At 42.9% G+C, this 143,888-nt stretch overlaps 3 protein-coding genes across 8 annotated transcripts; 1 reads left to right on the forward strand and 2 right to left on the reverse strand.

The window, feature by feature from the left end:
- Positions 1–21,529: 21,529 nt before the first annotated feature.
- Positions 21,530–67,492, forward strand: Zdhhc13 (zinc finger DHHC-type palmitoyltransferase 13). 3 transcript variants are annotated; one of them, XM_036208873.1, is made up of 18 exons: positions 21,530–21,651; positions 29,869–30,014; positions 33,039–33,161; positions 34,525–34,602; positions 36,235–36,379; positions 37,636–37,700; positions 39,846–40,008; positions 40,196–40,321; positions 40,446–40,496; positions 43,353–43,486; positions 46,498–46,598; positions 51,930–52,054; positions 52,874–52,936; positions 53,605–53,698; positions 55,183–55,266; positions 59,365–59,522; positions 61,564–61,661; positions 66,919–67,492. In XM_036208873.1, exons 1-18 carry the CDS (start codon positions 21,625–21,627, stop codon positions 67,055–67,057), a joined length of 1,920 nt encoding a protein of 639 aa, XP_036064766.1. In that variant the 5' UTR covers positions 21,530–21,624; the 3' UTR covers positions 67,058–67,492. The 3 variants fall into 3 exon arrangements, with proteins under 3 accessions (XP_036064766.1, XP_036064773.1, XP_036064783.1); XM_036208880.1 differs by lacking the exon at positions 40,446–40,496; XM_036208890.1 differs by lacking the exon at positions 40,446–40,496 and having other exon boundaries at positions 29,874–30,014.
- A 3,576-nt stretch (positions 67,493–71,068) lies between these two features.
- On the reverse strand, positions 71,069–89,607 carry Csrp3 (cysteine and glycine rich protein 3). Of its 2 annotated transcripts, none has more exons than XM_036175178.1 (6): positions 89,560–89,607; positions 81,314–81,450; positions 75,871–76,039; positions 74,178–74,310; positions 72,988–73,081; positions 71,069–71,374 (listed from the first exon to the last, which is right to left on the reverse strand). In XM_036175178.1, exons 2-6 carry the CDS (start codon positions 81,423–81,425, stop codon positions 71,298–71,300), a joined length of 585 nt encoding a protein of 194 aa, XP_036031071.1. In that variant the 5' UTR covers positions 81,426–81,450; positions 89,560–89,607; the 3' UTR covers positions 71,069–71,297. The 2 variants fall into 2 exon arrangements, with proteins under 2 accessions (XP_036031071.1, XP_036031080.1); XM_036175187.1 differs by having other exon boundaries at positions 71,298–71,374; positions 89,564–89,586.
- Positions 89,608–111,520: 21,913 nt separating this feature from the next.
- E2f8 (E2F transcription factor 8) lies at positions 111,521–127,436 on the reverse strand. Of its 3 annotated transcripts, none has more exons than XM_036171158.1 (13): positions 127,240–127,436; positions 126,110–126,238; positions 124,177–124,452; positions 123,683–123,839; positions 121,286–121,600; positions 120,816–120,977; positions 119,216–119,353; positions 117,976–118,179; positions 117,630–117,717; positions 116,481–117,012; positions 113,241–113,373; positions 112,721–113,121; positions 111,521–112,278 (listed from the first exon to the last, which is right to left on the reverse strand). In XM_036171158.1, the coding sequence occupies exons 2-13, from the start codon at positions 126,122–126,124 to the stop codon at positions 112,096–112,098; spliced, it is 2,604 nt and encodes an 867-aa protein (XP_036027051.1). In that variant the 5' UTR covers positions 126,125–126,238; positions 127,240–127,436; the 3' UTR covers positions 111,521–112,095. The 3 variants fall into 3 exon arrangements, with proteins under 3 accessions (XP_036027051.1, XP_036027041.1, XP_036027060.1); XM_036171148.1 differs by lacking the exon at positions 127,240–127,436 and adding an exon at positions 126,506–126,875; XM_036171167.1 differs by lacking the exon at positions 127,240–127,436 and having other exon boundaries at positions 112,088–112,278; positions 116,475–117,012; positions 126,110–126,124.
- Positions 127,437–143,888: the final 16,452 nt, after the last annotated feature.

The following is a 143,888-nucleotide window of genomic DNA, read 5'->3' on the forward strand; positions in this document are numbered from 1 at the left end:
CAACCAGAGGTTCTACCTCTCAGCATGATGTCTGCTTCTGTTCTCTCAAAACACCTGCTAAACCTTCCTCCTCCATGAACCTGATACTACCTTGCTCCATCCCCAATGCCCCGTCTGGTTCCACTGTCTCTGGTGACAGTCTCCTAAGCACCTCCCAGGCCTGCTGCTCAGAATCTTATCAGTCTGCCCCCATGCTTCCAGAGTGAGATCTCTGAAATGAAGACCTCAAAATCATCCAGTGGATGGTTGGTATGCCACGTAATGGGATACCATGACTTTTAAGGGTCTTTGTGCTTGGGTCCTGCCTCCCTTGTACTGTATAAGCAAGCAACACTGGATAATTTAGGTCCCATGACCACCATGCTTGCTCTGACCTCTGAACCTTTGCTGGTGCTACTTCCACGACCCTGGAAGACTCTTCTTACCACTACCCCAACTCCTCCTCCTCTAGTCAACCTCCCTTTCTTATCCACTGTGTCAGTTCTCCAGGAAGCATTCCTGGATCCCAATTCTGGATGAGACCTCCCTATCACATCTCTCTTAGCATTCTATCACAGGTCACAAACTTAGGGCGGTCAGTAACACACATCTATAATTACCTGTAGAGTCACCTTTCACAACTTTAAATGATAGGCTATCACATATAACAGGAATTTCCAATGTTCGCTCTCTGATTCCAACAGTTTTTCTTAAGCTGCACCATGATATACCAGGAAGCAGGAGTTTCCTGGGCACTCAGGATTGACAGCATTTGGTTGCACAATGTGATGACAAAACAAAGACTCACTGGTTTGTTTGGTTTCTATAGCATCCAGCTCCTTCTAGAACATGGGAGGGCAATTAATTTCTTGTGAGGGGCTGTTTACACATCCTGCCTCTCTGCATATTATCTTACTTCTGTAACTCTTGTGTTGCCGCCTCTCTTGGCAGAAATACAGGGCAGAAAGACAGCAGTCAATAGGGTGAGCCTTAACCTTCTCTCACACATTATACATGGACTAGGGCAGATCACAGTTCTAAATGGAAAAGGTAAAGTCATGAAGCTTTTAAATGACAACATGAAAAACAATGTTTGTAATCTTTAGTCAGGAAAAGAGTTCTTAGACATGGCCTCAAACAAATCACAGCACAAAATGGGGGGAGGGATTAATTGGATTTCATCAAATCCAGATTCTTATGCTCTGTGAAAGACATTAAATTAAGAAGATTGAATGGAAACTAAAGAAAATATTTTCAAAATGTGTATATGACAATATTTCCAAGATAAAGAACTTCCAAACTCAGAAACAATGTAACTAGAAAATGAGAGAAGGGACATGGACATTGCCCTACACAAGGCATGTGGATGGATGGTCAGCACTGCTAGCTATCAGAGAAATGCAAATTAGAGGTGCCACATTCTAATGCTTGTTAGAATGCCAATCATAAAAAATATTGAGGATGCAAATGCTAACAAGAGATACTGGATCTTTATGATTATTGGTGAATGTGTAGCATGGTAGATCTACTCTGGAAATGTGCAGCAATTTCTTAAAATGTTATTGATGTTTGTGCCATATGACCAGCTGATTATAATATTGGGCATTCATCTCAGAGAAATTAATAGTCACATAAAATCTGATTAAACAACACTCATAACAGCATTATTTATAGCAGAGAAACATTACAAACAACCCAGATGTCTTTCAGTAGGTGGAGGCTAAACCACTGTAGTATGCCACACCATGACTATGACCCAGCAATAAGAAGGATTGAATTATTGACAAACAAAACAACTTGGATGGATCATAAAAGTACTATAGCAAATGGGAAAAGACAGTCTCAAAAAGTGAGAAACCATATGAATCCACTTATAAATTTACAATGTATAGAGAAAGGGAATTGGCAAGAGATCAGGGTGATAGAAACAGAGATGGGGGTGAGTATAAAGTGTAACATCAGAGAGATCCTTTGGGGTGATGGCCAGATCTGTGTTGGTTGTGCAAAGGCATAAGCAAGTGAACACATGCAGGAGCTGATGATGTCACTATCGAAGGGAACTGGGTCATAAGTATAAGGAACTTCCTTATATTGTTTTTGAAATTTTCTGTGAGTACACAATTCTTTCAGCATAATATGTTAAATAGTACATTAAAAAGCAGACTGAGAAAGAGGAAGTAAAGCAGCCTTGTACTCATTAAACATCTATCTTGTACCAAGTTAGCTTGTTCGTTTATTCAACTTACGTACTACGTACTGCCTTGTCTGTTCAAAGCACTGTGCTTGGGAATACAAATGCTTACAGCTTTTTTGCTATTACAGCTTAGGTGACAAAAGTTAAGCAGATCAGATTCAAACCTGATGCCCTGCCCTTGGAAAGGCAATGGTGTCACTAGAACTTTTCAAGTCTAGTATAGACCCATAGGTCTCCTTTCCCTTTTCTCTTTGAGCTGCTCTGGGTTCCAGAGCCCCAAAATGTCCTGGAATAATTAGCAGTCTTACTTCCAAGGGTAGGACTTCAACCTTTCTAGGATTTTGTTTAGTTTAGTTTTGTTTTGTTTATGTCAGATGGGACCAACCTTCCCAGAACTGAAGCAGTGTGTATCGTGGGAAGGCACTGGAGTAATCAGTCTACTTTACCTTTAGTTGAGGGGAGAGATACAGGGTGCCTGTATGTTCATGTGTGTGGACCTCTGTGTGTATGTGCACACATTCGTGTGTACACATGTGGTAGCTAAGGTTAACACTAGCTGTCTTCCTCTATTACCTACCTTATTTTGGAGATAAGATCTCCCACTGAACAGGAGCTCACCAGGTTGTTAAACTAGCTCTCTCTCCAGCAATCCACAGAATCCTCCTGTCTCCACCTCCCCAGCACTGGGGTCACTGGCATATGCTTTCCTCCCCAGCTTTTATGGATGCTGGGCATCTGAACTCAGGTCCTCATACTTTCACGCCAGTACTTTACCCATCAAGTCGTTTCCCAACTCTGATTATTTTTGTAACACTTTGAACAGTTTTATTTAATTTTTAGAATTACTGATTATAGTTGGAAGTGAGTTTTCAATAGATATTTTTAAATCAAGCCGGGATTGTATTACTTTAAAATTTCCCAGAAAAGAAAACGATACTTTTTTTTAAATAGATACAACCTTGACACCTGATACCAACCTATGAGAAAAGAGGATAATTTGAGTTATTTAAATGGTTCCTCTCCATTGTCTATCCTGGCTTTGACCTCACTGACTCACAGCTCCCTTTGTATGTTGTTACCTAGGCATTCCCATCACTCTGGTACCCATAGTAATTAACAGTGCTGAGATGTCTGAGTGTTGACATCATCTGGCCCTCAGGATAGGGCAGAACCAAGGAGCCAAGCTTATTATCATGGCTTGAATGCATCACGAAATAATCCCAGCACTGCCAGTGACCAGCAAAGATGGGTAGGGTCTCCCCAGAGCACCCTAGGAACTAAACATATCATCCCTTTAGCCCTGGAGTTCTTTTTGCCTTTCCTGTCCTATCTCAGTGGTGGTATTTTCCAATCCTTAAAGTAACCAACAGTCTTCTCCTTTTAAAAAGTACAGAAAGACATAAAACAGTAAAAATCAACTGTCATCTTTTTTCTAGGTATGTCGCTTTCTTGCCTTTCCTGGACCTACACAAAATCTGACTGTGCTGAGGTCCATATTCAGTTAACTAAGCAAAAGAATTAGTTGAAAACATTAACAAAGCAAACACTTAATTTAAATAAAACATGGAAATAATGTATGTGCATATTCAATCTGTTAATTTAGCATGCCAATGTTTCAGTGTTGATGTCTGAGTAGCTGCTGAGGGAGTCCACTCTGTCTTTCTTGTAGACACCATAATACCAAAGCAATAAGAAGAGAGCCTAAAACTGTCTGGGAAGCATTCCAAGAAGATGATTCGGGCTCTGCAGGACAGCCCCAGCCCCCTTCACAGTCACTTTACCCACCCACAAGAAAACCACTTTTGAGTTCCCTTGATTATTCATCTTCATGTTTTAAAGTACCTTTTTGGATCTTTCTATTTACATCATATTTAATTACGAAATTACAATAAAAGTGAACAGGTACGAAGATAACTACACAGACACTGCCCAAGTGACTCCTGCTGAGCACACAAGCTGTCCACCAATTGCAAAGGTGGGTGGGTGGGTACGAAGCCTCAGTGTCTTCCACCTGAACCCTCAGCCAGCCTGAGCATCAGCCCTGAGGCTTTCCATGTGGAAGGGGAAGGACTGACTCACCTGTCAGTTAACTAAGTGGTTGGCGGTTGAGTAAGAGAGCTCACACTGTGTATAAACACATTCTTGCCCCAGTGTAATTTATTTACAGAAGATAGGATCATACTATAGATACATGCTATGTTTTAGTTTATCATGCAACTTATCTCCACATAGTACATGTAGACTGACATCATTGCTGTGAATAACAGCCCAGTATCCTGTCTTTTGACTGTACTGTCTTTACATAGACCCTTCTACAACCTCTCAGATTTTGTTACATTTTATGGTTGTTTGTATTCTTAGAATGCTTGTGTGATTGTTCCATAGAATAACACTCTAGTCCTGAAATTCTGTCGTCACAGGACATCTATGTTATTAATTCTTTAGATATATATAACTAACTCCCTAGAAGACATGTGGCAATGTATCCTGGCCCCTATTCCTCTTCTCATCCAGCCTCCTGCTGAGCATAACTCCAGGAGGAAAGAGCTTGGAGTGTAAGGCAAGGCTTATCCACAGAGACAGTGAATGGGCTGAACAGGGGTACCAAGGTCATAAACCCATCAGAGGCAGAAATGCTGAGGAAGTGGAGTCAGACCACCTTACACAGTATAGTAGAGATGGCCAGGGAAGACAACTCCAAACACCTGGATATGATGAATGGCTCTGTCATGTACAGGTGTGCTCCCTTCAGGCAAGTCACTTAATCTCTCTGAGCCTTAGTTTCTTCCTTTATAAAATGCATCATCCTCTGATAGCCACTAATCTATCTGCTTTGCACAGAAGTTAGGCATGTTCCAGCCTGACTCTCAAGGAACAGGAAAGGATCCAACCTTGGACTTCTACTCTGATAAACTAGGTCCCGTCTAGCTTCTAAGAATGACTCCTTGCTGTAACAGTTGGCCTCACCTTATATTTAACAATCACATACTTTGAATTTGTGTGAGGCTGGGTCCAGGAACACACCTTGTGGCCAGGACGAGGTACAGAGAACAGAGACAGAACTGCTTCCTCAATATGGACGTGTTATGTTGACAGGATGGTGGTTGAATCTGTGGTGGCAAGGGTGGAAGGAGTTATTTAAAGCAAGGCTACAGAGCACAGGGGATTAGTTAGAGAACAGAGCCCTTTCCAGATGAAGCTTCCTCCACAAACAGCTTTACCTGCCATGTCAATGCATATGGCAGTCTATGGGGCTACTGCACCAGAAATCATTACCAATCTCTTGATACTCAATCTCTTCTATCCTTTTTGGTTGCTAACTCAGAGTCACCTGAGCATTGACAGTCTGGAACCTTAGGAGGTGGTCTCTAATCTCCTACTGGGCCCTAGCCAGCACTGGGCCCAGTGACCCTCTTGCTCTTCCCTCAAGAGCAGAGAAATCCCCAGCATTGAACACCTCACTCTGTGGGCAGCACACAGTGGGGACTTCCACACATACCTTAACCTTACAGAGGCTATGGACAGCACTCAGGCCTAGTTTCAAAGCCCTCATCTTCTTCTTGATCTTGGTTAAGTCATACAGACATTCCATGTCTGTAAAGGGAAATAATACTTGACTAATAGGGTCATAATGTACATTTTTGCATGCAAACACACAGAACAATCCAGTCCTATGTGGTAACTGTTATCACTGGGATTACCCCAACACAATCTCCCTGGTCTTGACCTTTATGCTGCAAGATTTCCATTTCCTGGGCCAACTGCCAAGACTTCACAGGTGCTTGCTCCTGGCTTCCCTGTATAATCCCAGTTCCCACCCTGCCTACTTGTGCCTCCTGCCTGACATTATTATCTGTTTCAATTAAAGTAATCCTTTTAAAGTCATAGTTCTTACAAGCCTGAGCCTCATTCGATAGGAGGTATTATGCTAAGCATTTGACATGTACTGCTTCCACTAGCCATTTTAGAACCTAGGTATTAACACGCTAATGTTACAGGCAAAACAAAAAGCAACAACTGGGCCAGCAAGTTTCAACAACTTTCTCATGGTCATCCAACTAGACTATGAATGAAACAGCATTTGAACCAGCTTGCATGCGGCAAAGCTGTGTTCTTGGTGTTTGCAAAAGTCCCCAGAAGCCAGGAACAACAGGTGTTCTATCCACGTTTGTTTTGTAGCAAAGAAAGCTTAATGTCAGTGTATGTCAGGATCACACAGCAAGTTGAGCTACAATAGAAGCGAGCTATGAGCCAGTTCTCAGTAAAAGCCCCATCAAAGCCATTTTGAGACACCAAATGTTGAGGGACAGTTTTCTGACTCCAGAGGAAGGAAAGAAAAAAAAATGAGACACCTGGAAACTTGGAGATGAATTTACAGTATTCATCTGCAGAGACAGAAAAGGCCTTGTCCCTGGGTCTATCCTGTGGAAGCTTGAAATGGATATGCAAAGTAATGCTGGAGTTTAGAATGAACTTGCTGTGACACCCAGAAAGACTGTCTAGTGAAGTAAATAGCTACTAGCCCTTGAAGGATTCATACCATTTGAGTAGACAGAGTTAGTAGTGGCTGGATGCTTGGCAAGTGTGCATCCATGACTTCAAATTAACACATACCAGATGGCTACTGTGAGCCAAGCAAGACTTTAGCACACAATTTACAGGCTTGATGATGTTACTTTTAAGCTAGAATTACTGAGTGCTTAGTGTGTGTTTGCTTATGTTTAGCATTCATAAATTTTCCCCAACTTATGACATTTTGGGGTCTTACATTGTATGAAGAGGTAGCTATGCATGGAATGTTCCCATTTTATAGATGAGGAAATAGAGTTCAAAAGAGAAGTGTCAAATTGGCTTCAATCCACACTGACTTCCTAGAAGACCCTGTTGAGAGTTCTATGTTTAAAACCAGAGGGTAGACAAAAATTCTCACTGTGATCAATTATCCATATCGTCAAGAGGCACAGAAAAGGCAGAGTACTGGCACTGATGCTGGTGACCTAAAGACTCAGGGTCCCTGATGTGCAGCCCAGGGTCTTTTCTTACTGTGCATTGCTCACAGAAAGCTTGTGGGAGGAACTAGAGGCAGGCAGAGTGAGTGCCGGAGTAAGATGTCACCTCTGACAGATATACTAGTCCTAATCCTGGGATCTGTGAACATTACCTGATATGGTAAAGGAAGGAGATGGGTCTTTGCAGCTGTGCTTAAACTGGAGCTGTTGAGGGTTATTTTTCTGGATTATGAGAGTGGTCCCTAAATCAGTCGTGTGCACACTTGTAAAAGGCAGGCAAAGAGGTTCTACACACACTGGAGGAGGTGTATGGGGATCAGTGTGTCCATGAACCAAAGAATGTTAGAAAAGCAGATTTGCAGAGTCTTCGAAAAGCTTGTGCCTTGCTGACACCTTAATTTTCACCCATGGATGCTGACTGCCCTCTAGGACTAAAAGAAGAAATTTCTGTTATTTTAAATTATTTAATCAACGATGATGATTAATTTTCTCTGTCAACTGTACTGGATTTGAAATCACATAGGCTGTATGTGATTCCTGGACACATGAATGAGGTTGTTTTCAGAGACATTTAACTGAGGGAAGACCCAACTCAAATGTAAGTGGCACCATCCCCACAGGCAGGGGCCCAGGACTGAATAAAAAGCAGGAAAGGAGCAAGCCAACTGAACACTAGCATTCATCACATCTCCTGCTCTGGCCTCCATGTCTTCGGGCCATGATGGACTGTGTCCTCAACCCATAAGCCCAGACAAACATGGCTGATTCATTCATTTACTCCAACAATTCTGGTAATTTTCCTCTCCTTGGCTTCGTATTTTTCTTGTGGAGGAAGCTTGTAACACTTCTCCCTATTTTCTGTCTCCCTCTCCTCCACTCTCTCTTACCTCATCTCAAATATAAAAGTGAGAGAGTTTAGGAGGCAAGCTTTGCATGCTTCATTCAGCCTCTCATTCTTCCTTTTGGGATCTGTCTATCCCCATGGAGCATCCCTTTTGCTGCATTCTATGAAAGTGATAAGATGCTCATAGCAGTCCAGGACCAGTGACAATTGCAATGGACTAAACGTATAACTGAAAGGGTGAGCTATTAAGTCATTGGCCAGAAGACCTAAGCCCCTTTTCTAATTTTATCAGTTTATATCAGGAATAAAGCCAGAATGTCTATCTCTGTCACCTGACTTTTCTGAGCATCTATCTTAATGGGTTTTTAATTCATATGGGGGTAAGCAGATACCATTTCCCAACTTCCACAACTCCAAAGACAACTGAGCTTTTAACTGTGTATGAACTGGGAATGCACAATACCAGGTTGAGTAAGACAGGAGCACATATCTCCAGCAACTGTCAGGACAGGGCAAAGAAACAGATGATTTGTCCCACTTTTATCAATGAAAGTCCACTTATGCTGGTCTGTCTTTTGTCAACTTCACACAAACAGGAGGTAATCTGGGAAGAGGGGACCTCAATAGAAAGAAAGAAAATCCTTCTATCAGATTGGCCTGTAGTCAAATCTATGTGGCATTTCTTTTTTATTGATGATTGATGTGCAAGGGCCCAGTCCACTGTGGGTGGTACCATTCCTGGTCAGGTGGTCCTGGGTTGTATTTAAAAAACAAAAAACAAAACAAACAAACAAAAAAAAACCTGAGTGGCAGGAACTTTAGACCAACAGCTGTGGAATCTGCATGGGACCAGACTAGATCCTCTGCATATGGAAGACAGTTGTGTAGCTTGGTCTGTTTGAGGGGCCCCAGGCAGTGGGATCAGGATCTATTTTTGGTGCATGAGCTGGCTTTCTGGAGCCAATTACCTATGAAGCCTTGTTCAGCCTTGATACAGGGAGGAGGGGCTTGGTCCTGCCTAAACTGAATGTACCAGGCTTTGCTGACTCTCCATGGGTGCCCTCACTGACTTTTGGAGGAGTGGATGGAGGGTGGGTTGGGGAGAGGGGAAGCTGGCCAGGGGAGTAGGAGGAAGAATGGAAGGGGGAACTGTAGTTGATATGTAGAATGAGTGGAAAATTTTCTTAAATAAAAAAAAGTAACAGAAAAAAAACTGAGTGAGCTATGGAGAGCAAGCCAGTAAGCAGCATTCTTCCATGGTGTCTGCTTCAGTTCCTGTCCCTAGTTCCCATTCTGACTTATCTCCATGACGAACTATAAGCTATAAGATAAAATAAGGGGCTGGAGAGATGGCTCTGTTGTTGAGATAAAATAGACCCTCCCTTCCCCAAGTTGCTTTGTGCTCATGGTACTTATCACAACAGAGAAGCAAACTAATGTACTAGCTTACCAGGAAGACTCTCAGTCCTGGGGGAAACCAGGTGACTATTCACCTCAGAGTGAAGGCTCTTTGTGTGATAATGCAATAATAAAGAGGCATTCAGAACCCTGAAGGGGAACAGAAAGAAAGCTGTGGCTTCCAGGGACCAACAGGGAACTTGGAGGGGAAGTGTCTCTTACCGGTAGTGAAGGGCAGGGGTGTGGGGGCGGAAGTGGGAGAAGTGCGATGAACAGGGTAAGTTACTTCCTTGGCTAGCTCTCTAGACTATCCAGCAAGTAAAGCTCAAAGTAGGCATACACCTTTTGTAAGTTCACTTGGTGTGTTAGCCGCCCAGAACCTTCAATTGGACCTCATGCCCTTAAGGTAAGATCCGAAGTTTGTTTTCTAAGAAGTGCCTTCCAATTTGTCAATAGATGATGAATGCATTCTACGTTCTTCTGGTTTGTTTTTCTCCCTGAAGTATTTGTAACATTCTGGAATGAAAATACCACAGTTTAAAAATAGAGAGCAAGCTAGGGAGATAGATCCATTGGCTCTGTGCGTGTTCTGTAAACAGAAAGACCTTTCAATCCCCCGGACCCTACATTAAAAAGTCACTGGGGTTCACGCCAGCCAGCTCAGCCTACTCTGTGATAGCCAAGTCAATGAAGAGACACCCTGGCTTGAAAGAGAACGTGGGTGGAACCTGAGAAACAATATTTATTTAGGGTTGATCTCCAGCCTCTACATATGTGCCCAAATGTGAACATGAGAGAGAGAGAGAGACAGAGACAGAGACAGATAGAAACAGAGAGACAGAGTTCACATGACCAAGTCTGTGTGTACCAACATCCTTCTGCAGAAGACTGCCCAGAGACCGACTGATCCACCTCTGCAGAGCCCCACTTTTTTGTCTCAAGCAGAGAAAACTTCTCAGTATAGTTTCACCATCAAGCTCTCTATGCTTTTTTCTTAATGCCTTGAGAGATTTGGCTGGAACCCTGTTTCTACTCTGCTTCTCCCCCTGCTCTGAAATAGTCATGATTCTCCAAGGGAAAGACCCAATAGGAAAGACTGGACAAATGATAGATGATTAATCTATAAACACATAAATGATAAACAGGAAGGTGAAAGGTAAGTAGACAGTTGATAAAGATATATACATTGGTTCATGAGTACACAGTTTGTAGGTTTTTAAGGAATTGGCTCACACAGTTTTAGAATGACAAGTCAAAAAGATGCAAGGCAGCAGGTTGGAAAGAGATCTGGGTAAGAACTGATGTCGAAGTCTTGAATCCAAAAGTTAGTATTTCTATATTGCTAGCTGAAGAGGAGGAAATCTGTTCTGTTTGGGTGGGGGAACCTCAATCTTCTCTCTTAAGTCCTTCAACTGATTGGATGAAGCCTATCCACACTACATATGGTGAAATGCCTGAAGTCTACTAGTTTTAAATGCTATGTACATCTTAAAAATAACCTTATAGCAATATTTCAGTTAGTATTTGACTAAGAAACTGATCACCATAGTCCAACCCAGACTCCCTCTCCTGAGTTTCAGGATTTGCTAACACAGCTTCCAAACTATCCTCTCCAGCTTTAGGGGTGACAGCCTCCCCAGCAGTTACTAAGCTGGGGATCAACCTAGTCTTGGTTTTCCTCTCAGCCCTTCTAACTCCACATTTACCTGTGTTAAATTCACTGGGTTGAAAATATCTAAAGTATATACATTGATATGATGAAGTCCTCCCAACCATGATAATATTTAGTTCCTCAAAATATACTAGCTAAATAAACTTTGGCCCAAGGTTGTGTTCTTAAAATTCATAATTCAAAAGAAAGAAACTTATCTTTTCAAGAGTCTTCAGTGTTAGTAAAGTGACAGGACTTTGCTTTTGTGACAAAGACATGGAGACCTCTCACTGGTCAGGTCTGGCTCATGAACCCAGTGCTCACAACAGGCTTGTACTGAGTGAGAACAGGAGGACCCTTTTCAATAGAAGGGGAAAACTGATGGACAGAATCAACATTTTCCCAACACAGTGACTTACAGTCTGCAGGAAGTAACAGACACATATCACCAGAGTACCAGAGTTCACTGCTGCTTGTCACCCAGATGCCAACAAGCAGAGATGAGAACTGAATCTTTAGTGCTTTATTCAGAAAGTAGCAATGTAAGAAAAAGGGGGTTCACATCCTAGACATGGGCCTCGTCTAATCTCTCCCTGAAAGGTTATGTTGAGGGCAGGGAGCTAAGGCAATTCATCATTTGAGAGCTGGTCAGGTGAACAGCTGTCTTTCTGAGGCTTTTGATGTATCTGCTTCTCTAGTTACAACTTTCTCCTTTCCTCCTTCTGTAGATGGTAGTCTTGGGCAATTCTGGAAAGTAAAAATCAAGTTACTTTCTGCTGGTATTGACCCTGTACTCCTCCTGGGGCAACTAGACTTGGAGAAAACTAATTCAGAAAATTCCAACCAGTAGCAGTGTATACCAGATTAGAAATCACGTGTACACGTGGATTCCTCTTCACAATGTGGAGTATATACGTGTCTACAATACAGAATATGAAGGTGGACATGGGGAAACTCCAGCCAGCTGGGAACAAGCACTTTCACAGATACCACATAATCTGTTTCCACAACGGCAGGCTCCAGAAAGGAGGCATTGACATTCTCAATTCACAGGCTCCTTTGGACCTCCACGACTGGTGCTACCTCAGTGTGATTCTAGGATCCTTCCGGTCACTCATCCCGGCCAGGTCACACTAGCCCCAACTTTTTTTTTTAATTCACAGAAATTTCAATAACATTTCTTTTTTAATGTATAATTGTTCTGAAAAAGTAGTAATTTTAGCTAATATTTCCTTAACCCAATCAAGATTCTGGCACCATCCATAACCTAAAGCACTCATTCCCAAGTATCATACCATGCCATATGGTGCTCTCATTTAGGCTTTTAAAAACCTTACAAAATAGAAGCAGACCTGTGAAAATTGAGTGACTTGGCTAAGGGGACTCTGCTACTGGGCATGAGTCCCCGATGAAGAGCGAGCTCCATCTGTCTCCCGGATAAGCAGTCCCCATCACTTTGTCTCCATACCAACTGAAGAATGGCTGAGAAGACTGAAGGTGTTTAACCAGGAAGACAACATACTGGAAAGAGGTGGCGTCATCATGCATTCAGTTATCAGTAGACTTCACTGTAAGAGAGAAAGTTTACTGAAAATATATGCGAAGACAAATGGAACCAATAGTGACATAGAGTTCCACTTAATAGAACTGAAATTATGGATGATAGAGAGTGTACACACATTACTGTAGGTGTGCTGGAAATAATGAAGAGAACTTTTACTGGATCTGACAGAGTGAAATAATCCTGCCTCGGAGAACACACAGAGTAGAGAACTTTTAGCATATTTTAAAAATTTATTAGTGTGTATGTGTGCAGTGCCTGTATGGAGGTCAGAGTGCAACTTTGTGGAGTTGCTTCTTTTTCATTCCCTTTTTTCTGCGTTTACATGGACCCAGGAGGTTGAACTCAAATCATCAGCCGTCCACAGCAAGCTCCTTTACCTTGAACCATCTTGCAGGATCTGGGTACAAGACTTTTAATGACCATATGACTATGAATTTTTTTCTTTTTTTACACATTTCTTGATTGATTGGTTTCAGGGGGTGGGGAGACATGAATGTGCCACAGCACACATTTGGAAATCAAAGAACAACTTTCAGGAGTCAGTTCTTTCCTTCCACCATGTAGTTTCTGGGGACTGAATCAAGTTTTCAGGCTTGGCGAGCAGGACTACCCACTGAGGTATCACGTTGGTCCAGAAATTACTTCCTGTGTTCTGCCTACACCATTCCCTGAAGTTAGAGTCCTTGGAAGTCTGGTGTAAAATCTGGGTCAATCCCAGCTGGTAAATTACCTCAATTAATTAATTAATAACTAAACAATAAATAAACATGTAAATCAAAATTATCCATTGATTAAAAATTATCAATTTTGTGTTGATGATTTTTGAAAACATCTATGTATCTGTAACTGCTCTAATCTACCCCAGATGTCCCAGAATTCCTAGTGTCATGTTTATTATTTAGAATACTCCATTTTTATACATTTTTAAGGTGACTACTTTTTGGGGGGAATATTTTCACCAATTTTAATATCCTTCCTCATAGTATAAGTGAGTTACCTAAAGGAAGTGAGGGTAGGATGCCTGGGCTTTAAGGGGGGTGTCCCATGGGCACTTCCTTCTGTCTCCCTCTGCCTTACTTATAGGTCCCTCACTCCAGGTTCTGCACAAAGTAGCATCATGGAAGTTTCTCTCTTTTGGGAAGCAGACCTCCAGCTTGTCCTCGAGGACAGTCTTCCTAGGTATCCACAGGTGTTTGGGGCTGGGATCTTTGCCTTGTAGGTGATAATTCTTTTTTCTTGTCTGTCCCCTAAGATAAGCAACACAGGCAGATTTCCCATGGTACCACATTCCAAAAGTGTGCTCGGGTATGCTGTGTCCACAGATCCATTTGACAGGACAGGAAACTAAGACCAGAGACTGTCTTGTCTGAGGCAGTGTGTCAGTGATGGCTGAGTAGACTTAAATCTTGCCCAATGTTCCTTCACCTGTCCCACAGAGCTCCATCACCAGGTTCAATTGCTGCATCACCACTGGAGAAGGAAACTGACCTAGGGAAAGGCACTCTGTGGGTCTGTGAAGTGACCTGTGTGTAATCACACTTGGAAGCCTGGCCTTTAGTGCCCTCCATTCAGGTCACCCGGTGACACAATGTCTTTTTGAACTGCTCTACCCTGGGGAACATAGTAACCCCGTGAGCTCTTCATGGTTCTGTTATACAAAGCTCCCAGACATCTGGGTTCTTCCTATGACTGGTGCTAGTACCTGTACGCTAGGCTTCCTCCACCAGAGGTCCGCAGCTCCCTGAAGAAAGGGAAAGGTGAACTATGCTAACTCAACCTGAGGGGGCAAGGACCTAGACAGAATTTGAAAATGAGTCATGCGGCTAGCTGAATTTGGAGCTCTGGACTGACTTCTAGCTGCTTCTCTTTTCCCCCACGCGCCTCTTCAACCATGTCTGTAGGACAGAGTTCCTGGCCGTTTTGGCCCCCTTCACTCAGCAAGCATTTATTGAGACCTAGGCTCTGCCAGTCACGGATTGGAGGCAGTGACAGACACAATACAGTGGGACAAGCACATTGCCAGAGTGCGGAGCTGTGGGACAGAGGCAATAGTCATCCAGGCCCCAATGAACTCTTCCTCCCTCCCAAACTTTCTCTTCCTCCTCTCTCGTGTCCATTCATTCTTCCCTTCTCCATGTTGCTCTCTTCCCTCTGAGAACTTACTATTTCTCTGCTCTCCTAGATGGTGTGAGAAGTTTACTCTGGATTCTTATAAGTCAGATAGTATCTACTTGGCCAAGAATCCATTTTCTCCCAATTTCCTGATATTTTTGTTTCCTACCCTACACCCAGGATCCCAGTGGCCTTTACTGTCTCTCAGGTATCCAAAGCCCTCATCATCTCATTCTCTTTGCCTCTGTCTCTACAAAGTACTTCTCATCTCAGACTGATTTCTAGTTCATGTCTCACTTCTCCAAACATCAAACATGACGCTATTTCAGAACCTCTCAGATAGATATGAATTGGGTGAGATCTCACTTCCTTCCCTCACTTTCTGTTGTGGGTTGAATTGTGTCCTCCAAAAAACAGCTGTTCAAGTCTTAACTCCTGGCACCTGTGAATATGACTATATTTGGAAATGGGGTTTTATAGAAATAATCAAGTAAAGACAAGTTCACATTGTGTAAGGGTGGGACCTAAACCAGTGACACCCCCCACCCTTACAAGAATGGAAGAACAGTGTAGAGACAGAAAAATGGGGTGAATGGCATGAAGGAGCAGAAGTTGAAAGGATACACCTACAGACATAGCATGCAAGGATTGCCAGTGACCAGCAGACACGAGAAAGGGGCAAGGGGGATCCTGCCCTAGAACTTCAGAGAGACCATATCCCTGTTCACATTTCAATTTAGGACTTCTAGTCTATAGAACTATGAGGTAATGATTATATGTTTTTTTAAGTCACCTATTGTATTATTTTTCTCTGATGGCCCTAGTACATTGACAAATTGTCCTGAATGTGTTCAGATCTGAGGAGAGAGGAGGATGACTTTTTAATACTTCAAAGTTCATGTACTGTAGGTTCCCTTTCCTGGAAATTGTTCCTACCTAAAGCCCTTGGAGATCCTGGCAGAAACAAGACATCCCAGCTGTGTAGACAAGATGGGTAAGTAACTAGAGATCACAGAAGCCACCGAATAAATAACTACAAAGTTGCTTCTCTCTTTGAAGAGTCTGAATAAAGATGCATAGATTTAGTGACAAGCAAGGAGTAGATCATGGGCCCATGAAATGCTACAAAATCAGAGCTGTCCCCATGTTCTAGAAGAGTGTATATTGTTTTCATTTTACCCTCTGTGAAGTGGGTACTATTACTATTCCCATGTTAGCAATTAGAACACAGAAACTCAGAGTGTAGGGCCTTCCTAGAGTAAAGCAAAGAGTGGGCTTTGTAACCCATGTCTCACCTTGATTCTCCAGAGTAGCTGGGAGCTTGAGAATGTCACTTAAAGCAACCGGATAAAGTTTTGAAAGGGTTTGAACTTGGAGCTAGTCCCTGGATTGTGATCTTAATTCTCCCTAGTGACTGTGGTGCCAATATCACAAGTAGAAAACTGTGCTGCCCAAACCATTGGGTATCCTTGACCTTAGCTCTTTGATATTATTTTGCTTGATGCTCTTGGACAGCTGCATATCTCTCTGCGGCACATAACAACTCTAAGTCCATGGTGGGGAGGGAGCTGCTGATCCCTGCTCTGCCTGTTCAGTAGTCTTGTTGGAGCCTAAACCTAAGTAGGAGTGAATTAGTTTGTAAACTGTATAGAGCCAGAGATAAGATTCTTTAATGTAGATCAATGTTTTTGAGTATTTGGGAGTTATGCTAGCTGCCAGAGATATAAATGAAAATGACTGCTATCTGGTTGATTTTTGCACTCAACAGCTGAAGTTTGAGCAGCTCTCATGGGCCCTGTACTGTGTTCTGTGTTGCGAATAAGTTTGTGTTGAGACAAGTCAGGTTCTGTGTTCACCAAACTGTTCATGGTGTGTAACAATCATAGATGTTGTAAATGTGAATACAATGTAGCCATGCTGCTCCTTGGTGGCTGTGATAGAAGCATTAGAAGGTTATTGGTATACTTGATGGGGCATCCTAACCTATCTATGAATCCAGGAAGCTCACTCCCAAGGAGGGGATATTTAAGCGTCTTTGAGGAACAGCAAGGCTGAGAAGCTGGGTATGCAAACAAGTGCTCAGTGATGATCATGTATTTGGAAGGTGGAGATGGGAGCCTTACCATAGCTCCATCAGTCAAGGGAGATTTAATACCCAAACCTAGGTATCGATGTTACAATCTAGACACAGCTAGAAAAAAAATATCCTTTAAAAGCAGATGCTGAAATGTGACTTCAGATGACTAAGACTTGAAATAATAACAAGAAAAAAAAATAGCAGAATACATTGTGTCTGTTATTCACCTCCCAGCTGACTACTCTCTCTCTCTCTCTCTCTCTCTCTCTCTCTCTCTCTCTCTCTCTCTCTTATACATATACATGATTCTGGTTAATCTTGCATGTAAAATATAAACTATATGTAGGCTTCTAACTCAGCATACATTCATGGTGTTGCTTAAAACAGCTCATATCTCATGATTAGATCTTGATGTTTTACATATGAAATAACAGGTTTTTAACCTTTCATGAGTAAGACCTGTGCATAGGCAGAAGACAAAGGATTGAAGCAAGACATCTGAGCAGGTTCTATGGCTTTCTGAAGGGAACTCTCCAGTGCATCCTGCCTTCCAGGCTGAGTGGGTCTTGTGGTAGGTGTCATCTCGGCTTCTCTTTATTTATCTGCTTCCACCCAAAGAGCAGAGACGCTTGTCCATGACTTTCAGCCTCTAAAGATGTTTTAGCTTGTACCTCACACAAATCAGAATCTCAGCTGACACTTGTCTCAGCCAGCACTCCTCCCAATCTAGCCTCCAGCCGGTAGCATGGAGTGTTAGCATTTCCTACCTGGTCCGTGTGAGAAGCTCTCTACAGACAAATATGTGGGCTTTGTTGTTTTTATTGTTATCAATATTTGTTTGCTTTGTTTTGTCATTCCAAAGGACCATTTTGGTGCCACCATCGTAAAGATAACAGTCACGGCACCCTGTTCAACGCATGCTCATATCCTTTCCAGAGAGAGGAAGAAATGAGTCCAGAATCAAAGTTTAGGCAGAACAGTCAGTTGTCATCCACACTGTGACAGCAGACATTAGGAAAGCTCAGGTAGGGATTCTATTGCTGTGACAGAAACACTGTGACAAGTTGGGGAGGAAAGGGTTTGTTTGGCTTACACTTCAGCAGTGCTATTCATCACCAAAGGGAGTCAGAACAGGAACTCAAGCAGGGCAGGGTCCAGGAGGCAGGAGCTGATGCAAGGCCAGGGAAGAGAGCTGCTTATTGGCTCACTCAGCCTGCTTTCTCATAGAACCAAGACCACCTGCCCAGGGGAGGCATCACCCACTTGGGACTGGGCCCTCCCTCACTGAACACCAATTGACTCTAGCTTGTCAAGTTAACACACAAAACCAGCCAGTCCAAAATCCTAATATGAAATACTCAAGCCAAATAATTTCTCAACATTGCAAAATCAGCACTTAGTATGATTTGTGGATCTGAGCCACTTTGATGTCATCCTTATAGACCACTTTTTTACATTGTGGCTGTTTATTTGTTTATATGTTTAGACACTTCTTGTTATGTTTCATTGCTTGCCATATGTACAAAGCATGATGGATGGGGGGTGGGGGAGATGGATGTTCACCAACAGCTCATGGCCATGAAGAAAAATAATGATCTACCCAACAACTAACAACTACAACAACTATAAGAGTGGAGTAGTGGTGAGTTGGCTCTAGAATCTTCCTCTTTGTGCTAGACAGTAGTAAGCCACAGGAATCAAGGGAACAGGTCTCTTTGTTGCTCAAATGCTTTCCCAATGCTGAGCAATGTCTGGTATGTAGGAGAAAGTTAATATGTGCTTGTAGGATGAGGATAGTGCTACTTATGTAAGGGTACTAGAGAGAGAAAATGTATAATCTTGTTTAGGAAAGTTATAAGATCAAAGCAAAAGGGAACCATAAAAAAAAGAGTACCTTCAACCTCGGCTTCCATGCAAATTTACATATGAGGACATTTAACAAAAAGGGGAAATGGTTTGCTCAGATTCGCACAGAGTTATGGGCAGAAAAATGCCCTTCCTCTCTCCCTTCATGTACTGAAATCTTAAACCCCCAGTGCTTCAGAATGTAACTGTATTTGTCCATAGGGTTTTTAAAATGTAAGGTAATAATGGTAAAATATGGCTGGGGTGGGCTCTTATTCAACTTAACTCCTGTCCATACAAGAAGAGGGAATTGGGATACAAATACATGCAAAGGAAAAGGATCACATAAAGGTACATGGGGAACATAAGAATCTGAAAACTAACGAGACCAGCCTCAGGAGAAACCAAGCCTGCTAAGACCTTGACCTTAGGCTCCAGACTTCAGATCTATATGACATTAACTCCCTGGCACTTTGGGAATCTAATACACAGAGAAAGTGTAAACTAGAAGCCAGGCTTGCTGGATCTCTAGCCTTCCCCCTTTACACAACAGCACCCAGCTGGTCCCATTAGTGTTCCCCAATCCCATTCCTGAGGAGGAGCATGGCAATTTAATAACTAGCCCATTTACAAAGCCTAGAGTGTACCAAGCTGACCTGTAAGCACTTCACACACACCAGTTCATTTAATTCTCTCAGCAGTACTAGGAAGTAAATATCACTTGGTGTCCTATTTATAGATGAGAGAACTGAAGGATAAAGACATCGCAGCCTTTTCAAGATTGCAGAACTACTTAAAGCAGAAGCTGTGATTCAAGCCCAGGCAGCTTCAGGAGCATGCACACACATTCATGCTTTTCTACTGAGGCATGCCTACAAAGGTAGTTTCGAAATGAGAGACAGTGACAGCACTTAGCACATCAGTAGGCTCACTGTCATAGAGGAATTAGACACGGATATGCTTATCTTAACCTGAAGGAGCTTGTTGGAGGGATAAAACTCATGAGTAGAGTGGAATCAGCAGCCTGGCTAAGAACTGGGGCATCAAAATGTATTCAGTGAAGACTCCTCCAGTATGTTAGGACATCAAAACAGAAGCATGGAATAGAATATTTCAAGCCTCCCTCAAGTTCAACAGCACCTTAATAACCTTAAAGATGAAAGAATCAAACTGCATTGGCACTAACTAATAAAAGAAATGGGATTGAATCCTCTACCTGCCACTCACTAGCCAAATAACTTGGAATTTATGGAATCAGTCAGAACCATCTCATAGATTAGATATAATATATGCAGAACATGGCATAGTTGCTAACACACACTAAGAGATCAATAAGTCAGTAAACAGACATCCAGTTAGGTAATGAAAAGGGAGGGACCACACCAACAGATTCTCTCCTCTTTGGAACCCTCCCCAAGTTTCATCCTCCCCTATCCAAATGAACTGCCTTTTCCTCCGGCTCTGAAGGAAGTCCCCTGCCCTTCCTTCTATTTGTCACTCAGTTTGTTCTGCATGGCATCATAAAAGTTGATGACACATTCTACATCCACCCATCTACTCACTGTAATTATGGTAAGTATTTTCTACGTCTCAGTGCTGCTCTGGGCACTGGGAGTTCCAAGACAAATACAATATGCTTCCCATCTTCACTGGGTGTAGGTTTTGTGGGTAATCTATGGTGTGCCCAATAAGTAGGGCCACTAACAATAACAATACACTTATAACTTTACTGTTCAAAGTGATATTTTTTCATGGGTAATCCCAGCACTTTACTTCCAGACACTTATTTCATGGTCTGTAGGATGTGGAGTCATTATATTTTTAAGCTGGGCTTAGCTGCAGACACATTAAGAAATTATTACAAAGTACTATGTTGAGTGCTGGCCTAGGAAAGCCCCACTGTTTTCTGGATTCTGAGGAAGGAGAGCTCCCCACTGGCAGGATCCAAGAGTATCCTTGTTTCATAGCCCATCAGTCTGACTTCGTGCCTGCTCCCCCATGCAGTCCACCAAAAGGGGCAGGTTGAGGCTTGTCCAGTTTATCTCTACCTTCCCTGTGGAACTCATGTTTTCTGCTTAAAAAAAAACAAAAAGACAAAAAACAAATTTATTTTGTTGCATTTATTTTAATTTGTGGGGGAAGCGGTGGTGAGCAATCTCTCTCTCTCTCTCTCTCTCTCTCTCTCTCTCTCTCTCTCTCTCTCTCTGTATGAGAGGACAACTTTGAGACTTTTTCCTTTCTGCCATGATCCTGGGGAACACACGGGTCCTGAGACTTGTCAAGTGCCTTTTCCCACTGAGCCATCTCAACTGCTCACATCTTCTGCTTTCTAAGAGGAAACAGGCCATGATGGTTAGAAGTGCCTTGCTCAAGAGCACATAGCTGAAGAGCAGCAGACATTTTAACAGCGAATATCCGTGAAGATGTCCATGACACAGAACGCTCTTCATCAGCCAAACCTCTCCTGAGGGACCCTGCATACCTATTTCTCAGTTAAGCCTCCAAATGCCTAGATGAAGTTGCTCTTGACTCCATTTCACAGCTGGGGAGACTGAGGTGAGGTAGAGATTTCCACAAGGACATCTAGCTTTGGGGTAGCCCACTCCAAGACATTGGGATAACAGCCTGAACAGATAGATACCAGTAGAGCCTCCAGAATGGGAACCTGAGCTGGTGACCAGGGTGGGGCTGAGGGAAAGAGCAGAGGGGGGCGGGGCGGAGGGCAGAGGGCGGGGCACCACCGGCAGTTCTCTGGAGGTGAGAAAGCCCCGCCTCCGTACGAGAGAAGGCGGGGATAGGCTCGGCGTGGCTGATTGGCAGCGCGGGGACGCGAGCAGCTGCGGGGGCGGGGCGCGAGCCGGAAGTGAGCGAGTGGCGGCTGAGTCGTGCTGGCCCGGGAGCCGCGGCCGCCACTCTGCGCAGGAACCGCTGCGGGGTGGGCGCCGGGCGTGATGGAGGGCCCGGGGCTGGGCTCGCAGGTGAGCGCGGCAGGCCGGGGCGGGGACGGCGGTGGGGACCCGGGCGGTGGCCAGGTGAGGCGGCTCCGCGAGGGTGGCAGGGCCTGGGCCGTGGCCACGCTGAGAAAGATGCTGCTGGTCCTCCGCTGTGGCCGCCTAGCCAGGGCGGGCTCGCCTGCCGCTTCCCTTCGGCTGCAGGGCGTCACGCACCGGCCCCTGGGTAGGCTGGGACCCGGAGGGTGTCAGGTGACACACCTCAGGTGGCCCAGCCAGCCTTAGACCTTGGCCCGGAGTCTGAGAGATTCTATTGAGTCATTTTCAGCCCCAGCGCCTCGGCTGCCGCCTTCTCCCCCTCCACCCTGTGCTGTCTTACTTAGCTCTTGTTCCCACTCACATCCTTCCTACTCCTTGAAAGCCTTGAGGCTGTGGAGGCAGGAGGAAGGGAGCTCCTGGGTGCTGTCTGCAAAATCCCAAAGGACTCTACTTGAGGAGGGCGCCTGTTACCCAAAGCTAGGTTAGTCCCAGAGGCCACAGGGGAAGAGAACCAGAGTTTGTCCCTTTTGATTGTGACCTCTAAAGACTAATAACTGGCATTCAGTAGATGCTATTTCCGGGCTTGTTCAGCCCTAGCAAATGTTTAACATGTACCACAGATCTTGTGTGCATCTTTTTATCCCAGCATACTTAAGCAAAAGAAATTCCCACTTACAGGTGAGAAAACTGAAGCAGTCTCTTCAGTTTTCGAGCGAGCTAGAAGGAGATTTTCCAAGCAGTTTGTGGTAATCACATTACTTGGACTTCTTCACCTTTTTTCTTTTTCTTTTTTTTCCTAATCCCGACAGTGTTCGTCACATCTCTCTTTTTTTTTTCTTCTTTTTCTAACAGTTTGGTGCAGGTTTAAGTGGAAAATAACATGCTGAGGTGTTTTTATTGGGAATTCTTGCATTTTAAAAGAAAAAAAAATGATGTGCAAGGGGACTGGATTTTACAAAAGAGTGTAGACGCTACATGGAACTGTGTTTCATTATTTTTCTCAGACTCAAACGTTGGTAAGAGTAGCCATCATTTCTTAATTACTGTCACTCATTAATAAAAGCCTGTAAGGGCTTACACTTTACTCCTCTATGCTGAAGGGAAAATTACCCTGCCCAAGTTCTATGACATCAGAAGGGAGAGGATGATTTTAGAGGTTGAAGTTGGTGGGGCAAGATAGATTAATAACAATTGCTATTGTTACTTTCGTCCGTTATATTGTGAAGAGCTTACACTTTGAAGAAATCCCCCGTTCTTGGTCCTCACTACTCACCTGTGAGCTAGGAAAGCGTAGTTATTTCTAATTTTAAAAGTGAGGGTCACAGCTGTAAGAGTAGCTCAGTGTCACTGCCAGGGTCCCATTCGTTCAGCTAGGAAGTGTGCTTTGAATGCTCTCTAGAAGTTTGGCTCTAGTCTTCATGAACAAAACAGACAAAAACATCCCTTTTCCTGAATTTGTTACCTAGTGCTAATAGGTGTTTCAAAATTTTTCCTTCCAATCTGGTTCTCAGTTACATTTAAGACCTCATCTTTTACAGTTTTGTTTGTTCAGTAAACTCCCAGCTACACTGGGCTCTGGGCCTTTATATGTATTTGCTCTGGCAAGAATGCTTTCTCCTAGGCATTGATGTGGCCTATTCCTCCATCTTTATAATGTCTTCAGACAACTGTCACCTTGGTGTAGCATTTCTGTCCTCTTATACTTAAAATCGCAAGTCTTTCCCATTATTGTCACTAGCAACAACTCTCCCTAACCTCCTTCTTGCTTTCATATTTCTCCCTAGCATTTAATATCATGCAGTATACTCACTGATTGTGATGATGCCCTCTTTCCCCTCTGCCAGAAATAAGTGCTATGAGGGCAGTGATTTGTATCAGATGTATTTATTGCTTTGTGTCAGGCATCAAAAATGAGAGTCTAACACTAGTGTTCAACAAATAGTGCATTTAGAAACTTAACGCTGATACTTCTGTTAATATTGTGACAAATTTTAATGGTTTCAGTCATACCTCCCTACCCCCATTTTATTTGTTAATCAGGATAATGACCCTCACCAGAGTTTCCCAGATCACAGTTTTCTCTTAAAGTCTCTTAGAGTACTTACTATTTTAAAAATGGTTTGATTGTGTAATTCCTCTATAGCTTAAAGATGCTATAGTTATGTGTTGTGGTATAACAACCCATTCAAAAACATTATGGTATGAAGAACAGTCATAACTCATGGATCTGTGTATCAGAAATTTGAATATACTGCTTCAGGTTGGTCTGCCTTCCTGTTCCATTGTGTCTAGAGCCTCAGCTGGAAAGACTCATAAGCTAAGAGTGAATTGCTAGCTGGGATTGGTATTATCTAGAAGTGTCTCTACTCAAAGATCTGGCAGTTGATGCTGACTCTTTAACAGACACCTCTGTGTGTCATGTGAACTGGCCTTCTATACAGCATGGTAACTGAATTCTAAAAGAAGTGTGTCTTAAAAGACAGGAAGAGGAAGGTGCCAGTTTCTAAGGCTTAGACCTGCAAACTGGCACAGCATCACAGAGCAGTTCACAGAGCCTAAAGTCAAGAAGAAATGGCATAGACCTTCACCTCTTGATCTTGAAAATAAGAAAAATTGGGAGTCTATATTATAAAAATTGCCACAGGTGTACCTGTGTGCCCCTTACATAATGTTCCTATTTTGGCTTTTTTCTTCCCTGTGGAGTATTCAGCTAACTATATATTTCTTGTTATTACTTTCTTTCTCTTTCTCCTCAACAACCCATGTATCTTATAAAAACAAACAAGAAACAAAACATGTTATCCTGGTACCTTGAGTCATTTGTGAACTGGAGTCCTAAATGGACAAAAGAAAATCAAATGAATTGGAATCATAGACCACTTAGAGCCAAAAACTCTTTAGTTTTCTTCCAGCTGAATAGATTATAATTACTGTGATATACAAGGAATCCTAAAAGGTTCTTATTTTCATTTCATTTTACTGTAACTAAATACATGTTGTTTTGGCTATGTATGACTCCATGTCTGATTTTTTTTTAAAGCAGATAGAGTCAAATACACCTATGCAAATGAGCATTATGGTTATGGTTATGGGTAAAATGGGTTGAAAACATACCCCTCTCTCCAACTGAATAGCTATGAATTCTGGCAGACTATATAACATCTTCAGGACTCTAGAAAAGTAAATAGTAGAAATCAGATTGAAGACAATCAGAAATTATACTCTACCAACCCAGCAGATAATTTACCTTTTCCACTTCTGGTTTGCCCCTGTTGTAGACTTGAGTCCTGAAAGAGGGCATCTGTGTAGACAGAGTGCCATAAGCAATCCAGTTTACTCAAGAAGCAAGAAAAGGGTCTTCTGGCAGCATGAGTGCTAGAACTTTCTTCAGTAGCCAGAAGAATTGTCATTTCAAGAGTAGCTCCTGCAACTGAAAACAAAATAAAAATCCATCTGTGAAATAGCAAGTTGATAAACTGGACATCAAAATTCAAAACTTATCCCATGAATGATCCTTTTAAGGAAAGGAAAGCTACAGCCCAAGGGAAAATATTTACAAGTCACCTATCTCTAGTACTATATCTAGATTGTTTAGAGTCAAGAACTCTTAAAATGTAACAGTAAGAAAGCAAATAACACAAATGAAAAATGAAAGCGAGACATGTTAGCACATACCTGATATCCTAGTTCTTAGGAAGCTAACGCAGGATCACCACAAGTTTAGAGGCTGAACTATATGTAGTGAGACCCTAGAGCAAACAAGGGAAGTTGGCAAAGACATGAACGGAAACTTCATTGAAGATATGCAGAAGACAGGAGCACATGAAATAATGCTCAGCCTCATTCACCACCAGGGATATGCAGATTAAGACCTTTGTGAAGTATGCTATACATCTATACATCTGTTGTGCTAACAGTTGACCACGTAGATGGATTGGACAGTGTTCTTTTCAAGTCTCTATTTCCCAAGTTGTTGTTGTGTTTTGTTTTTTTCTTTATCCTGTGTTATTTTGTGTTCACTCATACTGCAGTTAGTGAAAGAAGTGTTGTAATTTCAGTTCTATCAGTTTTTACTTCATGAAGTAAAACATCTTTTACTTCATGAATTTAAACATTTAAATTCAATAGACACTCAGTGTTGTTATCTTCTTAATGAGTTAGCTCTATAATATGAACTCTCCTTGACTCCTCAAAATATTGTTGGTTGACACTTGCTTTGTCATATTTTCATGTAACCTGCATTCTTCATGCTTAATGTTTGTGTACCTCTGTGTATTTTTATGTTTAAATTGAGCTTTCCATAGACAGCCTTTTTCTAGCCTTGTAGAATCTACACTACATATCTGTATAGAGTATATCCTTTCTACTTTTTAAATTTAGAATATGTGCAAATAGTATGTCTTTGTTTTTAGGAAACATTGAGAAACTTTATCTCAAATCTTAAGCTTTAGTGCGTGTGCACGCACGCACGTGCACACACATACACTTTCCTGCTTAGCTTATTTCTTTTTTGAAATCTCCCAATTTCAGCCATCACAGCCTATTTCATCTATTATTTCTGGCTTCTGATTTATAAAGAGAGGCCCTGAGGCTGTAGCAATACAATGTTGTTACAAAGTTACTTAAAATAATCACCAACAATCTCAATGTATTAAGTTAAGTTTACTAGTTCGTTTTGGTCTGCATTCAGTGCATGAGGCTAGTGGTAATTCTGAAATTTTTGGGTTCATGATAAGGCTCACCTACTTCCCTTCCTTTCTTTTTTATTAAAAAATATTTTTTGGTTGTGAGCCTAACCCTTAATGGCTGATCCAGCCCAGATGCAGAGATCTACAACCAAATACCAGACAGAGCTCCAGAAGTCCAGTCAAAGAAAGAGAAGAGGGATTCTTGAGCAAGTGCATCAGGATCATGATGGGGAAACCTCGCAGAGATGACCAACCAAACTAGTGGGAACTCAGGAAAGTTGGATCAATGACTGTGGAGCTTGCGTGGGACTGGACTAGGCCCTCTGCATGGCGAGACAGTTGTGTAGGTTGATCTACTTGGGGCTCCCCGGCAGTAGGATCAGAATTCATCCTGGTTCATGAGCAGGCTTTTTCCTTGAGGCAGGGGGAAGGGCTTGGACCTGCCTCTACTGGATATGCCTCCCCATGGGAGGTCCTGGCCTTCTTGTGGGGGGAAGTAGGGGGTAGGTTGGAAGGGGAAGGCTGGGGGGGGGGTGGGAGGAGGGAAGAGGAGGATCTTTGATTGGTGTGTAAAATGAATGAAAAATTTTTCTTAAAAATTTTTTCCCATACACTGTGTTCTCTGATCATGGTTTCTCTTTCCTCAACTCCTTCCAGATTCTCTCTACCTCTCTACCTATCCAGCTCCATGCGCTTTCATTCTCTCTCTCTCTCTTTACAAAACAAACTTTCATTCTTAAACTCTGATTTCTTAGAGCTCATATTCATACTTTCCTATTGTTCATAGGTTAAAATAGTTTATTTGAGGTATTTTGTCCAGGTTTCTAGGCCTTCTTTAAAATAGCAGGACAGCCAGTGGTGAGATCTAATCCTGGTTATTGCATTGTGCACAGAAGTAGAAGGCCCTACTTTATAAATAGCTAAGAAAAGAATTTGTATTCAGATGCATAAGTGCTGCCATCTAAGAAGACAAGATAGAAATCCCATAAAGCAGCAGCAGTCTGATGACACCAACAGTTTGTGAGGATGAGAGCCATTTAATTGATACAGTCATATTTAAGATGGGCTTAGCGTACCTTTAATGCTATACTTCTGGCTACATATTGTTAAGAATTGTTTGTGTGTGGATACCCATAGACATATACAAGAAAGTGCACAGAGGTATTGTATGCAGTAGCTCCAAACTGGGAAGATGCAAGTGGCCACATAAGTAAGTTGATGGTGGTATGTTAATGTTGGATCATTTTACATTATAGGAATGAACTAATTGTAGCTTCTTACATCAACTTGTAAGTCTAAATTAAGCAAAACGAAGGTTACATATATAATGTGACTCCACACCAGAGTAAAGGAGCAAAACAACTAGTTTTAGGGTTGCATATATATAGGGTGACACTGTAAAGAGAAGCAAAAGCAGTTATTCCTAATATGAGAAAGCTTTCTTTAATATGGGAATAGTATGTGTTGGGGTGCCAGCAGTGTGGTTTCATGGCTTTGGTGATAGTTTTTGTAGTTCATTTAATACTCTGTACACTATAAAAGAATCAGTCAAGGCCAGGTTGGGATACATTCCTGTAGTTCTGGCACTTTAGAGGTGGAGATAGGAGGATCAGAAAATACATTATTAGATTTTTTTCATTCAGCTCTGAAGACAGTTTCAGGAAGAAAATTCTAAAATATTACAAGGTAATATAATTGTAATAACTAATAACCAAGAAGACTATATTGAAGGTCTAAGTACTGCTGGTTTTTGAATCATCTTTAAGTTGTAGATAAGTACCTCTTAGTTTGCTTAACAATAATTCAGGAATTTACCCTCTACTTGACTATTGCCTCAATCTTTGAGCAGTGAACTGAGGGCCTCATACATGTTAGGTAAGCACTCTATCACTGACATATAGCATCCAGCTTGCTCTCAATGCCATTTCATAGCAAAAGCAATAATGCATTTATTGACAGTACTTTATTTCTACTTGGGAATTTGAACAGTCTAAGAGATTGATTTGATTGGTTATCATACTAATGAATGGTGTATGATCTTACCAACATTGGAGTTAAATTTTAGAGTCATTTTTAAATTTTAGAATATATGCAAATAGCATCTTTTTGTTTTTTAGGAGGCATTGAGAAACTTAAGTATCTAGAATCTTCAGCCATTAAAAGTCCCTCTCTCAGAGTTGGAGGTTTAGCTCAGTGGCAGAGTGTTTGCCTAGCAAGCGCAAGGCCCTGGGTTCAATCCTCAGCTCCCAAAAAAAAAAAAAAAAAAAAGAGTCCCTCTCTCAAATAAAATTAAATCTTTGCTTTGGAGGCATTAAAGTGACTCCGTGAGCCTCATTTGTACTGGGGATTTTAACCCATTTCCAACCTCTATCCTGATGCTTGTGCACTTGATATTTTAATGAAGTTGTTGACAATTGTCAAATGTACCACCACCTCCTGGCTTGTAATGGCCAATCTTCATTGTTAACTTGATTACACCTGTTATCAACTAAAACCCAAGTAGCTGGCTATTTCTGTGAGAGATTTTGTTTTTTTTTTTTAATTCTTAATGAATTACTTGTTTTTATTTTATGCCCACTGGTGTTTGCCTGCATGTATGTCTGTGTGAGGGATCTGTGAGATCCCTTGGAACTGGAATTACTAAGCCTGAACCCAGGCCTGGCTGGTGGGACTCCTTCTCTGAACTCTGTAGTCACTTCTGTACTGGCTGTCTGTTGCTACGCAACAAATGACCACACATATAGTGGCTTAGAGTGTTTATTAGCTCAGTGTTTCTGTTTGTCAGAGATCTGGATACAGTTTAACTGGATCCTTTGCTCAGGGTCCCACAGGATGGTATCATGGTGAAGCTGTGTTCCCTTATGGAACTTAGAGTTCTTTCTCAAGCTCTTGGGGTTAGTAATGCAAGTCAGCTTTTTATGGATGCTTGATAATCATTTTCAGTTTCTTGTCTGTCACTAGGGACACTTTCACTTCTAGAAGCTACTCTCAGTCCTTACCACTTGGGTCTCTTGCAGCTCCTTTTGTTTCATAGCAGCCTGCTTTTGCAAAACCAATAGGAGCCTCTGCTAAGACAGTCTTATTAACATTGTCATAGAAGACATTATCCCACCACCTTTGCCGTGTTCCATGTTCCTTGCCACGGATGTTTTCATTTTCAAGGGGAAAGGAAAATACAAGAGCTTGATTCATTAGGAAGTGGGAGAATATTTTTAGGGTGTGCCCCACAACTCTGAGAACAAGATCCTGGTAATGTTTTTACAGTGTCAATAGCAATGACCCTATACTACAACTACCAAGGCACATTTATGCCTTTTCAGATAACCTGTGATATAACATTTATAATCTGTTTTTTTCTAATATTAAGTAAGTAAGCATCTAAGATAAAATCTTCTCTAAAATACTCCTGTAAGAGATTAAAGCATAGGTATTGTTGATAGTATCAAATGCTTCACTATGTAATTGAATTATGGTATTGATTCTTTTACATGCTTTGTCAATTGCTCTTACTCTTCAGTGCAGGAATCACAGCCATGGCTCCCACCTTCCAGGATTTGGTCGACACGGCATCTGTGCACACGAAAACAAAGAACTTGCGAAGGCAAAAGAAATCCTTCCTCTTATAGAGGATTCCAGTAACTGTGATATTGTCAAAGCTACCCAGTGAGTTTACTAGATGTTCTGTTTTATCCGTAGAGCCGGTTCAGTTTCAATAATGTATGTGCAGTTGATGGTACTTACTTTATGAACACTTCCTTACTATATCCAACAGCTCACTACCAACACCAAGCATATTTGCCATTTCAGCATCAAAGTACTTAGTGCAGTATATAGGCTGTTTATGTATCAGGCACTTCCATTGGATTGTGGGCAGTTTTTTAGGAAAATTAAATCTCCTTTATCTTTACAGCACCAGACCTTTTGCATAGTTTCTGTCTTTTACTAGGTGCCTGATAAAAATTGTTCGCTGAATGAATGAATGATTTGGAGTAAGACTAAAACCAGACTCTGAATTTGAATTTAAAGCATGCTGTAACCTAATACTGGAATAGGATGGGAAATACCAGCTCATGTTTGTAGATATTAACCATTAATTATTATGTTTTCCTACATTTTTGTGTGCTGACACCAGAGGATAGATAGTTAGAAGTGTATTCTCTGACCACTTGAAGCAAATAATAGGTCTGTTTCTTGTGCTGAAAATAGAAATGCATTTAAAATATTTCTGCTTACAGTGATCATATGTGGACATCTATATCGTCAGTTATTGCCAATGTTTTTATCTTTGTGGAGCCTGTTCATTTCGGAGGCCGTGTCACATTTTGCATTTGAACATATTTTGAAATATATTGTCTATCAGGCAGAATTAAGTAGTAATTTATATTTTAGTAATGGAATATAAACATAATGTTCATTTAATATAAGTCACACTCATCTAATCACCATAAAAAATCTAGTATTACCAGACTATCTTGGCATGATTTCTGTTAACTCCGTGGTTGGCCTGACTAGTGTTTATGTTCATTATTTATATATTAACCATTACCTGATTATCTTAATTACCAATGTTTATAAAGTTTAAAGGCCCCAGGTCTACTACATTGGGTGAATATAATTTGGTAGTTTGTGTTGCTATGAAGACAAGAGTGTTCTTAAGGGGAATGTTGGTTTTAGTCAGAATGGGGACATTGGAATATCTCTGATACCTGAACAGCTCTCCTGAGCCAAATACTAGATATCAGTTGCATTTACAGGGAAGCTCAGTAAGAACTCATCTCTTATGTCCCATTAGGTGTTGGACCTTCTCAAATGATTGTGGAGGTAGCTATAGTTAGTTATTTGGGAAGGAGAAATGAGCAGAGAGTCAGACGTTCTAAACTACCAAGAATGTATTCTCTTAATGTTTCTCAAATAAAAGGAGTGTTGTTTTCTAGTAAAACTGACCAAGTTGACCTTTAAAAGATGGAGTGTACAACTGTGGTGCTGGGCCATTATCAGAAGCTTGCACATGTGGTTTTCACTTAGCATTGTCATACATGTGCCTCCGCTCTTTAAATGCTACAAAGGCATGTGCACATTTTTATCAAGCAGAAACGTTTTCATATAACTGGAAAAATGAGATCGTTCGCCAGTTGATTTGATTTGTGACCTCTGAGAGCCAGTTGACATTTTCAGCTTCTTCTAGATAGAAATGAGTTTCAGAGAAAGTGCTAAAAATACATGTTGTGGTTAGTTTCTGTTGGAATGTTGTGTAGGTGGTAGTGGCACACGCCTTTAATCCCAGCACTCAGAGGCAGAGGTAGGCAGATCTCTAAGTTCGAGGCCAGCCTGGTCTGCAGAACAAGTTCCAGGACAGCCAGAGCTACATGGAGAAACCCCTGTCTTGAGAAACAGAGAGAGAGAGAGAGAGAGAGAGAGAGAGAGAGAGAGAGAGAGAGAGATATGAAAACTGTTGCTAAGGAATGTTTTTTAAATTTATGAAAGTATTAGAAGAAATAACCTCAATAGATTCAATATCTCCTAGATTCACCCTTTCCATTCCTGTTGTCTGCCTCACACTTTAGGTTCTCATCACCAGTGTTCTCTGTCATCACCCCTGTGTTATTCTCTGAACTCTATTCTTATGCTGGTCTGGGTAGCTTCCATATTGCTACTAATAGTGATCTTTCTTAAAACTCAAATTCTCAGCACTTTCCTTTTCAAGTTACTTTCTTGGTTTCCCACTGAACTGTAGATGAGACATTCCCAGTCTCATCTACTTTTTGTGGTCTTGCCCTTGCCTCTCTACTGTATTGTTTGTGCTCAGCATTGCTAAGTTGCTTTTGTTTCTTTGAAATCTATAGTATTTCACATCTAATTTTTGTACATGCTATTCCTCCTGTCCAGAATGCCCTCCCTTTTAAAAATACAGCATGTGTATTATGTTTTTGTTTCTCCAGGTAGGATTCATCATTCTCTCCTTACCTAGGTTACATCCTGGCCATTTCTTGTTGACTTTATCCCATTCCAATTTTGCTTTTAGGATTTTGCCTGCATCATGAGGTAGTTGCATAGGTGTATGCTTTGCTTTAGAGATAAGATTGTAGTCAGGAACCAACACCATGTGTTCTTCGACAAATGAAATTATTGAAGGAGGGCAGGTGTGAACACTAAAGTTTAAGAAATTCTACTTCAGCTCCATATGGGTTAATTCATCAGTTCATGCACTAAGCTTACTTTTGTTTGTCTTTACCCTATTTGTGCACTAATCAGAGTTAGACCATATCTAAGAATTTTCCACTGTAGAGCTCAGCAACCATAGTTTCAACCAGTCTTGGGTTCAAAATGTTTTCAAGAAATACTGTACCACCACTTGTATATTCATAGAATTGTAAAACTTTGTTTTGGTTGCCTGTACAATATGGTATGACAGCTGTTTACATGGTATCTATATTGTGTAAGTAACCTATGATTGACTTAAAGTATGTGGGAAGATATGAGTAACTATTATATATATAACACCGTTTTATGTAAGGGACTTAAACATGCACAGATGCTGGCATCTGCAAGGATACTGAGGGACAACTGCTTTGTATTTCCATGTTGACTAAAAAGTTGTTTGGAATTTAAAAAAAAAAAGTCGTGGTAAAAGGGAGAAATTCAGTTATTGCAGTGATATTAACTATGCTTTTCTTTTTCTTACTTAAGATATGGAATTTTTGAACGATGTAAAGAGTTAGTAGAAGCAGGATATGATGTCAGACAACCAGACAGAGAAAATGTGTCTCTTCTTCACTGGGCTGCCATTAACAACAGACTAGAGCTTGTAAAGTAAGATGGTGTGTGTGTGGGGGGGGGGGGGGGGGACGAACTGGTCTTTGTGGTTCGAAAACTTATTTTCATTTTGTTTTTTGTATGAGTTGGGCCACCTATAGTCTTCTATTGTAAATGAATACCTGGGATTTTGCCACACATCTGTTACTATAGAGTTAAAGAAGACCAGTCATAAAGGGGACCCATCATAAAGATAACAGCTATTAAATGAAAAAAGATATATTTTGAAAAGAAAGGAATAACATCACAAACATTCTCAAGATAGAAGTTGCATCTAATTCTAGAAGAGGCATTGAAATATTTTGTGTTATAACAGCAGGAGGAGTAGAGAATTAGACTTTGAAAAAAGTTAAATGTGGAATACAGTTAGAAGTGAGTGTGTAATGATTTATATAGTTCATAAAGAAAGCCCTGTTGCCTGCCCATTGTTTGGTATCACAATTTCTACTTTAGTCTCTAAAATGCTAGTGGGTAGTGAATGTATATGTTTCATGTCAGAGGGCCATATGTATAAAATCCTTGAGGCTTAAAAAACTAAATTTACTAGTTTAAAACTACTAACACCTCATAATGACAGACAAACTCATGGTATATTCTCTAGATAATCTTTTAAATAAGGAAATAAACTTCTCTAAACTACAGATGGAAATTGTTTTCATTATATTATAGGTTCACAGTATACAGTACCTCATACCCTATGTTCTCAAAATAAAACATTCATAATTTCTAATTTGTCTAAAATAATTTTAAATTCATTTTTTGCTACTTTAAGCATTCATTCTCACATTGCTACTTCTAATTTTGCACTGCTAAAAATAATATGATCTCACCTTTCTCTTTCCACTTTTGAAGCTATTTAAGAGTGTTATAGTCATTAGGATGTTCAGAGAAGTTACCATGTGTTGGGTTTGTGGATGATAGTGGAATGTTAATTATAGCAGAAATAATTATGTATATACTGTTAAGTGTTTCACTGGAGATTTGTCTGCTGTTGTCCTACTTAGTTTTGGGACTTCTGTAGATTTGGGTCCTTCAGGAGAGTTACTCTAATTTCTGCTTTATAATTTAGTGTTAAGAAGAAGTTGGACTGGGTTGGTAGAATACTTGCCTAGCAGACACGGAGCCCTGGGTTGGATCCCAGTGCCACATAAAAACCCGATGTGATGGTGCACACCTGTAATCCCAGCCCTCAGAAAGTGGAGACAGGAGAATCAGAAGTTAGTTCAGGTCATCTTTAGCCACATAACGAGTTTGACACCATCCTGGGATACATGAGACCTTGTCTTGGTGGGGTAGGAGGTACTTTTCTTTCTCATTATGAATCTTAAGTTTCATGTCTTATTTTCATTGTTTTTAACAGGTTTTATATTTCCAAAGGTGCTGTGATAGATCAGTTGGGTGGTGATTTAAATTCAACTCCTCTTCACTGGGCCATCCGGTAAGGTGTTTTCCAGGCTGAAGTTAGGCTATGAAGCTTGTGGCAGCAGATCATAATCTCAGGTGCAGGCAGGAGAATGGGTTTCTTTTATTTTGTCCCCTCTTTTCAAAATAAAGTATTGCTTTGATGTTTCCAAAAGAGTTGTTTATTGTTTGATCCTGTACTCCAGTATGATTAACAGACTCAAATGTATTGGAATTTCTGTTTTGAAACTGGAATGAACATCTCTTCTATTTGGGTTGTATGAATGAAAGCAGTAGTTCAACTGTAAACTCAATCTCCAGGCTTAGGTACACATTTGGAAACTCAGTGTTGTGTTGTTTCAGATTGATTTCACCAGGCACTAGTGGTATAGGCCTTTAATCAAGCACTCAGAAGGCAGAGGCAGAAGGATCTCTTGAGTTCAAGGCCAGCCTGGACTATAGAATAAGTTCCTGATCAGCCAAGGCTACACTAAGAAACCTGGTCTCAAAACAAACAAACAAACAAAAAAAGAGATTGATTTGCTCACAAAATAAAAGTCAAGTGTATTTAAGATCAAATGGATAAATTCCTTTGAAGTTGATGCAGGATGATCTTGAGTAGGCCAGCTTACCATGGCCCTTATGATATCTAGCTTCCCTGTTTGCTCTGTGATACACTGATCCTATGAAGCTGAGGGAATAAATCTGTCTGCCTAACCCATTCTGGTTGCTGGGGTTGTAACTAAAGTGAACAGTTAGTTGTTACTGCAAAGCACAGCACTGAATCTTTTCTCCACAGGCAAGAGTTTTGAAAAACCTAAGAATTACTCTTCTCCTTCAAGCTATTGATGTTGTTAGCTTACATGAAAGTGAATTATGTTTGGATACACACACACACACACACACACACACACACGTGGTTCTTTATATATATATATATATATATATATATATATATATATATATATATATACATACACATACATATGGCTTTTGATATGGTTTATAAATATATATGGTTCTTAACATTTTCACAATGTGCCTATAGTCTTACTATTGTATTATCATATTTTTAGCTCATGATTATGTTTTAGTTTCTAAAGCAGTGGGGTTTTAAAGTTTCTATTTTTTGGCATTAGTCATTTGCTATTATTGTTTGTACATGCTATTAAGCAGCATAACATTTGATTTAGATTGTGAGGTTATCAAGTTTAGCATTAGTGCCAAGCATGATCATGTAGTTCTGAATGTGGAGTATTTAAGTGAATGACATTTGGGGCTGGATAAATGGCTCAGTGCCTAAGAGCACTTGCTGCTCTTACAGAAGACCAGAGTTCTGTCTTAGAGCCTGCTGTAGAGTGGTTCACAACTGCCTGCAGCTCCAGTTCCAGGGAATCAGACATCCTCCTCTGGCTTCCTCTGGCATGCACACACAAGTATTATGCATACCTACACATAAATAAAAATTACTCCCTTGTTTTTTTTTAAGAGTAGAAGACACTTGTACAACTGCCAGTATTTAAAACATCTTCCTATTAGAAAACATTATTTTGTCCAGCCAGAATCCCTTGTGTCTTAAAGATGTAGTTTCTTCCTAGATACTTTTTTGTTTTTCTGCATGTATTCTACTTCCACAGAATGTAGTACATTTAAATTTTTCTGTTTACAGACAAGGGCATTTGCCTATGGTTATATTATTACTCCAGCATGGTGCAGACCCCACTCTGATTGATGGAGAAGGATTCAGCAGCATTCATCTGGCGGTCCTGTTTCAGCACATGCCTATTATAGCATATCTCATCTCAAAGGGACAGGTATGTTGTGAAATGTGCCTTATGTTCCAGGTAGTGTGATCTGAAAATATTGGGAAGATTATTTGCCCTAGTCCACCCTGAGTTTTAAACTGGAAGTTAATGGATATACAGATACTTAGAATTAACCTTAATAAGCCAACTTAGCTATTCAGCACTGTTTTTTGTCTGTTTGTTTTGCTTCATTAGAAGGAGGAAGACAGGTTATTTTAGCTCAGCATCATTTAATGTTTCTGAAACTTGTAAGCCTGTAATAGTTTTTCTGACGAGACCAGTAATTTTCATGGTTTTTCAGAAACATGACCTCAAAGCCTGTACCTTTCTTCTGCTCGAGTGTAGAAATGGTAGTCAGATCACTATGAACCTATCATTTACCTTCATTATTTGGGCTCAAATGGAAGGCCAATTTGAATGTGTGCATCTTATTTACTGTTCTCTGCGTAATTCCATGAAAATGACGTCCTTCAGAGCACATATTAAATCGTAAGCCATCAGCAGTGGGAGCTTTGCTGTTAGCTGTGCTTGCTAGAGTGTGCTCTCTGACCCCAAGGTATTTATGTGTTAGCAGTCTTGTCTGACATGGGGTGGAAACGTGTTTGCACAAACGCCATTAGATTGGTTAGTCTCCCTCTATAAGCACTTTCTCTTAGACAGCCCAGTGAAGTGGCATACTTATAACCTCCTGGCTTTGTTTAGGAAAGATGTATGAGGAGGGAGAGCTCTGAGCTTCTTCCCAAGTTCTGTTTCTCTGGGGACCTTAAGAACCCTTAGTGCTTTAAACTCCTGGACTTGATGGAAGCCACTGTTGTACCTCGTGCCTGACCCTGTTTTGTGAAAGGACTATATCTTTATCTGGATACGATTTCCTTTTTCCTTCTCTTCCAGAAATATAGAAGAGTTTTGAATTTTTCTTATTTAACTGTTTGAAGCAAGTGCAAAAAAAAAAAAGATTGGATGAATGTTAGCATTAATCCATGTGTCAAGTTTTAAATCAGATGACTTCAAGATCTCTGTGCCATTTTCGATGGTGATTGTCCTTTCGCATCGTACATTTAGATTCTCCCTGTAAAGTATTTTGTAGCAGTCTATGGATTTTTACCCTGTAAAAGCAAAGCACTTTTTTAAAAAACCTAAATGATATTTGAACCATTTTGTGCACCAATGAGTGGGCTGAATGTGTTAAAGAAGTATTTATTTACTAAGAAATGCAACTTTTTATACTATGTTCATGGTTTTGCTAATTGATTCCTTTTTACTAGAGTGTGAATATGACAGATGTCAATGGCCAGACGCCGCTCATGCTATCAGCTTACAAAGTAATTGGGTGAGTGTTACTGGATCCCTTCTGCTTCTTGGCTCCTATGAGTTTTCTGTAAATATAATCTCCAGTGTTGTGGTCTGTGAGATGCTAGTACATGCTGCAGATTTTACACATGGGCATGAGTAGCTATACTTTGAAGACACCATTTCTCTTGGTAGCTTTGTTGAAAAGTTTTAAAGTTTACAGAGTTGATATTCCTTAGCATATGCTTACTAATTGACTGATTTCTTCTTTTGTACCTGAAAAAATGACAAATTTAAGTGTTCTCTATGATAAACCCATTTTTCTGACAGCAGTGAATTTGAGGTTCTCTGCTATTGCTAACTGCTGTGAAGACATTTATAGAACTGGTGTGTGATGAGTCTATTACAGGATGTGCTCAGATATATATTCATCAACACATGTACTTAACTCCCACTATGTGATCCAGCTACCATTATTCTTTGTACACACATGCATATTACAGTTTTCTCTTTATCAGTGTGTTTCCAACATTGTACTGAATCCCTAGGTCTATACCTCCTTGATACACCCCTTGCTGGAGCTAGGTTTGTTGTAGAAACATTTTTCTGGTTTTCTTTTTGTGTAGTGATGAGGCTACAGGCAGAATTTTGCTAGAAATTTTGTTAGAGCTTAATAGAGTAATAAGTCAGATCTTGTTCTTATTGGGTAGCTCTCTTGAAGGAAGGGAAAGTATTGATGGTAAAAAAAGAAAAATATTTCATTGAATTATTTCCTACATTATCACTTTCTTTTTTGTTTGTATGTTTTGAGATGGGTTTCTCTGTGTAGCCCTAGCTGTCTTAGAACTCACTCTGTAGACCAGGCTGGCCTTGAACTCAGAGATCTACCTGCCTCTGCCTCTGCCTCTGCCTCTGCCTCTTCCTCCCAAGCGCTGGGCGTAAAGGCATGCACCACCATTGTCCAGATTAGCTTAGCACTTTCTAAATGTACTAATATTTTAGGAAATATAAGTTGAGCATCCCTAATCTCAGAATCCTAAGTCTTAAATGTTTAAAATCCGATTTTTTAAAGACAACATAATGTCTGTATAAATTGAGCATTACCAATCTTAAAATTTTAAATCCCAAATGTTCAACATATGAATTTTTTTAGACAACATAATGTATTAAATAGAGAATTCCACACCATACATAATGCAAAGAATCATTGAAAATGCAACTTCAGACTTTATATGTGATGTATATGAAGCAAACAAATTTCAATTTAGATTTGCTGCTTATCCTTAAGGACTAGCAGATATCCTAAAAACATCCACTCCATTCCAAAAGAAAACACAAAATACTTCTGGTCTCAAGTATTTTGGGAAGGGAATATCCAGCCTGTATTAACACCTGTTTTACCTAGTAGTCAGTAGAAAGAGAAGGAAAAGGTAGCTTTTAATTTATCTGCTTAAGTAAGACATACAAGTAGTGTTTAATTGTACACCATTTAATATTAGCCAATTAACAGGTTAAATTGACAGTTTTTAAAAGTATTAATCACTAAATAGAACAAGAACGTGAAGAGAACTTTCCTTATCCCCTATATTGCTGTCTAAATTACCTCATTGATAATAGTAGGCTGCCAATGAAGAGCTGTCTTTCATGTTTGTTTGATCTTCCCTGCTAGTAACTAGAATAGAACCAGTCATTTGCTTTTACTGTTTGCACATACTACAGCAGCATAACGTTTAATTTAGATTGTGAGGTTATCAAGTTTAGCATTAGTGCCAAGCATGATCATGTAGTTCTGAATGTGGAGTATTTAAGTGAATGACATTTGGGGCTGGGGAAATGGCTCAGTGCCTAAGAGCACTTGCTGCTCTTACAGAAGACCAGAGTTCTGTCTTAGAGCCTGCTGTAGAGTGATTCACAGTTGCCTGCAGCTCCAGTTCCAGGGAATCAGACATCCTCCTCTGGCTTCCTCTGGCATGCACACACAAGTATTATGCATACCTATACATAAATAAAAATAACTCCCTTTTGTCAGGAGTAGAAGACACTTGTATAGTAACCGCCAGTATTCTCGTTCTTCAGAATGTTTACTTGTGAAGTGATAAACAGCTTAAAATTGCTCTGTTGGCATTTTCCCCTCACATCTTCATTCCTACTGATTTCTTGTGGTATTTTTACTGTTTTGAGACAGGCCAGAACCAACTGGATTTCTTTTAAAGTTTAATCCCTCTCTCAGTGCTGTTGATAAAACACATCAGAACACTCCACTTCACTGGGCAGTTGCAGCAGGAAATGTCAGTGCAGTTGATAAGCTCTTGGAAGCTGGTTCTAGCCTGGACATCCGAAATGCTAAGGTATGGTCTGGTATTCTCTTCCCTAGGTCATTATGTCTTCAGTTAAAGATTAAAGATGAATATTTAATGACTGTTCATTTGGGTTTTGGTGCCACAAGATAAATATTAACAATAGCTACTTGTAGAATAAATGTGTTAAGTGTTTTAATACCTGTACTATATCAAAAAATATAATTTTTTTTTTAAGGGAGAAACACCTCTTGATATGGCTGTACAAAATAAAAACCAGCTCATTGTTCACATGCTAAAAACAGAAGCCAAGATGAGAGCCAACAAAAAGTTTAGGCTTTGGAGATGGCTACAGAAATGCGAGGTATTCTATGTGATAGAAGTTTTTGTTAGTTTTGTTTTTAGGGCAGCAGAAGAGACTAGAGATTAAACTTGGATTGTGTTGCAGTGGATCTGCTATGTACTCATCTTTCCCGTGTGTCCCACAGCCCAAAGAAAGAAGTGTGGCGCTTCACTGGTTGTCTAACAGTAATTCTCAGGTAGATGGTGCCAAACTGTGTGTTACATGGTAGATGTTTGCTAAGTACTTAAGGATTAAATTGAAATGTAAAATGGGTTTGATTCTCAAGAGTGGCACCTCCTTGACCCCAGCTCAGTGTCTAGTAGACATTTGCAATGAGAGGTAGGAGAATGGGCCTACTGCTCCTGTGCACCTGTGACTAAGCCTCCTGATCTCTTTTCCTACCTATCATGGTGTGTGCTGTCAGCCATACCCTGTGTCCATGCTGATGTGCGTCTGGCTGGTCCTGCTCCAGTTGGTCCTGCTCCAGTTGGTCCTGCTCCAGCTGGTCCTGGAGCCTGATCTCATCACTTCACTGATGCCACATTAGTCAGCGTTGTTAGTCTTCATGTAGATTTATTTTCCTATGGAAAATAACATTTTTTTTAACTTAGCAATTCCTGTAGTGTTTGGAACTTAAAGTGAGCTAAACAGTAAAAAATGGTTTAGAAACTTCAGCTTTCTCTCATAAATGGCTAAGAAAACTAAGCCATAGTTGTGAATGTAATTTACGTTGATAAAAATGGGTATTGGGTTGATTAATGTTTTTGTTCTCAAATATGATAGTGTCTTTTCCTTTAATATTAGTAATTATACTTCCAGGATAATTCCTATGAGCAGATGCAAGATTTTTACATAGAGCATCACTGTGAGTGCTATGCTTAGTTTTCAGTTGGGGTGAAGAAAGGAGATGTTATTCCCCAACTTCTAAGGAAGTTCATCCCCTAAATGGCATTTACCTCTTGACAGCCCCCACATTTCTTTCTTCAGCATAGACCATCTGGATCACTAAACTAAATCACCTGTTTGGCTCATCCAGTCAGAGTCAATAGACACTGCAATGTAGCACACACATCAGGAAGTGTCCAGGAGGCATCTGCAGTATAGGACAACAGAACTACAGTTCTCTCTTCTCCCAACTTCATTCATCTCAGCTTCTCAGGAGGTGGCCCTCCAGCTCTCTGCTCAGTCTGTCAGACTCCGTACTCACATTGGTGTGGTTCTGTTTGGTCCTGCCTTTCATTTATGTCCTTGAAAATGTAAATCAGATTCACCTCAGATTCCTAGGTATCTCCCCGTTCTTCTGTAGTAAAAGCTAAATCCTGACAGTCACTTGCTGTCTTAGTTAGAGTTTCTGCTGCTATAATAAAATACCATAACAAAAAGCAACTTGGGGTGGGGAAGTTTATTTGCCTAAGTTACACTTCACAGTCCTTCATCAAAAGAAGTCCGCTCAGGGACTCGTGGTGGGAAACTGGAGGTAGGAACTGATGCAGAGGTATGTAGGAGTGCCACTTATTTCCCTTGTTAACTCTCACTTGCTCAGCCTGCTTTCTTATGGCATACAGGACCACCTGCCCAGATCTGACACTACCCACAGTGGGCTGGGCCCTCCTATATCAATCATCAATTCTTAAATTCCCCACAGGCTTGCCCACATGCCAATCTAATGAGGGCATTTTCTTAATTTAGGTTCCCTCTTCCCAAATAACCTAGCTTGTATCAAGTAACCTAGAACTACCTAGCACACCTGCTGAAAGCTTCATGCATCCCAGCTATTTATGTACTGTAACATTTCTGTTTATCTTTCCAGCTGGAATTTCAGCTTCATGAAAGAAAGCTCTTCAGTTACTTGTCTTCCATGCATAGAATAGCCTTGCACACAGAATTCCCCCAATGAATAATGTAGCTCATATAGAAGACTGTTATGTTTGAGATTTACAGTTGTGATGTCCACACTTAATAATTACTCTATTCTGAAATTATTTTGTGATTAATGATTAATTATATTATATAGATTCTACACTTATTTTATGTCAGAAAGTTAGAATTGGAAACATTTGAAGACTTGATGCCATTTGAAATTATCTACTCTCAAAATGGCTTGCAGGAGTTAAAATGGAAGAAAATAAGGCAAAGTGCATTTTTCATCTTTGCTATTTCAAAAGCCTGGCTTGTTTTCTAGAGACTTCTACTCAAGGCACTGAGATGCTCAAATGTAGAGCCCAGAACCACTACCAATGGCCTGCTGGCTCAGTGTTTCATTCCTTTAACTTTGTCAGAGTAAGCTGAATCATTACATTCTGAAGAAATATTTTAGTCTTTGACCCTCTGAGTACCAAGACTTCCTCCTTTCTTTCCTGCTTCTCTGAAACTCTTTCCCAAGTGTTCAGCATGGCTTTCTGATCAGTCTTTCTTAGTTCCTTTGGGGGAATTAGCTTTGTTCTTAACCTTGAATGTTTGTGTTGGCAAAGATTCTTCACCTTTCTGCCATCACAGTCTTAGGGAAGTTGCTCATTTACAGCTTTCCCACCTATGTGCAGATAAATCTCAAGACTTCCAAATGATAGATCTATACAAAATGCTTCCCGGATCTCCCCTGGGTATCCATAGCCATTCACAATTTCACATGCTCCAAATCAAGCTCATCCCTTTCAGAACTGTTTCTTTGGCATTCTTAGCCAGGGGTCATACCAGATTGGACTCAAGGTGCAGTTGAGTTTAGTCTTGTGTTGATTTTTGTAGTCCCTTTAAGTTTCTTTATTTTTGGTGATGTAGGGTACTAACTAAAAGAAATAATTTTTGAAAATTTTAACTTTTATTATCACTTTTCTTTTTAAAATGCCATTTTTAAGGAAAAGCAAAAGCAAAATATCATAAGGTAAAATGTATAAGATTGTCTCTAAGGTGTATAAATCAATCATATTTTGAATTTGACAGCAATTTGAAGAAAATCTGCTAGTTAGGTTAAATTAGGAAGTAGTTCTTGTACTGAACTAATTACCATTAGGAGGTGTAATCCACGAAGTTCTAAAACTCTGTAATCTCTCAATAGCTCTTCCTGATGCTGATACTCTCTGTGATCACAGTGTGGGCTGTTGGATACATCCTGGACTTCAATTCAGATTCTTGGCTTTTAAAAGGATGTCTTCTAGTAGCATTGTTTTTTCTGACATCTTTGTTTCCAAGGTATGTATATTAGTGTTTGCAAGGCTGGTTATTGCATTTTCAATGTAACTGCCTATATTTCTGTTCTAAATCAGGTGGAATCTCAGATTGATGTTGAGCTATAACATGTGACAACATCCTCAGGATGGTAGGAAGGAAGGGGTTTGTTTGGTGGCAAAGCTTGGCCTGAAAGCAGTTGGTGGAAAATAAATATTGTGGGTCACACATTATATCATTCAGTTTGACAATGATAGAGAAAATTCTGTAACCATTTTGTATCTTGAAACATTTTACCCATTTGTCACATTTTTTCTCTTTAAAAATTCCTAAATTCATTTTATACTAATTATTTTTCTGCTTGATGGTTTTTACTTGAAACAACCTGAATATAATAGAAGAATCAATGAAACTGTAAACACAATGTACTTCTCTTTAAAAATAACACACACAGAAATATGCATGATTATACTGATGAGTCAATCATATTGCCTGGATCGAGGCTTAGCCTTAACACACACATATAACACACACATACCAGTCTGATCCCAAACAAGTTGCTCTTCCTCTCTGTGCCTCAGTTTCTTTATCTGTAAGTGAGGATAATTGTGATTATGGCTACATCATTGCTAATTCATGTAAATGCTTAGAACAGTGTCTAGTACACAATCTGTACTTGTAATCAATTATGTCACAACTCATTCTCTCACCCGCTTCCCCACCTTAATGACAAGGTGTCTGTTCCTCACAGGAATGTGGGTGTCGCCCATGAGTTCCTTGCATCCTTGATTCTTCCATTGCCCTTTATAAATACTTACAGCCGGGTGGCAGTGGCTCACACCTTTAATCCCAGCAATCAGGAGGCAGAACCAGGTGGATCCAGGGCCAGCCTGGTCTACAGAGCGAGATCCAGGACAGGCACCACAACTACACAGAGAAACCTTGTCTTGAAAAACAAAAAACATACAAACGAATAAGTACTTCCAGCTAAGCCTTCTAGCTGGTCTCCTGCCTTCAGCCCTCTAGTGTACCTCCACATAATAGTCAAGGCAGATCCATTTCTGCCTGGTTTTCTTGTTTAAATATTTTAAAGCTTCTTGTTATGCTGCTCAGGAAAACAAAAACAAAAACAGATTTGCTTCCCGCTGCCTTCATACCTTCTCCATCCCCATACTGCAGTCTACCTTCTTTCTTCTTCTGGAACACAAGCTTGTGCCCTGAGCCTTGCTGGTGGCCTGGCCTCAAGTGTTTTGACACTGGATCATGTTGTAACTGAAAAAGACACTCAGACCTGGTTCAGACACCACTCTTTTTGAGGCCATCCTGATGTAGGTCTGCTGCGTCACCCATTTTAATCTCTTCCTAGTTCCTTCCTGTAATGTGAAGCCCATAAAAGTAGAAAATGTTCAGTCTGCTGCTGAACATTTTCATTCACTGAATGAGACAAACTGTAAAGATAATGATCCATAGGAAGGATCTGGAAGACAGTGCAGCCTGCTGGCTAAGGTTGTAAGTGTGCCTATCCCAGAGTCCTTTAACTGCCTGCACTTTTTAGAATAAACATACACTACTTTTTGACATAAGAAAAGCAGTATTAGAGGAATCTTTACTTAGCCACCCAAAGACCAGAATAGTTAGGTGGAAACAATTAGAATTTAAATGTGAAATAAAACTTCAAATTTCGGAAAAATAGTAAAATACCTAAAATTGATTCAGAAAAACATCACTTAAAAATTCTAATTTTCCACTGGATATTTAAATATATTTTAAGCCAAACTAGCAGGAATCAGTCCTGTATTTTTTTTAAGAAGCTTCAAGGGCTTACCTAGCAATTTGTACTCACCCACAATAGGAACATTTTGTTTAGTTATTTGAGTGTTTTTATTAAAATTAAAATTATTTTAAAAATAATTGTATGAATAGCTTTGGTTTGATAACTGCATGAGATTTTCATTCGCTATGATGGGCATGTGAATACATTTCAGAAAATAGTCAAATGCATGTGATAGGTTGGTCCACTGCCTTATTTTTCTCATATTCCTCTAGAGTTTCAATTTTACAGAAGTAAGCAGCTGCACCCGTATTAACTTTTTGAACAAAGTAAGCAATAACATCAAGCTGCCTGCTGTAGGACTGAGATTGTTAGTGCTACTACAATGGTGACCACTGCCATTTTAGCTGTTGTGTATTTTCATATTGTGACTGCTCCCCAAGTTAGCTCATGCTTAAGGTTTTGCACACCTTTTATTTCATAAACATAGAGTTTGACAAAAGCTTGCTTACACATGAAGGTGAATTTCCAACTATTTACATTTTTGTATTTTGGTATATTTCAAAATTACATGAAAAACTACAATATGATATGTTACAATAGAAATACAGAATATTGCCAGGCAGTGGTGGCACACGCCTTTAATCTGGGGAGGCAGAGGCAAGCAGATCTCTGTGAGTTCAAGGCCAGCCTGGTCTACAGAGTGAGATCCAGGACAGGCACCAAAACTACACAGGGAAACCCTGTCTCGGAAAAAAAAAAAAAAAAACAACAACAACAACCCAGAATATTCACTGAAAATATATTGTTTTGAATGAAAAATTATGAGTAGCTGAGAAGAACTGACTGTTTTCTGAAATGTATTCACATGCCAATCATAGCGAATGAAAACCTCATGCAGTTATCAAACCAAAGCTATTCATACAATTATTTTTTAAATAATTTTAATTTTAATAAAAACACTCAAATAACTAAACAAAATGTTCCTGTTGTGGGTGAGTACAAATTGCTAGGTAAGCCCTTGCTGCTTCTTAAAAAAAAATATACTGACTGACTCCTGCTAGTTTGGCTTACTGAGAAGAGCTGGAATGTGTGCTTTTAGAAAGTTATTGTAATGTGAAAGATTAAACACATACAAATGGGAAAAGCTGCTGCTGCTGCTATGACTTATCATTGTTATTGGGGAATTAGAACTGAATTGACATGAAATCATACCAATACCTTACTGCACTAACACTATATGCTTACTTTTCTTTTTTTCCAGGTTTTTGGTTGGCTATAAGAACCTTGTGTACTTACCAACAGTCTTTCTGCTAAGTTCCGTTTTTTGGATATTTATGACTTGGTTCATTTTGTTCTTTCCTGATATCCTTTAAGCTTAAATGAAACACATACATTGTTTTACTTTCAAAAGTCATTAATGCTATTGTTAGCAACTTAGATATCGAAAAAAAAATCTAGGTGATGCAACTTGTATTTGCACTCACATATTAATTCTGGCTGAGCTTAATGTTGAATATACTTAATTCTGTTAAATCTACTTGGTACTATGCAGCCATTAGTCTCTATTAGCCTTCCTTCCAGGAATTATAGTATGATGCATGTTGCTTTACTTGGGCCCATAGAAATACATTGGTGTTTTGAGATACTTCAAGGTCAGATGGTTCTTTTAACTTGATCAGCAGTTACAATTGATGAATAAGTCTTCTGAGTACCCAAATTGGCTATGGGGGAGAGATTTGAGGAAATATGGCTTTCTCAGTAATGCTAAGCAATTCAAAGCTAATGGCTCAGGCAGGGATTCTTCAGCAACATTAAATGTGCTTTGAGTAGATGTGAAGCAGATTTCTAAAAAGTAATCCTAATGTGTGCTTTACCACATTTTGTCCTTGGTCCTCTTAACAATTTAAGTAATGGCCCACTGATTTCTTATATGGCCTACTCGTGTGGTTTCAAATGGAAAATACATCTTATATCATGTTTATTACACGAAGACAGGGACCCAGGTCTAAATCCAGTAGATGGTCCTCTGGTCCTCTTGAGGATGGCCAGATTCAGTCAACTAGAAGTTGAAGAGGGATTGCTCTTTGCATTATATCCATTTGTAACACCGAACACATGTCCAGGCTTCCATCTCTTTCCAGACTTCCTTCTTTCCTTCCTGTGAAACCGTTTTAACACTGCTTGTGTGCCAGGGAAGGAGGAGGTATGGTGGGAAGAAGTGCATTTTAGCTTTTTGCCTTACTTTCTGTGTCTGTCTCTTGTAATATTTCTGAAGGAGAGAAGGGGGTGCTTATTAAAGAAATGTAAAAGAGAAAGTTAAGAATCTTTCCCACAGGATTAAATGGGATGGGCATATGAGTTTTCAGAGTGCATACGTCTACAGCCATTGTGCCATGTTTTTGCTTGAATACTGTTTTATTATTTCTAAGCATTATTTCTAATATGTTTTTTTTTCTTTTAAACTAAGTGAAAGGCATAAATACCATAGATACCACTAGGCTTTTAAAAAAAATTACCTCTCACCTTTGTCTTGTAATTACTGATTTGATGAGGGTTTTAATTAATACTAGATTTCTTATCACCACTTAAGGTCAGCATAGTTTCTATCACATCACTCACAGATGACCCAGTATTCGTATACGCTAGGACAGTGGACATTATACTGAAAAGGAATGATTCATACTTTTGTGTCAGTGAACAGTTTTTGAAATTGTGGGTTTTGATGATTTTTTTTAAATATAAGCAATTTCAGTTATTCCAAATTTTGCACATCAGATTATTTTGGTTTTGCAGAATCAAAAATTTAATAAGACATATAAACCTCATCTGCAGAAATTAATTCTCACTTGACTGTAACTAAGAACTGCTTGATACTTGTGACAGTATATTATGTTAGGAGAATTGATTTTCATATTAGATAGAATCTTAAGGTGTCAGGATGAACACAGTGGAATATATCACTCACATGCTGAGGCATTGATTTGAACATGCTGCTGTGAAGGCATGTGAGCCAGTAGGTGGCATACCTCACCCAAAGTTAGTGTTTTCCACGATGAATGTTACATGCTGCTGGAACTGCCCCATGGATTTGCTGCTGGTTTGCCTTGTTAAGACTTCACTCAAATAATTAGACTGTCTTGCTCAGGCTGCCAGTTAGGATTGACCAGGGGTTTCTATCCCACAGCCCATGATTATTATGGGAAGAGGGTCAAGAGCGTTGTGGAAAGCATATTGTCTTTCTTAGCAGGCATCATATTTCTGAAGTTCAGGACCTTTTTCTTATTTTGTTTGTTTCAGATGAGGTCTCATTTTGTAGTCCTAGCAGCCCTGGATCTTGCTGTGTTGATGAGACCAGCCTCAAAACTCACTGAGATACATCTGCTCACCCAGTGTAAAAGCTGGCTTTCCTCCCTGACAGGGATTTGAACCCCAGTCTTCCACAAGATAGGCAGGGATACTCACCACTATACTAACAAAGGTGACCTTTTCTTTTTGTTTCTATGGACCATTGGGCAAGTTACTTGACTTCACCAAGTCTGTTTTTCTGTCTGTAGGGGACGACAGTACCAAGCTCTCGGGGTGACTGCAAGGATTACTATGCTATGATGTCTAAAGGGCTGAACATAGTCCCCATTACATAATTGGTATTTATAAATAATACTCAGTGACCTTTTTCTTTAGGTCTCTTTTTTGTGTTCAGTAAGTAATATATTTGGACTTTTATGAGAAGGACTGGATGAAAGGAAAGAGAACCTTAATAATGAATCAAGCTACAATTAAGACTTGATAAAGAAATGATGAACCACTGAATGCTTTCTTTATGATACTGGCTGTACTTAAGTTTAAGAGCTGGATACATGTAAAGCCCTCTTGATTTCAAAGTCAGCTGTTAATATGACTTAGTTTTTAGATCAAGCAGCAGAGAATCGAGAGCTTGCTGTACTGATACATGCCTGTGATTCCAGCGCTTGGGTGATGATATAGGAGAATGGAAAGCTTGAGGCAAGCCTGGGCTACACAATGAGTACAGGTCCAGCACAAACTCCTGGGTTTGATCCTTAGCACCAGACAGTGAGGAAAAGAAGAAGAAAGGAGGGAAGAGAGACTTGGGAGACTTGAATGATGGTCCAGTGTGGCTAGTGACTGAGCTGTCAAGAAAGCTGTTCCACTCTGATGCAGTAGTACAAGGACTTGAGTGTTCAGGCAGAGGACAACAGCTGTCCTCTGAAATGGTCAGTATGTACCCAAAGTGCGTTACCCTCTTGAATTCTATTCTTTTGGAGAAAATGGTAAATAACACAAGCAAATGGTAAATAACACAGTAAACTGGTATGTAAGGAACAGTATTGCTGCTATCCTGGGAAGCATCACTACTTCCCAGTTTCAGATGCTGGGAGATGGTCATTTGGAATGCCGTTGTCACTCTAGAGCCAATCCAAAGGAGAGCAGTAATGTAGAATACAGAACCCAAGGGATGAAACCAGGTGGTCATGTTCTTGGACAGCAGGTATTAGCCCTACATCTTCAGTAGAGTCACCAGCTTACAAGGGAAGCCAACACATCTACAGATACCTGTATTCTAAACTCTAAATGCCATAAAGAGCATTCCTGGGTTCGGGAAAAGGTGAAGTCTTTCGACAAATCTGAAAAGACAGCAAAAGAGAGAACCAAGTTGAGTCTTGAAGGTAGTTAGAACTTGAGCATCTTAAACGTGTACCTTTGGAAGTAAACAGTGGAGAGTGTTTGTTCTCACCACAGAAGCAAGGAATCTGTTTGCCTTTCATGTGAGGGGTTAAAGTGTAGTTGCCTTTATTTGGGAGAGGGAATCCAGTGATGCTTCTAGGATTTGTCTTAAAGTTAGAGTGGAAACACCAGGTTCAGTCAGCTTACTCTACAGGATACCCTGTGACTGAACCAAATGAATTTTGAGACTATAACATGTTATCAGGACTTAGTGGAGAAAAACTGCATCTAATTTTTAACAAAAAGCTGTCTTTTGTGTATCATTTAGAAGTGTTGCTCTTCATTCAATGTAAGCTTTGTTAATATTCTGATTCGTACAACTTATCTGGCCTCTACCTCCTTCTTAAAACTAGCCCCACTTATATATTAACTGTGATAAACCAAATGTCTTGGTTAGGGCCTCTTGCTGTGATAAACACCATGACCAAAAGCAACTTGGAGAAGCAAGGGCTTATTTCAGCTTTTAGCTTGTTGTCTTTCCTGTAGGGAAGTCAGGACAGGAACCTGGGGTCAGGAACTGCTCCAGAGGCCATGGAGGGATCTGTTTATTGTCTTGCACAACCTACTTTCTTATAGCACCAGCACCACCTGCCTCTGGGTAACACCATAGAGGGCAAGGCCCTCCTACGTCAATCATCAGTCTCAATTGAGGTTCTCTCTTTCTAAATTGTCTCAAGTTAAATGAGTTAGCACAGTCAGCTGGCAGGATTTGTTGCGCCTGTCTGAACCAGGTGTGTTTGTGCTAGTCTCTGGGTTAGGTCAGTGTTTCTCAAACTTCACTATGGGATGAAGCCTGTGGTGAGCTCCTTAAATCCAGTCTAGTGCTACTTGTGTGGCCTGGTCAGGAGTTGACCTTAGCTGCCTGTCTGCCTTCTGTCCCTCCCTTCCTGTCCATCCTTTTTCTCTTCCCTCTTTTGCTCCCTCCCTCCCCACTTTCTTTCCATTTAGTTTCATTTTTGTTTGATCTTTGAGATAGTGTCTTACTAAGTAGCTCAAGCTAACCTAGAACTCCCTTTGTAGCCTAGATTGGCCTCAACTTAAAAAACCCCTGCCTCAGACCTCCATGTGTTGGCATCTAGCTCAAAGTTCAGTTGTTCCACTAAGTAAGTATTGCTGGTCGGTGGACCATACTTGAATAGTAAGAGTTGGGCATCTGTTTTATGGCTTCCTTTTCTGTTCTGAAGTTAACATAAGGTAGCTTGATAACACCTTGTAAGGCAATAGTTACTATGTCAAGTCAATAATATTTACATTGGACACAGTCAGGCTTACTGCTGTCTCGTTGACTTATTACTGCATACTACTTTCTTCTCTGTAGCAAAATGGTACTTTGTATTTCTAAGAAGTACCACTTTAAAAACATTTTAAAGTGGAGAGTTTTTAGTCCTTGTAATCTTTTTCAGCATAAACTTACTCATATTTTCAATAGTGTGTAATTTGAACTCATTTTGCAAGGAGGGCAATTTTTAATTCAGAACAGTTAAAAGGACAGGTTACTAAACTCTCCAGTAGGAAACTCATATAGGCAGTTATGTACTTTATAGGAAAGTACATTGAAATCACTGACCCAAGTCTTGTGTTTCTTTGAGTGGTCTTGTGAAAGTGATCAGAAAATATTTTTCTGATGATCTGAAGAAAGCCACAGTTACACCTTGAGAAGTTATATTTGGGAGGCTTAGATGTTTTCCAGTCTCCAGAATGATTGCAGCTTTTAGTATTCAAAATGAGCCTCAATAATGAAGACTCAGGGGTTCTGACTACCTAAGAGCAAGCTTCCATAGGATTAAAACATGGAACAGGGTTAGTTCAGGTGGGTGGTATGTGTACATAGGAAGTTGAGGGTAGATTGCAGGAAGGAGAGGTTCAGAGGGACAATGATAACACTTGATACATCATACATTGATGCTTTTCTCAGTGGAGGTCTAATATGTTCCTTAACCTAACTTTAACATGTAGCAGGCAGCCCTTTCTATTTTGCTTTCATTTTCAGCATCATAGCCTTTCTCTATTTTTTCTACAAGACTTGGGCAACTGATCCAGGCTTCACTAAGGCTTCTGAGGAAGAAAGGAAAGTGGTGAGTCTTTTTGTTCTGTCTTTTTCTGAGAGTCACAGCCATGTTGGCCTTTGATATGGCTGCATCTATAGTACCTGGCCCTTAATAGATACAGTGTAAATGTGAGCTGATTAATCATCAAAATGGGATTCCTACATGGTTACATTTAAGTTTTTAGAAACATCCTTTGTCTCAAAAAGTGATACACTACCAGACTTTTTCAGAACTGATTTTTGTTCTTAGATCTCCCACTTCATTACAATTTTAGATTAGTGTCTTTTGTCTAGAGTGCCTGCCTCCGTGAAGTTGAGTTTAGTGGGTTCCTCCTCCCTAATAGCTGAGGAGATAGCCCCTTTCCTTCCTCAAGTGTCAAGTTTCCAGAGACATGGCCTCTTTGCAGTTGCTTCTGGAGTTTAGAAGTAAGGGAAATCATTGCCTTCTACTACTTAAGGCTTGTCCTGAAAGACCCAGGCCTTGTGCTTGTAGCCATATGTTTGGGTGCTTATCCATGAATTTTGGTTTTGTGATGAGTGGTGGGTGTGTGGGTGTGTGTTTCTTTGTTCTAGCAGGCTGTAACAGGGAGGTGCATGCCATTTGATAAAAGGTGGTAGGGGTGTGGGAGTATAATTTTTATACAGTCAGATTTCTTGGCTGCTGCCTGAAAGAACACCTTGAAAAGTCACATTATTTCAAGAACAGAACAGTTGGGTGAGACATATTCCACATTGCTGTTCTGACTACTTCTGAAGCTGGAAGTGGAGTGAAAGCTATGGGAATGCACATAGCCATGCATAACGCTATCCAGTCAAGTGCATCTGAGGTCAGATTTTTGTCTTTCAGAATATTGTCACCCTTGCAGAGACTGGCTGTCTGGACTTCAGGACATTTTGCACATCGTGTCTTGTGAGTCTCTTCTGTTAATACTTTATTTTCTATAGTTCTTAGTAGCATTGCTTATGTAAGCACTTGTCAGATCTTCACTGCATGTGTATGTACCTTTTTTTTTTTTTTTTTTTTTTTGCCCTGGTTCTAATTTTGTGTTACTGTCAGACCAGTTTTCCACTGTGAGTATATGAAAGAATATTTATAATCTCATGAAGCTCCCTGCGGTTAAGCTCTTTGTAAATTATCCGTAATGCTTTTATTTGCTTTTCCTGTCGTGAAGTATATGTTAGAATTCACTGTAAGTCAGAGGCACCTTATCATCTCAAAACTACAAACAGGAACCTCCTGTTTTGCAGTTGAGTTGAGACTTAGAAGAAGAAAGTAAGTGATTAGAAGAGCCTGAAATGGAACCAAGATTTCCATTTTCTTACTCCAGTGTTCAGTGTGTCACTGCCTGAGTTTTACTTAACCAGTGTGAGCAGGGTCTGCATTCAGATCTCTCCTAGTGAAGGCTTATTCCTTTCATGTGCAAATGTAAATATTAGTCCAGCCTTTCAGAGCTTCTGTGTGAGTGAGTCACCTTGTTAGGATTATTGTACCAGTCTTCTATGACATAAGATTCAAGTTTTGCTTATGATCTGTTACCAAAGACCGTTTTTGCTTAGGCCTCTCTTAATTGCCCTCAGATAAGGAAGCCTTTAAGGTCACTCCATTGCCATGTATGCAACTGTTGTGTGGCTCGGTTTGATCAGCACTGCTTCTGGACTGGACGCTGCGTAGGTGAGAGAGTGAACTTTTTACTTAGCTCTGTGGTGAAGTTAAGTATGTTTAGTTATGACTCTGACCAAAGTGGAAAGCCATCCAAGGACTCCATTTTGTGGCTCCTCTTGAAGAATCTTTACAGTTAAGACTTGGGAAAATTATTAACTGATTGTCAATGACAGCTATTGTAATTTGTGTAGTATCTTAGAGTTTATGAAACACTTTCTTCTATGATGTCTGATTTGACCATCAGAGCATACCTAGGAGGTTGTTACTGTTTACATTTCAGAGCAAAGCGTGTAAATAACTGAGATCATTTTGTAGTATTCGTTTTCCACTCCAAATGTCACACTCGTATCTTATGTTGTAACTTACCTTTCTTACTTACCTTCTCATGTGCCTCTTTTCGTGCTCAGGTAGGATACAGAACCATAGTTAACAGAAGGAGCTATGAGGGATTTCAGTGGGGATTTGCTTCTATCCTCCTGAGGAACTTGAGGCTTCAGGTCAGACAGATTCCCGAGATACATTCTGATGTTCTCTTCTCTTGTGGAAGGTGGCAGAATGATTCCTGGGGTCCCAATCTTCCCAAGCCCCATTCTGTCATAAAGATTAGATGGTTGGCATTATGCCAGTCAGATTGAATGGCAACAAGGAAACAGTCTAATGGGTCCATCTACTGTCTATGTTTATCAAATTGAATTTGACAGTGTTTCCACATGCATAGGCCAGTTTGGTTACCACAGGCCTATGAAGTGAGAGAGGTCTTATCTCCTTTTGCTATTATTATAGTGAGACTAAAGGATCAGAGAAAATCTAATGACTTTGGCTACAGTTAACATAGCTAGTAATTAATCATAAGCAAGGGTCACTTGTTAGAGTGGGTATTGATGATACATAATATTCCTACTTCAGAGGAGAATGAGACTAATACAGTGCTAACTGAGGAACATTTATGTTGTTAGCACCAAAATGTTCCCACCTCCACCATCAAGCAGCTAACACATTGTAGGAGGGCTTTGGTTGCCTGGTACCTCTCACTCCCTCCTTCTACAGCATATTTGTAGGCCATGGTTTCCCCACTTTCCTGTGTCTAGTGTCTACCAAGGTAGATTATGTACTTGCTGCTCTTCAGATTTGCTGTTTCTGTTCCCTTTCAAGTTAGTCTTGGATGTCGGTAGGTTGTAGTTACCTAAACACATTCCATGGAATGGGACCAGATATGATTTCACCTGCTACTTCCAACCAGCAGTGTAGTCCAAAGCTGGTTTTGCCTAGTTAACTTTGCTCTCTGCAAACTGTCTTCTTTTAGGCTAGTTGGGAACATTATTTAACATGGACATCTGACAGTCTTATCAGAACTGTCTGGTTTAGTAGTATTCAAAAGCAAAGCAAGCCTTGTTTCTGTTTTACTTTGAAGGTTTTTCACAGAAAAGTAGTCTTGTCTGGGGAATCATTAGGAAAAAAAAATATTAACTATGTTTTCTTTTTTTTTGATGCAGGTTTTGGCAACCATCATCATTACATCTTCTTCTTGCTTTCCCTTTCCATGGTCTGTGACTGGATCATTTATGGATCTTTTGTCTGTAAGTATAAATGTTTCTTACAAGCTCATGCACCCATACACAGGTCTTTTCCTTGTGAGCCCTTGTCTGCCACACTCTGGCCAGTGTGTAAACCATACCCCTAGTGAAAGATTGAAGTGGGGCCTTTAAAACTCTTCACACTGGAAAGCTGCAAGAAGTTGTAAGAAGAGGGGGTTGGAGAGATGGCTCAATAGTTTAGAGCACTGGCTGCTCTTCCAAAGGTCCTGAGTTCAATTCCAGCAACCACATGGTGGCTTACAACCATCTGTAATGTGATCTGATTCCCTCTTCTGGTGTGCATGAAGACAGATCACTCATATACACAAAATAAATAATATTTAAAAAAAAAAAAAAAGGAAGAAGTGTAAGAAGAGGTGACTCTGCAGTAATTGAAAAGGGTACCTGGATGAATTTGAGTGGTCAGAATAGATATTCATTCTGTCGAGTGTGGACTTGGCCGCCTGTGAAGAGAAACCACCTGCCTGAGTACAAAGCAGGAGGTAGTGAGTAAGTGAGACAGGAAAAGAAGAGGCTGGCGGTGGAGAGGTTGAAGGACGGTGGTCACAGCAAATCAAAGAGAAGGCTCTCAGAGTGCAGGCCATTGGAGAGAGTCACACTGAGATTGAGAATGGAGTCGGGGGACTGCCACCGAGGAGAAATTGGGAAGAAAATATTGGCTCTCTTGTTCTGTAGTCCTGGAACAGAAAGTAAACTTGAGTAGCATTTTTTAAAGATGCCTAGGTGTGTCGTGCGGTGCTGTTCTAAGGTAACTGATGATGGACAGGGTTTAAACTGAAGCATAAAGGAAGTTGATGAGCTCATAAGAATTGTGTGACTATACTTTTCACTCCTTGAAATAGGTCACTTAGGGGAAGAACCTGTAGTGCTAGTATTTATTAATCGTCGTATTTGTTTGAACTTTGGGCTTTAACTATTTGTTGTTTATGTATTTTGAAGACTGGGAAAACTTAGATATGGTCTTGACTCCTAATATTTTCATATCTGCTCTCCCCTCTGTTTTGTGCTACTGATATTCTAGCTTATTGCTGTGAGCTGAAGACTTCAGAAACAGTGTTTTCTTTTGGCTTCTGTGCTCCAAATCCTAGCACGATTGTCCTCTCATGCTGTCTCCTCTTTCCATCATCCTCATTTGTATCCCCACTTCCTTGTTTAAATTTAAGGCATTTGGAGGAGGTGTTTTTGTCATCTCACATTTGTTTGTGTGAGGAGACAACTTGCAGGAATCAGTTCTCTCCTTCTACCAAGTGTGTTTCAGGATCAAACTCTGGTCAGCAGACTTGGCAGCAACAGCTTTAAACAACCAAGCCAGTCACTAGCATAAGAGAGCTCCTCGTGTGCTTATCCCATCTTATACTTCCCTCCTGCAAACAGCCCAGGTTAGATTATATTGTGTTTGACTTTTCTTGTTTGGAGGTTGTTAGTGTCTGTATGGCCTGGGTTGCCTTGTGCCCAGACACAGGCATAGTGCAGGCTTCAGCCACTGTCAGGCCTTTCCCTCCTGACACGTTGTCTGTTTGTTCTCTAGAGAATGCTGTATAGAACCATAACCATGGCCAGCTCAAACAGGCTCAGTTCTTATCCAAATCCACAGCAGCCCTGAGCATTTTAAACCAACATAGATTGTGTCTTGTAACAAGAAGCAGGCAAGATCTTAACCAAGCTTCTCTGACAGCTACCTTCTAAGGATTGTCAGTGAAACCTGTTCTTGGAAGCCTTCTAAGTTGGCCCATGGACCAGCTTTTCTCTTGGACTTGATCCTAGCAGAAAGGAGCCACACTTGGTACCAACCTTGTTTCTCCTCACTAAAAATAGTCACATTATTTGGTGTTGAAGTCCAGCACAATGCCATGTTGATAAGGACAGCAGCAGTTTTACATCACGTTCAGTCTTTCCAAGTTGGTTTTATGACACATATTTATTTTTTTCCTTCACTGTTTTCTTTTTCTGACTTTGACCAGTTTTCATATGATACTTTATTTGTGAGGAGTTACCTTGATTTAAATTCTGTAGACTAGCTGAGCATACTTTGTCACTGATGAAGGTATGTATGTCATTTGTCATTTTTTTCCAGATAGTAAACACAAGCTTGTGCTCCATTTCTCTTAACAAGGCCTCCTTGCCACTCCACCTCCTTTGTTTACCATTCATGATGTTATTACTAGAATTGTGGTACATACCCTTTTCATATGACCCACTACCAGCTGCTTCTTTCTCAGCACAGCCTCTGTCTACTTCATCTTGTGTGAGGTCTATTTGAGAGTAGAAAGAAGTGAATCAGAAAGTCAGCATCCTGCAGGTTATACAGAGAAAGGCATTACATCCTATCAGGAAGGGCTATGTAAGTATCAGAGCTACCTAAAGATGAGAATGATTGGCCTGGAACAATAAGAATTCCCTGTCATGAAAGGGGCTAGATCTAGATGGAGGTGAGGTGGGGAAGAATTGGGAGGAGGAAAGGCGGGACCATAATCAAGATATGTGAGGAAAAGAAAACCTGTTTTCAGTAAAGCAAGGGGTTGGGGGAGTTCCTTGTCGTTAACCATAGACCTAGGAAGGCTATATTAGCATGGATTAAATTGTTACCTTGCATAAGATAATGTAGATGACCATTGCAGCCATATCTTTGATACTAAATCTGAAGTCAATGTGAGTGCTTCACTGTAGGTCATGCTGTTATTAAAAGGAAAAAAATTCCCAAGAGGAAGCAGTAGAAATCCATAAGCTAAAAGAAGCTAGATATTCTCCCCATCCAACAGCTGTTTCTTCCTCCTGCTGTGGAAATTATATTCTTTCTTTTTCTTTTTTTCCATCAGGTGTATAGGATGCCTCTTCTTTTGCTATCCTAATGAGAAGCTCTAAAATGTATCATTTGCTTTAATGTGTTGCCTTGATTGTTACTCGGCTCTTAAAGTGCTTTAGGCATATATTCATGAAAGATGGTTAGGAATCAAAAGGGGGAAAAAATAGATGTTCAAAACTAAAAGGGACAGTCTTGGACTCATTTTCTTCCTGTCTCAAGAGATGCTCATGCTGCTTTGGGAGAATGTCTGAAACTGCTTACAAATTGTCAAAGGGCTTTGTGAAACATCGAAGTGCAAATCTACAGGATTCTCACTTTAGAAGTAGTCTACCCTTTATGTACTGTTGTAGTGCCTGTGAGCATCATGACCTTGAAAACGTTCCCTTGTTTCTGCTTCTTCCTACCTGTTTTCCCCTTGCTGCTGCTCTCAGTTCGTGGGTTAAGGGTTAGAATCATGGCCATAGTGAAAGCCTCTTTTAATTGGCATGTGGATACCCTGGAGGAGAAAGTGGGCAGTGACCATTTGAATCTTGCTCTGTATTCTTATGTTGGACTCGTATGTCTGTGAGGCCCTTTACCCTGGCCTTTCTTGATAGAATTGTGAGTCAGGCCAATGGCAGAGGTATACCAGGCCTGGCTTCCTATCACAGATTGTGTCCTCAAGGTATCTGGATGCTCATATTATGTATTATGCCCACAGAAGTCCTGGTCATCTGAACCTTTAGTAAGTGTTTATGTTTAATCCTGTACCCAATCCATAACTTCCCTTAAAGTGAAAAAGATAGCTTTCTTAAATTATTACGTTTTATTAGATGTCATTATCCTGAATTGTCGGACCCTTAAAAAAATCTGGCCAGTGTATTTTTTGCTGAGTGTGCTGTTTACAGTGACGATTTTTCCAGGCCCTTTTGATTTTAATCCTTTCACTGGTAACTGCTGGTGTGGTGCCGTCAAGGCCTTACTACCACTCGGGTCCCCGTTCTCACCCCCAGTGTGTGAGCTGCATTTAGAAAATAAACTCCTGAAGTTGAATTTCTGCTTTTGTTTTGTTTGTTTTGCTTTGCTTTTGAGCTTGGAGCTGGGACCAAGGACCATACACATGCTAAGGATACTCTCCACTCTGAGCTACTCTTCCTTCCCATCCCTAAAGTTAAATTCTGATCTGTGCTGTTGTCTATCATTACTCTCTAAGTAGAAATATATAATTCTATCTTTTTGGAAGATAGCTAACTTGTTGTCATTGTTAATAATACTTTTTCCCCTCTTTGGATTTACAGACTGGTCAAATCATTGTGCCACAACATTCAAGGAAGATGGACTATGGACCTACCTCAGTCAGATAGTGGCCTGTTCTCCCTGGGTTTTGTATATCTTCTTGCTAGCAGCTTTCCATTTCTCATGGTCAACATTTTTATTAATAAATCAACTCTTTCAGGTATTCTTATTATGGCTCTGAATGAAATTTTCAGGGACTCATAGTTGGGTAGAAAGACTTGACTTTAAAATCAGAAGACTAATTCCAGGGCACCCTCTGTAAGTCTAGCATGTCATCTCTCACTCTTCAGTCTTAGGTTTCCTTGTCTGTAAATGAGGATAATAAAGTCCATCTGTTCTCACAGGCAGCTTAAAGATTAGAATAATAAATTGCTTGCTGAGGCTGTACCTACTCAGGAATGGTCTAATCTGGCCTTTTAATGTATGGTACAGAGAAGTGAATTGAGTTGCCCAAAGTCACTCAGTGAGTGACAGAATCAGAAATGGAGACTTAGTTCTTCTAACAGTCCCATTCAGGGTTCTTTTCATCTTATATTTAAGCTATATAGTGTGTGAAAACATGATATAAGCTGTAAAGTATTGCACAAATACAAAGCAGTTAATTCCTTCAGTTCTTCCAGTTCTGTTACCTTATGCAATTCTTAGATAGATGCAAGAGGGGGAAAGATGAAAGACAGGCCGCTAAACAGTGGATAGGCTAACCACCTGTTTAGAAAGTTCACATGCCAGGGCAGTAGCAGCTTCAGCTTTCTGCAGAGCTTCCTGCCCTGTGCTGTGCCCCATTGCTGTGGCCTGTCTGCATGGAGTGGGCAACAGTAATCAGTATAAGGCAGTTACTGTCAGACTAGGGTTTAGAATATTATTCCACAAAAGCAGAGCAGATTCCACCTTTATGAGAAAAATAATGATAGAAGTAAGAGGATAAGTGAAGGAAGTCAGGAAATGCTAGGGAAAGGGGTTAACCCTGATGAAACTGGGCATTCGCCTCTGTCCTCCTGATGTCAGCAGCTCAGGTAGTAAGAATCGGTATTACCAGTGAGTACTCACATATTAATACTCAGTTTATAAGTACATTTCCCAAAGCATTTATACATCTAATTCATCATGAACACTTGAGGTAGGGAGAATAACAGAGTAGTAGCTCTATTTTATGGATGAGGAAGCAAAGTCTAACAAAGGTAGAAGTCTCGCCTCTGACCGAGGCCTAGTGATAAGGTGATATATGAGGTTCAGACACCCTTAATAGCTAAAGTGGGCATGGAGTCCTGACAACTCTAATGCAAGCTCCTAAGAGGTTAAAACATGAGAATTAGAAGTTAAAGGCCAACGTGGGCTACAAACAAGACCTGTCTCCAAAACAAACAGATGGTAGCACTAATACTAAAGAAAGACTGATGTACTAAAGAAGAAAATAGATTAAAGGTTTCAGATAATTTTTACAAACAAGAAATCTCACAGTTGTTTATTTAAGGAACAAAACAACCCAGTTCTCTGAAAACCCTGATGTAAGATGGCTTTAACTGCATTAAATCAAACTGAGCATTCAGGCTAACGGTTGGGAGCAGAAGCTGTGTCTCACACTGACCTGCCAGTCCCAAGTCTGCCTCTCTCTCAGCCCTGTGGCCTCTTATTTCAGCTCTCTTAACCTCAGCATATGTCTTAGATATGATATCTCAGATCCTCAACATAGTGTAATGAGGATGTTATGATCACTCCATTATACAAATTGGAAATTGACACAAGGTGTTTTAAGGTTTAGATGAGCTAGCCATGTGAACTGTTGTGATTTAAGAGTTTATTAATCTTAGTCCTTACTCTTAAAGTTTATGTATTGGATATTCTTCCCTTTAGTGTATTAACTTTTTTCTTTGACACCTTTTTAAAGAACAGTTCAGAAAAACTCAGAAATTGATCATGGTACTGATACTACCTTACCCTATTTCAGTTGTTCGACAGGTGTGTGTTCCTGTGTTGAAATCTAAATATGTCCCCAAGACATGGCTATAGTGAAAAGTTATTTCATAGTTCTGAGTCAATGTACAGTGCTTTCTTGAGTATTAATAAAATTCAGATTCACCTTATGAATCTTTGTCCTTAATGTGATCTTTAGCTAGAACTACTTTGATGAGTACTAAATGTTTACCACCATCCTAGAATGCACCTTTAAGATGTAACTCTTGATGAACCTCCATCTTTTTCAGATTGCATTTCTGGGCCTAACCTCCCATGAGAGAATCAGCCTATTAAAGCAGAGCAGGCACATGAAACAGACATTATCTCTCAGGAAGACACCATATAAGTAAGTGAATTCTGGTCTGGTCACCAAGTCTTTGGAAGATTTCCAGCCACTGATTTCTTGACCTAATTCCATTCTCTGACTTACTGTCTGGTGGACCTGAGCCTGTCTTTCTTGGAAGTCTCAAGTGTTAGGTTTTAAGTGATAAGGTTGTACGCCCAGTGGGGTCAGGAATTTAGTCTACTGGACTCAGCACAAATATAATTTACTTTGAAGTTTTGCCAAGATGAAGACCCTCCAGTTGAACCAAGTGATCACAAGGTTGTATGTTGCTGGCAAGGAGTCAGCATGAGATAATTAAGCATGTGGCTGACAAGCCAGCCACAAGGTTCTGTAGAAAGCATTGGGTAATGTGCTTTGCCAGAACTTTAACATGGCTTTCAAGCCCCAATTATTCTTTTAATTCTCTGTGTAACACACCCACCTGTGTCAGAGAGAAGCTAGATTTTTTAGAACATTGGCTCCATAAAACCTCTCAGTTTTAAAATTAAGAATGCTGTGTAGGAACTCTGAGCTTGTGGTGTGAAAGACCAGGCTTTGAAGCTTATCTCCCTGCCACCAGTGTCTTGGAGGCTGAGGGCATGGCAGAGGTGACCCAGAGCCCTCAAGGGATTTGAGCACTCAGTGCATATCTCAGTGACTGTCTGTTTCAAAGCCTGCTCATGGTAGTAGGCTGTTAGACAAGGGAATCAGGGACTGGTTGATGTTACAGTGTGGATTTATGGAGGGGAGAAGAGATGACTCCAGTGAGGAGTGGAGAGTAGTGTAAAGCTGGTGATGATCACTTGAGACTGTCAGTAGTAAGTCTGTATCTTGGTGGTTTGGCTAGAGGAATGAATATTTACTCCGTTGATGTCTAGAAGCAGGCCAGAGGTGATGGTGCATGCCTTCATCCCAATTCTCAGGAGGCAGAGGCAGATGACTCTCAAGTCTAGTCTGGACTACCTAGTTCTAGGCCAGGTAGAGTCTTGCTATTAAGACCTTGCCTTAAAAAAAGGAGAGAGGAGAGCTCTTAAAGTACAGAAGTCTTGTGATAGAAGTAGAAGAGATGTCAGGCAAGGTCTCTTAGAGAAGGGAAGAAGAGCAATCTGAGGCTTAGAGAAGTTTCCAGAGAGAGCTGATGCTCATTTGACAAAAACATAAAACCAAGGAACTAAAGACCTTAGAGCCACTTTGAGGCTAGCTTCCAAATTCTTACCCAAATCAATATCTTACTTCTTTGCCCACTTGTTAGTTTTATTCAGTAACATATCTTGAGCTAGACCCTGAAATTCCCAACATGTCTCCCCACTGTCAGTCATTCAGTTCTGTAGTTGGACTTTCTTTGGACCACTTTGCCCAGCAGTCTGGACGATTATCTCCCACCTGCAGTCCTACAACCACTTATAAAATAATCACTCAGAGGTTTATATTAACTACAAATTATATGGGCTATGGCTTCAGCTTCATGCTAACTAGCTCTTTCATCTTAAATTATCTCATTCCTATTAATCTATATGTTGCCACATGGCCGTGGTGTTATCAATCTGCTGGCATCTTGTTGCTCCTTGGGCAGCAGCTGGCATCTCTCCCCACTTTACCCTTCTTCTCTCAGTATCTCTGCTTGGATTTCCTGCCTGGCTATAAGCTTTCTTGCCATAGGCCCAAACAGCTTTATTTATTATCCAGTGGGAGCCACACAAATTCACAGCATACAGAAAGACATCCCAAAGCACTTCCCCTTTTCTGTATAGTCAAATAGGAAGATTTTCACTTTAACATAGTAAAATTATATATAACAAAACAGTTATCAAGCAAGAATTACAGTTACGATATCTAGTTTATTTGTATTTGGCAAAATTAAAGAAAATACTCTATCATCTATCCTATTTTTGTGAGTCTCAAGTTTTATATCTAATTTATCTTTTATCATGACTAAGGAAAACTAAAATTATAACTAGCTAGTCTTCAGCTCCATCAAAGACCTCAGAGGGATATAATATTACCTGAGTAAACAGGAAGTGCATTGCAAGCAACTTCCATAATTCTAGAAATGACAGAGAAATTTCACTGCCTGGACAGTCATCCAAAGTTCCTCTGCAACATTGGGGCATCCATCTTCAGCCTACAGATCTAAAGTCTCTGGCATAGCTTTCAGTGAAGCAGGAAATTTTAAGGACTATTCCACCCATTCTGGCAAAGTTCCTCAGTCGCTTCTCCCTGTATCCTGTAGAATGTCTGGCAGTTTCTTCTGTGAAGCAGGAACCTGAAGGACAAAGTTCAGTGGTCATCTTTCTATGGGTCCTGCATGTCCAGTTCATATAACATACTGTCAAGCAGTCCAGGCAAGAGCAGATTCTTGCCCAAATGGCTAACTTTTGCCATAAAGAAAGCAAACTCCATATGGAGTGTTTTTGATGCCCATCTTCCTCTTTGAAGTAATTGGTGCTGCCAGGAGCATATGTGTCTTACTGTCTAGAAAAATCTAAGTTTTTAAAGCATTTTTAAATGCCATATTTTATAGGTCTCTGAAGTGTTTGAAGATTATCTATCTAATTGAAATATATCTTTGTATACCTAAAAAACTTAATAAGACTATTAAGTTTGATTATCATAGATGACTGTTAATCTGTATTTCTTAATGATACATTACAATTTTAAATGAGTCGCATAAACATAATACCTTAAACAAGAGTAGAAATATACATACAGTATAACAAAATTAACTTTAAATTTGTATCAATAAACCAAAATCCATAGTAATGTAAAATATGTAAGATTAATGTTTTTTTAATTAAAGTAGATTCAATAATCTACCCATTTGCCATATCATTTTTATATTATATCCCCCTTTCTTCTTTTAGAAAGAGATTGACTATGACCAATAACAATTTGTAACCAAACCTCTAAACAAAGACAAACACCCATAATCTATTTTGGGGGAATGTGAGCATAGTATTTTAGGCTACTTCCTGCTAATTGGGAATACTGCTAATCTGTCCTGACTGGTGTAGTCTGTGAGACTGGATCATCTCAACCAGTTGCCTTGATGCTGTTTTGGATGTTGGGTCATCTGGAGACTTCTCGGGGGTCTTCCTTGATGAAACATATTAACCTGGAAGGAATCCATGGCTTCTTATCTTCTGTGGAAACAAAAGTAGAACCTCTTTTTCAAAGCAACATATCCTTAGACCCAAATTTTGAAGTCAAGATACCTTTAAAATATATATATATATTTATATATTGGTTTAGTTCAGCAGCCTTTACAATCAAATGTCTCTCCAGTTAAAAATCCCAAGGACAACATAATCCAGACTCTCTGTGTAATTTTTATCTTTATGTGACTTATTATATTTTTATATATTACCTTTTAAGACTTTATTTTATTTTTATGACTATATCCTTTCTCTTTTCTCTCTCAAGCCTATGCCTTTTACACATAATAGAAACTGTTTAGAGTTTTATTCCATCTGTAATCATTTTTGACCATTGATTTAAACTGCAGTGTGGCTAGGACCAAAGTGGCAATCCTGATTGCTGGTTCTGCCCTGCTTAGTTTTCAACATGGCGGAGGTACATTTACCTTAGTGTGGCATGCCATCCCTCACTCCCACGTTTCCCCAGAGTTCTCTTGAGTAGAAACAGCAGGAAAATATTAAATAGAAGGATAGAGGGGAGAGAAACAGATAGAAAATACAGGTAGACTCGGGACAGCCTGGATCCTAATCCATCAGGCATTAACTGCCTCTGCCCTGGGGTATTTAAAGGAATGCCAAGGGGTGGAGCAAAAGACCTCCCTCCAGCACAGCCAACTGCAGACCATCTCAGACATCTGCACTCAGGCCTGTGGTCCAACCATCCTCTCTATGCAGACCTGCTGGATAAAGCCACTAGGAAAAATGGGCTCCAACACTCCAGCTCTAGGAGCCATGCATACTGCCCACTCTGGAAAGGAGTGGATCTATGCCTCCATCATGCAGCATGTAACCCAGAAACCCTTTTTTTTTTTTTTTTTTTTTTTCTGTACTAGCAAAATTAAATCTGCCATGCAGTGCTGTGCATGGCTTGGAGGTGCCTCTGTGTACTGCAGTGGGAATCTGCCATGCTGTGCTTGCTCAAGCTCGAATGCCAGAGCGTTTCTGTACAGTGGGAGCTCTGTATCATGGCCCCCACTCCCATCCCCTCCTCATAGAGAGAGGAAAAGGCCTCCCTTGGGTAGTCAATACAGGCTGGCATACCTTGATGCAAGGAGGAGGGGCAGGTCTAGCCACAACTAGCTCTTACTAACTTAGATTAACCTGTTTATATTAATCTTTATTCTGCCTGTGGCTTGTTACTTCTCCTTCATATTGTATGCCCAACTTCCTCCTTGTCTGCCTGGCAAAAATTCGCATGCCTCAGATTCTTCCTGAAATCCTTTCTCTCCCTAGAAGTCCCACCTATTCTCTCCTGCCTAGCTGTTGGCCATTCAGCTCTGTATTAAACTAATCAGAAAATGTCTTAAGTAGAGATATATCTTTACAGTGTACAAAAAGATTATCCCACAACACAGTCCTACACTTGTAGCCCTCTTCTGGAAAGTCGATCTCCGATTAGGTTAATCCTTTACTGACTACAGCTTGCTGCTCATGTAGAGCACAGCCATCTAACAGCAGCATGGTCGAGATGGCTGCATACACAGTTTGGTATATGTAGATTGGCTTTAGCATAAAAGATAGGCCATAGGTGTGTGCGTTAAAGTTAAGTATTTCCTGTGCTGGAGTAAGATAGCACTCTTTCAGGAATTTGATGGAGAAAAGGTAATGCTGAAGATAGTTACAGTCATGGAGGCTCTAGGAAAATTGTGGATATTGGCTGGACCTTGAGAATAAGCAGGAGATAAGGGTGAGGGAGTGTGTGTGTTCCAGGCCCACAATTCACAGTCATGGAAAAACAACCAACCTAAGAGTGGGAGGTTTGCAGAGATGAGTGTGGGGAAGTAGATCATGAGATCATTGAGTGTTGTCTTGAATATAAAAATGAGGAGGTTGAATGTGGACCTCTGGTCAGAGGAGTATCTAGGAAGGGTTGAGCTTGGGAAATAAGAGGCTGTCAATGTATCAAATGGAGTTTCATTTTTAGGGTTCCATACCAGGAGCTGCTGCTTACCTCTCAACTTTTCACAAGGTCCTCAGAGGGTGTGGTGTCACAGATTCTCAGTGATCACTTACAATTTGGGTGAATGCTTGTCAGGAACAACACAGAAAACATAGTGAGCCGTCTTCTCTTCTTTTCTTGACAGCCTTGGATTCACACAGAACCTGGCAGATTTCTTTCAGTGTGGCTGCTTTGGCTTAGTGAAGCCCTGCATAATAGATTGGACATCCCAGTATACCATGGTTTTCCACCCAGCGAAAGAGAAAGTTCTTCGTTCCGTATGAAGAAAAGGCACCTCAAAACACACTTTGACTTGTTTTTGTTTATGTTGGTGCTGTGAGGTCTGAAAGTGAAGTGAGATGTTGAGCTCACCACAGTTCAAAATTTTTGAAACACAGTCCTCAGCAAGTGCATACCCTCTGTCAGACCTAGAATGAGGGCCTGTTACTGAGCATTCTGGCAGACATCCTTAGAATCTTCCATATTTTCCCCAAGAATATGAGTTACTTTAAAAAAAAAAAAAAACATAAAAGTCACTGATTATGGATAAAATAGAGTATTTTCAGATACTGTATTGACTTTTTAAAAATAGTACTCTTTAAACTTGTAATTTTTGATAAGTTATTTGTCTTTATTATATCTATAAATATGTAAAGAGTATTTAAATAGATGTACTTGTTTTACTTTCACATTTAATAAAAACATTTTTTTATACTTGAGACTTATTTCTGATGCTTAACTTGTGTAGAATCTTGAGAAGACAGGTTGACAGACATAAGAAAACTAATTCATGATTTTAAGAATGAGTTGAAATTACTGTTGATGCCAGTAAGCAATGTTTTACTTAATTTTCCTCTTTCCTCTTAGAATTTGAATACATGAAGTCTTCAATATTCATCTCAATTTTTACCCAGTGCCATTAAAATATTAGTTGATTGGTGATTGTACTTACTGATTTCCCTTGTTCTAGAAGAAATGCTGATTCTGCCTAAGTTTTGCTTTACACAGCTCTACCAGTTACTTTTCACTGAATCCTTCCTTGGGTGCTTTCTTGGGTTAAAAGCTAAATTTCTTGTCATGACCTGTAAACCCCTGAATGATTCTGTTTTATTATACCAGTGTCACTCTGGCCCACTGTTCAGTTCTTCAAGGATCCTTGCTCTTTCCTCCAAGGAAGACCTAAATGCAATAGAAGTATCTTCTCCAGGGTCATATGGGTGTTTAGTGTGATTGTCCTATAGAGTACCAATCACCTAAAATATTGCCTAGTATATTGTTCATGCAATAAATATTTGAATTGATGTGTTAAATGAAATAAGGAGTTTTTAACTACATCATGGTGGACAGGACTTTCCCAAGCTATATTCTCTCCCTTTCTCACCAGCCCCTTCTGTCTCAGTGTTCTATATTGTGAAGCAACACCATGCCCATGGCAGCTGCGATGAAGGAAAACATTTAATTGGAAGTGCCTTACAGTTCAGAGGTTTCGTCCAAGATTGTCATGGTGTGAAGCATTGTGGCATGCAGGCAGACATGGTGCTGGAGAGGTAGCTGAGAGTTCTACATCTGGATCCACAGGCAGCAGGAAGAGAGAGTGAGCCTTTGGGCCTAGCTTGAGCTTCTGAGGCCTCAAAACCCACACCCAGTGACACACTTCCTCCAACAAGGCCACACCTAATAGTGCCACTCCCTGTGGGCCTATGGGGGGCATTTTCATTCACACCACACCTACCAAATAAGTTTTTCCAGATTGTCTACAAAATGTTTAGATCAGAACGAAGGAGACTAGGTAAGAGACCAGGACTCAAATTCTCTACCTGAGACCTTCAGCACCACCATATTCCAGATCTTTACAGATAGAAAGTGCATTTCATGTATCTTTAGGTTATTCCACAGTGATTTATTGAGCTATTATAATCATGGAGCTTTGTAAGACAGGGAAAGCTAATATAAATGAAATTGTAGTATAAGGTAGCAAACATTAAAAACCATTCAGAATAATGCAAATAAGATGTAAGAATTTAGAGGCTTTATAAAATAAATTTAAAAAAGAGAATTTAGAGGCTAAGGAGAGACTCTGGATACTATCAAGGGATTGTTTGTGAATGGTAGTATTTACAAAGGACAGGGTGAACCCCAGCAACAGAAAGTAGAATGAGTTGGCTGTAGTAAATTTGGTACTTCAAGTGTGCATTAAGTCAAGGGAAATAATGTGATAATAACTATCTCCTCAATGGCTTTAAATATCCTCAGTACTGGTGTCTAAACACAGTGTAAGGCTCATTTCTTCCATCTAGCTGTCAGCAGGTGTCCTTCCAATCAGAGACCCGCCATTACTGAATGTTTCTTCTCTAATGTTCTTTCTGTGTCTAGGGGTGTTGAGAGAGCATGACGACTCTTCCAAGAAGAGTCTAGGACATGTAGAGTGGTCTAGGAAATATAGTGGATTCAGGTGCCTTAGAAACAGAACTCCAGTATCTACCATGAGGTTCTTCGATTTTCTTTCTTTTTAAGTATCTTCACTGCATGTCTTTTCAAGTCTACACATTCTATGTTTTGCCTGGCTTCTGTTCTTTTCCACTGCATTCAACAAATGTTTATGAAGTGCCTTTGATTTGTTGCATCTTATAAATGAAAAAGCATTACATTCTAACGAGAGTGAAAGGAAATTCAAAATTCAGTGCAAGGAGATTGTATACCTGCTGTGGGAATGCAAAGGTGGGTTCTGCTCAGGTACTTGAAGATACTTTAAAAGCATTTGACTTGGGCCTGAAGGAGTTGGGTTAACAAATAAAGATGGAGGAGGTTTCTGTTTTCCAGAGATTTAAAAGCAGAAAGAAGTGCATCAGCAAAGGCATGGTGGACAGAGAGTATGAGCCTGTTAGGACAGATTTAAATTTGAGTGTAGCTTGAACTTGTGGAAGGTAAATTGAAGAGCCAGACTGAAGCCAGCTTGTGATGCTCATATGATAAGCTTTTACTGGGTGGAATTGTCTCCCCAGAATTCACATGTTAAGTCTCCATGGCTACTCCTTCAGAATATGACTATATTTGGAGATAAAGCCTTTAAAGAAATAATTGGAATTGGAACAGATCATATAGATAGACCTTGATTCACACTGGTGTCCTCTTATAAAGGCAGCTTTAGGACAGAGACACACTCAATGAAAAGACCATGTGAAGACAAGAGGTAGCTGGATAAGCCAAGGAATGAGACTTAAAAGAAGCCAATCATGTTGACCCCTTGATCGTGGACTTTCAGCCTCCAACATGGGAGAAATTTTCTATTGGTTGAGCTGCCCAATCTGTGATACTTTATTACAGCAGCCCTAGTAAACTAATACATAAAACAAATGGGAATAGAGAAAGGTGTTCTAGAAGTACCCCCAAGTCAGAAGCAAAGAGGCCTAAGGAGAAGTGCATGAGCAGGAGGGACAGGGCAAAGCTAATGGGTGATGGTTTTAGCTTCCATCTCCTCGGTGCTTACTTGGTGGGGCTGATATCTGAAATGCAGCAGAGAAGGAGGAAGCTGAATTGCACTGCAGTCATGGCACACATGTGTCTGACTCCTGAGTATGCCTGGAGTCTATTTCAAAGCAAAATAGTGTATTGCTCTTAAAATCCACATAGGACCTTGTCCAAGGCAGCACATAAACAGTGCTAAATGACTGCTTGTTTTAAAGATAGCCTTTCTTGGGACTTGAAGCATAGAGAAACCAATGGTTTTGCCTAGTTTTGATAGCTTTTATCAAGATATTTATATTAAGGAATGGCAGAGGGTGGGGCAATGGTATGGTTGCTTCAAGAAGATACAGATATTCAAGCCACCTAAGAGGTAGAGAAAGACATGTCTAATTGGCTGTGTTTCATTAGTGAGGCCAGCAACTTGATGTAAGAGAGGCTTTAAGAAAATTGCTAAACCCCAAGGAATTACAGAGTAAGAGATAATCCTCCCGTCATTTGTAACCATATGCCAAGCTTTGTTTTTATTTTCCAGTTTCCATAGGTTTGCAAAGCCCATGATAGGACAAAAGGATCAACCTTCCATTTATTTTATTTTGGTTTTCTTCTTAGAATTGCTTTCGTGTTCTCTGTTTCCTCGGGCCTCCTGTTTTCTTCTCTACTCTCAATGATGAGGGGGATGCTCCGGAAGAGACACTGGGATACTTCTTCCTTTACCTCTTTTCCCGTCTCTTTTCATGGCTGATACAGAAATTCATCCTCTGCAGCTAGTTTTTAAATCTAGTTCTCTCTCTCTTTAAAGCCTCCCACTCTCTGCAAAGAAGACAGACACAGTACCACTAAAACATTTATTGCCTCTCCCGCCCCAAAGAATAGTTAATAATGAAGCATCATTCCTGGTGTTTTTTTCCACACGTCTCTTGTAACTTCGGTGCAGCCTATGACTGCTCCTGAAGAGAACAACTGTCCAGCTACAAAGGAGGCTGTTTGGGGCAAATTCTGCATCTGTGGGATTACTTGGCACTGTTGGTGGCGGGCAGGGTTGTGAGAATGCACACCAGTTCACTCTTTCTTTTCCACTTGCTGTGTAAGGCCGCCAAACCCTATGCCTGTGGGGCCAAAATTTTTGGCATAGCAAACTGTGAACCAGAAGATGAGAGAGAATATATTGATTAGCATTGCTATTTTAGGTCCTCCCTAAACATCATCCTTTTTACTTGCCAGTAGTAGTCTTTGGGTAAAGTTAACTTTTAAAGAAACAAAGCTGTACTTAGATTTGCTGATAATCTTCGTTTATACATCTTTGTCCTTCACAGTGTTATTGACACTTACGCGATTGTCCACAAAAGCCAACTCTAATTGCCTGTCCGGCCTTCCACCAGGCTGCTGCCCAGGGCTCCCCCTGCCATATGCACCAGGCACTTGGAAGTGCTTGCGGTTCCTGCAGAGTACTGACCAGTCCTTCCTGTTGCTGTTCCCTGTTCATGGAATGCCCCCTCCCAAGCCCACATCACCCTTCAAGCCCAGAGGGCTGTGTCTTCAGAATCACCCCCACTGGTGCCCTCCTCTGCAGATGCTGCTGCACTGAGGACATTCTCCACTATACTCCACTTTTTTATTTATGTTTCTCACTTTGAAACTTTTTTTTACATGTTGGGTCTTTTATGGCTGCAGCAAAATTTTATGGCCTTATGGCCTGTCAGACAGCAAATGAATTCCCATCCTGTGTCATCATGGGGAAAGTTGTGGCATGCTATGGTCTTTGGGTCTGTTTGAGACAGTCCTAAAACCCATCCTGGCCTTGAATTTGCTGTCTGCTTGCTTCTGCCTGCCAGGTGTGGGATTTTGGTTTTGGTTTGGTTTTTGTTGGGTTTGGTTTGTTGTTGTTGTTTCAAGGCAGGGTTTCTCTATGTAGTCCTGGCTGTCCTGGAATTCATTTTGTAAACCAGGCTGGCCTCAAACTCAGAGATTCTCCTGCCTCTGCCTCCTGAGTGCTGAGATTAAAGGCATGTGCCACCATGCCTAGAGGTGTGGGGATTATTACAGTTATGTGCTGCCACACCTGGTACCTAGTCTCAATTAGCAATCCCTCTTTAAGCTACCACCTCCCAACTCCCTCCTCTCTCTCCACCATATTCATTTGAAGCTTCTTGAATGCCTTTATTAGGTGATGATGTTCCTCTGAACTCCAGAATATGTCTTAGAGATGCTGTAGGGTTGAGGACATACTGCCTTTGCTCCCTAGTGTGTCCTTCCTTTTCTTGGTGTCAGGTGGGAGCTGGGCCTCATCATCCCTACACATAACCAAGGGATTATGGAAGCGGTTTAGGGCAGAGCTGGGAGGATCAGGACAAAAGACAGTTCTGTCCCTGTGCTTGCTAAGTGGCTTGTGACATCGGAAGCAAATGTCAGGAGGGTGGGAAGATTGTTGGAGAGACGGAGGCATACAGATGAGGCCAGGATGATCTTTCCCTCAGACAGACACCCTATCTGCCTCCCACATGAAGAGAGATGCTTGAGTTACACAGTTCTTCCTTATCTCCCTTCCAGGTACCTGCAGTCTCCAAGTCCCGAGCTGGGGCCAGTGGCTGTACCACTTCCACTGGGCAGTTTTGCTTCCTTCCAAGGGCCCAAACTGCCAAGCTGAGCAGCCTGACCCCTGACAGACATAGGCAGGCCTCTTCCCCTCAGCTTCCCTTCCCCTCAGGCCCTTGGAAAACCAAGTTTCAAGAAAGTCTCTGCAGCCACTTACCTTTGCAATAAAGCTCCCCATCCTTGTCTGTGACATTTGTGGACTCCAGACTCTTCCCACAGATGGCGCAGCGGAAGCAGGTCTTGTGCCAAGGCTGGGAGTCACAAGAGAGTTATTTATCAGGGAGGCAAGCATCAAAGCATCGAATTGTAGTTGCACTTCAAGTACACCGACTAGCAGCATGCAAAGCAGTGCTACTGTCCTGGTCTTTCTCTTATGAAGAAGAGCCTCAACTAATAATGCCAGGGGGTTCAAGAAAATGTGATGCAATGGCTTTGACCAGCAATCCTTAGAACACTGCTCATGGATTTATAATGATAATTTGCACGTGTGTTTCTTTAAAATAAACTCGGTAGGAAAGAGCTTCCTCAGAGTGACAAGATCCAGGAGACAAACTGGTCACGACAGACTTGCCCATGAGGCAATGGTAGTGTTACATATACAATATTACATATAAAGTTCAAGAAAGTGAAAGGGGAGGAACTAGGCAATTATCTGGGCATGCGCTTGTTTTTACTCTCTGTAACTATGATGGCAGAGAGGAGTATGGCGTGGCTTCCAGTAGGTCACCTCTCTCCTGCACATCATTGTCTGCCAAGCACCGTCTGGGGTTTCTTGTATGTCTGCAAATGGCTGGTCTTCATGTGGGGACAGCCCTAAGCTTCAAGCCCTTTAAGTCTTTCCTTCTTACACAATTTTTCTTTCCCAAGGTCCAGTTCCTTTGGTGAACACCCTGGCTTGGGGCTTGAAGCAGAATTCTCAGGACAGTGCACATTTCTGTGCACACTTGATGACTTTCCCCTGAGCCAGGATATGTACAAGTGTGTGATAGCAGAATCAGGTTGAGTTACTCAGGGGTGATGGGCTGTCACCTCTAGAGGAATGAGATATACCAGCATGGGAGGAAGAGGAAGAGAGACTGTGCACCTTTGACTCCATGAAGCTAAGCGACATCCCGTCTCCCCAGTACAGTACGTTCCTATTGTGACAAACTCACTAGTTGTAGTTCTCAAGAGGCACTACATAACAGTCACAAAATTGGGAAATGGGGGGCAGGGAGCATATGTAGCTTCTAAACAGGTTGTGGGAGCTAAGAAGAATAAATGGTCTGGCCCCCACCCACGGCCCCCACGGATTTCATTTCTCCATGAGATGAGAGGCTGCTATTTGGCTCACCCAGATGTCTTTACCTTACCACCTCCCATGACCTTCTCAGCAGCGTACACTGATTTCCCACATCGCGGACACTTCTCTGATTCTCCAAACTTTGCAGAGAACTTGGAAGGGTTGCTCGTGGTGGCTGCGCGCGCTGGCTTTGGGGATCTGGTGGAAGCATAAATGGAAAGAAGACTGGCCTTGGCACACCGTTTGAAAATCATGTCTCTCCTGATGTACCTCACTCCACTGTGCCTCTAGCTCTTCTTCTACAAGTGGGCATAATCATGGGGTCTGCCTCAGCTGCTGAGAAGGTTAAGTATGATGGCTGTGTTACGGCTCTGAAGACAGCACCTGTTGGTGTGGATGGGCTAATGTGTGGTAGCTCTAGCGGTTCCCTGTCTTTCCTTTCACGCTTTATGGAGTGTTCCGTACATGTCCTTGTGTTGTCATCACTATTGTCACTAGTTTGTTTTTTTTCCTTAGATTTGTTTTGTACTATCGTGAAGCCAGCTGGTTATCTGAGTGGTGAAAATTATAGGACAGGATGATGCATACTTTTCCCAAAGTCACCCGTGCCCTTGAGAACAGTGTCCAAAACAGAGGCAAAGACTCAGCTCCTTGCATTTTTTAGTCTTTGATAATCCCTCATAGGTGGTATCTCTTGAGCCCCACCAGTGTTTAAAGTAGATAGAGACAGTAGGAAGAGAGGGAGGAGCAGACAGTAACAAGACTAGGCATCTCCTGGCTGGTGGAGATGAGAAGAAATCCAGGTCTCCAAAGGCTTTTCACTGTTTTCCCAACGTCAGAAAGTAGGCTTTGGATAATGCAAGACAGAACATGCAGTTGCCATCACCTCATTGTCTTTGACAGAAGGTCACTAGCTAGGATAGAGAGTGATAATAAAAAATAAATCAAGAGAAGGCTTCTAGGTCACATGTGAGCACACGTCCCTTGCCTTTTCCAGGCTCTCTTCCTAAGGGACCAGATGACAAACTGCTCTCTGAGGTCCTTACTCAGTTCAGCTAGCTCTTTCTGACCAATCAGCACAGCGCTAAGCCCAGACAGATACCAGCCTGCCAGACAGCAGCAGTGGACCAGTCACCCTCAGACTGTTCAATTCTGGCTAGTGGTCAGTGATGGTCAACAGTAAAACCAGGGGAGTGAATTGAGCTGGCAGTGGCCATTGTGTTGGGGGACATCAGCACTGTATGGGTATGGCAGCAGGCAGCCAAGGAGGCCCACAAAATCATCATGATTGATGGTTTTTCCTGGGGCTCAGCTCCAGAACCTTCTTCCTTTTGCACTGCAGGCATTACTCATCTTACAACCTAAGAGAGAAGTCTTTAATGACAAGCACACTGAATGACTATGGCTTTCCCACTGGGTTTATGTGATTTGCACAGAAGCTGTCAAAGGAGAAGAAAGAGTCTGCATGCAGTTTGCAAAGGTCAAATAATGGAGCATCTATACAGTCTGGGTTTTCCCTTGCCATGCAAACCAAGAACCATCATGTAAAAGTAATTGCCCTTTAGAAAAGCAGGTAATTTAAAGTCTTCAGAGAGACAACACATTGTTAGGACTTGGTCAGAGTGAGTATTCCTATTGTTGGCAAGTCAACAATAGAGTCCATTCTCCCACTTCCAGAAAATGTTGCCATGGGAACGGAATGAACTGTCTTGATAATTGGAGACTAGTAGGGAGGAAAGAAGCATGGCAATAACTTACTGTTGGAACTGCAGGCCGAGGTGCTCGCCGGTGTCCGTGCTGAGGCAGCCAGCACCCTGTCCAAACCCAATCCCCTTGGGGCCATATCTGCGCCCATAGCAGACCTTACAGTAGATCTCTGACTCATGAGCTGCCACTGTGGTGCTGTCCAGAGCCTTCCTGCAGGCCACTGCAGAGGAGAGGAGGAGTCAAGGAGTTAAAGTTGATCTCCCCACTTCTGTACCCAATACTGTGTTCAGAGCCCCAGGCCAAGAACACATCTGTGATTCTGGCACATCCAGAGCATCTGTTCTGAGTTACTCCCAAGAGAGTCCTGATGTTGCAGATGAGGAAAGGGGCACAGAGAAGAGACGTGGTGTATTTGGTATAAGCAGCTGGAAAGGGGATTAAAAGTCAGCATTGCAACCGAGTGTGTAGTCTGGACCTGCTAGCAACAGTGTTCCTGGCCAGCTAATGATAATGAATCCTGCTGATCGACATCAGGGAAGTCGTGGGGTTGGGGCAGCTTGCTTATATTTTAGTCTTATCGGAGCAGTTTCTGTGTCCATCAAGCTCTCCTTCCTTCCTTCCTTCCTTCCTTCCTTCCTTCCTCCCTCCCTCCCCCCTCTTTCTTTCTTTCTTTCTTTTTTCCTTTCTGTCCTTTTTCTTTCTTGTTTGTTTTGGGTTTTTAAGTCAGTTTCTCCTTGGCTGTCCTAAAACTAGCTCTGTAGACCTCATAGAGATCCACCTGCCTCTGCCTCCAGAGTGCTGGGATATTGTGTCCAGTTCTGGAATCAGGGATGGGGCAGAAGGGACACACGTGACTCACTGGTCCCCTCTAGTCTCCCATTGGCTCAAGCTGCCTTGCCACTATATATTATGTACCTTATGTCATTTGTCTCCAAATATAAGGTAACTAAACCCAAAGCTAAAGATTACAGAAAGAGTTGTTTTTTAAACTTGAAAAGGCTGTGTGGGTGGTGGTGATGGTGGTGGTGGTGGTGGTGGTGGTGGTGGTGGTGGTGGTGGTGGTGGAATTTAACCTAGGGCCTCAGGCATTCCAACCAAGCTCTTTACTGCTGAATTACGTGGGCAATCCTGAGGATGGGACTTTTAAAGATGTAAGTGAAAGTGTCAAATCGTCATATAATATTTAATAATACATGTGAAGGATATATTGGAAATGTTCTTCTTCCTAATCTCATAGAAACTTAGAGATCCCATTCTTTCTTGGCATCCTCATCCAAGCCACTCACTTTTGGGACAGCTGATTGTAGCTAGCTGCCCTGAACAGCTCATGTTCACTTAGATCTGTGTCTGAGTCCTTGACAGGCAGTCCTTGTTTGGCTCCTGACCAGGAGGCTACAGCATGAAAATGATCTCAACACAGAGAGCTTATTATCTGCCATAGCATGAAGGGAGCTGTAAAATGTAAAGAATTTCCACAACCTAACAAAACACTACAGTGCTTTACAATAATGACCATTAACTATTTATAGTAATAATTGTGGAGTGAGATCATAACTTCAGAAATAATAAAACATGTACATTCAATTTATTTGTTTCTTTAAAAAACAAAATAAAACAGTTCCACCAAGTGATCTTTATAAGCAACCTAGCATGGATGGGATTATGGCAGGTTAATATGCCTTTCTGAAATGGCATTCTGTTGTTGAAAAAAGAATAATTAAAACAGGCATAAAAGAAGAAGATGACAAATTAAGAAGGATGGGCCAGAGGCTAATGGATGTGGAGCTTGGAAGACAGGCATATGAGAGAGAATTTATTCAAGTATCTATAGGTTAAAAATTCTTTGCTAATAAAAAAAATTTAAGTCATTGAGAGAATGTCCAATAGCATGAGAGACTTTAAAAGGCTTTGATTAAAGAACAAGTTTTTCTTTGAATAACAATTTTGGGAAATGCCTTACACAGGAACATAAAAGGCAAGTACCCACCCAAATCTGCCCTCTTGCCATCAGTTAGCACCCTCCAAAGCTGCTCACAGAGGAGAGGAACTGATCTACCTTGATATCTCCAGACCATGACAGAGGGCCATGTCTGCAAATGTTGGGTGAGTGGCTGACTGGGTGGAATTTCCTTGTCATTAGAGATCAGTGGCTTTCTGTTCTACAGCAGTGAGTTCCAGAGCTATAGCTGACCTCTGTTCCTGTGAATTACTTAGTTCTCACTCTCAGCTCTCCATGAAAGCTTATGAAGAGTACCTCACAATGCCTGGCCAAGTCTGGCCTCCAAAGAGCTTTTTAGAAATATATATTATGTTTTATTCAGTGTGTGTGTGTGTGTGTGTGTGTGTGTGTGTGTGTGCGCATTAGCATGTGAATGGAAGTCACCAGTATTTTTATTTAAAACAGATTGATTATAAATACAATCTCTTTCTAAAGATAAAAAGGGGATATGATATAGATATGATAGGATGAAAGGGTAGGTTAATGAACTTACTTCTAAAGAGCAACAACTCATTTAAAATGTTTTATATTGGTATAGATTTTAGTCTATTGATACAAACTTAAAGTTAATTTTGTTATACTATGTGTATATTTCTACTCTTATTTAAGGTATTGTGTTTGTACAGCTAATTTAAAATTATAATGGATAATTAAAAATAGATTAATAACTGGTCATCTATGATAATCATACTCATAGCCATGTTAGTTAAATCTTCTAGGTATACACAGAGATATTTCAGATAGACAGGTAATCTTCAAACACTTCAAAGGTCTACAGAATATGGCATTTAAAATACTTTTAAAATTTAGACTTTCTGGACAGTGAGACATGTCTGCTCCTGGCAGCACCAATTTACTTCAGAGAGGAGGATGGGCATTAAAGACACTTCATATGGAGTTTATCTTCACCTTGACAAAAATAGCCATTTGGACAAGAAACTGTTCTTGCCTGGACTACTTGATTGACTGGATGTACAGGACCCATAGAAAGGTGACCACTAAACTTTGCTTGACAAAATGGTCCTTCAGGTTCCTGCTTCGCAGAGGAAACTGCCAGACATTCTACAGGACACTGAGAGAAGTGACCGAGAGACTCTAGCCCTGTGGGATGAAGACAAATGCCCCAACTTTACAAAGGAACATTAGGTGACTGTCCAGACTGCCAGGTGTCTCTGTCTACCCTGCAAGACTCCCAAAAAATGCTTGCATCTTTCTCCTGGTTCTCAGGTAATATTATATCCTTCTGAGGCCTTTGATATGGTTAAAAACTAGATAGTTATAATTTCCTCAGTTATGATAAAAGATAAGTTAGATATAAAACCTTAGACTCACAAAATATAAAATAGATAGGATATCTTCTTTAATATTGTAACTGTAATTCTTGCTTGATAATTGTTTTATTATCTAAAATTTTACTATATGAAAGTTAAAACCTTGCTTTTTAAAAAAAAAAGAAAAGGGGAAGTGCTGTGGGATGTTCTGTATGTCAAATGTGTTGCTCTGATTGGTTAAAATAAATAAAGTGCTAATTGGCCAGTAGCCAGGCAGGAAGGATAGGATAGGCGGGACAAGGAAGAGGAGAATTGTGGGAAGTAGAAGACTGGGAAGAAAGATGCCATCATGACAAGGAACATGTAAGGTACTAGTAAGCCATGAGCCACGTGGCAAAGTATAGATTAATAGAAATGGGCTAAATATAAGAGTAAGAGCTAGACAATGGTAGGCCTGAGCTAATGGCCAAACAGTTTAAATAATATAAATGTCTGTGTGTTTATTTTATAAGTGGGCTACTGGACTGCTGGGGCTTAGTGGAACCTGGAGAGAAGCTCTCCAACTACAGAGTGGAATCTGGGAAGTCTCTTGAGAGAATACAGAAAAGTGCACACACACACACCCCGAGAGGCCCCCAATCACACAGCTGAAGTCCACACTACTACGCTCTCATCCCACCCATGGGCTGGATCAAATGGGGTATGCTACCAAGTGTCCAAACTCTTCTCCTGTGGCTCCACTGAGCACTGCCAGCATCGTTTACTGGGGAATCAAGACAACCCCCGAGTGGGATGATTCCATCCACTCCAATTCCTACATAGCATCAAAGTTAATAAAAGCAGGACAAAGCCTGGAAGGCTGGATTTCCAGGTGTTGGACCCCAGTCTTCTACTATAACAAATCCGTCTTCATCTTATGGATAGAGAGATGAAGCACACCATGGTAAACCAACTTCCCACAGTTACACAGTTAGTTAATGAAAAAGTCTAGACTCAACACTTACTTTTTGTTAGTTCCAGTGTTTTTTCCAATTCTATTAACTTTAAAGAATACTAGCTTTTTTTTAGAGAAACACCAAAGATTTGTGGAATGGATAAAAAGTTCTAGGTAGTCATAAGTGAACAATGGTGAATATGAGAGATATGTAAGGAGACTTAAAAGACAATTACCCATCATTAAAATCCAAAGCATCAGTAGGTTTGTCAACCTACTCACCCAGAACAATCCTCTTTCCTCTATAAATATGTTTGCTGAGGAAAGGAAGGACCATGGAACTGCAGCTGAGGACATAGCATGCCACTATTTCTGGCAGATACAATTGGAGTATGTTTCTCTGGACCCTACCATTTAGAACCTGGGCATTGCAGTTCATTTGGAGCTATGTCAATAGATACCTCACAGTCACTAGGGTGGGGCACAAGGGTGAGAACTGAGCCAGCTAACAGATCCTGCCAGAGCCAGGATAACAGATACTGAACAGAGCAGATCTGTAAGCCATTTTGTTTTGGCCTAGAAGCAGAGAAGGTGGGTGGCCATCTCAAAGCCATGGCCCATTTCTCCCAGAAAAGGACTGAATACTAGGAAAACACAGAATGTGTTGTCAAGGAGCACTGGAAGGGGAGTCTGAAGGTGCAGGATTTAGCCCTCATTGTGTTGTAGGTACATACCACCTGGGCCTAGAGATAAGCAATGACTTGACCAAAGTCACATGACAGACCCTCGGGTAGGTGACAGAAGCCCAGAGCTCCCTCAGTTTGGGCATTTGTCATTCTGTCTGGCAGCTGATGCTAAAGAGTTCCTTCATGGAGTGCTGATGCCTCAGCCTGACATGTGCTGCCCACTGCCTGACCCAAGTCCTTTCTTAGGGAGTACTAGTCACAGCTGGCTTCAGTGACGGCTGACCAGGGCCACACAAAATGCCAAATCTAGTTTGGCTCCAGACAACTGCTGGTTTCCTTCCTCTGCCAAGTCATACTTTGCAAATGTCACAGAGAGCAGGGCCATGTCTGCTTGTCCTGACTTTGAGCCCGTGAAACCGCCTTTGAGCTGGTGCATGGCTAGAGAAAGTGTTCAAGGGAGCACTGTGCCCACAGTCAGTATTTCTCACAAATTCCTGCTATGCTGACCCACTGTGAGAATCACTGACACTATTGGGATTCTATGAGAACTCAGATCTCCCCCTTTGTGGTGCCAGTAATCCCCCTGGGGGACTGTCCAACTCACTGCAGTGGAAGCAGGTCTTGTGGAAGCTCCTCCCATTACACTGGATTTCTTCTGCGTGGTAAACTGTCTTTTCACAGGCTCCACATTTTGCGCCTCCTCCCCAGTTTGGCATGGTGAAGACTCTGGCCAAGGTCAATCTAAGAGGATACAAAGCAAATGCCCTAGGTTTAGATGGCATCGAGGGTAAACTAATCTAGAAATCCAGTGGTCTGAGGCCTGGGGAACAGCCTGATTCATTCTATCACTCACTCATTCACTCAGTCAGCAAATGGCTACCTTCTACAAGGAGCTCAGATATTGGAGGCTTTGAGGCATCTGTTTATTGAGTCAGCTTAGTTCCCTTTTCTGTTAAATTTCAGCAATATCTGTCCTTGAGTATTTCACAGGCTTCCTGGAAGGAATAGATGGCTAGTTTTATGTATATAAAATTGTATTCTAATATTTTTTTTGTCATCTGAAGTTTGGAAGTTATCTTATCAGAAGTGGGATTAGCTTCTGAACATGACATATTCTTGTCTGTCTCCCTTAGATGGCAATACAGTGAAGGTTATGGATTGGTGTGCCTCAGAGCAGGCAGTGTTGATGGTGCAAATGCTTACAGTCTAGGCTTGCCCCGCTGGCAAATATATATATGATCATAAATACATATATGATATGTAAATTCTCTTCTCAAGTGTTGCTTCTCATGTCTGTTGTTGAAGAATGTCATGGTCAGGCACATAGGTCAGCACCATTGTAGCTCAGCCATCTGGGAAGATAGACTGTGCTCTCAGCTGCCCCCAACACGTTCTCTACCTCACCACGCAACACTTTTCTCTGGGGTGTCACATTGTCGTTTAGGAAACCAGAAGATTCCGTGTGTGGGAAGGGACTTCAGAGCTCGCAGGGCTCAGTGGGAGATGGCACTGACCTGTCTGCTGCACCTTTGAAACATTCTGTCTACAGCCGTGCCTGTCCTCTCTCAGTTTTTTCACTGGGAGGATGATGTTTAAGAGATGCTAATAAAGGGAGCGGTGAGCCATAATTTTCATGGACCTGTAAGTGTGACCCCAATTTTCAGTTTGATTAGAACAAAGCTGAACTAAGCTGTTGATATTCAGTAGACTTCTGAAGCCTACCATCTGCCCAAGGCACTGGATTTTCCCCAGGATCCTTTGGCTTCATGGAAATGTGGTGTGTCGTGGTATCATGGATACTAAGTGCCATCAGGCCACTCTAAGAGGCAGTTCTGGCCTTCTCTCTCATTTCTGGGAAGACAGTTCCTTCTTGTAATAGTTGTGATTACCACTAAGCCCTCTTGGGTCAGCTCTCCGGGTTGTGTCACAGTCTCACAACACTGACAGTGTTTGCTAAGAAACAGAAAGTAAACAGAAAACAGACCACTGAACCTGACACTGGGCTGAAGGGTATGTCCCAATCTGAGCATCTCTGAGATGTCTTTCCTTGTAGAAGTCATTTTAAATACCCCATACTTCCTCTTGGTGTCTTCTCCATTTAGAAAAATTTTAGGAAACAACTTCAAAACAAGAAACATTTCGTAGAAGTTTCTATTCTGCCATTCAGTTTATTCGGTGGAGTGGAAAGAGTGAGATGAACCTGTTGCAATCAAGTCTGTACTCACTCATTCGCTCACCGAGTGCTTACTACCTGCCTGGCTGGTGTACTGTGCTAGGTCCTAAGCGGTGGGTCCAGGAGGGAATATAGAAGAATAAGAGGGTGGTGTCCCTGGCATTGAGAAGCCCACACCGGGAAAAGCAGGCAGGAGCCAGAACACCTTGGACTGGAGTGCTAGGGTAACTCAGAAGAGAGAACAGCAGCAAATGCAGAAGAGATCACATTCAGATGGTTTGTAAGGGTGACCAAGAGGCCAGCAGATACAGAAAACAAACAAACAAACAAACAAGAAAACAGAAGGACATTTCAGGTTGCTTTAAGAATTAGCAAAAAGCCACAATATCTTCATATCTCCAAAAAGAGCCTAAGTAGTTCTACTGGACTCCATTGAAATGGTAGACTCTTGAGTTGGAATGAATTTTGAAAATTTTCTGACATACTCATTTTCAGCCAAGATGGCTACATAGAAAGCAAGCAACTAGGGTAATTTCTTAGCTAATTTATTTTTCCTGGATCCATCCTTCAAGTATGAAAGGTAACGCATTTTCTAGAAAAGAGTGGAATCACATAATTGTATTCATGTTTGTTCTGATCCCAGGTTTCAACATAATACAAACAAGAAAAAATGTAATATGTTTCATCTGAGAACTTGACAGTGACCCTTGTGGAATTAATGACATGGAAACTTTCAGTGCAGACAATGTCAGGTCAGATTTCTTATTTCATATTGCCGGTGAGTTTACCGGCATGACCAGCAAGTTTCATGGGAGACTGATATGCCTCCTAGAAAAGTATAAATATTCTTATGCATTTGCCTCAGCGTACTTTTCAGAAGGAGGGTAAAATTGCATATAAGACCTCCTCACCGGCTAATGCATCTCAACAAGCTTGTTCGTAAGTGATCATGACTTTACGCCTTACATACATCAGGACTCAAAACCCAAAATAGAAACACATAAAGATTCACTTAATAGATGTACATTCCATTCCTGAAGACGGGAACACAGCAATGGAAACTATACAAGAAAACTGTCTTTGATTTCCTCTTCCAATGCTCACAGGCCAAAAGGTAGAGAGATCACACTATGTCCTGAACCTGAAAGCATGGGCTCTGGTTGTCATTTATCACTTGAACTTGAGAAAAATAAATGTTAGTAACTTCTTGTGCACAGGACCCTCGTGAAGGTCATGGGAATATGGTGGCAATTTAAAGCAGTACTGAGCTATCCCAAGGCAAATGCGGTTCTTTTCTTTTTTACAGGCTAGTCAAGCACCACCAATGTGCTCTTTGAGTCGCTTTGATTGAAAGTACATTTAGGACCTGGCTTCCAGATGGCCTTTTTGGCTTCTGCATTGCTTTGGAATAGCTGTGTTTCAACACCCAGAGCTGGGATCCAGATGAGCATTTACCTTGGCACAATGCCAAGAGATGGGCCATTTGTTTATCAGTGTTGCTTGGAACTGGCAAGGGTCATTGAAGGTAGGGCACCAAATATAGGCTTGCCTGTCAGTCAGCACTGTTTATCACCTGGGTCACTATCACACCACCTGGCACTGCTTTCTGGAACTATTCTTGAGGTTGCTGTTGTCACAGGCAAGTCATAGGTCAGGGTCGAAAGGGAGACAAGAATTTGAAAGGATGAGGTAGAAAGTGAGGCCTGCTGTACCAGCTGGGAGCAGACTGGACCATCTTGGTTACCCCAATCCCACTGAGAGGTGGCCTTGAATGGGCTTCTTAAATAACGGCTTTGTGAACGAGAATTGCCTCTAAAGTGGCAGTTCTCTAGAGTGGGTCAGTGGGATCAGATCCGGGCCTACAATCTAGTCCTTTCTAACCTCTCCAAAGCAGTGGGGTCCAGCAAAACCATTAACCTCTCTGACCTTTAGTGTCCTTTCTGAAGTGAGAGCTCTTTGGGAACTGCTCAGAGAATTGCTTCAATTCACAACCTGCTACACACTCTGTAAACTGTACAGTACTCAGTTATAAAATGTAAGTTTTAATTGAATCTGCCACCACTCTAAACTGTCATGCTTCATCTGAATTTTCTAAAACAAAGACAAATTGTTCATTGGGCAGTCCTCCAAATTTTATTCCTCACTCCCTTTCTTCTTCCCTTCCTCCTTCTCCTTCCTTTTTCTCTGTTTCTTTCTCTTTCTACTCATCCCCTGCAAATATAAGACTGAAAGATGACATTTTAGGGCAAAATGAAATAGACAAAACAGCCACTTAGTGAGTGTGTTCCTTCTTAGAGACCCATTTAAAGATCTGGGAGAGATGCGTAAGCCAAGATTTAGAGAGAGACCTCCAGAAGCTCAGCAAACATCTTCAGCTCACTGTTGACCCACCTGATACTCCTAAGAGAAGCCTCCACATGATGAGTTGAACTATCAACACTGGCTAAGACAGAGTTATCACAGGAACACTGGACTCTGTGATAATTAGAGTTAGTACTATCTCAAACATTGCCATGAAGCAAAAGATTCTAGAGCACATCCCTTGGACCAGTAACTCATGACCAGTAACCCTCCCAGGCAGCTGCTGTTGAAAGCATCTTTTCAGATAGGGAACTGTGCACTTAGGCAATTTACATCCCTATCCTATATCACATGATAAGAATGGAGCTCCAAAAACTCTGACTCCAAAGCTATGTTCACATACTCATGTCGGCCACTGTTCATGTTTACATCAATACATTCCATATATTATCCTTGATACAGCAGTCCAACACAGTAAAATGTGTTGTTCCCTAGTTGGGGGTGCAAAAAACCATACAGAAGGCTAGATAGCTTGACCAAATCACACAGCCAGGAAATGGGAGAGCTATGTCTCAAAGGCTATTTAACTTGACCTATGTGCAAGCTTTTGCTGCAACAGGAGACAGACATGAGCCTGCACTTCCAGTGACCAAGTATCTCATCTGGTGGGAACTGAGATCTGACAGATCCATCATCTCTTCATGGGGCATAGGAAGTATTCACAAGAGGAGTCCCAGGGAGTTCAACTTAGTGACACAAGGGACATCCCCGGGATCTGTGGTGTTCAAACATGGAAAGGGCTCCTCTAGAGTTGGAGGTCTCTCTCACTGTTGATTTTCATCTCCTGTGTGAATGGACATCTATGTGGCTGCAGTGCAGCAAAGCATCTTGCAGAGTCCTTTAAGCCCTGAGACCACTTTAAGGACCTGAACTGCGAGCGATCGAAGCCTCTCTTCGAAGAAATGCTGCTCAGGAGTGTCCCCTGGCAAGTGCCTCTCCTCTCGTAATTCAGCAAGGAAGGCCTCAAAGTGTGAAAAGGCATAGGCTTTGGAAAGAACCAAAGCCACGTTCAAATCACTAACAGTCTGACCTGGGCATATGGCTCAGATTCCTGAGCACATCCCTATACATGTCGAAAGGAGCACTTTTGTCCCAGAAGGCTAAAGGCAATAACAGTGCACTCCAGATTCATTCTTGGTGCACACAGGGATCTGATCATTTTTATTGCCCTTATATTATTATGATGGTTTATTAGTGGGGTTTGCTCTGTAGACTTTTTAAGTCTATTTTTGCAAAGCAAGCAAAGCTCTCTGTTTTTCTCTCTCCATGAATCTTCATTTCAGACCACAAATCAACTGTGTTTCTCAGTCTTCAGAATCTCAATTTGCCACCCATGTGTGGCCAGCACAGGGACAGGGGGGTCTGCTCCCATCTCAGGCTGCCTGTACCATTGACTGAGTTGACTTCAGCCACCTTTCCTGCCACACCTCTCTGAAGCTCTCCTTGAGCTTACCTTGCCAATCACTGAGGCTTTGGAAGAAGCATGCCCACACAGAGCTCCTGTGGCTGAGAGGAGGGTGACTTCCTTCTGATCTTATGGACCAGGTATATATATGAAACCTCTTCACCACCTTTCACAAAACCTTGGAAGAACTCTGTGCTTAGAAATTACCATGAACGTTGGCCCTCAGGCATGGTGGACATGTGACAGACTGTAGTGCACAGTCTCAGTGTCCCTGCTCTGAACTCATCTCTGTAGCATGGCTGACTTTTGCTCTTGGAAGCCATTCTTGGTTCTTCTTTGTCCTTTGAAGACCACATCGTACCCTGGTCACAACCTGGCTCTGCTGCTTTCTGGCCATGTGACCGTGTGACCGCTGCAGTCCCTTGAACTTTAGTTTCTTCCCCTAAAACACCTTTTCTAGGACTTACTGTGACTCTAAAGAAGCTCACACTTATTCTGGGACGGCAAGAGGGCAGGTAAACAGCATCAGCTACTGATCGCTGTGCCCAGCAATACCCTTCAGTGGAACTCTCCATAGACTCCACACTTCACCATTCCTAGACAATCCCTGCATCCCTTGCTGCTTCCTTCCCTGGGAGGGAAACTGTTATCACCTAGGCAATATCATATTTCCTTTTGACATGACTCCCAACCCTCTATACAGTAAGTACTCCCACACATCTGGGCAGCATGCTTGTGCTTGGAAGGCTGCCTGCCTGGGGTTGTATTTCCTGTGAACGATACTCCTAGGCCTGTATCCTTCCTCTTGACAAACATGTCAATCATCTCTTCACTTCTAGCTAGCTTGTTAGCCACTCTGACTGCTGGACTTTTGTCATCATCCTGTACTTCACGGGACATCTTTGCTAACCCAGAGAAGGCCCTGTGCCCTTTCTGGAAGGCTTCCTTTATTCATACAGTCACCTTAAAATTGTGAAGGACTTCTCTGTATCTCACTCCATCCACACAAATCCTCTACAGGTCATGTGGTCACCCTTGCATTTTACTGCTCCAAAAGTGAAAGCTGGGGAGCAAAGGGACATTCAGAGCTATGAATGTCCACTTTTCTTTTTCTCTCCTGGTTCCCAAGAGTGAAGGATTAGCATCTAGCATGGTTCTGTCTCCACTTTCCGGGTGAGGTTCTTGTGGTGTGCCTGTTGGGTGCTGCTGTTGCTCCTCTTACGCTGTCCCCATGCTTTCTCTCACCCTGTCCAGCCTCTGTCCGGCATGCTTTCTTGCCTCTGATAGACATGTGTGTGTGTGTGTGTGTGTGTGTGTGTGTGTGTGTGTGTGTGTGTGTCCAGGCTACAAGAGCACCTGTCGGCCCATCCTGGGAGCAGGCACCAAACCCTGGCTGAGGTACAGCTCCTCCTACCAGTGGAGCTGCTGACGCTGAGCACAAAAGAGAGTTGTTCAGAAATGAACCAAAGCCACATCAGGGAAATCTCCATGTGTTCTGGACACAAAACAGTTCTACATACATTGTAATCAACTGGTTGATGAATGATGAGGCCTTTTACAGTTGAGAGGTGTGGTAATTTCATGCAGATGGCCACAGTTTTCATTACGTGAGATACCCCTGCTCTTTGTCTTGTAGGAAACAGCGTAGCATGTTCATCTTATATCATTTCCCTTGACACTCAGTCTCCTAAGTAAACTGAGGGAAGACACAGATTACCCACATTCCCCTACCCTTTTTCAAGGCTTGTGCCTCCATCTGCCCCAATTCTGAGATAGGAGCCAGTCCACATGGCCCATTAACTGGCATTGCACATATCACACTGCAGGGAGACAAAGCCCCTGCAATGGCCTCCCAGCTCCTCTATGGAGGATTCTTCACCCTGGCTAAGGGTCAGAACAGAAATAAGAAGTGGCTGCTTTGATCTGCACAGTGTTTCTGCCCAGGTCATTGCTTAAAAATGCTTCTCATCCACATTCACTAGACATAAAAAGAAATCCTTGACTGAAACCCGAAGGAAACACTGAGAATCGCCCTTGCCACCGGCAGTGAATTCATCTTCCCACTAAATAAGAGCTTTTAATGGATTCCAGCATCACACTGTCGTTCTTTCTTTTTTTAAGACCAATTTTGTTTCATTTGAAATGGCTAAAAGCATGCCTGTCACTGAACATCTTTGGTGTGTATCTATTTTAAAGCAACAAACCTGGAATCTCATTCATCTAGCCACACCTTGTGAGCAGCTAAGCTTCCTGGTTTGAGTTGAGAAAGGCTCTTCTCTGTGCTATTGGGTCTATGACACCTGTTTGTAACTGAGTAGTTCTTTAGAGTTTAGAAAAAAATGTCAAAATGTCACTATATTTGTATCAAGCCCTTGAAGGATAAGAGACCAAGACCCCAAGGGCAGGGACTTCCTTAGAGCCAGTCGTCTGCTTCTTCCGTGACAGTTCAGTAGTGCTGGTCTGTTGAACTCCATTTTCCTCTGCTCTCCTGCCATCCGACCCAGAGGATTAGAGTCATCCCTCTGTGACAGTGGCTTGAGACCCAGATTAATCCCATGCCCATTGCTGTGTCTGAGAGGTTCCCTTGAATTCCCAACTTTTCTTGTTTTTAGGATGCCAGGAAATTAAAACCAGACCACCACACACACACACACACACACACACACACACACACACACACACACACACACTTCCTAATCCCTCCCCCAACATTAATCATGCTTTTAGGAAGTTTAAAACAACTATTAGATCCACATATGGATCGAGTATATAACTTGACCCTCCTCATATGCAGCCAGAGTGGGTGCTGGGGCTTGGTTGTAAAACGTACCTCCACTCTATAGAACTCTATATGGTCCCATTGGTCACCGAGTCGTCAGCCACCCCACCCCAAATGCCTGTTTCAATTCACTTACCTGCCTGTGTGGTCTCTGTCAGCTCAACTGAGTAAGGGGACTCTTGTCCTCTTTAAATATATCGAGGCTGTCACCAGCCTTGGCTTGCTGAGGGGAGGGCTGTGGGGGGGCTGAGAGGAGGGGGTGAATAAGACATGAGTAACACAACTGCCCAAAATAGCCCGTGACCAAAGCCCTTAGCTGTGTTCCCCAGCTCCCCCACCCCACGCCAGCCGGGAGCCTCCTGGAGAACAATATTAGTTGGGTTCTATTTTAATTGCCATTTGCCTAAGGCACCAAGGGATGCATTTGTGAAGTGTACAGTTTCTGACCAAAGACTTGGACTTAGAAGAAGAGTAAAGGGTTTTATGTTTAAAACGATTTCTGCAGTCCCCTCCCCCACACTCTGCCTGTTCTGGAAATCAGTGTATGGTACCTGCAAATGAATCGTAAGCCATGCCTGGGAGCCCTCTGGAATTCCGAGACCCAGGTCACCACACTTGTGAGGAGAACTCAGAGCTAAAAATAAAAATGATGGGGGTCTGGCACACACTTAGCTAATCTCCTCAAGGAGGCTTGCACAGGAGGTGGGGTTGACATCAGCTAATCATCGGAGGCCTGTTTATCTGAGAAAGAAAAGTTTTCTCTAAAGTTTTAAGTCTCAAGTATTGATTAATGGACTAGTAATGGTTTAGACTAGGGCTTGTGGTAATTTCACAAGGAAGGGCATAGCATTGCTTTAAATCCAATATGCTCGGTCTGTGTTACCATGGAAAACACCATGGCTTGTTCATCTGAGAAATAAGGCAAGGTCAAAGGATCTTAAGAATTCTTGTGGATAGCAGCTTTCAAAGTCTCGTGTGTGTGTGTGTGTGTGTGTGTGTGTGTGTGTGTGTGTGTGTGTGTGTTTCAGTCCTCAACCTGTATATACCAGCATTACTGTAATTCTAGCATCTGAGAGGTGGAAGCCAGAGGATCACAAGTTACCATTATCAGCCACATAACAAGTTCAAAGCAAGCCTGGTCTACTTGAGTCTCTCTCTCTCTCTCTCTCTCTCTCTCTCTCCATATATATTTGTTTGTTTATTGGTTTTTCGAGACAGGGTTTCTCTGTGTAGCTTTACACCTTTCTTGGAACTTGCTTTGTAGAGCAGGCTGGCCTCGAACTCACAGAGATCCACCTGCCTCTGCCTCCTGAGTGCTGGGATTAAAGGCGTGCACCACCACCGCCCAGCTGACACCAATATTTTTAATGTAGTTAATGTTAAATGGGACACCAACACATAAAGCCAATAAAACTGGAGCTCCACAGTGCTTCTTGTGTACTTTTTAATGTTGCATTTTAAAGTCAGGCACAAGAATACATTCCTGAGAGAGAGTCTGTAATGACTTTTCAAAATCCTTACAGAATGGAAGGCACCTCAGCTATGACCGAGCTGTGTCGCAGGTGATGATTCCACAGGACTGGTTTCTCTGAGGCCACACTCCTCGGCATGTAGGCAAGTCTTCTTATGTCTTCCCATGATCTTCCTTTGGTGTAGGTGTTGGCCCATATTTCCTTATAAGGATACCAGTTATATTTAATTAGTTTCTTCCTTGAAATCCCCATCTCCAAATACAGCACCACATTCTGAGATTTGGGAGTTAGTTAGGAAGTAAATGTGGATTTTAGAGGAATCCAATTTAATCTTCATTTTGCATTCCTCTTGGGCAATTATCATGCTTACATCTGAGAATCTATATTCAAGGTGAATATAGATTTATTTCTTTATTCTTTATTTATATGACTATATTCTTTAGTCAGAATTTAGACAGAACTATCTATAATTCACCAGTAGTGTTGCAGTGGGTGATGGCAATGGTATCAGTTTATTCTTGTTCCTTTATTAATTTGATTTGTTTCCTCTGGAAACTTTAAGATCTCTTAAATTTCACAATTTTTTTTGTCTTTTAGAGTTTATATAACTTGTAATTTAGTGGGTCATTTCAGCCAGAAAATTTGTTTTCTTTTTTGTTTGTTTGTACTGTTTTTAGCTTTGAAATTTTTAATTTTTAAATTAACTCTTCCTTCTAAGGCCCATTAAAAACCAGAACTCTGTCTTTTTGTGTTTATTCAAAAATTCCTTAGCTCAATGTTATCTGAAACAGTGGTTCTCAACCTGTGAGTCATGACCCCGTGGGGGGAGGGGGATTGAATGACCCTTTTACATTGGAAAACACAAACATTTACATTATGATTCCTAACAGTACCAAAATTACATTTATGAAGTAGCAATGAAGATGATTCTATGATTGGGCATGGACTACAACCTGAGGAATTGTATTAAAGGGTCACAGCATTAGGAAGGTGGAGAACCACTGCGCTAGAGTGAATTTGCATTACATCCAAATATATTCAGCACTTACTCATTCACTCATTTAAAAAATGATTCCATCTACATTTTTTCAAATTTTGTCTCACTGTATAGTTCAGCCTTGTCTTGAACTCAAGATTTCCCTGTCCTAGCCTTCTGATTTCTGAGATTCTAGTGTGCACCACCACACTTGACGCTGTATAATTTTTAGCATATCTAATTTTCTGCCCAGCCTATTCTTGCTTTCTGATTGGCATATCATCCTGAACTTCTGCAGACATTAATGACAATAATTGATAAGAGGTCTATTTTCTCTATTCTGTTTTCTCGGTTATTGGTTCTTTTGTGCATTGACTTTAGGGTTCCTCATAGTGCTAGTTTCTTTTTTTCTTTTCTTTTCTTTTTTTTTCTGAGATAGGGTTTCTCTGAGCCTGTCCTGGATCTCTCACTCTGTAGACCAGGCTGTAGACCAGGCTGGCCTCAAACTCACAGAGATCTGCCTGGCTCTACCTCCCTAGTGCTGGCATTAAAGGAGTGTGCCACCGACACCCGGTAGTGCTAGTTTTTATAATGTATTCAGGATTATTGGTTGTCAGTTTATAATTCACAGAATTCCTATTTGTTCACCTCCTGGTAGATAGCATTTCCAATCGAAGGAACTTCCCTTCAGTTGTGGGCCAGGGATGGATCATGCTGAACAGTGGTGTGTTGTGTCATTTTGGGCTGGTGTAAGAGTTTCCAGCCCCTCTGGAGGTCACTAGGTCTCTGGGAATCTCTCTAGGCCTTCTCTTCCTCCTCCTCCTCCTCCTCCTCCTCCTCCTCCTCCTCCTCCTCTTTCATTTGTTTGTTTTGTTTTTTGAAATAGGGTTTCTCTGTGAAACAGCTCTGGCTATCCTGGAACTTGCTCTGTAGACCAGGCTGGCCTTGAACTCGCAAAGATCTACCTGCCTCTGCCCCCCAAGTGTTGGGATTAAAGGCATGCACTAGCACTGCCCAGCTACTCCAGACTTCTTGACACTGTGGACTTGAACCACACTGGCCCTGGGTCTGTTTCTTTGCTCGTTATCATGGTGGCTCTCAGAGTCTCACCCACATCATATTTCTATTGATTTCATTTAGAGTGTCTCCAGTGTTGGTTAAAGCGGTGGCACTGGTGGCTGGCCTGTGCCCGTGGCTGGCCGCTGGAGGAGAGTCCTGGACAGAAGAGTCGGTGCAACATAGTTACCTTTAGAGCTTTATTGGGAGAGAAAGGGAGAGAGAGGGAGAGAGAAAGAGAGAGAGAGAGAAACAGAGAGACAGAGAGACCGTGCAGAGGGAAGAGAGGGGAAAGAGAAAAGGGAGGCACACAGAGGGCCCGCCCACTTTGTAGGCTGGGCCACCGTCCCAGGCTGATGATGTAATTAAGGACAGAATCCTTACACCCAGTGCAGGCCCCACCTAATTGCAGGGATCCTCCACATGCTCGGGCCCTCTTTTCCATCAAACAATTTCTTCTACTTTCTGTATTTCTTCAAACTTCCTTACCTACTAATGGACACTCTCTGTTCTTCACTATTATTTATGGTTTTTTTTTTTTTTCCCTATTACAACTCTTCCTGGAGTCCCTTAGTCTTCTGGCAATCTTTGTTCTTCAACCAAGTAGCCAGGAGCTACATTTGGCTATTCGGGTTGAAATGGTTTATAATTGAAAAATATGTGATTTCCTGGTCATTGCAGATGTGTAGTCAAAAGATTTCCCATGTCCCGCCTGGCCCGCAGTCGGGACAAATCTCTCTCACCTGCAGTCTCGCAGCCGCTTATAAAATAATCACTCAGAGGCTTAATAGTGATTGCAAACTGTATGGCCTATGGCTCAAGCTTCTTGCTAGCCAGCTCTTATAACCTAACCCATTCCTATTAATCTATAAGTTGCCATATGGTTGTGGCGTTACCAGTCGGTCTGCTGACATCTTGCTGCTCCTTGGGCAGTGGCTGGTGTCTCTCCTTACTCTCCTTTCTCCTTCCTGCCTTTCTTTCTCTTGGATTTCCTGCCTGGCTACAACCTGACTCACCATAGACCAGAGCAGTTTCTTAATTAACCAATCATAGTAACACATATTCACAGCTTACAGAAAGATATCCCACAGCATAGGTGTTTAATGGTCGTGTGCCCAGTGCCTACACAGAGTACATTATAGACAGGAAAGGCCCATCACTGTAGAAAGTTCTATTGGGCTGCCCTGCCATAAAGCTTCTCTGTGTGAAAAATGCAGAAGTGCCTATGTCCTGTGTGGGTGCTGTGAAGAAAAAAAAAAGAATACGCAGCATGTCTGGGATATACAGCAGGACACCTGGACAACAGGAGCTGGAAGCACACTCAGTAGTAAATGAATGGCAATGCTAAGATCTGAGGCCATTGCTGCTGCAGCATTGTTCCCTGAGAGCCATCAAGAGACAAGCCATGATGGACTGCAGGTCAGAGAGAGGATGAGACCACCTAGGACACACACCTTAAACAATACCCTCTTACTCAAAATCAGAAAGGAAAGAGCACTATGTTATAAGATCTTTCTTTAATCCTCACAATAACTTTGCCAAGAAGATATTATTATTCCTCTCACTGTATTAGTGAGCAGATACAGCCCCTAGAAACAGTCAGTCCTCCAACACACATGTGAGTCCGGCAGCCTTAGGCAGTGCACCCACATATTCCCCTCCTTACCACCCCTGGAGTAGCTAATGCCTAGCAAGTCACTGGGTCATACAGGTCACCAAGGGACAAAGCATTCAAATGCAGACCTCATTCCAAAACCCTCTGCACAAGTGGTCCTTAGGTTAGCTTGATCATGGTCCATTCAGCAAACATTTTTGAGCAATATACCATACATGCTTATAGGCACTCTCATATTTACATATGTCTAACTTATCATGTTCCTATAGTATGCATATAATGAAGCACATTAAAACTATGCACTGAAAAGGGAAAAAATATAATACAAGTTCTAATTCCTTTTCTCTTATTCCATTATCTCACATGTTCCCCTGGTTGCTGCTCATCATTCCTGACTATAGAAATCACTGCTCTGCACTGTGTCACACAAAAGAAGGAATATTTTAAAAAAAGAATCTGCAGCCTAGGAATCTTTGCTTCCATCTGCTCATCCAAACTCCTCTGAAAAGAAACATAATTGGACCCTGATGTATTCAATGTCAGCAGCATTCTTGAAGTAACTAGGGCTTTTTTGCTATTTCTATGCACCAGTGGTCTGACATTTGTCCTTGGTTCTTATTTCAAAAAGAGAATTAACTCTAACCTCCCAGTCAGAGGTTGATCCTGGCCCTGTGTCCTGTCTGTGAGAGGCACAGAAATGTACAGATGGACACCTGAGTGTGTCACAATGGTTGTTTCTACCTAAGCTGATAACAACACTGTCTTTTTTACTGAAAGGAGCTGGGACTGGAAAAAGCAAGTAGCTCAATTGTTCACTCTATCGGGAAATGTTTAATGGGTCACTACTGTGACAACACTGTCCTTACCTAATGCTCCTCAGCCGGAGAGCACTCAGTCTCTGTTCTTTTATGTCTGTTTTTCTCTCTCGGAAGCAGAGGGAGAGTACATGTGCAATTACCCCCTTTCTACAGATGAAGAAGCCGCCTTGAGAAGCTCAATGATACTACTAGTAAATGGCAAGGTCAAGGACATGGTCCTCCACACCAAAGGCCATGGACTGGTGGAAATTTCACTACAGCACTATTATACAGATGTCAAAGAGGACTCTAGGTCCGATGCCTGCACAGAGAAAGTCCAAACTCAACTTCATCTTCCACTGAGAGATTAGCAAGTCTTTGTATGATCAGTCCCTTGGAGTCAGGAGAGGCTGCTCTTGGATTGAAGCCCCTAACGGTATCTTTGAGCAGTACGGTCCCTGAAGTGGCCACCACAGGCCAGCAGTCTGACCAGGGCAAGTCAAGTGAGCACCATTCAGTGTGTGAGACTGTCTTAGGAGTTATTTTGGTGGATTGAGTAGATGCTCACTGGTCACCCATGTCAACAAGATATTCAACGTCTTTTGAATCTATCCTTCTTTCTCTTTCTGTGGCTCCTCTTTGTGTCCTCATTCAGATGTCTTGCTAGACTTTTCTAGGAGCCCTCACCAAGCTTTCCCACCTCTCTCTCTCATCTGGCACATCCACCAAGAGTCATTTGAAGCAGATCTGATGATGGCAGCCATAAGTTGGAAGGCCTCTTCTAGTGACCCATTGCTATGAGGTCATGTCCGAAAATTTACCATGGCATTTGAGTTTCTTCATCTTACTCCAGACCAGGTTTCCAGCTTCTCCTCAGCCCTTCCTTTACCCTATCTTTCAGCCTCTCCAGTCTAATCGCTGTTCTCCAAAAATAGCCAGGGCTCTCATGCCTCTCTGCTTTGCTCATGTCCTGTGCTCTGCCTGGAATGTCCTCCACCTTCACGTCCTCCCTGGTGGAATCTTCCTCATCCCTCGGAAAGCAGCTCACATGATGCTTCTTCCCTAGGGCCTCCACACCTCCTCTTTCCAGATGAGATGTGCCTCTCTGAGTACTGGGTCCCCAGAAGAGTCTACATTTTTCATTATAGGGAATAATTTTAACTCATTAGATCTGAGCTTGTTAGGGGCTAGGAGAGTCTTGGTGAGCTGTGAGTCCTTGGTTTTGATCCCTAGCACGTATTTAGAATTTTTTGTTTGAATTTTTTGTTATGACCCCAACATTTGGGAAGCCAAAGCAGAAGGGTCAGGAACTTGAGGGCCGCCTGGGCTATTACATAGAAAGACTTTGTGCCTCCCCCACATAAAAGCACAATAAATGTATTCATGTAACTGAATGATTTTGATAATTTTTGAAAAACTAATTTATTATTATTTGTGTGTGTGTGAGATGGATGGAGGTGTGTAAATGTGGATGTCAGAGGGCTTTTATGGAGTCAGTTTTCTCCTTCCACCATTACACAAGGTTTGGGGGCGGAATTCAGCTTATAAGGCTTTTCAGCAAACACTTTACCTGCTGAGACGTTGTCTTACTGGCCAGATTTTGAGAGATCTGAGGGCGCCAAATTCCCACCATATCTAAGGTAAGCAGCAACTGGTAGTGTAGAAATTCTGTTCAAAACATTACTTATTTAAGGGTACAGTCACCTCATTTATAGCATTCCAATGCTGGTTAAATGAGCTTCCATGATGGCTAAAGGTCTCTTACTGGCATTACTTAAGTTTGTGCTTTGCCAATGGTCCAAAACCACTGGATTAGCATGGGCAGCTGCTGTGTGTGTGTTTGTGTGTGTGTGTGTTTTCATGCTGGGAACAAAGGCTAGAGCCTTGCACAATTTAGGCAAGTCCTCTACCACTGAGCCACACCCCTAGCACTTCTGCTATGGGTTTCTAGTTGTAGGTTTGCTACTAATTTGCTGTGCACCTTTCTAGTTTCTTTATCTGTGGGGTGTTCATACCACATGAGTAGACTTCGGAGGCTTCTCCTAAGTCTATAATTTGAGGATCCTTACTTTCCAGTGACGAAATCTAAGCCTTTATTTCTCTCTGAGTGTGAATGACCTTTCTCAACGGGAGTGGTCAGTCTACATTGTCATTAAAACACCCATGTCTTTGGTGGCCCTATTAATAAGATGCGGTATTAGGAAAGGCTCAGGATAGCTTATGGAGTGGGAGCTTTCGATATGGAGGGAAGTAAAAGCAAGAGTAGCCAGAAAACAGGAATTTCCTGTAGTGCAAGAACAGCCTCTTCTGCTTTGGAGCTGGATGGTAGCAACCCAAGGAGAATCTAAAGCTTTCAGAGACAGCTGGGCTAGGCTGAATGTGTGGCTCACACTAGCTCTTGAGGGGAGAGGCAGGAGGATTGCTGTAAGTTTGATGCCAGCCAAATCTGCAAGGGTAGTTCCAGGACAGCCAGAGCTTCCTAGTTAGACCATGCCAATAAATATATATAACATATATATTTATATTAATATATAATTATATATGTGTATATATTAAGTGGTCAGTGAGGTCCTAAAAATGGAGGATAGAGCACATCTGTCACACCTGACAAGCACTTGAAGATGAAACAGCCTATTGAACGTTGAGTTTAAAATTCAGATCTTTCTAAAAAGCTGTCCTAAAGAGACACAGGCCTACTTAGAACATTCAGAGTGGTGTGTGTCACTGTGTCTCAGGCTCCAAATGGACACTGTGACAGCCTTTCTGTAAAAGAAGATGCCTGGTGTCTCCATTTCTTGAAAGTAGTCCTTGTGGTTTAGTCAATATTGGGGTTTCTACAGCAAAACTGGGTAGAAGTCACAGGGTTTCCATATATCTGCTGCTGCCTAGTAGTGGATACAGACTCATGCTGTTTTCCCTGTTGGGAGTAATGAGTGAAGAGACCGGGGACATATACAAACCCTGTGACTTCCACTCAATTCTGCTGTGAACCCCATTATTATCATATCCTACAGGAAGAGTTTTCTGATTTAAAATCTTTTGTGCTCTCTCTGTTGATCCCACTCCACCCTCAACCCCACTAACCCACGAAGCCACTGACTTCTGTACTGCCCTCTTGCTTTTCCTTCTCCTGGGTGTCTTGGGTTGGCCATGTGGCAAGCAGCCTGTCCATCTTGGCCTCCTCTACTTGGTACTGCAAGGCTCCCCGAGTCTTCTTAGGTTGTGATAGCTCATTTCTTTGAAATGCTGAATAATGTTCTACTGTCTGAGTGTGCTGCAGATTATTCATCAGTTAAATCACTGCAGGACATCTTGGTTGCATCTTAGTTTTGGTACTTATGGGTAAAAGTTGCTAGAATGCTAGAAACACTCATCACATTGTATGTGTGTGTGTATGTGTGTGTGCACGCACATGCATACACATACATAAGTTTTTTGTGTCAGCGTATCTCATTTGGGTAAATATAAAAGAGCTCAATTACTAGATCATATGGTAAGAATGTTATAGCCCAGGTGGTGGTGGCGCACACCTTTAATCCCAGCACTTGGGAAGCAGAGTCAGGCACAGTTTTGAGGCCAGCCTGATCTACAGAGCAAGTCCAGGACAGGCACCAAAACTACACAGAGAAATTCTGTCTTGAAAAAAAATAAAAGAATATTTTTTATTTAGCTTTGTGTGGCCCCGCCAAACTGTCCTCATGGTTCTACCATTTTGCATCCCTACCATCAATAAAAGATGGTGTTGTCCATGTGCTTGGTGTAGCCAGCATTTTAGTTCTTGTCTGTTCGCACAGCTGTGCAGCGAATCTCAGGTTGTTTTCTCTGAAGTTTCCTAAGGACGAGGATGCTGGGCCTCTCTTCATCTGCTCATATCTCATGTCTCCGGCGAAGAGCCTGGTCTGTCTTGCTGGCTGTTCTCCCTTATCTGGGGTGTTCATTTTCTTATTGTTGAGCTTTGGGAGTCCTTTGTGCATTTTGTGTTTATCACAGGTGTGCTTTGAAAGTACTGTATCCTAAGTTCCGGTTGTCTTCTCGTTCTCTTGAGTGTCTCTTGGAGAACACTACACAGCTATTCACCTTCAGGAGACCTATACTGAAGCAAAGTTCCACTTTTATATCACTCCACTAGAAATCTCACCTGGAAACATCTTCATAGCCTATAAAAATAGGTTTTGTTTTATTGGTTTTCCTTTGGAGACAGGGTCTTGTGTAGCCCAGATTATCCTGGAACTCACTATACAGCTGAAGATGACCTTGAATGTCTGATTCAAAAATCCTGAGATAACTGACATTTACCACCATTCCTGGTTTTATGCTAGGGATCAAACCCAAGACTCCTCGGATGCTAGGTAAGTACTCTTCCAACTGAACCATATCTCTAGCATTGTTTTGTTTTATTTTAGAGACAGCATTTTGCTCTGTAGCTCAGGCTTGCTTCAAACATAGCTCAGGGGGGGCCATGACTTCACTGTAGTTCTCCTACTTTGGTCTCCTGGATGCTAGGACTACAGGCTTGAGACACCACTCCTAGTAAAAGTAGGCTATGTTTTATTTGTATTTCCTTGACTTAAGTATTAGAAGACATAAAAGAAATCACTTTAGACCCAACTTAATTATGGTTTATAATATGTCTCAAAAGTTTGTTGAGGATCAGATATCTTGGGGATGGCAGACTTCAAATCTGTTTCTGAAATATTTTGCTGTATATGATGTCACAGGCCAAAGGATCTCAACTGATGGTTCATAAAGCAACAAAGGAAAATGCATTTCTTAGTGAGTATGTATACTGTACAGTGTCTACCAGCTGTGATGTGACTGCCAAGACAGTGAGAAGCTATGTGAGTGAGGAATACTGTTCTGAGATGAGCTGGGACATTAACACATGCTGGTTCCTGGAAGATGAGCAGAGTTTACCTCTCATTTGAGAGTACTGGAGAGGAAGTAGTCATGGTGATCATAGGATCAGTGCTGGGAAGAGGGTGAGCGTGTTGTGAACTGCAGATCTTTTTATAGCTGTGTGCTCTTTTACAGCTGCTGAGACACAGTGATAGGAGTTGAGTGATGGTTACTGTTGATTTGCTTGGTAATGTTTCGGGTCTATGAATTCCTTTGAATTGTGGGTTGTCTCCAAATCCTAGACTTTCCAAGCTCTCTAAGAACTCTCAGAGGCTATGGAGCCAGAGCAGGCCAACCACAAAAGTCAATGGCAATGTTGGTTATTTTCAAAGAAAGACTGCATTATGCATTCTTTGCTGGACTGTGAAATCAGAAACTATGAAAGCCATTTCAATAACAAACCTATCTTTTTGGAGTCTAAGCTAATTTGGAAATTATCATAGTCTATTATGGTGATTGAGAAGAAATATTGAAAATGAAGGTCATATTCTGGTGACTGATAATCTTAGACACTTGTCATGTGCGTTTCCACTCTGTAAGAGTGCTAGAAAATATCTTACAGTGCACTCTGAGAGAACAGTGCTGTGGCTCCCACCTGTGTGAGGTGAAAGGATGGATAGCTTGGCAACTTGTAACCCACTTCCAGCAGTGAGATTGGAAAGACCTACTTTAGGAGGGATCTGTGACCTTCAAAAGCAGTGAATTCTTCATCACGGGAAATCTTCAGGTAAGGTCTGGCAACAACCCAGACGCAGTATGATACAGTAATTTAAAAATATATCTAGCAGCATATACTTTTTGGTATATTGTTTTATGAGTTCAAATGAATGCACAGACTCAAATGACCACCACCCCTGCTGTGATAGTTAACTTTGGTCGTCAACTTGACTAGATCTAGAGTCACCTAAAACATGAGCTGCAGAAACATTGGTGAGGGAGTTTCTAGACCATATTATTTCTCATAAGAAGACCCACCCTAAATATGGGTGGTCCCTTCTACCAGATATAAGGGAGATGGAACCAGAAAACTTTGCTTTTTGCCTGTTGGTCTTCCTTCACTCTTGTTGACAGGTTCCTCCGTCCTGTTGGCTGCCATTGTCACATTCCTTTACTGATATTATTATAATATTATATTATAATAAAGACCGGTAGCTCTCCAAGAAGTCCCCAAGCCTTCAGCAGCAGATAGAGAGTGCTGAGGCAGCCAGCTTTGTCGACTGAAAAGCTGCTGGATTCTTGGTCTTTGCAGAGTGAGAAGTCATTTTGGGGTGTCCCAGACTGTCATTAAGCCAATCTAATAAACCCTCCTTGAATATGAACATTTATTCTACCAGTTCCATTCCTCTAATGAACCGTGACTAATATAACCCCAGATTGTCCTGTACCTTCTTTCATAGTCACATTTGCTTTTGTTCCTAATCACTTGTAACCACTAATCTGTTCTTTATCCCAAACATTTGCCCTTTCCAGACTGTCATATGAATCAAATCGGCTGGCCTTTGGGGTCAGATTTTTTCCACTGAACATAGTGCATCTGAGATTTGCCCATGCTGTTGACTCATCCACAGCTTCTTTCTGCTGAGAAGGCCAGATCATGTGGGTCTACCACAGCCATAGTGCATGGCTGTTGGTCTTCTACCCTGACATTTAAGGAGCTTGGAAGTTAACACTCCATCTTAACACCATATAAAAACCTGGGCAACTTGAGTTAAACATCTTGCTTTCCATCCTCCAGAGAACTGAGACCACAGGAAATGCTCTGGCTCCCAATTAGAGAAATGATAGGTAGATTAAAATAGCACCACAATTTAGCCAAACAAAAACCCATGAGTAGAAACTCCCATGGAAATCAGAATGCAATTATTTTACCAGAATACATCAAATTTGGCTTGTAACAAACACAAACAAGCAAAATAGCAAGGCATATTGCATTCATAGGCAGAACAGAGTTAAAGAGACTGAGCAAGCAAGCATCAGACCCCAGCTGGAATATAGCAAGTGTCTTGGACTAGTAGACGAGTAATTTTAAATAATTTTCATTCACATGGAAGGGGAGCATAGAAAACATGCTAGAGTGAGTAGGCAATGTGAAAGAGAAAAGTCCCATAAAGAAATGCAGACGCCTTTGGTAGGACCATTAGTCCACAAGACACAGGCAGGAAAGGGTCAGTGAGCTTCAGCATGTGGTTACAGACTCCCCAGACTCAAAGCAAAGAGGAACAAATCGGGGAATCAGTGGGATAGAACAGTTGAACACTGTGGGTCAGCCAGGAGAGATGCTAAACCACAGAATGAGAACACCAGGCGGGAGAGAGGAAGGGATGAGAGAAATGTTTGGAACGCTGATGACTGAAAATCCCAGCAGTGTAATGTCAGACATCACAGGACACATCAAGCATAGTAAGTGAAGAGACACTTGATTTTCTTTTTCTAGTTGAGGACAGTTATGAATAAATGTACCGTGACTATAGGGTCTTATAAAATGTCTTTTAAAAATGCCTAACTCTTTGCTTTTAAAGGTAATGTCTGAGTAGATATCCTGAGTATTTCAGTAAATCAAGGTTGAGCTTCACAAGAAACAGCCAAGATACTTTCAGTGGCTTTATACTGTGTGATCAATTAATCCAGCTGTGGGCATCCCCATCAGCACTATATGAGTGATCCAGCTGTGGACATCCTCATCAGCTCTGTGTGAGTGGAGAGTGGTCCGGCTGTGAACATCCTCATCAGCACTGTATGAATGGCCTAGCTGTGGGCATCCCCACCAGCACTATGTAAGTGGCCCAGCTGTGGGCATCCCCACCAGAACTGTATGAATTATCTAGCTGTGGGCATCCCCCACTAGCACTGTGTGAGTGGTGAGTGGTCCAACTGTGGGCATCCCCACCAGCACTTGGTAGGTCAGTTTGTCTGTTTCCTGAGTGTTAATTATTCTGATAGTAATACAACAGTGTTTTAGCATAATTTTAGCCTGCAATTTCCCAATAAATAGTGGCATCGCACCTCTTTTCTGTTTTTTCTTTTTCATATACTTATTGTCATAGCATTTCTTCTGTAATAAATCAACTGTTCAAATACGTTGCCTATTTTAATGTATTGTAATTGTTTTCTTATTCTTAACTTGGAGAGGTTTTTTGTTGTGTTTTGGTTTGGTTTGGTTTTTTGTTTTTGTCTGAATGCAGGTCCTTTGCCAGATGTGTGATTTGCAAAAATATTTTCCTCAGTCTATGACTAGCATTTCACTTTTAAATAGTTTCTTTTATGGACATTCTTTTTCATTTTTAAAATCCAGTTGAGCAATCTTTTTCTTTCATAGGCTATGTTTTAGGGGTTGTACATGAATGGTTTTTGTTTAACTCAAGGTAATATTTGATAAGTTTATATTTTACATTTAGGCCTGTATCTATATGGAATAGATTTTTGCAAGATGTAAGGTATAAACTGAGGGTCATATTTTTGTGTGTGTGACTACTTGATGAAGAACACTGTCCTTCTTCCACAAAGTGCAACACCGACCGACCAACTGGCCACAGTTACTGTGCGTTTATTTTTGGACTCTTTAATCCGTTCTATTGGCCCTGGGCCTGACAAAAATTTCTGGAAAGTAAGGCATTATGCTTGTGTGTCCTTTTGATCCCATTCAATGAATGTCTTTCTTTCAGGTGCATTTTAAGGTCTAAAATCCCCACTGCTCTTTCCTTAGAGTTTCTATTATTCTGGTGAGACCCTATATTTCCACTCATTTCCAGAGAATCCATCTTTGTTCATGAAGGCATCACCATAGCAGTCACTTACAATGTTTTTTGTAATTGTTTGCTGCCTGTTGATTCTCTTCCATTCAGGGCTGGCCAGACTTTCCTTTCCTTTTGCTTTCTTTCTCTTTTACCTTTATATTGGTCAACTAGTTTCCTAATATGCTCTACAACTTCGGCTATTATGTATGAAATTCATGACCCCTGTTAAAATTCTCTAGTGAACATTTTTGTTTGTTGTTTGTTTGGGCAGCGATCAACCTGATGTGTCACCTTCTGAGGGTGGAGGTTCCAGTGTCCCAGGAAAGAGATGAGGGAGAAAGCAAGCGCCCACCTCACTGTGGCGTGGCTCACTTTTTCAGGTGGATCTCTGTCAGTGGACAGAGTCTGTGATGGGTTACTCTGCCTTGACTAATGTCAGAAGTCTTCAAATGACAATTTGGACACTGGAAGATTTTCCCTAGATTGTTAATCTTCATAGTTAGCAACTACAAAACACAGGCCCAAGAACCCTACCTTATGCTAGCCTCCAGACATAGAAACCCCAAAATCTGTGGGCCACATCTTACTGATACCTTCTGGGTGTTTTTGATACACCCAACCTAGCACTGCCCCAATGTTAAGGTTGAAATAGGAAACCTGTAAACTTGTCAAGGTAAGCTCTCCAAGGTCATTCAAGCCTCCACATGTTCCAGGATGGCCCACTCACACAGCTTCTCCTCAGCTAGGTACCAGTCTACTGACTCCCTCCAATCTCCATCACAAGCAAACTCTAGATCACATGGATCATAACACAAAAGATGTTCTAAAGAGGACAGAACAGTTCTAGAACTGAGAAAGTAAAGTTAAGGCATTAAACCCAACAGGAGAATGAAAGGGATCCCAGTGTGTAGGATTCCTTTTGTGGAAGCAGTCACTTCCTGAAATAGCAGCAGCAGTCATTTCTAAACGTGCTTTCAGTGGCATTAGTTGAGAGGAACGCCCTGTGTTCTTGAAGTCTGAGGATTAGTGGGTTCCCTGGAACCCTCCTTCCCTCCTTAGGACCAGCCCTTTCCCATATGATTGACAATATTGGCAGAATGCCCTTTCTTCTTATGCACCCTGAATCATTAGTGAATTTGAAAGAGTTTGCTTTTCATAAGGGACCTCAGAAACAACCCCTTGAGATAGTTTTTTTTTAAGGTAATATAATTTCTTTTCATTTTCCAAAACTTTTGTAAGCACATATTAATCATGCGTAAGTGATTTTTGTTCTATTTTCATACATGTGTATAATATGTTTTTGCCTTACCCAAAACCCCAACTAGACTCTTGTCCTCCTGCTCCACTGATGCCCTTCCTCTTCCTAACTAGTCACCTTTATACTGCCATGTCTTTTGTGGGGGGCAGTGAACTTCACTGGGGTTGCTCACAGAGGAGACAATGGGTTCTGAGAGGTTGAGTACCTTATCTAGGGCACCCGAGCAGCACTAGAAAGCAGACTTAGCTCCTAGGCCATGCAGTTTCTACCTCAGTGAACTGAGTGAGTGAGTGCTTGGATGCAGTAGCTCCAGGCATTTTAACCAGCTGGGGCGGAGGCTGCTGGGAGGTGGCTGAACTCTAGGTGATGTGCTTTTAAAGGGTGCTTTGATCTAAGAACACTTCAGCTCTTGCTTTGCAGCTTTGAAAGTACTGGTCAGTAAAATGGCCCACAGTTGCCAAGTTGTGACTTGGTACATCCTATTCTCTGGGCTTTGGGAAGCGATGGCCTCTGGCTACCTCCTTCCCACCCCCCCCCCATTTCCTCTGTAAGTCCCACGTGATATATTGGGGTTTAAGAAGGAAAGCAGAACCACTGTGAGGAATAACTTTTAAGGGAAGTAGACCTTAACACATTTGGGGGAGGAGAGAGGGAAGTAAAGGTTTGAAATGGCAGCTTGCTTGATCGGTGAGTCTGAGAAGTAGATGTCTAGGCACTGAACAGAGCTGCAGAGAGAGCCAGGAGAGAACAAAGTTTCTGGTGATAGGCTGCAGCCACCTCTCAGAGCAGAACTTGGCACCTTGAGGAAGTGAAAAACAGCAAGGTGGAGCCCACGGGCACCTGTGTGTCACTGCAGTAAATGTCAGTGACCTTCAGAGAGTAATGGTAGCTTTGTTTCTGCTTCCAACATGTTGTGCAAATTCCTACTTGGACCAACTCAAACCACAGCATGACAGACTTTTATGTAATGTTCTGGAGTAAGCTACTTGATACAGAGTCAGTCAACTCTGATATGGAGCCTAGGTAGCAGCAATGGCTGCCACACACTGAGATTAATACAAGTTAATGCTATTCTCATTTGTCATGAACTTGGAGTCAGCCTGTTTCTCCACAGTCAGAAAGTATGTGACAGACAGAGGAAGCCTCACCTCTGGAATGTGATAGGGTGGGATCAATGCAGGTGTTGTTACTAGACACATCTGCAACTTACCCGCTGGCCCTGCAGGCCTACTGTGTGGGGAGTCTTGCACCTTTAACTTTCCGAAATGAGCCTCTTCAAAGTGGGTTTGATAATAATGCTTTCAGCTTGGCTAACAGAAGCCCAACAGCCTTTATTTCTTACAACTTCCAAGCCTACCCCCCACCCCCACCCCAGGGCTTCTAGAAAATTGCTTGCCAGAATATCTCCATGTAGAAATGACTGTCTGGTCCAAGGGTTGAACTGATAGTGAATACAGACACAAAATTTATATCTGGCATACTTCCAGTACTATCATGGTTTATAGCTCTCCAGTGTTAACACATTTGGGCCTGTGGAGATAGTAAAGAAAAACACTAATTTCAGGGAGGAATCGGACCTGAGCTATGGCCCTGTGTCCCACCAGAGAGGAAAGGAGCCTCACTAAGTGGTCAGAAAGAAATATACTGGTTTGGAATGGTTTATAAAGGCAAGTAGAGACATGAGTTCCCTTGGAAGCCTTCAGATTTTCTGTCAAGAAAGCTATCCACCATGAGGGAAGACAGACAAAGCAAGTAGAAGCTGATGTCAAACTCCTGTTTAGGAGTCCAGGAACCACACTATCATTTTCAGAAGGTCCTAATCTATTGTATCTAAAACAACAACAGCAAAAAAATGTTACTCATTAGCTGAAGGTGGTCTTGAGTTTACTACATAGCCTTGAACTAAAAAGGCCAAGAACTAAAAAACAGACTAAGGGGCCAGGAGATGGCTCAGCAAGTAGAGCCACATGTCACCAGGCCCGATAACCTGAGTTCAATCCCTAGGTTCCACATGGTGGAAGGAGAGGACCAACTCTGCAAGTTGTCCTCTGAGCTCAAGCACACCATAGCTAGGAAGACACACAGACACAGTAAGTAAGTGAGTTAATTAGTAAGTAAACACACATAATACAAACTTAGCATAACTAGGAACATGAAATTCTGGGCCATTGATCTCAGAAGATGTTGATTTGCCCAATTAATAACTTCTGAAGCACTACTGTATCTTTGGTCACCTAAGTGTTGTTCGTGGTGTTTGTGTTCAGAAATAGGAGCCAGGATCCTAGGAACCACAAAGAGGAGTTTAAATCATGGTACACTCCTGTTTAGGAGTCCAGGAACCACACTATCATTTTCAGAAGGTCCTAATCTATTGTATCTAAAAAAAAAAAAAAAAAGTTACTCAGTAGCTGAAGGTGGTCTTGAGTTTACTACATAGCCTTGAACTTGTGATCTTCCTGTCTCTACTTCTTAAGTGTTGGAGTTATAAGCACATACCTGCCTGTCTTTCTAAAGCAGAACTGGGGTCAAACCCAGAGCTTTGTGCATACCAGCTAAGCATACTACTAAAGTATAAGCATACATCCCCAGCCCTAAAAATATTTTCATTCAGTATAAAATTTGAGAAGATTTTTACAGAGAATATTGTATGGAACATAGGATAAAAGACATTGTTTTGTACAGCAGACCAAACTGTCTATGTGTGAAGTTGAATGCATACTTTACAAATAGTTGCATATACATACAACATGCTGCAGATGGTTTGGCTGGAAGATGATGATAGTATTTCCTATCTGCTTTTCTACAAGTTGACCATTGTGACAAGTCCTCATTTACTGTCTGGTCTTGTCAACAAGTCATTGTAGCTTACCAAAGTAGAAAATGGAGGTGTGAAATCTCTTCTTTAAGAGGATTAGGATTGATAAATTTTAAACCTAAAATGATGTTTCCTTTGAGAACTACATGGCCATCAGCCATGAGTATGAAGCATCTACAGTCAGCTCACACTGTCATGCAGGTAATAGGTAAGCTCTGTGGTAAGTTCTAAGTTTCTTTCTCCTTCGTCTTGGGAAACCTAATCACTTGAAAAAGACAAAGTTGAGGAAGCTGGCTTTATAGGTGGTTTTAAGTGGGTGTTTGTTGTTGTAGTAGCTTGTTTTGTTGTTGTTATTGTTTTCTTGCATCATATGTATCGTTCTGGTTTCCTCTGTCTCATACCTCACATTTCAAATGTCTTTGAGTTGGTATTTGTACCCAAGTGAGCCACTTACATCTTCTGGTGAGACAGGAATTCTGAAGGCCTTGGCTGTGGTTTCTCTCTGTGATCTGGTGACTGGCTGCTCTGAGCAAGAGAAACTGAAGAAATAACCAAGGCTCAGGGGACTCGCAGATGGCTGCAGCTCAGGTTTTACACATAGGTGGATGCCTGTGCAGAGGCTGAGAAACTAGAGCCATGCTGCAGAAAAGGCGTCAGAATGGCCAGAGGACTGTTGGGAGTACAGCACCCAACTCCAGTTCAGGTGAGGCTGATGTCTGATCCACTCTTGGTAGGCGTGAAGTGGCCTCCAGCTGTGGCCCACTGGGCTCCATCCCCATGGAAATGAAATTCCTTAAGAAGAAATAAGCTGAGGACACAGTTCAGTGGGTAGAGTGCTAGTTTAGCATACACAAGGCCCTGGTTCGATCCCTAGCACTGCATAAACCAGGAGTGCAGGCACAGGTCTGCAATCACAGCACTCTGGACTAGAAATAGGAGGATCATAGTTCAAGGTCATCTTCCTCTGTGTAGTGAGTTTGAGGCCATCATAGGCTACATTAAACCCTGTCTCAAAAAAGGGGCATAGGGAGGGAGATAGGAGGGCAGTTTGGGAAAGGAAATTGTTGTTTGCGGAAGTATTCACGACTGTAGTGCCTAGCATCTTGAAAGCTGAGCCCAGCTGAGGAAATGGAGTACATTCCCTAAGTCTATAGAGTCACATTTCTTTCTGTGAATACTATCAAACAATGAACCATACTATGGCAGACAGGAAGAGAATATTTATGAACACTGGTGGGCTATGTGCCTGCACATATCTACTGCTGTTCAACAGAATTATCACAGTTAGTGTCTTAAAATGGCACCTATGTGCTATCTACTTCAGTGTGCCAGGTGCCTGGCATGGCCCAGGGTCATCTCCTTCAGTGTGTCAGGTGCCTGGTATGGCCCAGGGTCCTCTGCTGGTTGTTCAAGGCTTCAGCCAAGATAGCAGTTGGGGTTGTGATCTGTGTGAAGATCCCCCATGGAACAATCTTGTCGGCCTTCCATTGCTGTGACAAAATACCTCAGAAAAAAATAGAAAGGTATTGTGACTAGCAGCCTCAGAGGTCCCCATATATGGCCATTTGAATGTTGTTTGGGGGCTGTCTGATGCAAAGCTTCTCACTGCATTGTAGCCCTGAGGCAAGAACTGCCAAAGGGGCCAGGATCAGACATACCTTTCAAGGACTGCATTTCACCCAGGGAACTATTTTCTCTAACTAGGCCTCACCTCCTAAGGCTCCTTGTATTTCCTTGTATTATGAATTTGTCAGTGGTCTAATCATCCATACTCTAGCCCACCTGCTAGAGGTCCCTACCTCTGAACACTGCTGCAGTGGGGACCAAACCTGCATTCAACACATGAGCCTTTGCGGACCCTTCATACTCTGATCTCCAGCCAGGTGGTTGGCAGAATTCAGTTCTTTGTGGCTACAGGTAGAACTAGAGTTGTTTCTGGTTGCGCTAGCTGTCAGCTACCTTTAGTTCCAAGAGGCTGCTCACACTTCCTTGCAGTGCTGGACTCTTGTAGATAAGTTTCCAAACCAGCAAGTAGAAAGAGATTCAAGATGTGAACTAGTCTGATACAACCACATAAACAATTAGACACACCCCATTCTTTTACAGGGTCTTATCAGTGGGAAGCAAGGCACAGAACCTACCCAGACTCAAGGAGAAGGGTGTAAACACCAGGAGGTGGACACCTAGGTGCTCCACAACTCCGTGAGTGACACAACTGGGTGACTCAAGTTCCCAGCTTCCCAGTGCTGCCTTGACATCTAATGTATCTCTTTTCTTCCTGGGTATCTCCTTTTTCCAGGGAGGTTCTTCACATGGATGGTTGATAACAAGAACAGAACACAACATTGTTTTGCACCCTGTCCACATGGGCTGCCAAAGGCAATTTAAGGAGCCCCACCTCCTAAGAGCTCTTGTCTGTCTGGGTTGGTGTCCGTACTCTGCATACAGTTAAGTCTAGTGGCTTCTGTGCAACTCTTTCCTCTGTATCTGCCAGTGGGAACTCTAGTGCATGGAAATGTTTTATGGATTTGTATCTTTCTCAAGTATGCACTCAAGTACTTTAAAAGTGGGGCTCTTTTTTTGTTTTTTTTTTTTTTTAAACAGGATCATTTGCAAGCTCTGCAGATATAAAAACAAAGATGAAATTTCTTAGAGGAAATTCCTTACATTGGTTCTCTAGTTAAGAGGAAGAAGGCTAAGACAACAGGAAAATCTGCCATCTTGCCTATCTGTGCTTAGCCACACAAACAGAAAGGGGGTGACCTTATGAATGATCAGAGCAGCTCAGAGCCTCCCCAACAGGATGGTTTTACCCACTGGTGGATGGGAAGGTTGAGTCCTAGCAGTGACTGGTGGACTGGTTGCCTTAAATTCTGTTTCAGTGGTCTTGTGGTCCTGGCTCATAAAACGCAAAATTCAAGTGTCTTATAGTTCCTGACATAAGCACATAAGGAAGGAGATACGATGTTCCTGAAAGACCCTGTCCAGAGGAGGCTTTTATCTTCTCAACAGGCAGCTTGTCCCCTACTGGCTCAAGAAGATGCATATTGAACACACCATAGCTTATTCTTTCTCCTGGAATTCACTGGCGATGTCCTGTGGTTCCCTGCCTAGAGGAAAGTAGCAGCCTCTGTCCTGTACCTCCCCTAGAGCTGGACCACAGAGAGGGTGTAGGACAATGGCTGCGGCTCCTCTCTGTAGAGTAGGCCTGGGATGGGTGCTGGACCGAGCCAGGGTTGCCTCAGCTCCTCCTGCCTTCCGTTTGCTCTCTCAGCCTCTCCACGTCGTGTTGCTCACTGTTCTAGCAATGCTCAGGACCACAGTAGGGGAAAGAGCTGGGAGAACGGGAGACTTCCTATAAACTCCGAGTATCCAAGAAAGCCCTTCCCAAGAAACTGCCTCTGAGATTAGGTAAGGCGTCATTTCCACCCATCAGTGAGTGCCCTCAGTGACCCAATGAAAATATTAACTACGTTTTAGAAGAGTTTTAATTTCAACAACTTATGATTAAAAATCAATTTTATAAATAATTTTTTTCATAGACTTGATTGAGGAGGGTTGTAAACTCTACAAAAAGACAGACTGCAACAGCAAAGGATTAAAGAAATTACAAAAAAATAGAGCTATGGCCTCCTTATGTAAAAATACATTACACACCACACAGCATTTCCTTTGTGCAAAAAGTTTGAGCAGGTGCTGTGTTAGGTAAGTCAAATATTTACTGAAAGGGAAGTAAACTGTAATAAAGTTACTTTGCATAATAATACAGGCACAGGTGAAAAAAATTAATCTTTCCCCCCAGAAGTTAATGTACCTTAGTTCAACATTTTACTTTATAGTACTGAAGGCTGAATTTAGCCTTGTACAAATGTGTGTGCATGTTTGTGTGTGTGTGACATGTAATCATGACAAATATCTGCTATGATATTGAGTAAAACCCCAAAGTATTTACAGTATTTTCAAAGGTGGTGGTCTCTCAATCTGTGTGTGTACATCGTCTCATTAAATAGCTCTTTAGAAAATTAAATTACACCACCATCTTCTGTCAATCAGTGGACATCCTCAGTTGAGACTTCCAGTTTACGCTGTGGGACAAAGAGGGTTCCAAGGGAGGTTTTGTTAGCACCATCGAAATCCATGCAGGGTGAGCTGGTAGGCTTGGTTGGTCCACCCGGGGTACGGAAGAAACTTTCAGCCACCAACTGGGAGCCTTTGGGTGTCACAGGAACAGGCTGATTGGAGAGAGCAAAGGAAAAAAGGTGTCAGACCTATGGCCATCCATGCCCCCTAGCAGACTCAAGACAGGACTGGATGACTTATATGTGGCATGTTGGGAGACTAATATATCTTGATACCAGCAAGGGGAGCCTCAAGTCCCTTTGAACTTTCAACTGTTGTTGCTAAGAGGAGACAAAAACCTCATGACAACCCAGTAATGTGGATTCCTTGAACATTCTTCGAGGGTCTGGAAGGAAGGTTTGCCTTCAGTCATTCACCCTGTCATACTTCCCTCTCCAAAGAAGGAAACATGAGCCTCCTATGACACAGATGACTCAATATTTAAAATAAATGGCAATGCCAGCACTTGGGAGGCAGAATCAGGAGCATCAAAATGTCAAGGTCATCTTCAACAACCGTTAGGCCTATCTTTACATTAAATGTAAATACTCTTACCTGCTGCGGTCCTGTCCCAGCAGCTGATTGGCCATTTAGTTGGCTCTGGCCCAGGACTGGCGAGTCATGGTTGGTGGCCCTCGCTTGCCGAGAGCTCAAGTTATCTGGTATGACACTAGCTGCTTCAACACGTGGGGACACAGGGACTGTGCCAGCTCCAGGCCCGGGGCTGGCAGACATCTGCACACTGGGGGAGAGGAGTCCCAAGTGCTGCAGGGTAAAGTTTACAATGGCTGAGCTTGGGTTCTGGGCAGGAACAGGGTGACTCGAGCTGAGAGCCGGGCTGTTCCCAACAGGTACGGCTGCCACAGACGTTGGGGAGACCATAAGTTTCAAAGGTGTCACATGAAAAGAGGGAAAATTCACAGCAGTGAGTTCAGACGGTGCCACTGGGATAACACCTGGAAAAAAAGGGTCGGGGCTAAGTCTTCAAAGCATCCATTTGTTCAGGAAACTGACCAGCAAACTGCAGGCCAACTCATGTCTGGCTGTGTCTGAATGGCATCTGGCATATACTCACCTGCAATTGGGGAGCCGTAGATCCTGTGGTTCGGGGAAAGTGTACCTGAGTTTTCTGTGCTAGACAACATGGATTCTGCCCCCAGGGGCGAGCACTGGGTGAGAGGGATTAGGTACCCTGATGGGAACAGGGTCTACAAAATAAGGAGAAAGCATTTATTTCACACACATTCCAAAAGAAGAACAGGGTCAGGTACCCCTTCCAGAACCGCCTCTTGGTCATTTTTCAAGAGCCGTTTAGGCCATACGCAGTCCAGCCACCCAGATAGCCCAGGCTGGCTTTGAATTCTGGGTCCTCCTGAATTCTTCAGTCTCCCTAGTGCTGAGACGACCTGTGTGGACCACCACTTTCAACTCAGAGGCTGTGTAAGGGTAGGCTCAGCCAGCACATCATCCTCACACTGACATCCCAATTCCCCGCAATCAGATTTCCTGATATGATGCAGAACTACCCGGAGCAAAGTTTAACAGTGATAAACACCACGTATGACCCTGTTGGGTCATTACTGGATTGATCTTTATTTAATTTTGAAGGCTGGTATTCCCCTAAGATTATTCAGGGGGAACACTGTTTCTTCGGGGATTGTAAACAGGCATTACTTGAATCATGGACAAACAGGCTTTGGAAAAACTTACACAAAACATCTTTTCTGAAGAACTCTAAAACTTCAATGATGGATCTTGTTAGTAACCTGATGGAGGAACACTGCATGTAGCCTTTCCAGCCAATTTGACAACCAAGTTTTTAGTGGGCCATTAAGGGGGACTAATACGTAAAGAAAAGGTTTCAAGCAATACTGATTTAGTAAAGGAGCCCTAGACCATGCCCAACCTTCTTCTTTTTTGTTTGCAAAGGCTTCATTGGAATGGGCCCTACCCTTTACATAGGGATAATTTTTATCTCAACAGGAACAGAGCTGAGTGGGTGTAACAGAGACCCTATGGCCTAGGGAACCAAACACATTTGCTAGCTGGCCATCCAGGTTTCTGACTCCTGATTTAGAGCTAAGGAATTGCACAAGCAGACCGTTTCCTTGGACTTGTTGTTCTGACGAAACCCAGCAGTCTGCTCACATTCAAAGCAGCAAAGAGCACCAATTGGTTCCTATTAGAGACCCAGATGCCAAAAGGCACAAGCTTCCACTTCGGTCAGGTTGACGTAGATCCCACCCCATCAGATCACCGCTCTTTCCCAAACACAAAGGGTGTGTGGGCGGCTGGACAGCCCCCAGAAGTCTGCTTTCCCCTCCCTGTGCTGGGACTGGGACTGGGGGATCTAAAAGCAGCTCTTAGAAGCTGGGGCCTCCTTTCATCCTCCTTCTCTCCGTTGTCAAAACAACAGCCCACACTTTGATCCCTAGCTCTTGATCGGTCTTTTCCTGGGGAACCAGTGAACTCAGAACCCATAGAGCTGATAAATTTAAACTGTTTCACGGGTGCCTGGTTCTGTTCAAAGTCATTGGGAGCTGGCGCCTTGGAAGCTGCAGGGACAGAGAACTTTTAACTGCCAGGCTTGGGTGTTTTACATGGGGCTGCTAATACGATAGTCACCCTCTCTAATGGGACAAGTTACTGTGATTACTGGCTTGACTCATTCAAATCTTTAGTAAAGCCTGTATTACCCTGAAATAATTAAGCGTCAATTTCAACAAATTACATCTACATTCTTTTAGCCCATAATAATTCCACTCTTTGAAGTTAGCAAGATGAATGAATTTGATGTTTCTCCCTTGAATATCATCTCTTCTAGCCTCTGAGCCCTCTATCTTCTGATCATTTATCTCCTTGTTTCCTCAGTCTTTATGACCTTTATGATCAGATACGTTTGCATTTATTTGAATACTGCCTTCTCTTCACCCCTACAGGCCTGAGTGCTCAGAACATATTTATTGAATGAATTAAGGACATGAATCATTTTCTTTGTACTGTTCAGCTCAAGCTAAAGAAGAGTCAAAACGAACTCAACAGAGATGGGAACTAGGGGACACAGAAAACCTAAAACCTATAATCTGGGTTAACCAGGGAACACCAGGAAACCATTGCAAAATCACACACACATTGGCCTGGAGACGTTATGGCCCTTCCAGAATACGGAATCAAGCCAGGACTTGCATCTCCTCCCAGCATGTACATGAAGTGCAAAAGAGCACGCAGTGGATAATATGAATGCTCCATGATGCCGTCCTCAGGGAAGATGCCAGACCCAAGCTGCCTTAACAAACACAGTGCCAGATAATGCCATTCGGCTGATACGGTGTCCTAAAGGGATCACAAATCCCTTTGTGTATATCCTCATGTAATAAATTCACTTAATCCCACAAAAACTGTAATATGGCCATGGGGTGAGCACACGGAATCAACTGCCATCAAAGGTGGGTGCTGGGTTAGACTTGATCTGGGCCAATTTTTTTCTAACCTAGTCGATGGCCGGCAGAGTGTGTGGGGGGGAGGGGTGCGGTTATAGAGGAATAAATTCATGATAGATAAAGAAAAGCAAGATGTGGAGAAACAAAATAACTTAACAGCAGGGGCAAAGGAGAGGTTAACTTCTGCTTCTGTGTTTAGTTGTACCTGTTAATAATAACTGTATTTCATGAACCCCGTCCTGCAAGTCAAGTGAGACTTCTGTGTCTATGATGCCGATGTGTGTGTGAGTAGGTGTCCAATAAACACTCATTCTTACCTGATCTAATCTTACCTAAGGGGGGAAAGAAATCACCTAGAGGGTCAACATCTTTAGAAGCCAAAGTATCCACTGTACCTTTGAGTTGGTGAGATCAGCTTGGCCTTTCCACATTGTGTTAAGTCTGAGGTAGATAGTAAAAGGGAGGATGGGCAAATTCTCCTCTAGGCAACAGATGCCAGGTACATGACATCAAGCAAACGCTGAGGAATGACTCAGAAGGCACCAGTTACAGGAGGCCCACATATCCCTCCGGTGACAACTGCTTTTAAACTATTTATGACTCTCATGACAGGTGTTTGTGTTCCAGTATGGGACAGCCACCTGTGAGGCTTTAAAAAGAGGCCAAGTCAGCCAGCCCCTCTTCAGTGGGTTTAAAAATGTCCCTGCCGTCATCCCTACGTGAGGATTAGCTGTCTGGGGCCTCGTTTGGATATGGGACGTTAAGGGACAATTCTTTGTCTTCTGAGAGATGGCAAACTTCACAAGCCACAGGTTCTTGTGGAGTCAGCCATGGGATGGCTAAAACTTCAAAGCACTGTCCGAGGCTGCACTCACCGTGGGGACATTCTCAAGCGCTTTCGGGTCCTCTTTAGGTCTCTTCACGGAGCCACTGTCCTCCAAGGTGCTTGTCCTCTTTGTGCCTCGCTCTCCAGCTGTCTCCTTGCTTCGGTTCTTTGCACCTTGCCTTTCTGGTGCTGGCTGCAGGCTTCCGGGTCTGCAGGAGGCACCGGACGTGGTGGCGTCTGTGGTGGTCCTCTCAGTGGGGGCATCTGGAGGGTCTTTGGATCCCTTAGCATTAGAGGAGTGGGTGGGGCAGACGGTTGGGTTCAGGCCGTGGGGTGGTGTCAGCATTTGGGCTTGGGAGGGTTGCAAGTAGATGGCATAGGATGGGCCCGAAGGGGCCTGAGGTAGGATCACAGGCACTGCAGATGACAACGGGCTCGGGATCAGGGGGACCACCCCCAGGGGCTGGATGAGGGAGGGTGCAGGCAGCTCCAGCTCAGTGTTCACTGCAGGGTCCAGGGGGGCCAGTGGTTTGTAGTGCCCAGATCTTGGTAGCTTTACTTTCACTTTCTTCCGGGGTTCACTGGAAGAAAGGATTTGTGAAATGTCACAGAACATTCTAGCTGCATGTGTGTGAACACGCATGTGTATAGAGGCTAGAGGCTGACAATGAGATATCTCCCTCGGGGCATTTCATCTTTTCAGTGAGGCTGGAGCATCAATTTAGCTGGGCCAGCCAGCCAGTGAGCTACAGGGATCCTTCAGGGGGTGTATCGCCACACTGGGATTAAAGGACAGGTGCTGCTATCCATTTAGCCAAGGTAGCTAGCCAGTGAGCTCCAGGGAGGAGCCTCCAGTGGCCATACCTTCACTTTGCGATTAAAAATGGGTGCTGCCACACCTGGCACTATGTGGGCATTAGGGATCTAAGCCCAGGTCCTCATGTAGGCACCTTACCCACCAAACCATCTCCCAACCCCTGCGTTCTACCACTTTTTGCCCCAGGTTAAAGCCACACTTTTATGAAACTAGTGGGGCAGTTTTTTTTGTTTTTGATTTTAATGACTGAGGACAGGTATTTTAAAGGCCATCTCTCCAGTTTCCAAGGGCGATGCTCCTCTTTGCATAAAGTGACCAGTTCTAACAGGACACAGAGACGGCGACCCATCATCCTGCTTCTGGCTGCGTTTGCCAGCCTACCTCGACTGCTCTTCCAGTTGCATCTTGCAAATCGCAGCGAGCTGAGCCATCTTGTTTGGGAAGGGTGGAGAATTTTGAGAACTCTCAGCTGGCGAAAGAGAAAGTAGAGGGAGGCTGGTCAAAGCTGAGGATGAAGTACTCGTGTGGAAGAGAACGCCGCAGGCACCAAAGCAACAGAAAGCACCCATCTGCTGCCTAGCAGCACAGCAGTTCAACATTAAACCCCACAAACTGCTTTTGACCCTCAACTCATATATAAGTTAGGCTTCTGAGGGATCAAATAGGCTAAAAGCAAGCAGACCCAAAGTAATCCTGAGCAGAGCCCCGACTTGCCAGGAACACATACCTTTGTTGCTCTTGACAGGGCTGCTGGGAGCAGAACTGATCTTTCTCCGATCACTTTCTATACTTTTGACCAATTTGATAAGGGATGGGTGTCGAGTAAAGCTGGGTCTCCCCCGTGTAGAAAACAGGTTTTTGGCACAGTTCTCTTTCGCAGACTGCTCCACCTCTAGCAAGGAGGTGGTAAGCGGCGTGACTGGGCTGGAACCTGAAATGGAAAAGGCCAGTGTGTTAAAGCCCAGTTGATCTTGCCTCCCTCTAAAAGAGCAAATCAAAATGCAGCTCTAAAACCATGTCAGGAGCAAAGGGTAACAGCATAGAGCACCCACGGTGTACGCCTGCTCTAAACCCAATGTATCTGGAACCTCTATCTTTTTCAGTGGCTTTAGAGACAGCATTTCAAGCCACATCTCTGACGCTGCGGTGCACAGTTGGCCCTCCACATCTGAGGAGGACTCATTCCAGAATCCCTCCTACGTGCCAAAAGCTGCCGAAGCTCCAGCCCCAGCCCCTTACATGCAATGGCATATGCATGCACAGAAGCTAAACACATCCTCCTGTCTATGCCAAACCATCTCTTAGTTACTGGAAATACCTACTATAACGCCCATGATTGTCACATGACATTGTTTAGGGGACAGTGACCAGAAATCATTTTTACATGTCTGGCACTGACCAAAAAATATTTCCATTCCACAGATGAACCCTTCAATATGAAACCTGTGGATATGGAGAGTGGACTGTATCTCATAACCAGAGAAATGCCAGTGTGCATTCACTATTGATTTTCTCTCTTGGTGATGTATAAAATCTTGCTGATTTTCTCATCAGGGGAGGGTTAGGGCTGGTGGAAGGTGGTGACCCTCATGCCTGCTCCACTTGGGCACTCCCTCTCAAGAAATGCCTTCCCTGATGGATTTGAGAGCATGGTCACAGAAGACTAAGGATACACTCTTACAAATATTGTGGGCCTGGGTTATGCAACTATCACTATAGCTCCAGAGCCTCCATTCCAAATTCCTGTACGAAGGACCTCTCTCTGAGAGTGTCCAAAGTCAGAGCAGCCTACTTCCTTTATGAGTGAACTGCATTTCCAATCATCTACATATGGTCTTCCCATGGGTGGGGCTGGTAGGAAGGAGGGGAGAGAATCCTCTAAATTAAAAAAAAGAAACAACAAATGAAAGGAAAAAAAAACAAAAACAAAAACAAAAACAAAAACAAAACCCAAGCCCCATACACACCACTAGTATTGGGGCTGATTTCTGGGCCTGTCCATTTAAAAGCTGGCTTCCGACCTCTTTCTTCTGTAACATGGACTTTCTTGATGAGATCCAGGCTACTCAGAACATTAGCAATATCATACAACCTCCTAATTTTTGCTGGGACAAAAAACAAAAAGAGGCATGAATAGCATTACATAGAATAATGAAAGATCACAAAGATGTTTGCTTCCTGAGAAAGTCAGGTGTATTGAAGAGCTATCCTGCCAGCATCAGGCAGGCACTCCCTCCTGGCTTCTCTCCAGTTATTCCATCACCCTTGAATGAAAACAAAACACGAATGTTAAATATTTCAGTAGTCACTGCTGGTCCTGAATTTTGAAAGGACAGTGGTACAGGTTACACTTGGAAGTGACTCAATGAGATGATCCTGTTTATCAAGTCACGTTCCTATGTGTTTTCTAATGAGTCAGAATAGGAAGAAACAGAAACAGGGCAGCGCTGCAAAATGTATGGCTCGTCTACCCGTGACAGTTTATAGTAAGGTTCATATAGTATCATAAACTCGCAAAGTTCTGTATCACCACAAACATATACACTATCCTTGCAAAATATGCAAAGCATGGATCCATTCACTCTACACACCTCACTTATCTTGAAAAGCTTTGCATTAACAAGTCTGCCTCTATGTCAGTGTTCACAGGACAGAGTTACGAGCTGACTCTCCTGCTTCATGGCCCTGCCAGAAGGTTCTGCTTTCCCCAAGGATTCGGCAAATGACACATGAGTAGCTTCCAAGGCTGTGACCGACCAATGGCAGTGTCGAGCGGAAAAGCACCTGGTGACTCAGAAAAGCATCAACCCGTTGGCAGTAGTATAAGGATGTGTTTCCTCAAATTGTACTTTTCCAAGTGCTGCCAGACGTGCTACCTTACTCTCTCCTTAATTCTGTCTTATAGATGCACTATCAACCCAGGGATATCTGGACTTAATTTCTACAGGCTAGTACCACTTTACAGAATGTGGCATCTCTGGCTACCTGTGCCTTATAGACAGCTGGTTCCCCCCATTAGCTCATATCTGGGTTATCCTCCCAGAGAGACAAGTGTGTGGAAGGTTGCTCTTGTCTGCTCGGCTCTTTCCTCCACACCTCTTTCCTGTGCAGGTTTCTACAATGTCTGCATAACCGTAGGAACAGAGTTGGTTAGGAACCAGCTAAATTCAGAGAAGCCATCTGGCCAGAGCTGTTTCAAAGTAGCAAGCCATCTGCACTTCAGCACCATCGGGGAACAATTTAGTGGGAATTATTTATGCCGTCACTTATCAGTATTAGTGGAGAGATGAGACCTAGGAGCTGGACCTATTTTACAACTGATTGCTCATTTAAGCGCTGCGAGTGTCTACCGTGTAAAATGGGGACAGAGTTACAGCATCAGAGGGCGCCATAGGGTCGGATCAGTAAGGTTATTCGTCTTGCTGAATCCCACCAGTTAGCAGAGGCAACAGCATCACCACTGCAGGGGAGAGTGAACATAGACATGGACCCAGAGATCTGCTGGGTAGGTGAAGCTTTGTTGTTCACGAATGGATCCTAATTCTCCCGGGCAGTTGTGACACTTACTTTTAAACTTGCTTTTATCCAGATCTTCCACATGGTCCTCCCCAATTAAAATCTTGGCAGCGATTTCCAGGCTTACTATCTGAGGCGTCGACACCAAGAACAGCATCACAAACTTCTGGCTCATCACTCGTAAGGACTTGTCTTTGCGGCTGTTTACGGAAGCTTCAGAGAAGGACGGGGATTAGAGAATTAACAGTCAAAGGGGAAGCAACCAGCCTTAAAAATAGCATCACTAGGCCATCCAGCCGACAGCCGTGGCATTCCCAGCAGTAAAATCTGCAGTGGTGGCTGGGCATGGTGGTATACGCCCCAAACCGCAGCACTGGGAAAGTGGGGACAAGTGGACCATCAGAAACGCAAGTCCAGACTGGGCTCCAGAGACCCAACCCCAAAACAAGTCACAGTAGCTGCAGAGGAGCAGTCTTCATAGCATTTTTTTTTTAGAAGCACCATGGGACATCACCCCTCACCTGCCCGGAATTCCACTCCAGGGAGTTCTACGAAACACATGTCTGAATGCCCATTCTGGCCAGTGTTTGACTTGATCACGTGGTCCTCTATGCCACAGCTCTTAATAAAGTCAAACTCTTGCTCGTATTCTTTCCTTTTGATCATCATGATCTGCTCAGCATACTTGTTCTCTTCCCCGACGCTCTTCAGAGTCCCAAGAGTTTTGGTGAGATTGTGTCGGCCATGCCAGGTGTACCTGTTTTTGGCAAGGCGGCTCACCATGTGCAAGCTCTCCAGTACATTCACAATGTCATAAATCCGTCGACGCTCAACATCTGCAAAGAATGTATGATGGTGTATTACCAGGACCAGACTTTCATTGTATCTTCAAAATGGAATAATGCTTTTCCTGTCTGTCAGCAGGTGCATCTGAATAACACAGTAATATAACACACACAACACGCACCATGGAGGCAAAAAGGACATGGCTCCCTCACAGGTAGAAACGAGCTTGTTTATTAAATTACAGTCACCATCTACTGAGGAGTGTAAACAGCATCATTCAGGACAATTATATTCCAATGTGTGTGCTGGCCATTGTCACCAACACTTTATTGTGAGGATACAGCTCAGGCTTGCCTCAGTGACAGCAAGGCCAGGACTCTAATAGTCTAACTGCCACAATTCTGAACCTATTCCTTTATTCCCCTCATTATACCCACACCTGCCTGCCATAATCATACCACAGGCATAAAGTGCTGACTGAGACTTGGGGCTGGAGAGATGGCTCAGTGGTTAAGAGTGCTTGCTGTCCTACCAGAAGACCAGAGTTCAGTTCCCAGCACCATTCTTTTCTGGTCTCCAAGACTAAACACACACACACACACACACACACACACACACACACACACACACACACACACACTCTCCTTTTTAAAGTGCTGAGATTTCAGAAAAGTATAAAATCCATGATGTCATTCCTTAAAATCATACATTAAAAAGCAGAAAAGTACATCTCTTTGGGGTCTAATTTGGCCCATGATCTGCCTACCAGCAGTGATGGATGGTAAGACTAGCAATTCTGTGGGTCTTGTAAATCCATAGGGGGTTTCGGTGTTCTGCATGGCGGATTCCCCTTATTTCAGAAGTTTACCTTCACTGTTGGTTTAAATTCAATACTGGACAGAATCTATCCTTGCTGGATAGAGCACCCCCTGGTGGCCTCTTGCTGTTCCTGGCGACTGCCAGGTGAGAATGCGCATAAAGGGTTCTGGACTGTTCCTCCCAAGGAACCATTCTCCCTGAAATCCTCATAGGCCTCTCTTCTTTCAAGCCCTGGACATCAGTTTCCCAGCAAGGCCTGATCTGAGCCCTTAGTTATGGTCAGAAAGCACCACTCCCACACACCTGGTCCTTTCACAATGTTCTAGAAATCCCCCTCTTTTCCTGTAGCATGCATTTTCCATCGTCAGTTTCCACCATGTCCTTGGCTCTGTAACCACTGTTCCCCTGCAAAGGGAATTTTGCCCTTTTTGTTCATGGATCTATACAAGCTCCTATTGCTAGGTCAAGCAGTACACACACACACATGCACACGCACACACGCACACATGCGTGCCAGATGGAGTGTAGTGAAGAGCAGATGGATCCAAACAGCATAGTCTTAAATCATGAATTAATGTTCCTGCTTAGAAAGGCAATCTTTTCATTCATGGGGTGATAGCTAGCTACATATTAAAACATTATCCTTACTAAGATACTTTCAGCACCACCACCCCCCCCCAGCACCCAACAGAAAAGCCAACCTCCTTTAATTGGTGAGTCCCAGATCCCAGTGAGACCCATTCTCAGAAACCAAGGTGGATGGCTCCTGAGACACCCAAAGCTGACCTCTGGCCCCATGCACACAAGAACACACATGCACACCCATATTCACCCATGCACACACACACAGAAAGAGTTTAATGACATCAAAGATACCCTATATCTGTCAGACTCCTTTTTAGCTCTAGAATTAGGTCTATACACTGCAGCAAAGAGGGGAGAACACCCATAGTTTTTGCCAAAGACAAAATAACCCCAAACCACTCCATCCCCAGTCTCAAATGGCTGAGAGTCAGTCACAGAAGCCATCTCTCTGTGTGGTTATGGATATGCTGGCTCCTCAAGGACAGGGCCAAGGTGAAGGTCAGTCACAGCTATTTGTGAAACAAGTCATAAAACACTACTTCCTTCATGTACAGCTTCAGAGACAACCTGAACCCGAAAAAACTGTCCATCGCCATTTGTGAGACTTCTAACTTCCGTATGGCCTTATGTGAATCTGTGATAATGTGACTACGTGAGCTCAGATCCAAAAGAGTAAAGCCACAGAGCTGCTATAATTATTAGCCCCTTCTGGCAACCAGAATACTTACTGAGCTCTTCGGCCACCTCATCCAGGCAGATGTCGTTATTCACAGCAGGGTTGGGGTACTTAGGGTACCGCGCTAGGAATTTGTGGCACAGCAAACCCAAGCTTTTCTCTTTTCGACTCGGCTGGGATTTCTCAAATTCGTCTCCAGATAAGTGTTCCTACAGAAGAAAAGGCATATAATGTCTCATTCCGAAATAAAGTTTGACAGATTTATTGGGGACATCTGGGCTAAATGACTAACACCTCTTACCCCCACACACAGCTTGAACCATTGCAAGGTCAGGGATGGAATAAGGATGGTCCTAAAGGGAAGCCTGGGATGAAGATCACTCATAAGGTCCAGAATTCCCAGTGCTGTACTCCAAGGGCACAAACTCTTTCCATGCTCAGCAGGTCAACAGCAGCCTTCCAGTGGCTCTTGACTGCTTGGCCCTCCATATTCACCTCCCCTCTCCCAACACCCCCCAGCTGACATTCAATCCCTTGCAAACCTACATGCAGACAGTCTCTAGCTTCAGGTAATCCACAGTTGTCAGACAGCCCCCTTTTCTGATCTCGGCTTCTGATCTCCGGGCTCACTGCGCTGATAAGCATTTTCAGGTTGGCCGTGGGTGTCCATGGCTCTCCTTGGCAAACTTCCTTGGGCTTGGTTGGCGTGGTTAAAGGGCCCACATCCGGTTGGATCTCAGCCAATACTATGTTGGCCTTTGAGGACTCTTGCAGGGGGCTTTTCATCAATCCCCTTTTATGTGGCTCAGAAAAGAGGTTTTCCTGATTTAGAAGAAAGTAAGAACTGAGTTCATTGTAAAACAGAACCTATCAGAGAGCTTCCTGACTTTGAAATCGACTCAAGTAGGTCAAATATTCCAATCATCGCTTGACAGCCATTCCTTTTCCGTTTGAGACAAGGGCTCATGCCCAACCATTCTGGAACTTACTATACAGCAATAAATTGACCTTGAATTTATAATCCTCCTGCCTCAGCCTCTAGTGTGTTGTGATTAAGGCAGTACCACTATACCTCACTGCTACTGTCCATTTTTATAGTTAAACTTCCTTCCCACTTTTAATTTGGCAGAAGCCATGTGTCTAAATGTCTTTACCCCGCCGTGATCCAAGAATTAAATAAATAACTTTAACTACAGGCTTTGCTTTTAAATTTTATTTTGAAATAGGAGAGTTGTAAAGATAGTTTAGCACTCACACCCTTTCCTTAATAGAACCGTGATCCCTCTAAGTGACCTAAATTCCTAGAAGCAGCCTCTGTCAAGTAAAGGCCTTCAGGACCAAAACCATTCTCCACCCAGCGGAGTGGCTGTACACAGTGGGTGCTCACTAACCCATCACTGACCAGGAACAGAACCAAGCAGCAAAGGTGAGGGTGCCCTTATGGCTGTACTTATCAGGAAGGGCCTCATGTCTACCAGCAAGACTTTTGACCAGAAAAAAAAAAATCTGCTTTCAACATCGACTCTTGAGGCCCAGATACAGAAAATGTGGTCAAGGTAAGGAAAATTAGCCATAAAGGCCTCAGAGCTAGTTCCTGCTTGGGAGACACAGTGGTAAGTTACTAGCAGTTCATAAGGCTAGTGGAGACTGATTTTTTTTTTTTTTACTGTGGGGACTGCACCATTCTTACAAAAGAAAATACTTGAAAGGCAATGACTCAGAGAACAGAGATACCCTATGTTCCCGAGGGAACAGTAGGAACATGGGTTAACAACCCTGTAATACATGACTGAGACTAAGCCCTTATCAAGCGCTTTCCAGTGTGTATTTCTGCTGAATCTGGCATTGCTACTTAGCAGAGGAGGACTCGGGACAGAGGCCACACCGGGGCTAGTACCTGAATTTTCTCAGTCCAGTATGGTGCCCTCAGGAGATGCTGACCCAAGGGTGGGGGTTTCAGTGAACACTGCCAGGAACAGGATTTAACTAACATCTAAAATCTTCGGGAAAATGTATGTAAGTTCACTTTAAAAAGGAAAAAAAAGGAACACCAACCCACACGACCCTACTGTCAAAGTCTTCACAACACTTGCCATAAAGAGCATTCTCAGGCCCAGAAATTTAAAAGACCGACAATTTAGAATGTTATCTTACAAAGAAAGTCAATATCAAATTATGTCCTTTCCAAGTTCCAATGGTTCACACAAAGGTTGTAACACAACATTTTCTTAAATGCTATTTTCTTAAAGATTTCAAACATACCCCCCACCACCCGTGTATGTGAAACTTACACTAAACTATCGAAACAGAAAGATTAATTTAACCCTGGACAGCCCTACTCCTCTTCAAAAAGTAAAATCCTTCTGAATTCCTTAACAGTCAACCAAAAAGGGACAACATTCAGGGCACTATTAAAGGAAAAACTAAAGGCATTACTCAAGATGACACTGAAACAGTGTGGACTGAACTTTGAAAATACCTTTTGGTTCTCCATTTTGTCAATTTCTCATACATTTAGTGTGTCTTTAGAAACGAAAAACCTGAAGTTCCTCCCCAGATTCGAATGGTTCAAGTAGTCCAACCGATCCTGTTAAAGTTTTTTAATATCCTTAAAGGAAAAAAGGAAAGAAAGAAATAAGATCTGCTGAAAATGTATTCACGCACACAAGAGGCCCCGGAAACAAAGAAACGAAAAATGTCAAACCAGGTTTATATTCGCCCCCTCGAGCAAAGACCGCACCTCTAGGCAGACCGCGCCAACAGACAGCAGTAAATTCCTCCATCAAACCCATCTCCTGTCACGAGACTTCAAGCAAACAGAATCTGCAGTGACAGTCCTCTCTCACACTCAAAAATAGCTGTAACAAGCACCCACCTGTGCACTGATCCGGGCTGCAGATGGAGCTTGCGAGCCCGGGTACCGACTGAGCACACACCGAGCCTGCATCGGGGGAGATGCTGAAGTTTTTCGGCTGACACACACGTGCACAGGCTCAGAAGGGAGGACTTGGTGAATGGACTGAACAATCCTCCAATTCAGCCTTTGAGCTCTAAACGCACGATGGGGCATTTACAGAGCGCTTTGGGATTTGGACCCCCTCTTTTAGACTTCTTTCAATAAGCAGGAGTTGGGGGGGGGCTCCCTAGGTGCCTAGATCACCGCGATGCACAGGCGCACAGTAGGTTGCGCTCCTAGCCAGGTACAGTCCCCTGCAGTCGTCCGCTTCCCGCCGGGCGCACTCACTAGCTCCTCCTCCCCGAAACCACACCGCCCCCGGGAGCGGCCAGACAGCATCTCACGGTTTCCAGGGCGACGGCTCCCAGCCAATCATAAAGCCAGCTCCAGGCCTGCGATTGGCTAGAGGCCCCCAGGGCGGGGCCGGACCTTCCGCCTTCGATTTAAAAATTTGGCGCGGAAAGCAGAACCGTGGCTGGCGCCGCCCCCGAGTGCGCGGGGCTGGAGCGCGGACGAGCCCCTCCCCCGCCCTCTGCGCGGGAGCTCGGCTCCTCCCCACGAGCCCCGGCTGGGCGGGAGGCGGGAAACGGCCACCTTCACCCTACCCCGCCGGGATCCCGCAATCCCACCGCGCCAGGCAGCTCCCCGCTCACCTGTCAATCCTCCTCCGGGGCTGGCTGCTCGGGGCGGCCCGGGCTCCTGGCTACGCGTCCCCGCCGGTTCCGGGAGCCCGCGCGTCTCAGGGTGACTCGCTCAGCCCCACCGCTCAGAGGTGGGTGCCCGGGGGTGGCACCGGGACCGGGGCTGGGGGGGCGGCGGGCGGGCCGTGGGAGCGTGGCCGTCCCGGAGCAGTCCAGCCCCCGATTTGAAATTAACCCGCTCCCGGCGCGAGCCGCTCCCGCGGGCGCGGAGCCTCCCCTCCCCCACGCCCGCTATCCCGGCCCGGGGCCCCGCGCGCCAATCGGCGCCTCTGCACCGCCGCCGTGGCGAATCACACTGTAGGCACCGCCCTACGACCCCGCCTCCAGCCAGACTTGGGGGGAAAAGTCCTCAAAAACTTTTCCTTTTTTTTTTTTTTTTCTTTTTGCAAACACCCTTTATCCGAGATCGAAGTTGGGGGATGAAATTTGGCTTGTCCAGGGTTGGCTGGCAAGGGCACGCGGGCTCCCTGCCATCCTCAGCTTAGGGTCATGTCAACCGGTGCGTAGCCTGGGATCGGCTCACCTGCCCTCTGATCCCACTGCCACCCTCTGCGTGACTGTGCTTGGCTTCTGCCCCATGGTTTCCAGAACGTGTGAGGAGGAAGGAGCTTCGATGTCCGAAGCTGACGGGCGCGGGGCGTTGGCGGATCTCTGAACACGCAGGTGTGAAAGAAGGCAAAGTGACGCGGAAAACTCGCCAAGCCTGTCTCCAGCGTCCCGCGTCTTCCTTTCCCTTCTCTTTGCCCTTCCCTCGCTTTTCCCGCTTTTCCCTCTTTCCCTTTACGAGCCTCAGGCATCGGCCTGGTGTGTCGTACAGGTCTAGGGAACTTCAAAGGAGACTTCTTGTCCAAAATCTGCATTTTGCAGAAGTGGAAACCGAAGCCCAGTGCCCCAGCGCTGCCCGTGCCCGAGGTGTTTTTGCACCCGCCTTTGCCTTACAACGTTTCCCCTTTTCTGATCACTCCTGGGGTCGCCTGGGCCGCATGCTGCCCTTCCATCTAAGACTGTGGTTTAGGCTCTTCCCACTTTTTATTTTGTGTCATCGAGACCATTCTGTCTAAGTTCCATCACTGAGCTTGGCTATCAGCGAAAACCATCCATTGCTGACTCCAAGCGAAATACTGTGTTTTCCTTTGGTGGTTAGGGCGGGATCCCCCTTTGGGATCCCGGTGTGCAGCAAATGCACACTGAGCCAGGGTCCCTGAGGAAGGTAAACACGGGGTGGCCTCCAAGACACGGTTACATCTTTGCGTCTCTGTTCAATTCTAGTAGCTGTCAGAAGTTCAGGCACCAGGGGTCACTCAAGTAACCCCAAGATCAGTATTGAAACCGAATGCCCCGATACTGTGCAGAAGGGGCTGACTGCCTGTAGCCTCAGATGTGGATGTAAAGTAAAGCTCCTTTGTGGGGCAGGGGAGGATGCTCACAAAGCAAATACATCTTACTGAGCCCAGGTACACCTTTTTAGAGCAGAGCTGAAGTTTAAACCTATCACCAAGAAGTAGTATGTGGACTTCTGCTAGAGCCACTGTCTGCCAGGTTACCTCTCAAACCTCTCACCCGTCAGTGCTTAGAGCCCCAAAGGATCAAGTGATGTCCAATTTATATCTAGAGCCAGAATCAAAACTCAGGTCCCCCTGTGTCACTTCATATATCCCAGCGCACTACCTCAGAAAATTCTCAGGACAGAGAAGTCAGTGACTTGCAGGCCAGGTCACTGCTGTTTCAAGTCCCTCCCTCAACACAGGAGGAAAGGCAAAATAATGTAATTTTTATTTAATGGTGGCTACCATGTCAATTATAATCAAACTCATGAAACAGGATAAGAGAGGTTTGAAGTCTTGATGACCCAGTCTGTCATGAGACTTTGAAAAGGAAGCAAGAACCTGAGTATTTAGCTCACGGCAGAGTGATTGCTTAACACACCCAAGGCCCTAGGGTTCACTTTGAGCATCATGCACACAAATCTAGCGTGTCAATTTGAAGTAAGGCGTGATTATAAAGGAGAGGTGACTACAGGAAACCTTCATGCTTACATGCTTACTGCTCCAACATGAAGGGTCATAAGATAAACTTGAAGTCATTCTTCTTACTTTCCCTTCAAATATGTTTTCTAGTTATTATATAATCCAAGATTTTCGTGCTTTTGTGTCTGGTCATCTGTGTTGCATAATAGACCATATCTCACTGAGTTAGGCCAGTTTTTCCACTTTGCTGTCATCCCTCTGGATTGCACAACTGAGAGAGTTGTGTAACATATTCAACAATAAATCAGGTATTATGAAAAAAGATATCAAAGGTGGGGGGATGATGGGTGTCATCTGAGGTACCTAGATTCAAAGGTGGTTACTGAATCATGTCCCTTCTGATCATCGATGGGTGTGAGAGGAGCAGGGGGCCAAGGAAATGCTTTTTTCTATTGGTGGCCTCTGAGACATTTCTGTCTCTCACAGCCCCCACCTCCCCATTTGCTTTTGTGACTAGCTGGCTGCTCAGTGTGGAGATTGGGATTTAGACTTTGTCATATACACTAGCATACACACCAGCTGTTAGGAGCATATCACCACAACTGTTCACAACCAGGTCTCAGCTCTCCCCTGTCCCTTCAGCAAGGTGGTTAGTCTGTGAGAAAATGGTGTCAGGACCCAAACAGAAAGTGTTTCAGAGAATGAACAGAGCAAGGGACCTAGGAGATGGGAGAGCTGGCACTGGTCTGGCCTTGCTGGCTGACTTGGCCAGAGCTTGACCTAGCTAGGGCTGAAATCCTGCCTGTTACACTTGCTACCTGGGCACATATCTGCAGCTAGGGACTCAGTTGCAGCAGCTGCCATGGCTGCTGTTCACTGAGCAATTACTGCACTACATTTTTTAAATACCTCCAGGAAACAACATAAAATACCAAGGCCCCCTTTACAGAACTGGAGTCTGAATTCTGTCATTGTGTGAGAGTGCATAGAATCTGAAAAAACTCTTACAGAACTGAGGTCACGTCCTCTCGTGCTCTTCAGGAGGTTGGAAGGACAGAGTTCTCCCAGTTCCAGGACACTGCAGAAGTATGTGTACAGGTTGTGGGGAGTAGAGGTCAGGACTGGCCACACACAAAACATCCCAGTCAAAGCTGAACCCTGTAGCCTCCCGGATAAACCGTGGCTGCTTTTCCTCAAAGCCTGGTGGGGAGGAAAATCTGTGTGGATTGCCTCTGGGCAGATGCCTCACATCCTGTTGAGTGAGAATCCCTAACCCTGTACTTGCCTTTCTCCTGTGGACTCCTCTCTCTGACCCCACTGCCCTCCCAGGGAGCAAGGAAGAGGATTCTGTCCTCACTTGGTCTCCCCAACATCTAGCCAGGAGCCAGACCCAAGGAAGGGGCTTGGTGAATGTTGGTTGGTTAAGGTTCTACCTTAGAATGTTGTCCCACCAAGTAGGGAGGGAGCTCTTTTTTTATCCATCTCATTACCTGCTGTGTCAAGTCCAATTGTGAACACACACCAAGTGCTCTATAAAGTGAGAAAAGTGACTCTCATAGTGACCCCTTGATTAAAAATATTAAAGGGCACATGTGCTCGCACACACCTTAGCTAGGTGCTTCTTACTCGTTCCTTAAAACGTATCTGAATGTGTGCCTCTTGCTCTGGAACTGGGGCCTGTGTTCAGCACTAGCTTCCAGATGACCTGGCTTTCCTGGGATCCCAGCACTATAGCCAGCTCCACTTACTCATCGCCCTCTCTTTCTCTTTTCCTTTCCGGGGTTGTGAACCTGTTTTTGTACAAATCAACTGCTTGTTTGAGTTCTTCAAAATCGCAGCTTCTGAGTCATCGAAGGAGGCTCTGCGCCTACCCCTCCTGAAGTGGTTGCTGACCTTGGCATAAATGGAACTGTCGAGATTCGGCATGTTCTCTCTGGCCTTGGAGCTGGGTGCTGCAGAGGGAGAGCAGGCTCGGATGATCTTGGCCCTTCCCAAATGAGGTTATGGGCAGTCCCCAAGAGCTTTAACAACTCACTCCTGAGCCCTGGGCACGTCTCTGCTCACTCCCAAGCTCTTCTGAACACCCCTTTAGGTATGAATTTGGAGATCTGATTTGACTATCAGCCCCAAGTGCTCAGGTCTGTTGTAGAGTTTTATTAGTCTTCATTGTTTCCCTTTATCATATGGTAGGCAGAACAGGATCTACCTTACTTCTGGAGACCGAACACTCAAGGTCTTTCGAGCTGAAAAGGTTCAGAGAAAGCTCACAGTGTTTGTCAATGTGGAAACTGGTTGGAGTACATAGAGGGTCTCATGGCCACAATTGGGGATGAACCAACGGCATCTGGGTTTGCCCATGTGCTTTTGGAATAGGCTGCACTTCATCACAAATTCAATCTTTGGAATAAACTGTCACCATTTTAATGTTAGTTGAAGTATATACAGCAACACACTGGGCTAGGATAGAGCTCAGAGGCGGAGTGTTTGCCAAGCATGCATGAGGCTGTCTGTGGGCTCAGTTACCAGCACCAAAATCATCATAATTTTACTGGAGAAAGATGGTTGCTAGGCCGGCTTCCTGTGTGTCCTAGCCTTGGCCACCTGTGCCAGACTGTGCATGGCTGCTTTAGGAGGGACTCACATTTGGAAAGCGAGTGAGCATCTTCTAGTCAGCCATCTCTCTCTGAGATAGGATAGGTGAGAGTTAAAAGTTAGGATGTGGGTCTGGAGTGATGACTCCACAGTTAAGAGTGCATACTGCTCTTGAGGATCTGAGTTCAATTCCCAACAACTCCAGCTCCAGGGGATCAAATGCTTGTGTTTCCGAGGGCACTTGCACTAGCATGGACATACTCCCCCCACACATACACACACACATACACTAAAAGGAGAATTAAAATATACCCCTGGAGGGGCCTCATGAGGAATAGATGAGTTAATGCCTGAAAAACAGTAGTGTTTAGTATATAAAGTTATTATGTATCGCCATGTGATTACATAACAAAAACAATCCATACACATGCATATCTGGGTTTGTTTTTGTTTCTGCATGTTCTAATCACTATAGTGAGATTCCTGGTAGCTAGATAGATCATGTCCATGGAGCTTTGGCCAGGAAATGGTTTCTTCTGATTGACTGTCTCTGCATCCTCTGTCCCTTCCCCACCTCCCTCTTTTGTCTGCTGGAGGTGCCCCGAGTTCAGTGCTCACTGTGGGAGGGACGTCCAGTATCTCAAAGCCTTATTACACCAGAGGCTTTAGGACACTGTGTGTCTTAAAGACTTAACATCTAGAAATGCCTGAGAAAGATACCCTGAAGAACACTTGAAGATAATGTGTTCTTACTGGAGTTAGTGAGTGGGTTGTAACTTGCCTGTCTCATTTGTGTGTTTGTCAGTGTCCTCGTCTCCTGAGTTTTGTTCTGTTTGCCCTTGCTCCCAGAACACAGACACTTCCATGCTTCAAGTATAAGTCTGGCCATAGAGTTGGAGTCGGTGACTACTCACCAAATGGCTTAGCATCCAGAGACCTCCTGATCTCCCCCTTACTTCAGTCCCTACCAGGCCTAGGACCTTAGGAAAGCTCATCACTCTGCACCCCAGCATCCTCTGTGAAAGGGGCTTTCATTGGTAGTGTGGGAACCAAGCTGACACGTGGGGAAAATCACTGTTTGGAAGTCTTAGTTGCTATTTGATGATAAGGAAATAACCTTAGCAATCTGATCAAGTTCCTTCCTAGCTCATTAGTTCCACAGAAGAAGCTACGTTCATGTGATCTTAGAGTCCTCTGAGCTGCGCTTGTCTTCTTGTGACATGAGGAGGCCTGATGACTTGAATCCCTGGACCCTGCTGTGTTCAGTACTGGTGTTAGGCTCCCTTGGAAACCAGAACCCACTAGGCTTTGAAGCCTAATGACCTGCTGTAGAGGTGGACAGCTTTCTGGCCCTTAGAGAAATGCCTCAGAGCATCCATGACATTTCTTTTTTGTTTATTTTTGAGATTATAATGTGATTTCTTCCCTCGAAGCCTTCCCACATAACTACTCCCTGCTGTCCTTCAAATTCATGTTCTCTTTTTCCATCCATTGTTATTACATGTATATTTGTATTTGTTCATACATATACATTCCCAAAATAACCTGTTGAGTCCACCTAATGTTACTTGTATGCATGTTTTAGGGCTGACCATTTGGCAGACAACCAATTGGTGTGCTCCTCCCTGAGGAGGGCCACTTCTCTCTCTCTCTCTCCTCACTTTACTCAGTTGCCTGTACTTCTTTGTGGAGGGTTGAGGCCTCCTGGCCCTTTCCCCATGCAGTTTGGCATGTCCTTTGGTGTCATGACATTTTTTAAACAAGCAGCTGTCTGGCTCAAGTGGGTGATGGTCTGCAATGAGACCTCAGCTGGGAGCAGACGTCTCCAGTGACAAAGGGGGAAAGAAAGAATCTGGTCAAGATTTTTGTCTATAATTTCCAAATTCCACTGTCCTGTATGGAATTCCTGGTGACTAAACCATAGTGCTTTGAGAGCTGGGGTAGAGCACTGGTCGCCTTGGGTGGGCTCTCAGGGAGTGGCAGCAGCCACCTTTCAGGCTGTTCTGGGCCCAGACTCAGGAGTGTGCAGCTGTGTCAACAGGCCTTTGAAGTTCACATCCACCGGATGACTGGTCAGCAGCCCCTGGGACTATCGCCACAAACTCGGTTACAAGAAATCATAGAAGGCATGTGGGGGGAAGATTTGCCAGAGGGAGGGGGAAAGAGGACCCGACCCACACTCGCAGATTCGTTCATTCCACAGGGGTGGCTGTCAGCTCTGCCTGCAGGTCCACGCAGCGATCTGGCTTATTTCATTCTGACCTGAGGAAGTGCTTCTGTAAGGCTTAAGCAGGGTGACAGTGCCGATGGGTGGTAGGATCTGGGAAAAACTTGAGTCATCAACACATGAACAGACAGGAGCGGGGAGCTTCAGCCATTAGCCTTTTTGCTATTCTACATTTAAGGCATTCTCTTATGTTTCCTGAACAGTCTACCATATGGCTGGCACTGCCACAGACACTTCACATCAGCACCAGCAGGGTCACTCATTTGTTCTGGAGAAGGTGGATGTTCAGGCAGAGGCAACAGACCTGCCTGGAGGTTAGAACCTGGGGAGGAAGCAGCTAACTTCCTCCTCTAGGAAGAAAAGAGGGCTAAGTTCAAAACCACACAGTCTTTTTTTTTTTTTTTTCCTTTTCTCTCTCTTTTAGTCAGAGTCTTGCTGTAGCCCCTCCCCCCACAGGGAGTGGCTAGAGTTTCTTACAGGCCCAGGGGTTTCCTTCTGTGTGGTTCAGACTGGCCTCCCTCACAGCAACCCTCCCTCAGATTCCTGAAAACTGGAATTATAGGTACGCACCACCTCGCTGGGGTTACCTTTCTTGCTCTGTTCAGCCATCTGGTTACTGAGTCACATCCGCTTGCCTCAGTGTCCCTGTATCCTGTCTTCATTCTTAACCCTCCAGTGCAGCAGCCTGTCTGCTCCCTTTGTCACCAGCCTCTCCATCCTGTCTGTCCACCTTGGCCAGATCCATCTCCCTATACCACTGGGTACCTAGGCCACACACACTGCGTAGGATGACGTCTTGACATGGACTCTCCCTTGCCAGTCCTCACATTCGCTGAGCTCTTTTTCCAGGCTTGCCCATCCCTATCTGTGATAATGTAAAATTGTCTTGGTTTTGTTGTTGTTGTTTAACTTTGGAATCTTTGCATATGAGGTATCCATTCCTAAAATGTTACAAGCCCCCCACCCTACATCCTTCTCTGCTTAGGATCTCCCAGCCAGTTTTTAGAGCAATGATTCTCAACATGTGGGTCACGACCCCTTTGGGGTTGAATAACTTTTTCACAGGGGTTGCATATCAGATACCCTGCATGTCAGATATTTACATTACAATTCATAACAGTAGTAAAAGTACAGCTATGAAGTAGCAATGGAAATAATGTTATGGTTGGGGGTCACCACAACATGAACTGTATTAAAGGGTCCCAGCATTAGGAAGGTTGAGAACCACTGCTGTAGAGAAGCTTCCTCTAGCTGCCTTGCTGGAATGATCTTCCTCCAACATTTTGCAACATTTAAGCAGTACACCTCACATGCTGCTTCAGTGTAATTATTTGTATGCCAGAGTTTACTTATCTCAAACTGAATATGAAGTGTGGTGTGTCCCAGTCTATGTATATGTGCCCCAGAGTATGTGTGTGTCCTGTTTGCGTGTCCCAGTGTATATGTTCTCCAGTTTTTGTGTATTTCTCATCTCTCTCTCTCTCTCTCTCTCTCTCTCTCTCTCTCTCTCTCTCTCTGTGTGTGTGTGTGTGTGTGTGTGTGTCTGTGTCTGTGTCTGTGTCTGTGTCTGTGTGTCTCTGTGTGTGTACCAGTGTGATCACTGGCATAGTGTAATGCACATACATGGTGGGCCCTTTTGAAGTGGTCGGACTAATGACTGGAGGAACAGTCACAATCCCATGAGTGTTTACTGTGGCTGACAGTTTCCTTAGCCCTAGGAACAGGCATCACTCCTCTAAGCCTCCGCAACAGCCTGGCCAGGTAGGTGCCCTGTGCCTCGGTGGCAGAAAGAGGAAACGGCCTTGTCTAAGAACTAGCTGTGGCTTGGGATTCAAGTCTCCAGAGCCCCGGTTCCACTGTAACCATCTCTGTTACTTTTCTCATTACCACAGCCAAGAACCTGAGCAGGGAAAACTTAAGGGAGAAAGGCATTATTTTGGCTAACAGTTTGAGGTAACAGGCCAAGGCAGGCGTGGCAGGGGAACATGAGCATCTAGTCACATGTGTCCATAGTTAGGGAGCAGAGAGAGTGAGTACCTGCTTTCTCCCTTTTCTTCCCTGTGGGGCCTCGGTCCATGAATGTGCTGCCCACATTCAGAGTGAGTTTTTCCCTTCACAACCCAAATACCCAGAGGTGTGTCTCCTAGGTGATTCCAAATCTAGTGACGCTGGCTGTGAAGATTAAACATCTCACCACCTTCCCTGGGGCTCTTTGCCTCTGCATAAAAGGGCCTGGCAGGTTGCTAGGCATGCACTCAAACCAGCTACTTCACAGACTCGGTAACCAACATGCACTTGGCAACTTGGGACATTGTAACAAATGGACAAGATGATGACATGCACAGAACAGGAATAACGATTGTCAGATGTCTGCAAAATTGGACTTGGGTAAGAAGGGAAGAAAGGAAGTGTGCTGATCAACATGAGATGTGCTTTTTGTGTGTGCAAGTTGGTGAGCCAATATAGCCAGCTTGCAAGTATTGATGCTCCTGGGTGGCAGGTGCTGTGTGAAAATGAAGCCTGTTTTTCACATTCCATTAAATGTGGTATCTTCGTTATGCAGTAGTCTGTAGGCTTGGGACTTCTATAATTCTCCACCTTTGGCGTGAGATGATTACTCAGTTAATAATCCTAATCTGCCCAGTGCACGTACATACTCTGTGCTTATCGCTCCTGTCTTATAATTAACTTTTATATTTTCCTTAACTTTACAACTCAATCTGCGCACCAGAGTGACTGCAACCCCGTCTTTATCTAATTTAGCAAGCATTTGCCTGCACTGCAATTAGACTCACATGTTGTATGATCAACGTCCTTTGCTAATTGCATAATTCCTTTTGAGCGTAATCATCACATGACAGCCTTCATTTTTTTTTTTTTTTTAACTGTCTATGTGGTTTGCTGTCGGTTGTGAGCCGCGTGCAATGTAGAATCTCAGTTGGAGGCGTCATCCGTCACACAACTAAAGGTCTTCTAGAGTCAAAGATAAGGGAGGGACTGTCTTCCTGCGCAGTGAAGAAACCGGCACAGGGATGTCAGAGGGACTTGCCTCTCCAAACGGATCATCGTTAGCAGTTCCTGAAGCTGTGGAGGGATGAACACATCTGCAGAGAACAGCACTCACACCACCCCAGTGTGGGGACTCATGCATAATTCAAATGGGGCCTGACAATTAACTCAGAGCTTGAGTCTGGACAAAATTAATCTGGGTCTGAAAGACATCAGGTGACAGGCCAGGAAGGGTCCCAGGATAGTCTGGAATTGTATCCTTCAGTAGCTTGGAGGCTCCAGGATGCTCACTGCCAGCAGATGTGCCGTTGTCAGGGAGGTAGCCTGCGGTCTCTCCCCTTCCTCCCCGCCTCTGTTCCAGTGTTTGTTATTCCACGAAGGTAGGTTAGATGTGAGTAGATGCTGCATTCGGGAGTTGGGGAGCACAAGGAAAGAATGAGGATATCATGCTGAAGTGAGTCTAAGATTCGGCTTCCCGAGCCTCCTTGTTTATTGGGCCCTTTCACAGTAGGCTCAGAGTGCTTATCCAAAATTACAGAGTTGTTGAGCTACAGTCCCTGTACTAGAGTCCATGCCTCGACTCCAGGCTTGGGTCACCACAGTGACCTAATGGACATTCCAGTGGCCCAGGTTTTCCCTGACTTCTGGGGTTTAAACCTTGCTGGGGTTTAGGACTGAGCCAGGAGTGAAGAGATGCAGAGGCTCAAGCCTTGATCTTGGCTGAGATACAAGAGTCAGGGGAGAGGGTCAGAAAGAGAAGGTACCACTCACTGGGGAGGACTTTCTGAACTCAGGTTTTAAGAAAGCACCATGGAGCCTGCTATAGAACCTGGCCTATTGTAGGGACATTACCTGCTCAGGTAACATGGTGCACTAACCAGGGAGGGCATTGTTAGGCCAAAATGATGTAATATTTAAAGGTTTTTTTTTGGGGGGGGGTTTAGGGGGGATTGCCCAGAAAGATCTGGCCAGCAAGGGAAACACTAAGAACCATTGTGTCCAGAAAACATAGTCCAGAGGTATGCTCAGGAAGAAAGGGTGCAGAGGCTGGGGAGACAGTAAAGTGCTTGCTTACCTTGCAGGCTTGAGGACCCAAGTTGGATCCCCAAGACTCCTTTAAAAAAAAGCCAGGCATGGTAGCAAGCATTTATAATCTCAGTGTTGGGTGGGTGGAGACTGTCAGACCTCAGGGCTTGCTGACCAGCCAGCTTAGCATACTTGTCAAGTTCCAGGCCAATGAGATACATTGACTTAAAAAGACAAGTGGACCACATCTGAGGAATGATATCCAAGGAGCCTCTGGCCCTGCATGCACACAAACACATGTACACACATATACAAGCAAACAAAGGGGATTTTAGCCTCCGCCACACCTGAGCTGGCAAGCCTGGTTGCTTGCTACTTTGTATGCATTCTGCTCTCATATTAGCAGTCAGGGCATGCCTCTGTCAAGGTTCTTACCACCCTCTGACAGATAGACACACCTTCAGTATCTCCTGACTTCTGACACAGCATCCAGGCCAAAGTGTGGTAACTTTGACATATAGGAATACATCCTCAGTAGGTTGGATGCAATTGAGTTGCTCAGACCCCACTATGTCTGCAGGGTGAGATGACACAGGGACCAGACAAAAGAAGCTTTGCAATGCTTTACAGCTGGGTGTGTATCCTAACACACCTGGAAGACAGGCAGGAAGATGGATGAAAGTTCAAGGGCAGCCTGGTCTACAGTGTTACATAGTGAAACTACTACATAAAAAAAGGAAAAAAAATATAGATAGCAAACAAAACAAAATCTAGTGGAAATGCAACCTAAAGTCTACATTTAAGCTAAAAAACAAGTCAATGAATAAAATGTGAAGGGGTAGGCCTGTTCAAAAAGACAATGGGAAGAATTAATGACTGAATTCTTCACACAGCTGCAGAATGGGATTGTATTCCACAAGAAAGCAGGTGCACGCCCATACAGGCTACATGCCCTGTAGCCTTTGTGTGGGGTCAGGTCACACCCCAGCATGATGCTTGCTTGGGGAACTGGTAACTATATCTTACCCTGAATCCCAAGCTCTATTTCACAAAGGATTTTCACAGTCATTTTCTTGTTACATCAATGAAATGGTTTGTGTATGGTCAAGGGCAAGGTGACTTGTCCAGGGTCACCCAGGCAGCGAGTGACAGAGCTCAGCCTTCTGACCCCATGATGGCCCTCCTCCTCCACATAGTGTTGCCTTTATGCAGACCACAGCTCCTGCTGGCAGCATCTAAAAGCAAAGCTGCTCGACACTTGTCAAGCGCCATCAACCGTGGACACGCTCAGATGGGCACCTCACCATCAGAATGGCTGATAGTCATGGTTCAAAAACCACTTTTTCTAACTCAGGGCCAGAGTATGTGATGGGCCAGCTCACATCCCAGACTCTCTCATTTCAGAACTGACAACAGGCGCTGCACATCCCTTTCCCTCTGAGTGAGATCAGGAGAGGCACGTCTCTATGCTTTAGATTTTGGGAAGGATCTGTGAGTAGGGCTGAAGTGGCAGAAAGGCAGGGGACCTGTCCATTCCCAGGTGCCTGCTAAAAACATGGGTGGGAGTTCTGTACATTTGTCTGGGTTTCTTATAGAACTTCTCTGGGTAGCTTCATGCTTGTCCTGGCCATTTGACTCTGGAACATACATTGTTTTGTCATAATATTATGTCATAACATAAGTCTCTACCAGTGGCAAGCCCAAGTGGTGGTGGCTCACGCCTTTAACCCCAGCACTCGGGAGGCAGAGCCAGGTGGATCTCTGTGAGTTTGAGGCCAGCCTAATCTACAGAGTGAGATCCAGGACAGGCACAAAAACTATACAGAGAAAACTTGTCTCAAAACAAAAACAAAAACAAAAATAAACAACAACAAAAAAAACCAAGGAGGGCAAGAATTATTCCCTTGTTTTTCATGAGGAACATACATACATACATACATACATACATACATACATACACACACACACACACACACACACACACACACACACATCTTGCTTTTACTTAGCTAACCTTTATTAATGTACTCCTGTGTTCTAGGAACTTCAAAATGCAGTGGAAACAGGAGGGTTTGGAAAGCTCCTGAGAGAGAATACAAATTCACTCAAGAAAAGAGGCCTCCATGTCCAGCAGGGTTTATAGAAAGGCAAACCAGAGTGGGAAGGTGGCATGTCATGGCACACAGTGGCCAGTAGGTGGCACTCGGGGTCCCAGAAGGTTCCAGAGCACACAGGCCAAAGCTTTCCTTTTATATCCGTTACTGTGCTTAAAATCAAATTCTAAGACATATTGAAAGGCTGCATTCAATTTTATTTTAATTCCATTTATTTGCCATTAATTGTTCCATGCTTTTCTAAAAAATGCTCAAATTAAATCTGGTTGTGTTACAGCTTCCTGGTAAGTGAAAGGCATGGTCAAGGAAATTAGCTTCCTAAATACATTAGCACCTCTAGTGAATGGTATTAGCAAATGCTTGTGAAGAGCCAATGCTGTTAGGGAAAGATCTGGAAGGATGTACAAAAAAATGTTAGATATCGCTCAGGGTGGAACTCCTCCAAACGGTTTTAATTTTTTACACATCTAATTTAGGCCAAAAAAAGAGTGCACTTTAGTACTTTATTTTGCCTGTGTGTTTGCCTGCATGCATGCCTATGTGTCCATAGGGTGGAAAGGGGCATCAGATCCCCTGGAACTGGAGTTACACTGTTGTGAGCCGCCATGTGGAAGCTGGGGATCTCACCCGGGGCCTCTGAAAGAGCGGCCAGTGCTCTCAAGCACTGAAACATTGCTCTAACCTTGCAAGTCAGCATTTCTGTAAACAGAAAAGTGGCTGAATATGTGATAGTTCTTTCTCGGTGGAGGCCAGGGGACACTTCAGCACCAGACAGTGCTTAGGATGTGGGACTAATCACCATGGTGGACTGGCTTAGGCGCAGCCGCACAGGGCCTTTGAGAAAGGAGTCGAACAGTGAGGGATGGTGTACAAACACACACGCTTTGAGTCCATTGCTCGGCAGTGGGCAGGACTTGTCCATACTCCTTGGTTGTGTTTTGGGGGCCTCTTTCCCTGATTGTGCTTTGGGGAAGATTTTTTGGGGTTTTGTGTTGTTGTTTTTGGTGTTCTTAGTGACCCAGTTTCTTCTCTTAAAACTCAGGGTTGCCAGAATTGGAGGAAAAGGGGAAAAGAAAAAAGAAAAAAAAGCAAAACACTGCAATCCCTTTGGATTTCAGACAAGCAACCAATTGATTTCTCTGCATAACTCAGAACACCAATTGGTCCCTTCCACGTCTGACTCCTTCCTGCATCTCCCTGGTAACCTTAGGAGCAGGTGTCGTCCTGCTCGTGTGGTAGCACAGCCATGTGAGAGTGTTGTGGATGGGAATGTGTGCAGGGGACAAGAAAGGGCTGGAAGGCAGGGAGGACCAAGTGTGTCTGAACTTGAACCCTGGGACCCAGCAGTGGGGAGGAGCTTTCTCTATCCACCCAAGCACCAGCTCGGCAGTCCAGTAGAGGAAGAGGTGCTTACCACATCTGCTGGGGGGCTGAATGGATTTGGAGTCCAGGATCTCAGGCCAGTTGCCCCTTTACTCTTCAGCTCCTCACTGCATTCTTCCTGTCCTGCAGAAATTCAACATGGTCCCTATGTCCGAAGAGGAAACACAATGAGTTGGGGAAGAAAGTCAGCAGGTAAAAACCAACAGGAGTATCCCGACCTGGGATGCAGCTCAGCAGCACAAAGCTCACCTAGCACATGAGGGGCCCTGCAATTGCTGTCCATGCTCATGTGTATATATGCACGCACACACACAGAGTTTCCATTTCTAGTAGTGATGAGTGACATGGTGGTAACATACTGACAATGTCATTTGACAGGCTGCTTGCGGGGGTAGGGGGGGTCACTGTAAGGAGAAAACCCCACAGCTGACTAAGAATCACCCCATGAGGTGCCCAGGAAGCCACATTCTAGACAGAGGACAAGCACATTTTCTTACCTCAAAATGAAGAGAGGAGATCTACCTACCACCTACAGCAGTAAGAGTCGGGCAAAGGAATTTCAAGTTCTCCCAGGCTTTTCTCATGGCTCATCGTCTCCAATCTGAGATGACCTAGCACAATTCGATGCTTTAGGTTTAGGGTGGAGCTACTCCACAAAGCCTGTGCCTCTAGTCGCTCCCACCTGTTTGGGGCAGTCAGAACAGGCTTGTGTTCAAACACTGTGATGTTGCTATAACAGCTGAGCATGCATCTTTTTCTGGAATGTTCCTCTTTATTTTTCTTTCACCAATCTCAATCACCAGAGGAGGAGGAGGAGGAAGAGAAGAAAGGGGAGCGGAAGAGGGGTCAAGAGGAAATGGAGAATGAGAAAGAGAAGACACCTTACATTCAGTTCATCACAATAGAAAACTGAGGCCATGGCTTTTGAGGGAGAAAAGGCTGAGGTGGACTAAAGTTCAATCTCCTTAATGTGCTTGACCATAGTTGCCCTGTGCCCTGGTCTCTTCAGCTGCAGAGGACAAGGAAGTACTACCTATTAGGGGCTTTGAGAATTCAATGAAGTGAGAGCACCAGATACAGGAACTGTGGGGGAAAAAACAAAAACAAAAAAACAGTTTTCATGCTTCATTCATTTGATCAATATTTATTAAGAGCCTAGTGTGTGTTTCTAGGGCTAGGGGAAACAACACAAAGCTCCCCCTATTTGTATGGGGGAGACAGTGAATGAACAAAGTGGAAGGTACTATAGCAGATGGTGATGATTGCTATGAAGACAGAACAGGGAAGAGAGAGATGTGAGTGATGGTGGGGTGGAGAGGGAAGGAGCCAACAGTCTGTAAGTGCTCTCGGCAGAGCAGACAGCAGGTGCAAAGGCCCTGAGGTGGCGTCGTCCTTGCTTGGGGTGTTCCAAGGAACAGCAAGGAGGTCAGCATGTCAGAAGCAAGCCAGAGGGGAAGAGCAGCAGAGATGAGGCAGAACACAGTGGGCTTTGGCTTCCCAGCTGCCTCCAGAGCCGGGACTCACCGGACACCTGAGAAGAGCTTGGTGGTACTTCCTCCCGGGTGGCTGACAGGATACTGGAGCTGAGGACCAGGGATGACTTCCTGTCCAAGCATGGGGCCTTTCATTCTCCTTCCCACAGTGCTTAGAGTGAGATGTACAGCGGCCCTCAGAGTCAGGTCCCGTTCTGGGCCTCAGATGTGGCTTTTCCAGTGAAAACAGAATGCATTCAGTCTCTGAAACCAACTTCCCTCTTTTAACACGAGTGACTGTCGAGGGCTCTACACATTACACAGTGGACTCTCATTTGCTATAGCTTCCGAATCTGTGAGTTTACTCACTTGCTAGAATGAATTTGTAACCCATAAGTCAACGTCCATCATGCTTTCTGGCCAGTTTTAGACATGTATACAACGGCAGAGAACGTGAGTCACTCTTCATGCATGTTCCCAGGGGGAGGGAAGCCAGGCGATGGCTTCCTGTGTGCTTGAGTAGTTGCAGACAAGTGCCTTTTGTGTGATCTACTTCGTGCGATGCTTTTGGGGTTGTTTTTTCATACTTGTGCATTCACGATTCTGCTGTTCGAAATGTTCCCGTGCAGTCTGCATGCTCCCCAGCGTTCTTTAGTGCAACAAGCTGTAGTGTGCTTTACGGAGGACTCCCGGGCTTGACAGGTTTTGTTCAGCTCCACTCTACAATGCTGTGGGTGGGGAATCGATGTTAAGGAATAAGTATGTGGGATAAGGTGTCTTGAACAGAAACACATTCAATAGGGTTATTTAT

The sequence above is a fragment of the Onychomys torridus genome, chromosome 1, assembly GCF_903995425.1.
Source record: "Onychomys torridus chromosome 1, mOncTor1.1, whole genome shotgun sequence".
Taxonomy (NCBI): domain Eukaryota; kingdom Metazoa; phylum Chordata; class Mammalia; order Rodentia; family Cricetidae; genus Onychomys; species Onychomys torridus.

Excerpts from the sequence above, each read along its gene's own strand:
- Zdhhc13 (XM_036208873.1), top strand. The coding sequence starts at position 21,625 with ATGGAGGGCCCGGGGCTGGGCTCGCAG. Across the intron at positions 21,652-29,868 it reads GCCCGGGGCTGGGCTCGCAG|TGCAGGAATCACAGCCATGG; the intron begins GTGAGCGCGGCA and ends CTTACTCTTCAG. Across the intron at positions 43,487-46,497 it reads CTGACATCTTTGTTTCCAAG|GTTTTTGGTTGGCTATAAGA; the intron begins GTATGTATATTA and ends CTTTTTTTCCAG.
- Csrp3 (XM_036175178.1), bottom strand. The coding sequence starts at position 81,425 with ATGCCAAACTGGGGAGGAGGCGCAAAATGTGGAGCCTGTGAAAAGACA. Across the intron at positions 76,040-81,313 it reads CAAGACCTGCTTCCACTGCA|TGGCCTGCAGGAAGGCTCTG; the intron begins GTGAGTTGGACA and ends TCTCCTCTGCAG. Across the intron at positions 74,311-75,870 it reads CTCGGCCTGCAGTTCCAACA|ATCCCCAAAGCCAGCGCGCG; the intron begins GTAAGTTATTGC and ends TGCTTCCACCAG.
- E2f8 (XM_036171167.1), bottom strand. Across the intron at positions 117,013-117,629 it reads CAACTGGAAGAGCAGTCGAG|TGAACCCCGGAAGAAAGTGA; the intron begins GTAGGCTGGCAA and ends CCTTTCTTCCAG. Across the intron at positions 113,374-116,474 it reads AGAATGTCCCCACGGTGAGT|ACCCTGTTCCCATCAGGGTA; the intron begins GCAGCCTCGGAC and ends CTTATTTTGTAG.